Source organism: Panthera uncia (assembly GCF_023721935.1).
Source record: "Panthera uncia isolate 11264 chromosome D3 unlocalized genomic scaffold, Puncia_PCG_1.0 HiC_scaffold_8, whole genome shotgun sequence".
Taxonomy (NCBI): Eukaryota; Metazoa; Chordata; class Mammalia; order Carnivora; family Felidae; genus Panthera; species Panthera uncia.
Genome location: NW_026057586.1, coordinates 23841242 through 23984897, shown reverse-complemented (window position 1 = coordinate 23984897; position 143656 = coordinate 23841242). Strand labels below are relative to the sequence as shown.

The 143656-nt window shown below is 47.7% G+C and overlaps 1 protein-coding gene across 2 annotated transcripts; it reads left to right on the top strand.

Moving 5' to 3' along the window:
• The first annotated feature begins 54684 nt into the window (after window positions 1–54684).
• Window positions 54685–107168, top strand: MAPK4 (mitogen-activated protein kinase 4). 2 transcript variants are annotated; one of them, XM_049620002.1, is made up of 5 exons: window positions 54685–55230; window positions 95772–95916; window positions 97640–97801; window positions 103523–103724; window positions 106472–107168. In XM_049620002.1, exons 1-5 carry the CDS (start codon window positions 54685–54687, stop codon window positions 107166–107168), a joined length of 1752 nt encoding a protein of 583 aa, XP_049475959.1. The 2 variants fall into 2 exon arrangements, with proteins under 2 accessions (XP_049475959.1, XP_049475958.1); XM_049620001.1 differs by having other exon boundaries at window positions 103523–103745.
• The last annotated feature ends 36488 nt before the right edge of the window (window positions 107169–143656 follow it).

The following is a 143656-nucleotide window of genomic DNA, read 5'->3' as shown; positions in this document are numbered from 1 at the left end:
GACTCCTAGTGAAGGAACGGGGCTGTGCTTTTTACACAGAGCCCACAGGTGCAGTCCCTTCGTCCTCTTTTTCGTTTCATTTTTTGTTTTAAGAAGTTTCGAGTTTTTAAAAATTTATTTTAGAGAGAGCACGCATGTGAAGGAGGGGAGAGGGGCAGAGGGGGAGAGAGAGAGAGAGAGAGAGAGAGAGAGAGAGAGAGAGAGAGAATCCCAAGCAGGCTCCACACTCAGCGTGGAGCCCATGACCCTGGGATCATGACCTGAGCTGAGATCAGGAGTTGAACGCTCAACTGACTGAGTCATCCAGTCTAGTTTGGATTTTTAAAGATTGAAGTATGCTGCATAAACTAAAGTTCGTAGGTCTTAAATGTCGAGCTTGATGGATTTTTTCCATATGTATACCCTATGTGACCAGATAAAACTATAGACTATTTCTAGCCGAAGTCTTCTTCGTGCCCCTCCCAGGTAGTTCTCTCCATCCTCCCATTCTGACTGAGGATTAGTTTTGCCTGGTTTTGAACTTCATATAAATGGAATCAGAGCCGAAAGTACTCAATCATGTCTGGTTCATTTGCTGAATACTGTACAATTCCATTTTTTTAATGGGGGAAGTAGAAATAACTTCAGACAAGTGGCATGACTTGAAAAAGGTTTCACATCTGCAGTCCTAAACCGTTTACCGTCACACAGCCACAGCCCATTCGTTGTCTTTGATCCGTCCATCCATCTACACCCATGTGGAGAGATGGCTCTGTGTCAGGGGTGGTTCTGGTTGCTGGACATGTAAATATGAGTAAATCACCCTGCCTTCAAAGATCTCCCAGTGTAATTGGGAGAGAGGTTTTAGGGGGATTGTCAAGGTGTAGAGGGGATTGAACTCTGTACAAGAAGCTGTGTTTGTGTGTGGAGTCTGAGAGGAGAAGGAGGATGGAGAGGAGGAGGAGGGAGAGGCAGAGGAAGGGCGGGGTCTGACTGGAGGGCTCAAGGAGGAGATGTCATTAGAAGAGAATTTCATTGTTGGACATTCTTCTTGTGTTTTCTTACCAACAGGGCTACTAACTCTAAGAAAATAGGGTTGGGGTCATCTTCTGTGAATATCTTATAGGACCTTGCAGTCATAGATCTAGCAGGAAATTGAGGAAATTGTTGCTGAATTCATGACCCACAACCTCCAAAAATGTCTTTTCTAAGAGGATGAATACAATACCTAGAGCTTTCTAACCAGGCAGAGAGCAGAAAGTGGCAGGTTGCCATCTTGATTTGATTAGACACCTAGAAAGATCGAGGGTAAACAACAACAGTTTCAGAAGAGTTCCTGGTGTGAAACCTTCTAGCTAGGGTAAACATAGGGCCCTATCTGAATATCTGAAAATTGTGTCCATTACCTTTCTTCTCTAGGTAGGTGGGAATTTTTTTCAAGATCTCTTCATTCTGCCAGAAGTAAGAATGAATACACACTTTAGCAGACGTATGCTAAGGTGACCCCCCAGGATGTATAACCCTTTTATAATATCCCTTTATTATTCCCTCCTCTTGATCATGGCAGAACCTATAACTTGCTTCTAACCAACAGACTATGGCAAAGATGGGAGGATGTCACTCCCATAATCATATTATGTAAGTCTCTGCCTTAGCAGGTTGGAGAGATAGGGCCACCTGCTGGCCTTGAAAAAGCTTACAGTCATATTATAAAAGGGCCATTAGGCAAGAAACTGTGAGTGGCCTGACTGGCTTCCATCCAATAGCCAGCAAGAAGTTGAGACTCTAAGTCCTTCAGCTCCAAGAAAATAAATTCTGCCAACAACTGAATGACCTTGGATTCTTCCCCAGTCAAGCCTGAAGATGAGCATGCAGCCCATTTGACAGTTTGACTGTAAGCTTGAGACTTTGATGTGGGACTCTTGACCTACAGAAACTGTGAGATTATAAATGTGTGTTACTTTAAGCTGCTAAGTTTGTGGTAATTGGTTACACAGCAATAGATAACTAATTCACACACTATCTGCAACCATTGATTGTGTCAGAACAGTCCCTCAGTGACATGTGGCTCTACAGACACCTTGAGTCTGATATACCATACACAGGATATGGGAATAGCCAGTGAGTTCCTTTCAAGGGTGTCATTTAACATCTTATTTCACACTCTTGTGGGCTCTGACTTATCTGAGAAGTAAACAAGGGCATCACATTGTTTAGGACATAAGTTTAGTTGCTCAAGAAAGACCCCTTTTCTTCTTTTAATTTTTTTAAATGTTTATTTATTTTTGGTAGAGACCTATCGTGAGTGGGGGAGGGGCAGAGAGGGACAGAGACACAGAAACAGAAGCAGGCTCCACGCTCTGAGCTGTCAGCACAGAGCCCGATGTGGGGCTCAAACTCACAAACCCTGATGAGATCACCACCTGAGCCAAAGTCAGAAGCTTAACTGAGCCACCCATGTTCCCCAAGACTGCTTTTTTAACATTTGTTGGGCCTCAGGCAAGGATACAAATGGATGACCTACCATATGTCTAAAGAATAAAAGTTATAACTCTCTGTTATGTATAATGTGTTCTGCTACTTTGACAAATATATTTTCATAATCACAAAATATATATAAAGCCATTGTCTTTATATCATTGAAAGTTGGGAAAATAATAATAATGATAATAGAATTTAATGATTTGCATGCTTGGGCATTCTCCTGATGCAAAATGTATGAAATGGAGTAATAAAATAGACATTTAATTCATAAATTACTATGTTTCATAAAATATATTTTCTTACCTTAACTTAAAAATTTTTTTAACGTTTATTTATTTTTGAGAGAGAGCGAGAACAGGGAAGGAGCACAGAGAGGAGACATAGAATCTGAAGCATGCTCCAGGCTCTGAGCTGTCAGTACAGAGCCCAACACGGAACTCGAACTCATGAACCATGAGATCATGACCTGAGCCGAAGTTGGACACTTAACCGACTGAGCCACCCAGGCGCCCCTTACCTTCATTTAAAAAATCACCTATTAAGTTGTTTATCATAGCTGGTATTCAATTGACAGTAAGAACCTAAAGGATTAAGTAAAATGTGTGTCAATTTGATTGTATTTTCAATAAAATGTAAATTTAAAGTAATAAAAAATTAAAATTATTTTAAATGAAAGTTTTCAAAACATTTAAAAATACTTAAAAATATGTTAAAATTAAAAAGCAAAAATATAAATATCATGTTTTAAATTAAAGAAATTTAAATAAGGCTGAATTGTTATTTAATTTCTTGAACTTAAGTTTAAGAGCTTATTAAATATTTTTATAAAAATAGGGGTGCCTGGCTGGCTCAGTCAGTAAAGCACGCGGCTCTTGATTTGGGGATTATGAGTTCCACGTTGAGTGTAGAGATTACTTAAAAATAAAATCTTTGGGGGCGCCTGGGTGGCTTAGTCGATTAAGCATCTGACTTCGGCTCAGGTCATGATTTCGCGGTTTGTGAGTTCAAGCCCCACATCGGGCTCTGTGCTGACAGCTGGGAGTCTGGAGCCTGCTTCAGATTCTGTGTCTCCCTCTCTCTGTCCCTCACCCGCTCACACTCTGTCTCTCTGTCTCAAACGTAAATATTAAAAAAAATTTTTTTTAATAATAAAATCTTAAAAATACACTATTTGTAATTGTAACTTTTAAAGTCTATCTGGCTGCCAATGTAAAGAATCAGGATCACATTTCACATATGTTGACTCTAGACCTACCTACACAGATCTGTGTAAATTGAAGAGTTATGTGAATTGTCTAATAGTGCACACTAGTACTTCACTTACGTATGCAGCTCGTGTAAGTATCACACTAATACCACACTAATCCAGTGGTGCGTTGAAACAAACAGAACTGGAAGATAAAGAAAAGCAAAAAAAAAAAAAAAGAAGATATTCCGCCCTTCTGGGAAGCAGTACTCCATTATGCGGAAATCTGTTGCATTGATGCTGAGAAGAAGGGTTTGATGAGTTAATACTCAAGGGCTGGGACTGCTCAAATTCTCCCTGCCCTCTGAGGCTACATCTGTTCCTGATGCTGGCAGTGGCAGAGTCCCCAATCTTTCACGACGTTTGGACACAGTGGCCTTTTGTTTTGAGGACTAAGGCAAGAAATATGGAGAAATGTTTCCCTGGGTCTTGAATGATGTTAGTTATGCCAGCAGATGTTCAAGGTACTGGCCACATTCTATCAGTGGTCCTGAGTGATGTATGAGTATGAGTGAGTGAGTGTGTGTGTGTGTGTGTGTGTGTGTGTGTGTGTTGCAAGCCCCAGAGCTTTCTGAAGGGTGGGGCCCAGTGCACATGTCTTTCTTGCCTGAGTCCAAGGGGGTGGTTGCTCTCCCTCATATTAGTTGTTTAAACAGTAGAGAAGGTTATTTCCTTCTCGCTCAGTCTTGCAGGCGTGACACTCCATGACGGTAGGGCTGCTCCACAGTGCCAGGCGTCCAGGCTTTCTCTGTCTTCTTGCTCTCCTTTCCCTAAGATGTTGCCCTCTTCTGATTGGGTTCTCACCAGGTGTGCAGTTCAGCCAGAAGGAAGGAAAAAGGATGAAAAGCAGGGCATGCCCCTCTTTTTAAAGGTCAGACCCTGAAGTTACACATCTTAATTCCGCACACATCCCGCTGTCCACAGATGGCTGACAAATGTGGTCTTCCACTGGGTGTCTTGAGGCTTAAGTGAGCGAATATATTTGAGAGGCCTTATATGGAAGAGTCTGACATAAACGACATGTTGAATAAATGGTAACCAATTACCATTGTCATCACCATCAACCTCATCTCTGAGGTTTCGGCTTTGGGCTCTAAGGCTTTGTGTTTCTGTGTACTGTTGTACAAAATGAAGGACACTTTTATAGAATGAATGATTACCCATGGATTTTTCTCTTTGCGCTTGGATTTTTGCAGATTTTCTTAAAAGGAGGCACAGTAGAGTTAGCCCATTCTGGGCACATCAGTGTAAACATAAGTAAGATGTAGGGTTCTATAATTTCAGAGGCAATATTGAGATAGTCTTTTTTATTTTATTTATTATTATTATTATTATTATTATTATTATTATTATTTGAGAGAGAGAGCATGCACATGTGCTTGCATCAGCTGGGGAGAGGCAGAGGGAGAGAACCTTAAGCAGGCTCCCACCTAGCATGGAGCCCGATGTAGGGCTTCACCTCATGACTGTGAGATCATGACCTGAGCCTAAATCAGAAGTCAGACGCTTAACCAACTGAGCCACCGAGGTGCCCTGAAATAGTCTTTTCTAACAGAGAAAACAACTTTGATCTTTTAAATCAAGGGGGAAAATGATTCAATTTTTTAAAGTGGGCACATGGTAGAAACTAAAGTTCAGGGTTTAAAAGCACTTTATTTTTTAATTTTTAAAAATTTCTCAGTTTTCATTTCTTTTTTAAAATCTTTTGTTTAAACTCCAGTTAGTTAACATACAGTGTAATGTTAATTTCAGGTATATACTATATTGATTCACACTTCCGTTCCCCCCCCCCCCCCCCCCCCCCCCCTCCCCACAGGTGCGCCCCTTAATCCCCATCACCTATTTAACCCATCTCCCCACCCACTCCCCTCTGGTAGCCATCAGTTTGTTCTGTATAGTTAAGAGTCTGTTTCTTGGTTTGTCTCCCTCTCTTCCCCCCTCCCCCCCCCCACCCCTTTGCTTGTTTTATTTTAAAAACTCTTTAAATAGTTAGAAAGATAAGCCCATGGAAAACCCCATGATAGTACTTTTTGTCCAACTTGAGTTTCCAGGGATTAAACCTGCCTTTGAGTTTAGACCCCTGCTTATTCCACTTTGTTAAACTCTTGACAGACTCCAGTCTGTTCCACTCAGTAGCTCCCCATTGAGGGGGGCACTTTTCAGCCTCTGTCGCATAGCTGATGAAGCTGTCATGCAGAACTGTCTGGTCCTGGAGCAGAAGAGGCTCCGAGATAGTTGATCACAACTATGCTTGTGGACCAGTCTGATGTTACACCAAGAATCCAACGGAAGCGGGGCGCCTGGGTGGCTCAGTCGGTTGAGCGTCCGACTTCGGCTCAGGTCATGATCTTAACTGTTGTGGGTTCGAGTCCCGCGTTGGGCTGTGTGCTGACAGCTCGGAGCCTGGAGCCTGCTTCAAATTGTGTCTCCCTCTCTCTGCTCCTCTCCTGCTTGCACTCTGTCTCTCCTTCAAAAATAAATAAACATTAAAAAATACAGAAAGAAATAAAAAATAAAGGAATCCAGTGGAAGGAACGTGACAGACCTTCTGACCCACCCACCCATCTTATGATTTACAATGCTCTCTAGAACATTCCTGTTAAATCTTTACTCCAGCTTGCAACCTTAAAACATTTACCCACTCCCCATCCATCTTGTTTTCCAGCTCTGTAGCTATTCTTGTTTAGATTATCCTAAAACTGCAGCACCGAGTGAGGCTCAGAGTTTATCTATGCAGGGTCGTCTTCATGCCATTCTTGACAGATCGTTGCTTGTCCTTCCCAAACACGTCCCGCGACAGGGAGCTCACGGCTCTGTTAGGAGTCCGCGGACTTACTTAAAACTCTCTTCTTTTGCTCTGAAACTTTCTTTTCTGATACGTACGTATCGTATGTGTCTTGTGTGTTCCCGGCAGCCCTTTTTACCCTCTGGATCAAACTCACCTGTATGTCCAGCCTTAACATGTTCAGCTCTCTCCTCCCCCCTTATATGTCATGACGCCCTTGTCCTGCCTGGTCATCACTCTCTGGGCTTCTTTGGCTTTGACGAAGGTGTGCTTATAAAGTGAGTAAACCATACTAGCTGTCATGCCCTGCATGTTCTCTCACTGTTCTTTTTCCATTTCTCCCCCATATCACTTTTAAAGCTGGGCGGAATACCCCCCAAAAGGGCCTGAGTCATGTTGGGAAAAATGAGAGGGGGAAGCTAGAAAGGCTCTGAAGTTATATTTCTCTTCGTGCATGTCCGTACGAAGATGGCTTTTAAAAATATTTTTGCCATAATAATTCAGATACAAAGCTGCAGTCCTCTAAGATCCTCAGGCCTTTTCCAGCGGCCATTCCTGCATTTCAGATCTTAGAATGAGACTGGGAGTAGATGCTGCATCTTTCATGTATCCTTACTAAATGTCTCTGTCTTGGAGGCTGCTTGAGTTTTTGAATTATCTCCAAAATGTATTGAAGCACTTTTAACATCTATTTCTGTCTTTAGAAGTGTTAGAGACCACAAGCAGTTAGGCACCGTCCATAAGCCTGGTGAGAAAGCTTTTGCTCTGTTTATTATAAGAGCATTGTGGGGTGCCTGGGTGTTTCAGTCGGTTGAGCGTCCGACTTTGGCTCAGGTCATGATCTCCGGTCTGTGAGTTCGAGCCCCACGTCGGGCTCTGTGCTGACAGCTCAGAGCCCAGAGCCTGCTTCGGATTCTGTGTCTCCCTCTCTCTCTCTGCCCCTCCCCTGTCCATGCTCTGTCTCTGTCTCAAAAATAAATAAATATTAAAAAAAAAATTTATAAGAACATCATCATTCTAATGGAGTGAGCCCACGTGGGACAGGTGTTTGAGGGGATGGATCAGAATTTAACAACAAAGCAAAACAAAACCACAAACAAACAAAAAACATTCCACACCGGGAGAGAAAAACAAAGACTGTGCCCTATAAAAAACATTGTCTGAAAGTCAGTGTACTGTATTTGACCTCTTCAAGACTCAGGCTCCGGCTCGGGTAACTCTGTAGCATGTCTTTCTATGCCCCAAGCAGGCTAAAATCGTTACATTACTTATGCAAGAAGGTAAAATGTAAACTAAGTGCAAAATGTATCATTTTAATTAGGACATCCCCCTGCAAAAAGAAACATCTATTTGAAGGATCATTTGTGAAGACCCAAATCTCTATATATTTGGATTAACATCCAGCCAGAGATTCCCAGTTCGAGGTGTAGGAGGTCCTGCATTATGTACCAATTAGTCTGCAAATAGATCTGCTGCTCCTTCATCAGAAAAAATGAAATGATCAGCCGCATTTGTTTTTCTGTGAGTCATTCTGATATTTACTCAACACACGAACTGCCTCATCAAAACTCAGGAGCTTACATTAAACTGGACCTAGCATTCCCGACACACCCAATGAGAGGAGCAAATCTGAATTATCATTGGTGACTGCCCCCTCTCCCGTCTTTTCAGTAATTCTTTCTTCCTCAGTGCAGCAAACACACACTCACGGAAACCTCCTTTTGCTCGTTATTTGTAACCACTCCATCCTTTTACTGCAGCTGAGAACGTAAGCCACACTGATGTTTCTCTATCTTTCCTTCCATAGTCCTTTCTGCTCAAGCCCAGGCGGGTCTGCAGGGAGTCTGGCATGAGGAGGGATTCTGGCTTTGCTACAGAGTTGCCAGCGCAAAGCGGAACTAGAGTATTGGCTCTCCCAAGGAAATGCGGGCTGCGGCAACTGCTTTATTTGGGTTGGCAGTAATAGTCCTGCATTTCACTTTTGCTGAGGCCTGATCACTTGCTGAATATTTATTTGTCCCAAAGATTATTTAGTTATCCTCAGGAATCTAGGCTCTCTGGCCAGCTTTTCTCCTTTGGCGTGTGTGGGTTCCCAGTGGGGAATGTGGCTGGCCCCCTCTCCTTTCAGAAGGGGTCTTACTGATGTTCCAGTTGGAAGCATTATAGCAGAAAAGCAAAAGGGGACCCCGGGGGACACGGGACTTTTGCTAAAAGATGGCCGGAGAGCTAAAACTGGAACTTGGATCTTCTGATTCCAAATCCAGCGTTCTTTCTAGAATCTCTCAAACTTTTGGGAGCCTATAATCACCTAAGGAACTTAATCAGAGGCAGATTCTTAGGTCTCCTCTTTAGAAATTTTGGCGTAGAATCTGCCTGTTGGATGTGCATCTTTATGATGTGAGATGCCCTGCGTGCACTGAGATAGCCCTGGCTTATCAACATTTACCTTCTATGTGTTTTTCACCATGGGCGGGAAGTGGGGCTACACAGTTAAATATGAAGATCGCTGTATACCCTTACTCATTTTTAAAGATGACAGCACAGGGGCGCCTGGGTGGCTCAGTCGGTTGAGCGTCTGACTTCGGCTCAGGTCATGATCTCACAGCTCGTGAGTTCAAGCCCCGCATCGGGCTCTGTGCTGGCAGCTCGGAGCCCGGAGCCTGCTTCGGATTCTGTGTCTCCCTCTCTCTCTGCCCCTAACCCACTCGCATTGTCTCTGTCTCTCTCAAAAAATAAATAAGCATTAAAAAAAAAATAAAAAAAAAAGATGACAGCACAGAGAATATAACAACATTAACATAACTTCTAGAAAGAAAGAAATCCACCCATTGCCCAGCCCCCCCACCAAACCATATACCTACTTCCCTTCCGTCTTTGGAGAGGTTATTCATGAGTTCAGGTAGCAATCAACCTAACAATTATGTCATCCTGTTTTTACTTCTTTTGAGCCAAGTAGCCTTTTTGTTCACTTGCTAGACAACAAGGCCCTCGGAAGCTATTGAAGAGGAAAAGCAGTAATTTTGTTGAACATTTGCTATACTACTGGGCAAGTTTTCTGGTTGTTTAGCAATAAAGCTGAGAATCAGACCTTCCAGGAGCACCTGGGTGGCCCCGCCGGTTAAGCGTCCGACTCGATTTCAGCTCAGGTCGTGGTCTCACGGTTTGTGAGTTTGAGCCCCGCATCAGGCTCTGCGCTGAATGTGGAGCCTGCCTGGGATTCTCTCTCTCTCCCTCTTTCTCTGCACACCCCCCCCCCAATTTTTCTCTCACTCAAAATAAATGAATTTAAACAAAAAAAGAAAAAGAATCAGACCCTCCCACTCCAAAGCCTATGCTTTTCCTCACCATGCTGCTTTCCAGACCTGCAGGCAAAAGACAGAAGGTGCCTGACCTTCAGGTCCTTGTCTCCGCGAGGAAAGGAGACCCAACCAGGAAACAACCAGAGGTCGAAAATAACAGGTTTTAAAACGCGTGTGCATGGTGCTGTAACAGAGAAGTAATGTACTGAGCTGGACGCTTTGAATACAAGGAAGGAAAATGGGACTTTATCCTTCTGGTAGAGACTGCTATTGCAGTGCCTCAGTGAAATGAAAAGTCACAGAGAGTCTCTGTCCTCCACAAAGCCATCAGTTTTGTGAGACTCCCCAAACAGGCCCTTTCCCAGAGCCACTCAAGACTCTTCCTTTGCTCCAGAGCTGTTCATCAGCACAGCTAGGACCCCAAATAGTAGGAAAGAGAGATGATGAGCTGGAGAAGTTAAGCTCTTAATAATTCAGGGAATACATACTACCAGGAGCAAACTGTTCCCCAGAAATGAAATCTGCACCCTCCCCGGTAGGTTGGTTATTATAAAAGTTTTTCTTGTATTTCCCTGGAGTTTCCTCAATCTCGGTCTTCACCAAGTCTCCACGAGACTTTCTGTCCGCAGCGTGCATTTGTCACTTAGCATTAGCACACGACATCGTTCCATGATGCCGGTGACATTAGCCGACGTTTACGGTCTTGTGTCCTGCACCTGCTAGGCATGGGAGATAATATAAGTCCCTGCTGTGGGGCCTTTGCACCCTCTCTGGGGAGACAGGACATGTCCGTAACACCAATTAGCAGCCCTTAGAGTTCACTGTGGTCTCAGTGGACTTTATTACAAGGGGAGGCATGATGCGGGCCACACATTTAAAGGACAGATCAAAAGTGAGCCAAAGAGTAGGAGGAGGGAGAGGCCCTGAAGCCTGGGAGTGGCCTGGGGGAGGATAGACTTGCTTCCAGGGAAGGCAGGCTGGAATTAGAGAAGGAGTGAGGGTGTCTCAAGCAGGTCTGTCTCGTCCCTAGACCACAGCCCTGGGAGGAGCACAGGGTTCAAGCACACCTCCCCTGGGGGCCTGCCCCGGGCACCCTACTTCTCCCTGGGAAGCGGACTGTGACAGATTAGCATCTAGAGCATTTGCTAGGGAGGGCTCCCGGGAAAGGACGGGGGTGGGTAGGGGAACTGAGGACAAGCTGCACTGTGAGGCAGTCCCAGTGATAGCCTCCGACACTAGGACTTCAGCCGAAAAGGTCCTTCAGAGTTTGTCCTCCTGCCAGCCTGTCCTCGGATGTGGTTTGCCCCGGGAGCAGAGCATGACCTCAGTTCTAGTTGGCAGAGAGTGCTCTTAGCGGGGGGTAGGGTGGGGGGGGGGTGGCAACCTCCCTGGAGCTGGGGCATGAGTGGCCATGCCAACGCATCGTGTCAGCTTTATAAACCCTTGGGAGAGAGTGGCCCACTCTTCGGTGGCACCGGGTCCCTGGCTTGCGGCCGTGACGTAGGTGGGGTAGGTTTGGTACTGCAGCATTCAGGAAACAGTAATTTACCAGGCCAAGAAAGACCGTGTCGTGAGCGGTTGGATAGCAGGCACCACCAACTGCAAGCACATGGGTTTGGGGCTTTAAAATAAGAGCATCACGGGGCACGTGGGTGGCTCAGTCGGTTGGGCGTCCGACTTCGGCTCAGGTCACCATCTCGCAGTCCGTGAGTTCGAGCCCCGCGGCGGGCTCTGTGCTGACAGCTCGGAGCCTGGAGCCTGTTCCGGATTCTGTGTCTCCTCCTCTCTCTGCCCCTCCCCTGCTTATGCTCTGTCTCTCTCTGTCTCAAAAATAAATAAACGTTAAAAAAAAATTAAATAGCATCGTTCATAAGGAGAGAGTGGCAGTGTTCCCAAGCCTATTAATGATGTTTGGGGAGGAATTAGTGACCTGTATGGTCAGATAAGTGGTATCATTTCAGATAGTGTCCCCCAAAGAACTTTTTGCTCAGAGACAGAGCCCTTGGAGTAAGATAGATATCTCGTGTATCCATACTGTTAGTTAGTCAGGAGACAGCAGAGAAAACAAAATGAAGTATAGTGTGCCTCCTTTCCAGGAGCTGAAATAGCTCTTTGGGCATCATTTGTCAGCCTTTAAGAGAGCTGTAGGAGTTAAGAAAGGGACGTTTATTCTCTTTATTTTGTCACAGACGGGGGAAATCTCCGTGGCGTGAGGTTAAGTTCCCCGAAGTCTCAGGTCAGGAAGGGACTAATCCCGAGGCGGAACCCAGACCAGCTGGGTCTCAGAGCTGGAAGCTAGGGAGAGAAGGGATCTCAAAAACTGATAAGCATTGTGCAGTGGTGTAGAGTTTTCTACAAATTCATTGAGACTCCTCTCAAACACGCTTGTCCCCCGGCTTTTCCCATCTCTATACATGGTCTGTCCTCCCCACGTCAGTCAAGCAAAATAGTCGGAATCCTTTAGTGATCCCTGCCCTCTTCGCTTGCAGCCAATCTATCATCAGATCTTAGTTCACTTCCAGAATGCATCTCCTCGTGTCTCTCTCCACCCCCTGCCTCCACCCTGACAGTCAAGTCCGAGTCTCCATCATCACCCACCTGGACCACCTCCAGGTCCTCCTTACTGGTCTCCCTGTTTGCACTCTTGCGTCTCCCCAGTACATTCTTCACTTTTTAGGAGTCAGCTAGAGGGAACTTGCAAATTAGATCACACCGTTCCCCTTCGTGAATACTTTGTGGCTTCCTGGTACACGAGGATGAAATTAAAACTCCTCACAGTGACAAGAGCCTATGCGGTCTGCCTCGTCAACCTCGCCCCACGCTTGGCTTGCTTTAGCCCCACCTAGTCTCTTTCCTGAATCTACCAAACTCTTTCCTGCCTCGGGGCCTTTGCACTTACCATTTTCTTTGCCCGGATTGCCCTTTCTCCAGCTGTTCATCCGGATGACTCCTTATCTTTTTTTTTTTTTTTTTTAATGTTTAGTTTTGAGAGAAAGAGAGAGAGCACAAGTGGGAGAGGGAGCAGAGAGAGAGAGAGAGGGAGACACAGAATCTGAAGCAGGCTCCAGGCTCTGAGCTGTCAGCATGTGGGGCTAGAATTCACAAGCCGTGAGATCATGACCTGAGCCGAAGTTGCACGCTCAACGGACTGAGCCACCCAGTAGCTCCTCCTTACCTTTTAGGCCCCAGCTCAAATGATCTTTTCAGAGAGGCCTTCTAGCTAAAATAATCCTCTTTCCTGAGATATATCACCTATCTCTATTTCCTTCATGGCCCTTATTGCAATCTGATTTTTTTTTTTTTTTATCTCTGTTTTGTTATGTGTGGTCTGTCTTCTCTCACTGCTAAGTTCCACCAGAGCAAGGACCTGTTTACTGGTTTACTGTTGTGTCTCAGTGCTTACACAGTGATGGGGACAGAGTAGGCCTGTGGTTAGCATATGCTGAAAAAAAGAGTGACTATATGAGTGTGTGTCTTTTTAGGGGCTGTTGTACATGCAGAAGCAGAATACAGGAGCACCAACCAAATTAGGATTTCCTAATTACATTCCTAGAAATTTGTACATTAAGTTATAATTTGCGGATATTTCACTGAAGGTTCCAGGGGAGTACCCTACTTAAAGGCAACAACACACGAGTAAATATCAGACCTCCATTTGATGATGCTATAGAGCTATTAAGTAATTGAGCATTCTCTTCTTTCCCAGAACTTTTTTTAATAGTGTACTGCTTTTAAAATGGTATTCTACCACAGGATTCTATTTTGCTTTTTTAAAAAATGTTACTAGTATATAGGCACAGCAGATGTTAGGAGGATGTTAGCCGGGATTTTCTGGGGTATTAGGGTCATCCTTTTGGTTTTGTTTTTCCTGCCTTTATTATCTGATTTTTATATGGTGAACGTGTAATTTTTTAAAAAGCAATTGTTTTTGTTGTTTTTCAGCATAGCAATGGTGAATTCTTTTGTGGGGTAAAGAATGCGCACACCATATTTTGCCTCAGTCCAACTTGTTATATCTTGGTTTACTTGTTTTTTATAAATAAGCTCTTAGGAGTTTGAGGAGTTTTGTAGAGGTGCTGGGTGGTGTCATTGGTGATAATATTGTTTTAAGACAGATCCCTTTTAATATGTTCAGGTGTCCTTCCTGGAGGGCCTTGTCTGGAATGTTCTGGTGCAGCCTCCTGGGGAGTTCTGGCTGCCTCAGGGTCTCCAGGGAACTCAGTGTGTTCGGAAAAGGGCACTTGAGAGTGTCCAATGGGATGGCCTAAGTGTTGAGTCAGCTCTAAGTCCTGTCAAAGCACATGGCTGGCCCAGAGAGCCCTGTCTTCTCCCTCAGCCTGTGGCACCAAATTCTATCCTAATTCACCTTCTGGGGTACCTGGAGGATGCAAAGTTTCTGGAGAGAAACTCACATCCTGGCTGACTTGTGCTCACCTCGCACCAGTGTGAGAAGTTGAAGCTCGGGCCGTTCCGAAAACTCAGCTGGCTTTGTGCTTCCCTGAGCTGTCTCGGGATGCAGGAAAAGGCACTGGAGAGGTGCAGGTCAAGAGGAACCAAGACTGGCTGTGGAAAAATACACGGTCTGGCCCAGGGATGGCTGGCGTCTGTGACGTTAGGAAACCGAGCCTCAAGTGACCGGAATCCTGGAATGCTAAGGGGGAGCGAAGGTGCTGGCACGAACCGTGGCTAGAAATCCTCAAAAAGAACCACAGACTTGACCGGCAGTGTTGCTCGTGCACCCAGGTCTCTGTGCCATGGATTTGTCCCATTCCCTTATCCTATCTGTGCCCACTGGCTCTTTGCTGTTGTTAATTGACGTGTCATGTATGTGACGCCCTTCATCAGTAGGGAAACCAGCCTCCTGGCTATCCTCAGCACCCATCCATCTGCAAGACAAATGGGTGCTTTCATTAGGCTCTGTAACTAAGGGAAGGAGAGGAGAGCATTACCATCCCAGCTCAGCACTCTTGCCTTCCCCCCCCCAGTCTTGGCGGAGCTTCCATTTCAGCTCCTGCTGTGTGTCCTCGGCTGCATCCTGCGTGGACCTCCCCCTGGGGGTACGTTCTAAAAGCAGGAAGCTGACAAAAGTCTTTTGAGGAGGGTACAATGGATAGCAATGGCCCAGTGAAAGCCCAGGCACTCCCTTCTGGAACATTCCATCCTGCTTCCCACCACCAGCTTCAGAGTCAGCCTGGGCTCCAGAGGAAGGAGAGGCTTTAGCCGTATTTCCTATCCCATGTCAAAACCCAACCTTGAAATCCTTCTGATTTTAAAACGGAGCCAAAACACCCTACTGCTAGGGTGTGGTCCCACCTGAGCCATCTGCTTGTAATGGTCCTTGAACCAAAGTCACCTGTTTGTAATGGCCTGTAGTTAGCACTTACAGTGTTCTCCACTCTTCTTCACAGTTACCTGGTGAGGAGGACAGAGTATGCCCTCATCCCCTTTCTAGAGAAGTGAGGTGAGCCCCTGAGTGCCAGGCCTTGAACCAGATCCCTTGCCCAGCACTGCCTGCCCAGGTCTGATGCAAGGGCAGGGCCTCACTTGGCCGTGAATCTGGATGGTATTTATATACCACACCAGAGACCTGGATGCATAAGGATGCTCTCTCCCAATTTCTTGGGGCCTAATGGAAGAATCTCCATGTGGTTAGTCAAACAAATCTAGTGATGGCGGCCTTCTTCCTGAGCTGTTAGATTCTGAGTGGGAGCACAGGGCCTGGGGGTGTGCATGGTGTTGGCATGAGATAGTGGGAGAGGTGACACAGGGCGTTCTCTCGGGGCAGAGGAAACACAGATGTCGTCACTGGGGAATGGGCTCCCACCAGGCCACGTCCACCCATCTGTCCCCCGTGGCGACCTCTGACTCTCACTCTGAGGTGAGGTTCCCGAGTGTGGGGGCTGGGGAGCAGGGAGGGCTGGTTCCCGTTGTAGCTCTCCCCAAATGCCAAATGGCAGCCAGCTCAGCTAATTGGCAAGAAAAGGAGAAGCAAAAATAGTGAAAACCTGTGAATTAATAAAACAGCCTTGAAGCAACTGCCAAAATGTGTATACAAATCATGAAGTAATTAGAAGTGTGAAGAATTCGATCAGGTTGGCTGTTTCCAAATCCAGCATCTGATCGCGTTAGGAGGCCAAGGGCTGGCAGGCCACGGGGAGTACGAATTCTTTCCATCGAATTTGATCTTGCCTCCCCCAGCTGGGGTTTCTTGAAATCCTTTCAGGGCAGTTTCCCTGGGATCTGCTAGAATCAAAGGTAGGCCTTCTGAGGGCCTTTAAGCACATGCAACATCTGGGCCCAGCAGCATCTTATATTTTAGAATAAGACTTAAAAGTTTCACAAAGGGCTTTTCTGGACCCACGGTCTTATTTAATCTCACTGTCCCCAAATATTTCTAAGTCTGTGTTTTTCAGAGGGAGAAACCAGGGCCCAGAGAGTAACGTGATATAAACCCAACTCCAAAAGCTAATCAGTAACAGAACCAGGGTCTCCTGCAGCCCGTCCAGCCCCTCCATCTCTCACCCACGATCTTCCTTGGGACCCTGTTCTGTCTCTCAGCAATGCTAGATATTTGTGTCTCACACTTGTCACGGCTAGCTGCCACCCGCTGTTCTGTTTGGCCATGGCATTACATTTAGATAAGTTGTTCAACCCCTTTGTTTGATTAATAAACTAAGGCTCAGGCACAATTAGCCGTTTGTTGATTTTAACTTCATTTTCTTTATCTTTTTTGGAAACACTTTATGGGAAGAGATTTCAGAACTTAAGTCCTGTCTGTACCTAGTGTGGAAGGGTAGAAGCAAAGGTGTGATTACAGTTTCATTGCTTGGCCTCGTTCTTTCTGATCTGTGGGGACTTTTTTAAGAGTTGGTGCTCAGGGGACGCCTGGGAGGCTCAGTCAGTTAAGCGTCCAACTCTTGATTGTGGCTCAGGTCACGATCTCACAGTTGGTGAGACTGAGCCCCACATCCAGCTCTGTACCATTATGTAGAGCCTGCTTGGGCTTCTCTCTCTCCCTCTCTTTCTGCCCTTACCCCGCCAGAGCTCTCTCTTTCTCTCTCTCTTAAAAAAAAAAACATAGAGGAGGTGCTCAAATTCAGTAATTCAGGGTGGGCACCTCTCAGTGCTGACGTGCCACATGCTCCAGGCTAGAGACTCTGAGAGCAGAAATTGGAGCAGAATCCTGAGAGAGTAATGTAACGAGCTTGACGTGTGTTGTTAATTCCCCAATCGGTAGCGAAAGCTCCTGGGAGGATGGAGTTTACACGGTTTACAGCCAGATTGAGCAAACAACAGTGTGATTAAGTTACACGCATTAGTTGGCTCCATAACCAGAATAGAAATGTACGTGTTAATTTGGGATGGAAAGTTTTCAACAAAGCAGTGGCTGCTTGCACAGACTTGTCTCGGGTCCTCAGGTTTGGCCAAGAGCAACGCACTCCGTGGGAGAGGAGATCGGGGAGTCGGGAGCAGGACCCACTGTGGAATTTGAGGGGCCCAGGGTACAGTGAAGATGCGGGCCCCTCGTTTGAAAATTATTAAGACTTTCAACACAGCAGAGCGTTAAACCAAGTGTAAGGTCCTTCTGAGTGTGGGCGGGGCGCTGGGGGACTGCACAGGTCAAACGCCCTTGAAGTTGGCCCTGAGCAAAGCCACTGGAGAAGGGAGGACTGAACCCGGGGTTACAGGGTTCTGTGTGTACTACGTGACACTTGCCTGGAAGGTCGGAGGTGAACATCATTCGCTTATACTTCTGGAGTCACTAGGATGCCCCAGCTCGTCCCAAGCTGCAAGGATTCTGCACCGAGCAAGCAAGAGCTGCTGGGTCCCTGGCTACGGCCAAGGGCTCTGGCATCAGACCATCGGGTCAGAGACTTCGTTTGTTTTTCTAATTGAAGTCTAATTGGCATCCAATATCCTGTTAGTTTGAGGCATACATCATTGTGATTTGATATTTTTATACATTACAAAATGATCCCCATGGTTAAGTCTAGTTACCATCTGTCACCACACAAGGTCATTACAATATTATTGGCTATATTCCCTGTGTGTACATTGCATCCTTGTTATTTATTTTTTACTGGAAGTTTGAACCTCTAATCCCCTTCACCTGCTTCACCCCACACAACCCCTCCTCTTTCTGATAACCAACAGCTTATTTCCTGTATCTATGAGCTGGTTTCTATTTTACTTTGCTTATTTGTTTTGTTTTTCAGATTCCATATGTAAGTGGAATCACACAGTGTTTGTCTTTCTCTGTCTGACTCATTTCACTTAGCATAATACCCCCTAGGTCTATCCATGTTGTTACAAACGGCAAGATTTAATTCTTTTTTATGGCTGAATAATATTCCATTATGTATGTATGTATGTGTGAATATGGATACGTATACAATTCATTTTTCATGACACTTAGGTTGCTTCCATAGCTTGGCTGTTATAAATAATGCTGCAGTGAACATAGGGGTGCATTCTCTTCTCATTGATGTTTTCATTGTCTTCAGGTAATAGCCAGAAGTGAAATTTCTGGATTGTTAGGTAGTTCTGTTTCATTTGGAAGGAACCTCTACACTGTTTTCCACAGTGGCCACACCAGTTTATATTCCCACCAACAGTGGTATGAGGGTTCCCTTTTCTCTACATCATTGCCAATACCTATTATTTCTTGTCTTTTGATAATAGCCAATCTGACAGGTGTGAGGTGATATCTCACTGTGGTTTGGATTTGCATTTCCTGATGATTAGTGATGCTGAGCATCTTTTCATGTGCCTGTTGGCCATCTGGATTTCTTCTTTGGAGAAATGTCTATTCCAGTCTTCTGATCATTTTTTAATCAGGTTGTGTTGTTTTTTTTTTTTAATGTTAAGTTGTGTAAGTTCTTTATGTATTTTGGCTATTAATCCCTAATTGTATGTACGATTTGCAAATGTCTCCTCCCATTCAGTAGGTTGCCTTTTGATTTTGCTGATGGTTTCCTTTGCTGCGTAGTCTGTGGATTCAATACAATCCCTATCAAAATAACAATGACATTTTTCATGGAACTGGAACGAGGACTCCTAAAATTTTTATGGAACCACAAAAGACCCCATATAGCCAAAGCAGTCTTAAGAAGGAAGAACAAAGCTGGAGGTATCACAATCCCAGATATCCATATGATATACTACAAAGCTACAGTAATCAAAACAGTATGATACTGGCACAAAAATAGACACATAGATCAATGGAACAGAATAGAGAGCCCAGAAATAAATCCACACCTATATGATCAACTAATCTACAAGGAAGGAGGCAAGAATATACAATGAGGGAAAGACAGTCTCTTCAACAAATGGTGCTGGGAAAACTGGACAGCCACATGCAAAAGAATAAACCTGGACTGCTTACTTACACCATACAGAAAAATAAACTCAAAATGGACTAAAGACCTAAATGCAAGAGCTGAAACCATAAAACTCCTGGAAGAAAACATAAGCGGTAAGCTCTTTGACATCAGTCTAAACAATATTTTTTTGGACCGGTCTCCTTATGTGAGGACAACAAAAGCTAAAATAAACAAATGGGATTGAATGAAACCAAAAAGCTCAGAGAGTTTTAAGAACTCCACCTAACCTTGTCTGTTTCCTGTCTGCAAATGGGCTGAGTAATAATAACTCCCACCTCCACCTCCCGTCTTGAGGACGAAGCACATTATCAGATGTGCAAGTGTCTGGGCACATCAAGAGCTTTCATGAATGTTGGCAAAGAAGCAGACAGGTAAACAGTGATGTGTGATGGGAAGCCATGGGGTGTGCAGAAGGGAGCCAGAGAATGGAGTTGGGGACGACCTGCCTGGACCCCAGCTCCTGGTTCCGTTCCTTTTGTATGGACACTGACACTTGGAGGTCTTGCACCATAGAGCCCTTTCCTCCTCTCGCTCCCTCTAGACCAGCCTGTTATCTCCATCCAGGGGATCTAGCGGTCCCCTGGTTGTAGGTGCTGACCTGACCCCACCTCTCTGTCTGCTGCATCCTCTCCTGACTCATCCTTTACGGTCCTGAAATCCTGCCCTTCTCTGGTGCTGCATTTTCCAGGTTCTCAGTGAATGCTGAGTAATATTCACAGCCCTCCCCCATCTGCCCACACCTGTCTTGCTGACCACGCTCCCTCCTGTCACTCCCTTGTGCAGAACCAGCTTCTCACTCCCACTTCACCGGCCTCCATGTTTGTTTTCTCCACCTGACAGCCTCTTTTGTCAATTCCACAGACACGGGCTAAATGTCTTTCCTTATATCCCTTCTGGAACAAAGTACAGCTGATTCTCATTATTCACAGTTCCCATATTTGCCAGTTCACCATCCACTAATATGTGTTTGTGACCACCCTCCAACCCCCCCCAGAAAGTCAGTCTTCCTAGTGCTTTCGCTGCTAGTCGTGGACATGTGCAGAGCAGAACGGCCAAAAACTTAAGTCACCCGATGTACACGTTCGCAGCTGAGATCCAGCAAGGCCGTGCCCTGCCTCCTCATTGCAGTTCTCATATCGCAAACAAGCATCCTTTCTGCGGTCTACTTAATGCCACTCTTGTGCATTTTTGTGCTTTTTTTTATTGACAGTTTCACTGTTTAAAATGGCCCTATGTGTAGAGTTGAAGTGCTATCTGATGTTCCTAAACACAAGAAGGCTGTGATGTGCCTGAGACTTTATAGAATATAACTACGTGAATAAGGAGGATCAACTATTAAAAAAAAAAAAAAAGGTTGTGTGTCTGCTAAGTGTCAGACATCATTCAGACCCCTCTGGTACTTTGTGGCTTCCTGCTCCAGCCAGGCCAACACTTCCTCTGTCCCATGGGCTCATTTTGCATCAGTGTCTGCCTGTTAGTTGATACTCAAACACTGCCTTCTGATGCCCCTTAATTGTTATTTTAACTCTCCCGTGGGCCCTAGAGGGACGGCAAGTCCTCTCAGAGCAAAAAACCATTGGGTCTCAAGTGTCCTTCCTCGGGAAGGAGGCATTGAAGATGCCAGAGCCCAAGCTGGAGAAATTGCTTGAATGGAATGTGCTTGTGGACAGTAGGAGATAATGCAACAGAAACTCTATCAGCAAGATAGACATCAGAGCACCTCCCAGCTCAGGGATGTTGTGAGACTCAGAGGTGTTTGTAAAAGCAAAAAGTGAACTTTGAAAGTGCTGTGTCAGTGTTAGGTGCTCTTTGCTGTTGACATCTGTGGGTAGCCTTGTGAGGAAGGGATCATGGCAGGGGGCGGGGGGGGGGTGGTTGCGGGGAGGGTGCTGTTGGTCATCTCCAGGCCAGTGGGGCTCTGGAGTGGCTCGGAGGGGCTTGCTTGTCACCTTTACAGCCAGGACCCCCCAGCATCAAACCTGACAAGTATTTCGCGCTGCCGAGGAGAGAAAGTGAGGTTTCAGATGGCCCTGGGCTGGATGTCCTGAAGCAGCTACCTACTGGAACTGCCCCTCCTCTCGGGCACCAGCCATGTGTTTTTCCGTCGGTCGTCTTGTGGCCCGGAGTGGTAAGGGCTGGGGGCTTTGCTGCCCAGTTGCTGTGGGGGTTCCCAAGGGCCAACAGGCTGCCATGGTGGGCGGGCACTCCTTGTATTAGCACGTATGCCTGTGTTTTTCTGTTCATTTGGGAGAAGTTAAGTTTTTCTTGTTTCAAGACACTTTCTTGTTTGATTTCCACATAATTAGATTTGCAGAGTTTTTCTCTGGTTTGTCAGAATCTACCATCCGTAATTTTTCCCTTTGGAGTGAGTCACTTCGGTGTCCCCTGTGCCTATGGTATTTCCCTCAACCGCTTTTCTTGGATTCTTTCACATTCTGTCGTATTCTGTCTCTCATTATGGATGTTTGTCAATAATATTAAGCACCTTCTGGACTTCAGTCATTCCTTGAGGGCAGAGACTGGGTCTGGTTTGGTTTTTTTATATGTACCGCTGTGCCTAGTACAATGTCCAGGGTGTCACAGATTTGTTATTATTATTGTCACCTATTGAACTGATGGAGTAACTTAATGAAAGCCTTAACAGGGCATGGTTCTACACCCGGGTCCCTGGGGCAATAAGGAAATGGATGTGTCTAACTCACACTCCTCATCTGTCCCAGGTGTCTCTCTGGCAGAGAAGCATCACCTCAGCCCTTCTCTATTCTATGGTGAGGGAAGAGGCAGCTGGTGGCATAAGAGGGGTGGGAAGCACACAAGGAAGTCCTCGAGTCTAGAAGATCCTCGTGGGCACTGGGGGATCCCTTTCACTGGAAACCTTTAGGAAAAAGTGACATCCACGTGTCTGGAATTGGTGCCTGGAAACGGGGGCCTCCCCGGGATGGGACACTGTTCCCAGGCAGCCATGGCTGAGCCCAGTCAGGGAAGTCTGAGTCTGAGCTCTTGTGGCAGAAGGGTCCAGAGAGGTCCTGCTTCCTGTAGCACTGAGCAAGTACCCTAGCAACTTAAATATCATTAACACACACTGGCTCAGGGAATGTTCTAGTGCCTCTGTAGTGTACTTGATAACACGTGAGCTTCTGAGAGTTTGATTCTTGTCAGGGGCCTTCCTTTGTTTAGTGGCTTACGAGGCCAAGATACTTGGGCATGACACTGCCAGATTACTCTCACTGAAACTCCTGGATCGTATCCCTCAGAAACCCCAAGTGGCTTCATACTGACAAAGGGATAAAATTTAAAATCTTCAACTCTCTCTCTAAAGTGCTTGAAGTCAGGGGCTCCGTCTGATAGCCCTCACTAGTCTCCTCAGGACAGTTGATATGGGCAGTGATGAAATGCCAAGTGGGTCTGATTGTACTTATGGTCACTTCTGGAGAGTTGCGAGACTAGAATTGTCTGTCCGTCAGCCAGTTCTCTATCCTAAGGTGGAACACAGTCCACCCTGTTCACGGTGGGGTGTTGCTTTGCTTATAACGACACGAGGGCATTAGGAAGGCCTAGGGAACGCCGGGCAGTAAACACGGTTTGCATTAAGGGCAGGGGTCGGAGGACAGGACAGGACAGGAATTAAGGGCAGGGGTCGGAGAACTTCAAGGTTGAAGTTCAGGATTTGTTTTCTTCCGGTGCTTGCCGCTCCCAGACGGATCCGCCTTTTTATATCTCCCAGATACATCATATCTCTCTTTTTCAAATGGGCTTGAGGAACACCGCACCTCCCTTCCCACCAGCCTGCAGCAGAGATGAGCGGGAACGTTCTGAGCAGTGCTGGGCGCCGCTCCTGAAGAGGGTGTGGTTCCAGCACCTGGCACATTTGTTGGAGTGTTGTTTGCCCAGCACAGACAACTTTCTTTCAGCCTGGCTGTCAGGGCTTTTTTTCTTTCCAGGAAAATTGAGGAATGTGTGCCCTCAGACTGAGTTCAAGGGCAAGATGAGTTCAGTTCCAGGAGGGAGAAATCTGAGTGGTCCATTGTAGTGACTTGGAAAGAGGAATAAAGCACAAGAAGTCTCCTGCTTCTCTGGTCTTTCTTGGCATTTATTTTGTTCTTTGATTATTAGCCTGGATTACATCTTGCCTTGTGTTATATTTGACTTATGTTTTGTATTAGAGCGTCAACTCTTAGAGAGATGGGATCACCTGTCATCCATTTTTCATTACTCCACAGGCATGAGGGATGTTTCTGTGTGTTGTGGAAGAAACTCTATGATCGGAGACAGCCAGGCTCAGTTCTCAATAAGGGAGCCAGGGGGCAACTAGGAACCAGGAATGACTGAGGATGAATATATTTTGAACTAGTATCCAAATAACAGTATTTCTGTGCCATCCTGTGCTTTAGTTTTTTTGTTCTAAATCCTTAAGGCCAAGGGTCTTGAGTCTTTCTACTTGCTCTTTCCACGTGATTAGAGACAGGCCACACTGGGTTTCGCACACTCCAGAGCAGTGATTCTCAGCCCTGACCGCACCCTAGAACCACCAGGGGCGCCCTTAAACACCCTGACACCCAATTAACTGAAGACTCCTGCAGAAGGGATCCAGGCATCACTGGTTATCAGACAAACGGGCGATTCCAGTGTGTGGCCAAGCCTGAGCATGAGCCAGGTGAGGGCAGGGAGTCTGTTTTGTTAATTGTTCTATTACCAGAGCCTTATAGAGCACTCAGCACAGGGTGAGTACTCAGCAAACGTCAGTGCCTTCCATCACCATCTCCTCATGGATGTCACATAGCTTCAAACAGTGTGATTCTAAGACCAAGCCCAGAGCCTGTCCCTCGTCCAGGGATCCTTGTCTCTGTAGCTACATCCCTGTCTGTCTGGTAGTATAAGCCAGAAATTTGGGGTTCATCTGTGATCCCCTCTTCTTCCCTCCCCCCCCCCCCACATTCCAGGTCTTCACCGTGCTTGGTGACTTCACATACTAAATATCTCTCATATCTGTGCACTTGTTTCCATACTCACCAGCACATCCTAACCCACTGTCCTATCATCAGTGCCCTGAACTACCTCAAAAGCTCCCCAGCCAGGCTGCCTCACTGCATCCCAGCCCTGCCCGTCCGTTCTGCACACCGGGGAATCATCTTTACAAAATATGAATGCCATCTCCTGGTGTCTTGATTAAAAGCGTTCAGTGGCTTTCCGTTGCTGTTAGGAGACTACACGCCTCGGTCTGGTTGACAAGGCCCCATGGTCTGGTCCATGCCTGAACGCCTAGATGCTTTTGCAGAACGGCTTCAGTCCCTGTTGGTCCTGGAGCTCCGTGAGCAGGCGTAACTGCTGACTTGTCTTGTCCCCTCTTCTCTTAGGCAGGGACTGCCCTTCTGCCTGAGCCCCCTGTAATGGTGCATAAGAGCACAGTCACATAAAACATTCCTTGTGGTGTGTGTGCTTTGCCCTAATTTCAGCAAACTCCTAAAGATCTATTAATAGCCACATCCATCAATTGCTTTTTTATGAGAGTCTTTTGATATTTTTTCATCTCCTTAATTTTTAGTGTTTTGACCTAAGATGTATCCTCTGTTCTGCCCTTTGGCCCACGAGGGTTTTCAGGAGTTGCTCTTTTTTGTTTCAGATCCCATGTGGTAGCATCCTGCATCATTTAGGTGCTTTCACAGGTTGGTGTTCGAGCACCCGTGCGGCGATGCTCAGTGTGGCTGTGTGCAGTGGGGGAGTGTCTGCGCAGATGAGAACCCAAGGCCGAGGGTCGCAGTCCCCATGCCCGTCCCAGCCTCCTGACTGCCTTTACTCTACTGCACACTCCACTCACACCGTAAAAGCCTCTAGAGACTAAACCTCGCAGCCAAACATTCGTTATGTTGAAACCCGCCAAACAATGGACAGAACATTGGCCCTGGTTTTGTGACCTTCCAAGGCATTCCCCGTGTCGGGGCCTCACCTTCCTGATTTTGTAAAAGGAGAAGTTTGGGCAGGATTATTGAGGATCCTTCAGTAAGAATTAATGGGAATAGTAGTAGTGGTAATAATGAGAGTAATAATAATATTAGCCCACTTTTATTGGGCTCTTGCCCTGTATCAAATGCTAAGGATTTTACATTGTCCAGGAAAAATGCCGAGTGTTTCCTTTACTCTCACTCACAACACTTCCGGTGCCAGATGTGGGGCAGGGGCCGGTTTCCCCCACACTGACCAGTTCTGTAACACGTGCAGGGTGTCCTACAGTTCAATTCTGACACCATCCACCTGGAGCTGGGGTCAGATCCCACAGGAGAAGGGCTCAGCCGCACGAGACCACCCTTCGCTCCAGACCACCATTCCAGTCCAGGTTGTCACTTGTGCGTCTGATCACTGGCTGTCCATCAGAAATTCCCACGTGTCCCTCCTTGGGTTCCATTCATTCTCTGGAGCAGCTCACAGAACTCCGGAAAACAGTACTGGACCTCTGCTATTATGAATGAACAGCCAGATGAAAAGATACCTAGAGTGAGGTCTAGAAGGGTCCTGAACACAGGCGCTCCTGACCCTGCAGCGTTTGTGGTGGATGTGTCCTTGTCCACCAGCCTGGAAGCTCTCCAAACCCTGTACTTGTGGGATTTCTGTGGAGGCTTCATCGCGTAGGCATTAACTCCACTTCTAGCTCCACCCCCACTCTGGAGAATGGGGGATGGGCCAAAAGTTCCAAACCTCTGATCATGGCTTGGTTTTGCTGGTGACCAGCTCCCATTCAGGAGACAGGCCTCCCCAAGAGTTGCCTCATCAGAACAAGAGATACTCGTGTCACTCACGGAATTACGGGGGTTTTAAGAGTTCTACAGCAGGAATTAGGATCCAAGACCAAGTATTAGCAGGAACTAGGTGCAGAGACCGATGTATATATTTCCTATTATTTCACATATGTTTATAGCTCGTTTTAGAATTCTTTAATCCCCTGTACAAGCATACAAAGTAAGGATTACTGTGGCTCCATTTGTTTTTTAATTTTTTTGAGAGAGAGAGGGTGTGCGCAAAGGGGAGGGGCAGAGAGAGGGAGACACAGAATCTGAAGCAGGCTCCAGGCTCCGAGCTGTTAGTGCAGAGCCCGATGTGGGACTTGAACCCACAAACCATGAGATCACGACCTGAGCCGAAGTCGGACGCTTAACCAACTGAGCCACCCAGGCGCCCCATACTGTGGCTCCATTTCTACAGATGTTGAAACTCTGGCACAGAGAAGTTAAGCAACTCGCTCAAAGCCACAGAGCCAGGAAATGACAGAGCTGGGATTCACATCCAGGAACACTGGCTCCAAAGTCCCCACCCTTCATCAGCTACAGGAGAAGACAGACTGGACTTTGGAGTCAAACAGATCTAGCTTGAGGATTGACTGTGTCACTTTCCAGCTGTGTGGTCCCAACTAGGCTACTTGTATATCCCTGTTTTCCCATATGTAAAATAAGAATACTGTCTTCATCGGGATGTATCAGTTTGCTTGGGCTGCCATAACAAAATACCACAGATACTTATTTTCTCACAGTTCTAGAGACTACAAGTCCAAGGTCAAGATATTGGTAGGGTTGGTTTCTCCTGAAGCCTTTCCCCTGAGCTTGTAGACAGACACTTCTGTGTTTTCATGCCATCTTTCCTCTGTTCTCATTTGTGCATGTCTGTGTCCTAACCTCCTCTTTTTATACGGACACAAATCATATTGTGTTAGAACCCACCCAGAAGGATTTCATTTTGCCTTAATCACCTCGTTAAAGACCTGATCTCGCTGGGCCACCTGGGTGGCTCAATGAGTTAAGTGTCAGACTCTTGATTTCTGCTCAAGTCATGATCTCATCGTTCATGGGATCGAGCCCCATGTCGGGCTCCACTGCTTGGGATTCTCTCTCCCTCTCTCTCTCTCTCTCTCTGCCCCTTCTCTGCTCACACTCTCTTCTCTCAAAATAAATAAATAAACATTTTTAAAAAAGACCCTAAAGACTCTGATGCCCGAAAAAAAAATCAAAAGTTTTATAATGAGGGGTGCCTGGCTGGCTCAGTGGGTAGAGCGACTCTAGATCTCAGGGTCATGAGTTCAAGCCCCATGTTGGGTGTAGTGATTGCTTAAAAATAAAATCTTAAGTAAAAAAAAAAAACAAAAAACCCTATCTCCAAATACAGTCACTTTCTGACATACTGGAGGGTTAGGACTTGAGCATATGAATGGGGGTGGGCGGGGGGGGGGGTACACAATTCAGCCCATGACAAGAGTTTCGTGCATCTTCAAGGACATCTTGTTGTGTAAAGTGCCTGACATAGTGTAGGTACTCCATTAATTTGGGGTCCTTCCCCTCCCTGACAGTTGTGACTTCATATTCATCTTGTTAGTCCTGGGTAATGATGAGATGTGGTGCTCTTGGCAACAGGAGAGTGAGCACTGGGTGGAATCTGTTTGGCAGCTATTTCTAGAGTGGAAAAAAAAAAATCTCACCCTCATTTTAGATAGCTTGTGGCATGGTTTCTAGTCCTCGAGTTAACACTGGAGGCCTTGAAGTCTCAGAAAAATATTATGATAAATCACAATCCTTCAGACTTGCATAATCTATTTTATACAGGGATGTTAGCTTGCCTTTCAAATGGGAATTTATCCTTCTGCCCCAAGTAAGGCGGCATCTCCTTCCCCTTGCAGTGGAACAGTGGAAGCATCAGCACTTCTCATGCACACCACAGCACGGGCACACTGCTGCTGTACCCTGTGTTTATTCTGGCCTCGTTTTCTTCCTGGGAGCCCACCTTTCCAGAGTCATGGGAGGTTAGAGGTGAGCTATCTAAGAGGAACCAGGAGAATGGAAGCATTAATTTAGTGCTGCTGAGTTAATGAAGTTGCCCTAGCATGGCGGAGTGAACGGGAAAAGAAACGTAGGGGCCTTTTTAGAGAGAGATTAAGTCCTAAAAAGAAGAACCGAGAATCTGCAGCAACGTCGTAATAGTTATCGCAGCCGCTGTTGACCGAGTGCCTGTTAAGTGTCGGGCACTACGCACATATGCTGTCTTTGACCTTTATACCAGCCTTGAGAGAAGGCTTAAAAGATCCCCGTTCTTCGGACGAGGAGCTGAGGCTCAGAGACACTAAACAATTCGCTTGTAACCCACAGGGCCAGCAGCCAGAGCCAGGACTGCTTATCTGCCAACCTCTGCAGAGGAGGGAACTGCTCAGGGGCCCCCATGGCACACCCTGGGAGAGTCATGGAGGTGGCAGATGGGTGGGAGAGGACAGCTGCCTCCTGCATCAGACGGGAGTACCCGGGTGCCCAGACCTGAAATGACCTTGCCCCTCCAGATATCCGAGGAATGGAGGAAAACACAGCTCAGCCTTGGCCCATGGGTAGAAGTAAGCAGCCCCAAGGAAACGAAAGTCATTACCTAAGGGCTGGTGCCAAGCTTGATGGTTGCAAATGAGAGTGAACCTGGAGAGCAGACACTTTTACACGTGAGCCGAATTAGCTAAATCCTGAGACAGGGATTTAACATCTGCTTTTTCTGTGCGGGGTTTGCACCCTGAAAGAACTTAATTCATCGTCGTTCATAAGTGGGCTCTGAGAGTATGGTGTTCTATTAAGGGAGGCTGGGGGGAAATGGGGAGAAGATGTCATCTTAATGTGAGACCACTGTTCCTTTATTAATTTAGGTTCACAGAAAACACAGAACATTGTAAGAAAAAAAAGTCTGTAATCTACCATTTGCAGATAACCATCAAAATGTTAAAAGATTACCCTTTCAGTATCTTTTCTATACAATTTTGAGATAAAAAGGGGATCATACTTGGCATCGTTAGTAACCTTTTATCACTTCCTGCTATATCATGCACATTTTCCAGTATCTTTAAATGTCCTTCTCACCTTCTCCCCCATTGGGAGATGTACCATAATCTAATTAGTCCTTCCCATTTGGGCATCCAGATGGTTGAGAGTTCCTTCCCTTGATTAACCCACCTGGTAGGGTATCCCATTAGGAACCTCCCAACAGCAGAATGGGTATCTATTTTGGGAAATGTATGCGATATATACACAGCTCACTCTGTTAATAATAATCATCCCCAATATCAACTAACAGAAGTCTGAACTACTGTCAGTGTCTGGCATTTTTAGCCACCTCACATTCTTTTGTCTTCCTAATAGAAGCAGTTCAAATATGTCACGAACCTTTGTTCTGGAAATGAATTAGAGAAAGATGATTCATCTTGGGAACTGTGGGCACAGCCCAGTATTACTTATATATATCCACGTACATACTTGATCTTTATGCATGCACATGCGTAAGAGGAGAGGGCAGGTGCTCCCAAACCACCACACTGGGAATAGGAAAGTTCCTGTGGCAATGAGATGTTTTGAAGGGAGTTGACCAAATGGGTTTTTTTTTACACCCCTTGGGGTCCACACCAGCAGTGTGGCCATTCAGGGGCCATGCTTTGCCACCTGGGGTGTACACCTAGGAAACTTGGGTTTATACCCCAATCACAATTGATTCTGGTTCCCAGAAGAGCACTCTTCCTTTTGTTTACAGAAAAGTCGTAAATGACCTTGCAATAGGAGCAGGAATTGTGGTTATTTTCAACCCTTCCATTGTCCTTAACAAACACACACACACACACACACACACACACACACACACACATTACATAACCGATGTGTTACTGGCGAAGCATCCAGAGAAGAGGGAATGACATAGAGCAAACCTCTATGAATGTATCTAAAAAATATAAAAAAGGGGCACATGGGTAGCTCAGGCGGTTAAGTGTCCGACTTTTGAATTCGACTCAGGTTGTGATTTCACGTTGGTGAGATGGAATCCCCTATGAGGCTTGCACTGGGTGTAGAGCCTAAGAGTCTCTCTCTCTTGGGGCGCCTGGGTGGCTCAGTCGGTTGAGCATCTGACCTCAGCTCAGGTCATGATCTCGCGGTCTGTGAGTTCGAGCCCCACGTCAGGCTTCGTGCTGACAGCTCAGAGCCTGGAGCCTGTTTCGGATTCTGTGTCTCCCTCTCTTTCTCTGCCCCTCCCCTGTTCATGCTGTGTCTCTCTCTGTCTCAAAAATAAATAAAACATTAAAAAAAAAGAGTCTCTCTCTCTCCCTCTCCCTCTGCCCCTCCCCTGCTCAGGCACACTGTCTCAAAAAAATAAATAAAGAAGAAGAAAAAGGCTAATGTCCTGTGGCAAACAAAAATTATTTGCAAATTCATAAATCGGTGGTGGTGGTTTTTAACTTTGCTATTGTCCTAAATTATTATTTGTCAATTTCAGGAGAATGATATGTATGAACTGCCACCTGGGGGAAAAAAATGTTGGTTGAATGAGAAGGTCAGTTTGTGACACGCAAAATCAGACTCCATATTTTCACTAGTTCACTAAACACCCTGGAGAGGCCACTTTCCATGAAAAATCCCCTTAAAGCATTCTGTCTCTGAAACACGGAACATAAAAAGTGGCCTGGGACATATTATGAGGAGAAATTGGTCATAATCTCACTCTGTCACTAAATCCCTGTGTGGAATTTGGATAAGTCTCCCCATCTTTTTGGGGCCTTGATTTCCTCATCTGTAAAGAAAAAGGAAGTTCATATAGATTTGTAGTTTTTCAGTTGTGTTTGAAAGGTGCTTTGCTCTTCCATAGATATTTGACCTGAATTTATTTTAAAGTATATTTTTAAATTCTTATAAGAATTATAACCAGGGGCGCCTGGGTGGCTCAGTCGGTTGAGCATCCCACTTCGGCTCAGGTCATGATCTCGTGGGTCATGGGTCCGAGCCCCATGTTAGTCTCTGTGCTGACAGCTCAGAGCCTGGAGCCTGCTTCGGATTCTATGTCTCCCCCTCTCTCTGCCCCGCCCTCCTCATGCTCTGTCTCTATCTCAAAAATAAATAAACATTAAAAATTTTTTTTTAATTTTTAAAAAGAATTATAACCAAAAAAAAACACCTCACACTCAAATGGGTTGTGTCTCAAATTTTAACATATTGAAACCCTCAGTGTGTTAATTTCATTTCTATTTTTAGCTCATCTCAAAGTTTATTCTGGCATCTTCTTCTGACTTAAAAATAACTTGAGATTGTCAATATGAACTATTAAAAAAAAAGCTGTTACACATTTGCGATCACTTATCTCTGTGACTCAGGATTCTTTCAATAATATACAAATAAAATTTAGAAGTAAACTGCATAAATATTATCTAATAATCAGGTTCTGTTTTCTCATTGATTGTCTTTATAATGAAATGGTTAGAATTTTACTAAAAATGGAGTGAATTAAATAGCAAAGCCCTGTGTCTGTCTTGTTGTAAGTGTTCAATAATTATTAGTAGTTCTCCATGGTGTGTATTTGGTTTCCTGTAAGATTTTTTTTAACATATTCCGCAACACTACCTTTGAGAACCCTTCAGACTTGATATTCTATATAAATAACACTTTTGCATGTAGAACAAAATATACTTGTGACACCCTCCAAACATAATAGTTTATACTAATAACCAACAGTGATTTTAATAAAAGGCAGAGAGGATGGGGTGCCTGAGAGGCTTAGTAGGTTAAGGGTCCGACTTCAGCTCAGGTCATGATTCCATGGTCCGTGAGTTCAAGCCCCATGTTGGTCTCTGTGCTGACAGCTTAGAGCCTGGAATCTGCTTCAGATTCTGTGTTTCCATCTCTCTCTGCCCCTGCCCCGCTCATGCTCTGTGTCTCTCCCTCAAAAATAAATAAACATTAAAAAAAGGCAGAGAATGAAAATAATAAAACAAGTAAATGATAACCATTATAGAAGAAATGTAAGCAGTATCCTAATTAATGAATTTGCTGATTACTTTTCCCACTGTCTGGCTGCTGTGTGGTTGTCAGCTGAAACACACTATTGTGTATTTGGGAAGAGGACTGTAAAGGCCAGCCTACGCACCAGAGCCGAAGAATTCTACCCCAGGGGACTTTAGCGAATAAGTTTCGGGTGATTGCTCGATTGATCATTCTAAATTAAATTACTAAGAATGACTCCAGATTTGGTTTAGAAAAACTTTGCTGGTTTTATGCATTTTGCCTTCTTCCCTTTATCTGATTTTGTAAAACAACCACCCAGCACATCTAGTGAAGAAAAGCTTCAAGAAATTGCCAAAACTCAAGTAGCCGGGATTATCAGGAAGTTTTTTTCGGGAGCAGCTTCACCCTGAAAATATAAATCAGTGAAGCATTAAGTAGAATTCCTTTTTTAAGGCTGGCGTCCCTGGAAAGAACAAACGCCCCTCATTTGATTACCTTTTTTCGTTTTCGGGAGTCAGATGATGCTGGGTGTGTGATCTAACGTGGCATAGAATGTTGTAATGGGTTCAAGGTACAGTACTCAAAACCCCAGTGGCCTCTCCTTGATTGATACTCTGCCAAGGGTTGTTGGTAACCAGTCAGCCCCAGGCTTGAGCCTTCACAGTGAGACTGGAGGGGCTCGTGTGCTATCATGCTCTTCACGGCTCCCCTTTGCCTTGGGAGATGGGGTGTCTGCTCATTCCCTTTTTAGTGCTGAATAATATTCTGCTGTGTGGATGGACCACAGTTTACTGATCCACTTACTTACTGAAGGATACCTTCGTTGCCTCCCAAGTTTTGGCAGTTCCAAATAAGCTGCTGGAAACATCCGTGTGCAGGTTTTTGTGTGGCTGTAAGTTTTCAACTCCTTTGGGTAAATTCCAGGAAGCAAGATGGCTGGATCACATGATAAGGATATGTTTGGTCTTGTCATAAACTACCAAACCATCTTCCCAAGTGGCTGTACCATTATGCGTTTCCAGCAGCAGCTAATGAGCATTCTTGTTGCCGCACACCCTCGCCAGCATTTGGTGTTGTCGGTGTTCCAGATTTTGGCCATTTTAATAAGTGTATAGTGGTTGTTTTCATTTGTATTTGCCTAATGACATATGACGTGAACATCTTTCCATATGCTCATTTGCTGTCTGTGAATCTTCTTTGATGAGGTGTCTGTTAATGTCTTTGGCCCATGTTTTAATCGGGTCATTTATCAGTATGTCTTTTGCAAGTATTTTCTCCCGGTGTGTGGCTTATCTTATTCTCTTAAGACTTTGGGACTTTAAAGTGCTTTTAACGTGTAGCTGAGTTTAAACATCCGTGGGTTAGAATGGGAAGGGCACCTGAAGAAGGTGAGGATGAGGAGGAGGTGGGCAGCAGGGGAAAAGCCCAGTCGCTGACCAGGGACGGAGGCTCTCTGAAGCTGGTCCCCAGGCCGCTGTCAGCAGGACCTGAACTGGGTCCTTCCCAGCATCTTGTCAGAGATAGCCACCCATCTCTGGAGCATCCTTTGCCCTGGCGACCCTGGGGCTGCAAACAAGTAGATGACTCCTTGGTCTTTCAACTTTTAATCAATGCAAGCTATGGTTTAAAAAAAAAAAAAAAGTGCAGAAAAGACACAATGAAAAGTTGTCATCCTCTGTCTCATTCCTGACCCTGAACTTTCTCTTTTTAGTTGTCGCGTTGATTAATTCTGTATCTCCAAGTAATACACTTTACCCGTTCTTTTGGTGGTTTGTCGTTATTTTTGTGGCTCATTTTGTTGCTGTCATTTAAGAAAAAAAGAAGAAAGGAATAATGTAAATAGAGCGGGCAAATCGGCTTGCCTGCCCATTAAACAATCTGATATTATATATGTATATATTTTCTTTTGGTGAACCCTTAATACCTTCCTCGCGAGAAAGAAACGTTGTGGTCAGTATCTTTATTTGATTTTGATAGTAATCATCATATTTAAAAGAGCTTATATTTATTATCCTTCAACTTCAAGTGCTTATATTCATTACCTTGCCTTCCTCTTTCTGTCGGCTTTCAGCAGGATCTCTCAACCCAGGATGAGAATACTCTCTTTCTTCTCCTTCCTTCCTTCTCTCCTTCCACCTCCCCAGCATCTTTTCTACTGAATCTTTTCTTTTACGTGTCCAAGTTGATGATATCTATGTTTTGTTTGTGACAAAAGTTTACTTATAGACTCTAAAAGTTGAAAACTAGTAAATAGAATTTACATGACTGTTTTGTAAAAGCAAACCAAATCCCCCCCCCCACCCCGCAAAATCCTCAGTAACTCACCCCATCCCTCATTCTCCATTGCAACTCAACGATGTTCCCTCAGAACCTGGGGCTTAAGGAAAGGCTTGAGGGTTTAAACACTGGGGTTTAAAGAAGAGAACAAGGGGTGCCTGGGTGGCTCAGTGGGTTAAGCATTCGACTTCGGCTCAGGTCATGTTCTCATGGTCCGTGAGTTCGAGCCCCACGTCAGGCTCTGTGCTAACAGCTTGGACTCTCTCTCTCTCTCTCTCTCTCTCTCTCTCTCTCTCTCTCTCAAAAATAAGTAAACTTTTTTAAAAATGTAAAAATCAAATAAAAAAATAAAGGATGGGAAGGGGAGGGAGGCAGGAACTGCTTGCTTTTCTAAATGCAGACGTTGGGTGATGGTAAGGGTGTTCCCATTTGATATGCAAACTTTCAAGTAATTCCACAGTTTGGGCCCCTCCCACCTGCTCCTTGACTTCAGCCTGGGGCCCCTCCAGGTTTCTCCTGGAGCCTCACTGTGCATTCTGGGCTGAGACTTCCAAATTCTCAACCTTTCAGAAATATCTTCCAGTTGTTACCTTCCTGTTCTCTTCATGATTATGGGTTTCTGTTGATCTAAAGACCCCTTTACCATCATTTTAATGCCATCTCAATGGGAGGGGAGGTGAATCTCTGCTTGGTCCACACCTTCTTGTACCACGTCTGAGTTGCGCCCCCCTCCCCCGCCCCCTGCAGCTGCCTCCTGCAGGACTTAAGAGCCAGAAGCTTTGGGATTTCTGCAGTGGATAGGAGACCTTGGTTAGATAACTTTCCATTTGGGTGGGGGGAAGGGCAGAATATGATAGTGTAAAACTACGTCCACATTTGGTTCCCTTGATAACCCTCCATCTGTAAATCCCACCTGGGGAGGTGAAGGGAGAAGAGGGAGAGCTTCTGTCAGCTGGTCTGGTGGGGGATTGATGGGGTCGGAGAAGGGAAGGTAATCACCGGATTGGAACCGCTCAGCGCCCAGGATCAACTAGATGGCTGGGAACAAAGTCACATCACTGGTATCCAGAGGGCCCCAAACTTGTTCAGTCATGCAAGTGAATGACTCTGGGAGAACAGACTGCAGCCCTTTGGGGGACAGGTGCTGCTTTAGTTACATTATCTTCTACCACGCTCCTCAGAAGGGCCCCTTGACGATCTCTTGTCCTTTTTCTCAGCAGCCCAGGAAATGACCTCCATAATGTCATTTTTAAGGTGCCAGGAACTCTTCCCCTCAAAGAGCCGGTGTGATGCCCAACCTTTCCCAATCAGGGCTTGAGCTTGTATTCCATGCTTAGAGACAAACTTAACTCACAGGCTCCCTGGGAAAAGGAACCTGGCTGGGCGCAAGTCCTTGTATAGGCGCTAACACGGAAGAGGATGCATGTCTGAAAAGTAGAGAGGACACTGCCAAGAAAGAAAAGGAACAGAAAGTCGCCTTGGAACCTCCCAGATAGATGTTCCTTCACCCTTTGCCTAAGATGGGCTGTTCCCCCATCTTACCACCCACTGGCACCCCTGTCCTCTTTTCTAAACTCCGAAGTGGCCATTCTGAGGGAATATTATTCAGAGCTGCAGAGGAGAATAAGGGATGGGTGTGGATTAGAGAACTTCTGGGGGAAGTTGGGGACGGTGGGAGAGAAAGGAATAAAGGGGGTGGCTAAGAAAGTGGGAGGGAGGAATGATGGAAGGTAGGATATGGCAAAAAAACAAAAAGCTGGAAGGTGAGAGAGCTTTTTGCTGAACATTGAAAGCTATGGGATTAAAGACCAGGGATGAATGCTCATCCAAAATGGCCCTAGGATGTGGCAGAGCACCACAGGCTTTGGGTGGGCAGAGAGGCTTTGCTGTGTTGGAGTGGGAGGAGGGATGAGCTGGGAGAATCCACACAGGGTCTTGCTCTTGTGTGATTATTAAACGCTATATAGAGACATTGGATAGGAGCAGCGGCAACCAGTTATCTCTTGTGGGTTTTCTGATCGCTGTCTCGGGTCCCACAAGGAGACAGAAGTAGGACAAAGGCAATCCCTTGTCAAGGGGCACAGGGCAAGCTAATGGCAGTTGAGTGGTGTCACTTGGCACCCCAGCCCCATAGTCTGATTGCTGGGACAGCCCACAGCAAGCATCCAGGGCATTTCATTCACTCAGGCAGCATGGCATAACGGTAAGAGCATGGAGTGTGGAGACACATTGCTGGGGTTTGAAGCCCAGCTATGCCATATCCCGCTGGGCACACTTGGCCAGGTTCCTCCGCCTGGCTATGTTCCGTCCCTGGCTTGTAAGATGTGCCCCCACGATATGTTGCTAGGAATATCACTGTGAAGTTAGATGACATAAAGTACATTGTCATCTGTTGTTATCATGTAGTGTTGTTATTATTTAGGGTGGTTGTACTTAGTGTTGCTATTATTTAGGGAAGCGGTGACATCTGTGTGATATTATTTCAGCAATCTACTGTGTGATAGTTTTACCTGCCATACTACCATCATGGCTAGTGGTTTTAATTCTCTCAAAAACCCCACGGGATAAATATGGGAGGTGTTCAGGTTCTGGTTAATGGATGACGAAACTGGGGCACCTGGGTGGCTCAGTCGGTTAAGCGTCAAACTCTTGATTTCGGCTCAGGTCATGATCTCACGGTTCGTGGGTTCCAGCGCAGAGCCTGCTTGGGAATCTCTCTCCCCCTTTCTCTCTGCCCCTCCTCCACTAGCTGTCTCTCTCTCTCTTAAAATAAAGAACATTAAACAAATTTTTAAATAAAACAGATGAGAAAACTGAGGCTCAAGTTCACATAATCTGTACGTGGCAAGGGTCAGATGTGAGCCCAGAGAACTCTCTTCATCAGCCAGATCATCCATCTCTACTCTGCTGCCCCTTATAGTCCCCTCCCAGACGTCTCAGTTCCCCAGCCGAGCCTAAGGCCGTCCCTAAAGCCTCCCTGGGTGGGAGACTGCCTCTTCCTGGGAGTTTCCGACAGATTCCGTGAGGCTCTTCGTAACAACTTGATGAGAGGTTGCAAGGATGATTTACCCTTGGCCGTGGGCTGATGTTAGAGTGACTTGACTTGCTCTGCACCTGGGAGCACACCTGGAGCTGGCTGGCCAGAGTGAGGGTCCCGCTGGGAGCATGGGATGGAGCAGCGTGGGCCATGTCACTGAGGCCCGAGCCCAGCCCAGCTTGGACCACCTGAGCACAGCCGAGGTAGAACACGAACCACAGGTCTGTGTATGGGGTGTCAGAGGGGACCTCTCTCTGGGGACGTCCAGCTGCTTCAGACCAGGAGATGCTTCAGATCTGGAGCACCTTCCTCCGTGTTGCACAGGTGAGGACGGCACTTCCTGCTCAAGCTCTTGGAGAAGGGAATGAAACAGGTCTTCCCAATCCAGCCTCAACTTCCACCCCAGCCTCCTCTCCCTTCATGCCTCCTGCGGGTCAGCAGACCCAGCCTCCCGCCCATCTCTTCTCTTCCAACATCAGGCTTCTCAAGGCTCTTCAAGGCTCTGACAGCACCCGAAGTTCTCTCCATCTCCCCACTTCGCCTCCTGGGTAGCTTCTACTCACCCTGCAAGTCTCAATTTAAACATCACTTCCCCAAAGTAACTTTTCCCCAAAGTAATTGTCTCCTCGGCACCCTGGCTCATAGCATCCTGTACTTTCCCGTCATACATTTATCACAGTTATGATCATACACAGGCACTCTTTGTGCCATTATTTGTGTCACAGCCGCCCCTCCGCCCCTGGACTGTGAGTTGCATGGGGCCCCTGGGGCCCCTCTGCCTGGTACGTAGCGAGGCTCAATAAATATTACATGAAAGTATTAAATATTAAACGCTACTACATGCAAATTCTTTGGACAGTGGAAAGTTGCTTTGCAAATGAGTTTTCATCTTGATTTTATTGCTATCCACGGGGCAACCAAACAGTGAAAGAGCTGTGTGAAGCAGCTGAGGCTTCCAGAAGAGATCAGGCAAAATAGTTCCTAAGGAGACGTCTCAACGGTGCGATCTTTCAGTGTGGCCATTCTTAAAGCAGGGCGGTAGGCCAGTGAGCCTGAGGAGGCAGCCTGCACCCAGTCTCATAAACAATCCGCGTTTCGCATCCTGAGTTTGTCAGTGATGATCTGGAAGCTGGGAAAAGAAGAAAAGGGGCTGAACACCCCGGGGGGAATGACGTGCCATCACTCTCTGGGTTTATTTTTGCTGAAGCTAGGCTGTTCCCACCTTGTTAACGACGCCCTGCCTTCGGTGGTGCCCCAAGGGAACATGTGCGTGCCAGGATTCTGCTGGAAAATCCCTTCTCTGGTCCCACTTTCTGTCAGTTGTGCTGGACGCTCTCCAACACTCCCACTAAATCTCCTCTCTGTCTGCACACCTCTGCTCAGCTGCCCTGACCTCCTGCCTCTGTGCCTTTGCCGCGGATCCAGGGTGCTGCCTCATGGTAGCCTGTCTCCAGAGTTTGTGTCATTCCATATGAACGCGCTGCTCGTGTCCTGGGCAGCTGACCATGTTTGCGCCCGCAGGTCACACTCCGGGGGCATGTGCATGTAGGGGTCACTTCTGCCAGGCACCTCTTGCCTTTTCCACTCTTGAGCCCCTAGCCCCCTTCCCGCTCCCGTCTATTCATTGAGCCATCACCCGTTTGCTTAGCACCTGCTGCAGGTCAGACACTGAAGGTTGTGCGGGGTGGGGGAGAGCGGTGCATAAGGTGGACCCAGCCACGGTGCTTTTGCACGTGGGACTCCAGTCCAGTAGGAAGGAAGCTGCACAGGATTCATGGAGGCGTATGCATTGTGCTTTATGAGCTCAGAGAAGGAAAAGTTCACCTCGAAGGTGGCAGGTGACATTTGGGCTTGGGTAGGGTTGTTCCAGGAACGCAATGAGGATCGTGTCATCAGCAGACAGGGCCGCACCTGCCTGGGCTGAGGTGACTCAGGGATGATCACCCCAGTCCACAGTTGTGGGGTACAGTTCCTGGAGAGCAGCTGGACAGAAGTGGGAAAGCAGATACGGGTCTGATGGGAAGCTGTGCCCGGTGCTTGGGTTTAATCTCTGCGCAGTGGAGAGCTGTTAAAAAGATTTTTTTTAATCAGGAGATGGAAATGATCAGATGTATTTTAGAAATATTGGAAGCAGAAAGAGGATGGATTGGAGGGGTACAGGAAGTGGCGGGGAGAGCATCTGGGAGCTGCGGGATCTTCACTCATTTGTTGGCTCCGAGCGTACTCCTTGAGGGGAGCCACTGTGTTCTCCGCCCGCAGGGAAACCCTAGGGAAAGGTCCTCGCGCCCTGCCCCCACTGGGGGGCGGGGGCCACAGCTAGAGACGGCAGGGTGCAGGCTGTTAACACATCGGGACATCCAGAACCTACACTAAGGCTGTGCAGATGAAGAAAGGGGGGCTGATAGTAATATTTCTCAGGCACGGTCTTACTTCCCTCCCTTATCATCGCCTTCACCCGGTCACGGCCCTCACTGCACTTCTCCCGGGTGGTGGCCTCCCCACGAAGCCTTGGAAGTGGGTGGAAAGAGAAGGAGCACATCCAGGTTGAGAGAGCATCCTGAACACAGGCACAGGGGGTTTTTCCAGGCCATAGTCCCAACCACTGTCTCCAATAGCTCAGCAGAAGAAATCAGAGCAGATCTTTGGTCCTCCGAGCCTGGGTGAGCTCGGCGTTGAAGCTGGCACTGTGTCCCTTTCCTCGGTTGTGTCAGAGAGAGACAGAACACATTGATCCACTAGTCAAAGAGATCACTATCAAAGTCAGCCTTTTCTGCTTTTAGTTTTGTTTCAAAGAAGTATACTTGCCTTATAAAACTATGCAGAGGGTAGGGTGTCGGGGCGGGGGGCTAGGCATTGGCCCGAGACCCTCCACTTCGGTTCTGGATGACCAGGACTCGTGCAGGATCACTTGACTCAATCCTGATGAGATCCCGAATTGTATTTCTCTGCAGGCTTGCTGAGGCCAGGCCTCTTGAGCAGATTCCTAGTCTGCCTCCATTGGGGGTTCTAATTTGCAATTTAGGCGGTGGAAACAGATCCAGGACTAAAACCAGTTTACATGGCTACTTGAAAAAAGAAGATGATTTTGTCATTGGTAAAATAAAGCTTTGCTTTAAAAGCAACCTTCTTCCCATCCAGAAGGTTCTCACTGGAAGGAAGGTAGGGGTTGTGTCCCTCCCACCACCCTCAGTGAGCAGTAGCCTCGCTGAGTTTGCTCCAGGTGAGAGGGACCGAATGAGACAGCTTCTCCGGCCTACATTGCCTGGGTCCCGCCGCCTCTCCTTACGAGCTAGACTTTACCTTTTCCCTCAGGTTCCAGAGAGCAGCTCTGCCCACGATGAACAATATCCAGTCAACTGCCTTACGTCTCCATTGAGCCCCAGTTTGCCTTGGCCCTCAACACTGGGATGAAGGCAATATGTATCGAGCGGCCTTCCTCCTAGAAGGTGGCTTGGAGGCTGGGTCTACTTATAAGCCAGGTGGGGGCTGAGACCCTCTCCAGGCAGCCCCCCTGCCCAGACCCATTGACTGCCCTCTCGTTCCCGGCACACGACAGCAAGAAGACAGAGCCTGTTTTGTGCTATTTCTTTTTAAAACCCAGTGAATCCTAAACCTCATTTGTCTGGCGTGTGGCAGGGGAAGGGAGAAGCAAAGGAATGCCTTGCTGCATCACCGTCCAGCCCATCGCTGACCACGCACTCGTGCTGCGTCAGCTGTGATGCCAGCCCTGATCCGGGTTTCCAGCTGACTACACCGTGCAGGTAAAATCCAGTTCCCGCCCCAGGACGGCCTGTACCTGGGAGCACTGTGGAACTCTTGGCTGCCGACCAGGATTACATTTGTCCAGCTAATGCGCTGTGTCGTGTTGGTCATGCTGCTGCTGTTGTCAAGGTTGGTGCCTATTCTGCACTGAAGACTTTATCGATGTGTCCAAGGCTCCCAGGCAGTGAGGGTGTCTGTGTGTGCCACGCACTAACCGCAGCCACGAAGAAGGCAGGCAGGCAGCTGTGTCTGGGATTGGAGATGGGCTCCCTCTCTCTTCCCTTTTCTCCCCTTGCTCTCTCTTCGTTCCTCCTCCCTGACCTCCTTCTCTGTCTCTCTCCCCAGTTCCTCCTCCTCAACCCTGCTCCCCCAACGAAGGCCCACACCGTGCCTTGAAACATCAGGGTTCTGAGTGCTCGGTTTCCCACTGGCGTATGTGAGCGTATGAGTGTCCACATGCCCATGATTACTCGCTGTCTTGGTTGGTTATACCTGCATGGGCAGAGGCGTCTCTGGCTCCCGGCCTTATGGGGGCCCAGGCGTCCTCAGACTAAAGTGAATTGGAACTTTCCTTCTACATCAAACACTGGCTCACTGCCACAGAGGCCAGGCACTATGCTAGGCCCCAGCCAGCCCTGCGCCTCCTCGGTGGGGACAGGGATCAATTCAGCATCCTCTCCTTCTTCCGCCCTCTGGGGCAGCCTGGCTCCCTGCTCCGCTCTCAGCGAAGGGAGGGGACTCCAGTTTGGAGAGCTGACAGCTGCTGCCACGTGGTCCATATGTGACATTTCCCCCTGATACACAATAATTACTCAAGTTGAGGAGGAAAAGCTGCTACTTCACAGCTCGCCATTCCTCGCCACGCATAGATAGCTCTTTGCCAGCTGGGTCAGGATCCCCTTCCTCATTTGAGGGAGGGAGGTCCAGAAATCCTCCACAAGGTCATCCTGAGGCCCAAGAAATGCCTGGAAGGACCTGCTCCCCAAACCTGCAGCCTGGGCACTCTACAATGCCTGGTTCCTGCCTCTCGGACTGACCTTGGAAGAGTCATTTCCCTTTTCTTGGCCTCAGTTTCCTCATCCGGCAGGGGTGGGAGCATTGGTTCCCACTGCAATTTGTATGGACCAACCTGGCACTGATCTACACTCTAAGTCAAGGATGGTCACCTTTCTCACGTGAAGTCCAGACTAGCTAAGAGTGCACAGCTGTCACCATCAGTTGGTGGGAAACCCAGTGTCACCATCAGGGCTCCTGTTCTTTGCCTTTTTTATTTAAGAATGCCAGGTGGGGGGGGGGGGCGGTTTCCTCGGTCCCCTGCCCACCTCTGTGCTTCCTCCTCCTCTTTGCCTCTGTTGCTTTCTTTTCCACCCTTCCTGTTCTTCCAGACAGTGGAGCCATCTGCCTTCTTCTCCACGGAGCTCGTAATTTGAAGGCTGATCACTACGTATCTCCCCTTTCCATGTCCAATGGGGTTTGATGGCCTCCCATGGGGCCCTGACCATCAAGACACAAGAGGCTTTTGTGTGTGTGGAATCCTCTACAGGCTTGCGGGGGACTCACTTCCTCAGTGACTAGTGACACTCCCTGGCGTCCCTCCTAGAGCAAGCACCCAATAGCACATGTTTGCTCTCCGGTAGGTCCTCTTCCTACAATGGGATCTCTGTGGCATGTGGTTCTGACTCTGAGGGTCTGATCACCTTTCAGTGAAGGAGGTATTCACAAGGAGAGCAGAAGAGAGGGCGGTGGGCACATGGCAACAGAGTTCAGTAAGTTAGAATAGAGTGAACGGCGTTGCCATAATGGACTTGGTGAGCCACTTGGTGAGTGTCTTAGTTCAGGCGGCTGTACCATAGACTGGGTGGCTTATAAAGAACAGAAATTGATTTCTCATGGTTCTAGAGGCTAGTAGTCCAAGATCAGGTTGCCAGCATGGTGTCTGATAAGGACTCTCTTTAGAGTTGCAGACCACCGACTTCTCATCGTGTCCTCACATGGCAGAAGGGACAAGAGGGCTCTCTGAGGTCTCTTTTTATAAGGGCACTAATACAATTCATGAGGGCGCCATGCTCATGATACAATCACCTCCTCAAGGCCCCCCCTCCTAATACCATTACATTGGGAATGAGGATTTCAACATACAGATTGGCAGGGGGGCTTGGGGGACGCATATATTCAGTCCATTTATGCGATTCATCGTAGATTCATTGCTAGACACTTCGTTCTGGGCTGGATGTTGCAGTGTATGCTGGTTCATAAGAGAAGATAGGGATAATTTAGTTCTAAAGTTCCCCCCTGCCTGCCCCTCGCAAAACAACAATAGCAACAACATCAACAAACAAGACTTAAAACATACGTGGGGCACCTGCGTGGCTCAGTTGGTTAAGTGTCCGGCTCTTGATCTCGGTTCGGGTCATGATCTCATGGTTTATAAGATCGAGCCCCGTGTTGGGCTCTGCACTGACAGCATGGAGCCTGCTTGGGATTCTCTCTCTCCCTCTCTCTCTCTCTTTCCCTCTCTCGTTCTCTCTCCCTCTGTCTCTCTCTCTCAATATCAATAAAAACTTTAAAAAGACTTAAAATGCACATGCAAAAGCTAGTGGGTTAATATCTCTTCCCGCATGGAGGCCACTCACTGTTGGAAGAATGGAGGTACAAGCCCAAGGGATGAGAAAAGGCAACGTCTCTGACCCCCCCGAACCCAGCTAAGGTCACTATGGAAGTTGCTTATTTTAGTGTACGTGGGTTATGGTCGTGACTTACGTCTAATTTGTGCTTTCTGCTTCCGAAAGTGTGTTTGTATCACCAGCCTCGTTTGTTCTTATCCCCATGAGGAAGTGGGGCAGTGTGGTTATTCCCACCTCACAGATTTGAAACTCCTCCTGGTTTGCTCCCAGGCAGCCATGGGACTAGAACTCAAGTTTCCTGGCCCCCAGCCCATGACTTTCCTTCTCAGCTGTGACAGCCCCATGTGGTCCAGGGATTACTGTTGTCACCTGAGTTGTCAAAACACCACTTCTGTCCCTTATGAACAGGGAGAAGCAATCGCTAGGAGAGGGAGCTCTTTTCTGCTCTGCAAATGATTTCTTTGTACCTCTGAGCACAAGCCCTGTAAATGATTAGCCTCCCTGGGAATAGTAGGAGGTAGCTGAGTGCACACATTCGTTGGCTCTTGGGCCACGTGACTGGGTCAGAAGTGGGGCTTGGGAAGCGAAGTCAAAAACCCTTCCCTCTTGGGAAGCGAAGTCAAAATGTAAAGGGACTGAATGCAGGATTCGAATTGGACAAGACTTGTGAAATTCTCATGTCTGTTTAGCGTCTCTCATGGGGAGGAAGGAAGTGAGTATTACAAATCTGAATTTGTAAACGCTGGTCTAGAGTATGATACTTCTCTGGAGAAGTCATTGAGCAGGTTAGGAGTTAGGCACTGGGACTGTAGTGATGTAGAGGATGGAGACCCTGCCCTCACCAAGCTTCCAGTCAAACACGGAAGACAAGCAATTAAAGCAGAAACAAAAAGGGAGAAAAGTGACATGAAGAGGGCACAAGGGGACACAGCCTGACAGGTAAGCTAGTCTGGGGAAGGAAAAGAGCATCAGGGAAGGCTTCCTGGCTGAAGGGGCATTTAAGCTTAGACCCAAAAGATGAGTAAGAATTAGCCAGGGGAAGAGGACAGGGACCAAGGTCAAGCAATGGCAGTGTGAGGTCAGAGACAGCCATGCTGTGGATGCATATAGGCTCTGCTCTGAAGGTCAGCTCCAGGCCATTAGCAGAGGCTCTCGGGGATGCTGGTTTTCCTGGCTCATCAGGACAGAGGAGGTGGTCACTGATTACCAACATCTGCCATAGGTGCAAAATGCGTTGATAGTAATATATGAGATATATTTCCATATTTTCCATTTCTGGTCTAAAAGCAACATAACTTAATGCTGTGTCCTTTAGCTACAGACCAGGATCTTTCAACATCCCTGCCATAGGCTGACCCTGCAGATAGGGAGTAAACAGTCCCATGGATGGTAGGACACGTGGGGTCTGAACAATGAGCTCCAGCAACTTTGTGCTTTCCCACAACAGCTTATTAAATCTTGCCTCACAGAGAGCGATCTCCAGATTCAGGGAAGGCACAGTGGCCTGCGGGCCCCGTGCAGTGGGTGCTAAGTCAAATGCAGAAGAAATTAAAGATGCAGACTCTACTTTTGAGAAGCTTAGCCCCTGGCTGGGATCTCTGCCCTTCAGAACAGTCCAAACAAAGCAAGCCCCAAATCGGGCCTCACCGTATTTCGCCACGGATGTTAGAAGTGTCCTGATTTCGATTGTGAAAGACGTCTTCAGCCACCCCAGGTTTCTTTCCTTAAAAAAAAAAAAAAAAAAAAGGAACAGATAAGAAATTTCCCCTTGAATCTACAAAGTTCAAGTGTAGGAGTCGTCTAAAATCAGGATTAAACAGTGGCCCACACACACTCGTGATCCATCCTGGAGTCAGACTCACAGCCTCAAGCCTGGACGGGTCCAGCCTGTGCAGCCAGTGGCGACCAGCCCCCACAGGTCACACGCAGGGACCCACACTGCTCCCCTCCCCAGCTTTGCGTCGACGTGGGCTTGGCACTCCGGGCGAGGCTGCCAGAATTTCTCTCCGTGCTCTGTCAGTATCGTTGGGAGGCCCGGAAAGTCTTTGTTCTCCCTGGCTGGTTATGTAATTTTCAAGAGAAAAGGCAGAGTGAAGACTGAACTGAAGGCTCCTGGACTTTGCGTTTGGGGGAGGAAGTAACAACCCCAAGGTCTGATGATCCCTCTGCTAATGTCTTTCTCCTAGCCTTCGGTGAGCTGTCCTCTTGCTCCCTCTCAGAGGGATGAAGACAAAAGAGGTTCCTCTCTTGTTTCTTACCGGCATGATCTCCAGGAAACCGTATAAGGGAAAGGAGCCAGGGTGGTGGCATCACCGCCTTGCAGGAACATTAAGACATTTGCATATCCCAGGGGAGGGTGCTCACTGGGGCCTGGTTCTCCTGCTCGAGACATATTTACAGGAATGCTTTTGGCTTGGCTGGGCTGTGTGTGAAGGGGCACCCCGGGACCTCGGTGGGTGGTGGTGCCAGGCAAGGGAGAGGCTCGGGCACAGGAAACGCAGCCTGAGTTGGTATCACGGGCCGCAACATTTGCAGCACCTGCCTGCCCACGCACCTGGGTTTCCACAAAGAGGAAAGGCCTCCCTGGTCACTTGCCACGAACTCCTCCAGCTGGCTCACCTCCTGGGTGGAGGGAGTGGTACTTCATGTCAAAACCCGCAAGTGCAAAAGAGTTCTTGCTCCTGATTCTGGGAGCATCACTGCTGCTGCCCAGGGCAAGACCGTCTCAGTCCCTAAGATCAAAGTTAGCGATAACATGGTGCTAACTGCCTCAGGACCAGCCCTCCCTTCCTAGCTGAGGAAACAAACACCTTCTGGTCACTATGCTCTTCCAGGGCCTGTGTGGCATCTGTGCTTGAACCCCCACCTTTCCCCCCCATTCACCCTGGAGGGATTCAAAATGTCACCAACACTTACTGCAAACATGTAGTCATTCCTATGTCAACTGGCATTTATTTCTTGAGTCCCTACCGTATGCCAGACACAAGACGAGACCCTGGGGCTATATCAATGAAAAAAGAGATGTGAAGATTCCGCCCCCTCCCCCCGAGGCTCTGTCTGGCTCTGGAATATGATGAGATCCAAGCCAGCTAAGACCCAGGACCCCTGGCCCAAGAATTCTCAAAGTCTCCAGCCCACTTTGCCTCTTCTCCAACTTGGAAATGTCAGGAACTGCAGATCTCCAAGTTTCTCCTCTAGATCAGTGATCTTTTGCTATATAACAAACACCCTAAAATCTAGCTGCTTAAACATTTATCCTCACACAGTTTCTGTGGTCAGGAAATTGGGCCCAGCTTAGCCGGGTGCTTGTGACAAAAGATCTCTCACGAGGTGTCATCAGGCTGTGGTCAGGGCTCTAGGCTTCTCATGGCTCACCTCAGGGAAGGTCTGCTTCCAAGCTTGCTCCCGTGGTGGCCAGTGGGCCTCAGAAGATCCCCTTGCAAGAGCTCTTGTGGATGTCCCTCCCCCCCCCCCACCCCGCCAACGGCTGCCTTAGGACATGGCCACTGGCTTCCCTGAGAGTGATCACCCCAGATGGAAGCCACAGTCTTTTTATAACTCTATCTCAGAATCGACCTCTCATTACTTCTGCCATACTGTTTTCTTAAAAGCGAGTCCATATGCTCCTAAGTCCAGCATGCTCCTAAGAGGAGAGGATTACACAGGGCTTGAAGCCATTCAGGTGGAGATCATTGGTAGCCGTCTTAGAAGCTGCCTTCCACATCCTCCAAGAGGCTTCACTGGCTGATCAGTCCTCAGTCGGCCTCATCCCGATCCTGCACTTGCTGTGGGAATCACGAAGTTAGTCCTGAGTGTTCTTCATTGTTTCTGTAATTGTTATTGCGGTGGTTCCTCTTTCTCAATGGGACTATACGCTCCTTGAGGTCAGGAGCTGGGTTCTGCATCTGTCTCCCACCCGACCAACCATGTGCCTGGCAAGATACTATATGATAATTTCAACTTCAAGTTAAAGAAAAAAAAAAAGGCAATAAAAATATCTTAAACAACAGTAGAACTTAACAACCTCACTTGGCAGAAAAGCTGGAAGCATTTCCAGGTTTGGCTCAGCTACTTGGCCACGTCAGCAACGCTCCCGGCTCGTGTGCCAGCTCTCCTGTGCTGGCCTTTGTCCCCAGGCTTGTTTCCACGTGGTCTCAAAATGGCTGCTATAGCACCAACATCACTCTCTCCCACAACTGCATCCAGAGATGGGAGTGGTGTTTCTTCTTCTCGGGAAGGAAAACTTGTCCTCAGCACCTACCCCCCGCCGCAGACTTTCCTTTAATACTTACTATGCGGAACTGGATCATATGACCACCCCTAAGCCAACTGCTGCCAAAGGGACCTGGGTTACCATGATTTTGACTCAACAGCGATGGGTATAGGATACTCCATTGCCCTGTGGGGTGTTGGAAATGTGCGAGGCTGTCACAGGAGCCAGAAATGCTGTCGGGATTTAGTGGGTGGAGACCAAGGTCGCTAAACTTTTGACACCAGTGGATCATACAGCTCCACAAAACAAATAAGTCTTCTGCTCAAACGCCGGTACTGTTACTGCTGGAAACGGTGGCTTTAGACCGTGGCTCTCAGCCAGGAGTGGTTGTGTGCCTGCCCCTCCGGTGACATTTGAATGTTTAAAGACATTTTGGTTGTCACGACTCGGGGGTGCTCTGACATCTAGTGGGTAGAAGGCGGGGTGCTGCCGAACATCCCGTAGTGCGTGGGTCACCCCACTGCTAAGAAGGACCTGGCTCGCGGTCTCAATCATGCTGAGGCCAAGAAACCCTGGTTTAGTACGATCCTGCGTCATCCCTCGGTTGGGCTCAGCTGCTTAATGACTGACCCAGACCTGCTTTCTGTCCATTCGGAGGACGTGGGAATGGTTCCTGGGTAGGCGGCCAGTGTCAGCCCCAGGACCTGGTGAATCAGGAAGCTGGGAGGACGCTCAGCTCGGTTCAAGTCGAGGATGGCCAGTCTCTGCAGCCCGGGCTCTGGCTTGTCTGAGGCTTACATTAGCCAAGAGGTCAAGGACCAGTTGGAAGGCAGGGTTATGGTTGTTTAAACTTGTCGTGTTTTTGTTTTTGTTTTTGTTTTTTCTCAACTCTTAAACTCATCTTAATGTTCTATTTCTCACTTTCTGTTTCCATAAAGCAGGCTATGAGCCGTGGCCTCCACGTTGGGGCTGAACACAGGCTGAAAAGGTGGCTGCCTCTTGATTTAATCTGAAGAGTACCGGAAGGTGTGCATATCCCCAAATTTGCCCTTCTGTAGGCCCAGGCAGTCACCCTGGGCCTAGGTGGTTCGTGGTGAGAATCACTCCCTTGGGCTCAGATCAGGGGCTGCAGTGCTGAGAAGCGTGGCCTTTGAGTCATCGCCTGCTAGTGGTGTAATTTTGGGCAAGTTACTTCCTTCGGGGGCTTCATGGGAGCGTGACACAAACCTCACAGGGTTGTGGTGAGACCCAACTGAAATCCTCAGGCACGGCTCCTGGCCCATGGTGACCCCATGGTGACCCTCAGTCAATGTAGCTACCCTGTCTCCATCAGGTCGCCTTCGCCACCTCTCCAGAAAGCCTCTGAAGGTGCAAGTGGGGGTGCAGAGGTGAGGCATGTCAACAGTAGCCTGAAAAGTACCAGAGTCAGAAATAGAAGGTAGCTTGTGGGCCCTGAGGCCATGAAACCTGCAAATGACCTTAACTATGCCCAGGGTGGGGGCCGAAGCCCAGAATAACTCCCTGGGAGGGCAGGCTTGGGGTAGTGCCACCATGAGGGGCAACAGGAGGACTGAGTCCAAGGACGGAGGAGACCATGCAGGAGGAGCCGGAAAGGTCGGGGCTATGGCACACTTTGGTGTCTCCTTAGGAACAACCTAGAGGATGTTTCTACACAGTCAAGAGCAGGGGTTGACAGACTGTGGCCCCCTAACCAAATTGAGTCTCCCACCTGTTTTTGTAAATAAAATGTTTTTGAAATGCAGCCATGCCCTTTGTTTGGGTATTATCTATGGCTGCTTTCGTGCTACAAGGCAGGGTTGAGTAGTTGCAACAGAGACGGCATGTTCTGCAAAGCCTTAGACATTTATTCCCTGGCCCTTTATAGAAAAAATTTGCTGATCTCTGGTCTAGAGGATTTTATTCACATGGACTATAGTGATTAAGGTCACGAACCTTAGAGTCAGACAGACTTGACTATAATGTGAATGATGCCGCCTAGAATTGTGCAGTGCGCAGCCTGTTCAACTGTAAACATCAGCCCTGCCTGAGAAGGCTTTCCTGTAGGTTTTTGGGTGCTCAAGAGAGAGAAGAACGCACTGTCCGTGAAATATCAGCACCTCCTTGGGGGCCACCGTTCCTGCTGAAAGTCAACAGCAGCATGCGGTTTGGGAGGATCTGAGCAGGCAGAGTTGAGTCTAAATTTAGAATTTCCAAAGCTGCTTTGTAAACGAGCTCCCCAGGAAACCCAGCAAGGGACAGTTGGCACACACCATCTCATTTCTGGTTTGTCTCCACGTGTTAAAAGGCTGGATGCGTGAGAGGATCATTAATTGGCCCCAACTAAAGTATTGCAAGAGAGTCCGTGGGAAATCAGTGGAGAAATGAAGGTCCATTGCTAGGAGCCTAGGGGTAGGTGTTTCTACTCCTGCGTTTTATTATAACATTCACCGTGAATCATGGGAGCCAGGCTACCCTTGCAGGAGTTGCATACATTCTTCTTGCTCACTGTCATTTGAGCACAACTGAACCCATGACCTTTCCTTCCTTCAAGGTGAATGCCAACTGCCTGGTTTGAAATCGCACCTGATTCAGAGCAGCTCTGAGCCGCCAAGTTCAAATGGAGGATGGCTGTGCTTCGCCCTGAGGAGTTGCCATACTGTTGTCTCTGCAACGGTGGGCACGTCCAGATGCTGGGTCTGCCCCTCTCCAGGGCCGATGCGCTCATGCCCCCTGGCGTGTCATGCAAACAATGAACCGCTAAAGCCAAGACATCTTAGGTGATAGGTGTTTTGCAATCAGTCCACCTGTGGAGAAAAGCAAAAGGTTTACAGTGGAAATTTTAGAGGAATTATAGAAAGAAACTTAGAAAGCGAAGAGGGCTGAGAAGGGATGAGTAACAGTCAACTCACACGGGAACAGAGAAACGGCTGCCTGGAATTCTCAGAGGCAGCCTCTGAGCAGCAGGTGACACCGAGAAGGTTGAAGTTAAGAAATCTGATGTGTCTGAGTGGTTGGGGCGTGTGAGAAAAGCCCTCTTGAACAAGTTGTATTGCACCAGCAGAGTTAGGGAGGGGAGGCTGATCATCTAGGAAATGTGGGCAGGACGACTGTGTAGACATAATGAGTGTTCCTCAGCATTGGACGAATGTACGTCCAAGCCATTTAGTTTCCTTTTTGTTTTTTAAACTTGCTTTTAAGTGTATTTTTTTATTTTGAAAGAGAGAGTGAGCAGGGGAGGGGCAGAGAGAGAGGAAGAGAGAGAATCTCGAGCAGGCTCCACACTGTCAGCACAGAGCCCGACGGAGGGCTTGATCCCGTGAACCACGAGATCATGACGTGGGCCGAGTTGGACGCTCAACTGACTGGGCCACCCAGGTGCCCCCAAGTCAGATAGTTTCTGAGTACTGCCTTGTGCCCTGGACTGGAGAAGCTTGAAGTCTAGTTGGGAGATGGACACATATAAGACGTTAAATAACAGCCCAGCTTAATATGTGGTCAGTGTCAAAGAGGGCATACACAAGAACACTGCAGGAGTTTAGGCAAGGAGAATGTCACCCAGGACACTTCCGGAATGGGAACTCTGGAGTGGAAGTGAGATGCCATCTGGGTTGAGTGGTGGGCAAGACTTCAGTGAGTGGGGAGGAAGCAGGAGAACATTTCAGGAACTGGGAAGGTGGAAGGAATTGAAAGAGTGTACTTAGAAGCCCATGAGGAAGGCAGAGTGGCTGGAAGCAAGTCTTCCCAAGGTGACACGGTACCTGCCCACTGGAGCCAGCCGCGTGTCAGGGAGACCACTCACTCGCACCCACGCAGACACGCACGCATGCACACGTGCATATGTTCAGGGGGAGACAGCCCCTCCCTCACGTGAGGGGAAGAGGAAAGAGTGTTAAAAATAAGTAAAGCACCTCTTAATTGTTCACAGATTATCTGCATTGCAGCTGATCTGGAACAAATCCTGCTCTCGCTTGCTGGTGATGTCATCTCCTCCTTGCTTAGGTGCTCGGTCCTGTCTGTTTACAACCCAGGGGGAGCTGGAAAGGGAAGAAGGCTTAAGCGTCTCTTCTCATAAAGCAAAATATATAATTGCCTGCTTGCTGTGCCCTTGGGAACTGGACAGGCATGTGGGTAGACAGTGAAAGAAGCTCCGGTTTAGTTTGTTACGTGATGGGCAGCAAGAGCCAGAGGAGGATGGACTGGAGCGCTAGGGTGGTTCTTTTGTTCCCCTGAATTAGGTATCCCGGTGGACTTCGCTAGCATGGGCCACAGAGGCTGGTCCCAGCACTGTCTCTAATTGGCGAGGGATGCTCAGAGTGAATGGTATTCATTTCTCAGTTCATCAAATGTGTTTTGCCCCTGTCTACGCCAGAAACATTGAGCTGGTGTTCTCTGAGCCTCGGTGCCCTCATCTGCAAAGTGAGGACTTGGGCCAGAATCATTATCTCTCAGTGGAGGTGCTGGCACCTTGGGGTGGGTGTCAGTTATTCACTGATGGAGCTGCTTGGCAAGGTGGTTAGGGTTCTGGCCCTGAGCATTAAAGGCCAGTAATGACTCCTGGTCAGATGAACCAAGGAGGGCAGTACCATCCCCAGTTAAGGACCACTGGACTTGTTTGCTATGATCACTTCCCAGTCTGAAATTCTGTAAGACTGTGGTTATTTTGCTGCTGGGACCAATGAAAACATCCAGAGTAGGATTGCTGAAGATTTTGTCAAAACAGTAGAATACTAGGTGCCTCTTATTCAAATGCAAGGAAATTTTTAACAAAGTCATCAATAGCTGACCTCTCTTGAGCAATCACTGTGTTCCAGGCCCTTGGCAAATCTCTTTCATTAGAAGTCTTTAGAGGGGATCTGATGGTTTACTATTTCAGGTCATCTGTGTCCCCTTATTGTCCCCCTTAATTTCAGACATTGAGTTTACTGTTGTTTTGTTTCATTTAGCATTTGCAGACTTGTGCAAAGTTCAGATATGAAAGCATCTCTACAGGGGGCCCTATAGTATGGTAAGAACTAGATTCACTCCTTTGTGCAGGGTACAGTGTCTGTTCTCTGACTGTCCATGGACTTAATAAACTTATAAAAGCTGCCAGTCCCTCAGAAGCCATAACATTGCCTTTACTCCAGAGGTCTGAATTTACATTGTCTTGCAGTTTTTTTCTCCCCATGTAGGCTCTATGCCTGTAATTTGAGTCAGCAGCCACCAGGGAGCAGTCATGATAGGATTTGAGCCATTGCTTTGAAGAACTAGGTCCCCACCATCAAAGAGAATACAGTTCACCATGCCAGTCCTGGTGTCATGCTAAGAAGTCTGTGCCCTGCCTTGCTGGGCAGAGAATCCCTTTTTTAGGGTGGCAATAAAATTTCCTTGTTACTTGGTATGTGTGCTTTTGCCACCTCTGTGGAAAGCAAGAGATACACATGTAACTAAACATCAGCACGTGGCAAATTCCCTCAAAATATTCAAAGACATTTGCAAAAGAAGGAAGAAAAGGGGTCCAAGTACCAAAAAAAAAAAAAAAAAAAAAATTATCGATCCTTTATTTTTTGTCTCCAGTTAGTTACTTTTTATGATCAACACTCCCAACAAGTGCTGATGTATGTGTTTGGAGAGCATAGCAAATTAATTTCTCCAAAGTCAGAGTGGATCATTCCCACCCACAATTGGTGTGTGTTAACCTTTGGGGAGCAGGCATTTACACAAAAGGTGCACCATTTGATGATCCTATCAAATCAATCCATCTTCTCTCTCTTCCAGGGGAGCGCTGCCCACAGCAGGAGGGCTGGCCGGGCAGTGCAAAGCCTGGAATCCCCTGAGCAAGCAGTGTTTCAGCTGGCTGGACAGATCAAATAACACTTGGGCTGGTTAACAAAGGACACACAAGTGGGAAGGTGTTGGAAGCTGGAGTGTGGAAATTTACCCAACGCTATTTCTTTGACAGGAAAGGAGACATGGTCTGAAAGATGCCGCATTCCTGCAGCCTCTCTGAGTCCAGCCGAACAGAGTCTTGTTCACGGTGGCGTGGATGAGGGGGTGACAGAGGATGCTGCCCCCTCGGAAGCCTCTGGAGGATCCTGGCGTGGCAGCTGAGTGCCCCTCGGATTTGGGACTTGAGGTGTAACTTGGTGTAGAGCTCAAGAAAGGTGGTTGGGTTCCTCCGGCTTTCTTCACCAGTGCTCACCAGCCTGATTTGGGCTATGAAACCTAGGAGGAGCTGGTAGAAAAGGGAGCTGGCGGAGGTAAAAGGAACCCCTAGAAGCCTCCAGAATCCATTGCCGGGATCCCTTCATACTGCTCAGGACACAATAGTTACCAAGCTGCCGGAGGCTGTGACAAAACGGAGCTTTGGACCATCGTAAAGGAACACAGCTCACTAACAGCTCTACGTTTCAGCCAGAAGGAACCTCTTTCAACAAAAGATTTAAAGGGGAGCGTTTCTGCATTTTTTACCTTGAGGTCCATTATGGTAGAAAACTTTACATCCACATAGATGATGAGACTGGTTTTTCTTTCCAAGATGCTACGTTTTAAAAAAGCATGAGCCATTCTAAGCTTCGAGGAGAGTTCAGGGTACAGACGAGTTGGCAGACAGCCCTCCCAGTGCAAGTTAAGAAAACCGTCTGAGCCTTCTCCTTCGATAGCTCAGCAAGCATGGACATATGCCACTCTTGTCTCCAGGGAGCCGGTGGCAGCGACATCAGCGCGAGGAGAGGCATCCCTCGGCTTTGGGACTTGACAGAATGAGGTGTGCTGGGGAAGCCGCTACCCGGGACTTGGCCGATTTTGACCGCCCCTTCACCACACGGGCAGACCCTGACCACTGAGCCAACAATGGCCGAGAAGGGCGACTGCATCGCCAGTGTCTATGGGTATGACCTTGGTGGGCGCTTCGTTGACTTCCAACCCCTGGGTTTTGGTGTCAATGGGCTGGTGCTGTCAGCTGTGGACAGCAGGGCCTGCCGGAAGGTGGCTGTGAAGAAGATCACCCTGAGTGACTCCCGCAGCATGAAGCATGCGCTCCGGGAGATCAAGATCATCCGGCGCCTGGACCATGACAACATCGTGAAGGTGTACGAGGTGCTGGGGCCCAAGGGCACTGACCTGCAGGGCGAGCTGTTCAAGTTCAGCGTGGCCTACATTGTCCAGGAGTACATGGAGACCGACCTGGCACGCCTGTTGGAGCAGGGCACGCTGACAGAGGAACACGCGAAGCTGTTCATGTACCAGCTGCTCCGAGGGCTCAAGTACATCCACTCCGCCAACGTGCTGCACAGGGACCTGAAGCCCGCCAACATCTTCATTAGCACGGAGGACCTCGTGCTCAAGATCGGGGATTTCGGGTTGGCGAGGATCGTTGACCAGCATTATTCACACAAGGTATGTCTGGCTGGAATGGCAGAAATGGGTGGTCCACAGAATCCTCCAGAGTGCTCACAGCTGTTCAGACGGGTATTCCTAGCTCCGCTGGAATCAGGGGACTAGAGTCCGTACCTGGGAGGGGCTGGAGGGTGCCAGAAAGATCACTGGCCTGAGCAGCAGTTGCTGGCCAAGCAGGGGCTGGGGCTGGTGGCCTGGTTCTCAGTCTTGGCTCTGCCCCATGGCCGTGACCAAGAATTCCTAGCTGCACAAGATAGGGTTGGACTAGATGATCTGTCAGATTTCTTCCAGCTCTAAACTCTATGGCTTCAAAACTGTGTGGTTGGTGAATTTGCTTCTAGCATCCTCTTATCCCTGCCATCCACCTAATACCACCTCTCCCTCCTGTCCGCTCAGGACGCCCCTCACCATAGCAGCCTCATGCTCCAGTTCAGCTTGCTTCCTCTTCGCGCTCTGTGTCCCATTCTCTCTCTCCGTGGACAGAGGGCACGAACAGTTTACCCGATAAACGAATCTTCAGTATACACTGTCTAGCTAATGGCTCAGCTCTCCTAGGTCCCATGATGCCCTGGCCCCTCGGGGCCATACTGAAGCTACAGGTGTCTAGACGGTCCTGAGACCCCACGTCTCCACCAGCCACAGAGACATAGCTGACCCAGCCACACTGATGGAGATATCGACACTCATTCTCAAGGCCCCGGGCCGCTCTTCTTAACTAATCCACTGCTTCCTTCAGGAGCTGGGAGTCCTTTGAAGTTGTATTCCCCCTACCCCTGGTTCCTGCCGCTTTAGGGGAGCTGCTGAATACATGTCACAAGACATCCCTCAACAGAGCTGTGGGGTGGGTGTGATTACCAGCCTTCTGCCAGAAGCCTTGAACCATGAATTTTTATTAGAATGAAAACACTCCCTAGGATGTAGGTGTGCCATAAACTGTTATCAGCCAAGGGGCTGAGGTGGGTCACGAAAGGGGAGGGTAGCTCTGACCTGGAACGTGCTTCAGCTTTCTCCCTGAGGCCTCATTCCTCTGCTTTCCCTTGCCACCTTATTTGCTGGCAGCCAGAAGGTCACAGACTCCCAGAAAGGCACTGACCTGTCCTGCAGGTGTGGTGAGAGGGTGTCCAGGGGGAGGGGGAAGGGCAGGGTTCCCTGTCCCACCCTCACCCTCTGGAACTTGGGCTCCAGCCCAGATTTCAGACCCCGACCGAATCAGCCCAGCTGGCTGGGTTCCTCACCGTCACCTTAACCACGAACTTGCCCCCTGTCCCCCTTCCGGTGGCCAGGCCATCTGTCAAAACTGATAGCTGACTTTGTAGGCAAGAATATCCACGGTTAAAAACAAAATGAAACAAAGCCCTTCCTCATGCCCTTTGCTGTTTGTTTGTTTTTTTAATTTTTTTTTTCAACGTTTTTTATTTATTTTTGGGACAGAGAGAGACAGAGCATGAACGGGGGAGGGGCAGAGAGAGAGGGAGACACAGAATCGGAAACAGGCTCCAGGCTCCGAGCCATCAGCCCAGAGCCTGATGCGGGGCTCGAACTCACTGACCGCGAGATCGTGACCTGGCTGAAGTCGGACGCTTAACCGACTGCGCCACCCAGGCGCCCCATGCCCTTTGCTGTTTGTACCTTCACTTGCTTCTAAGAAGCAATGACTCCAAACAATCAAACTGAAGGTTTTAACCTAAATCAATTCTTATTTGGTAAAAGGCCCATAGAATCCATGATACTTGTTTCTGGGATGCGCAAAACCACTTTCAGAATTGGAATAAACCAGTACCTTTGGGAGCAAAGCTAGGACCTTCCTAGATGAAAGGGTCTGATTACATGATGTATTCCAGGGAACATGCTCTGAACAGCACTCAGAAGACCTTTGCTAACGTCAGGGAAGGTGATTTGTGGGGGTGAAGATCTGCTGTAGTAACACTTGTTAGGTGCGGGGTGTGAGGAAGCAGGGAGGCAGGGGTCCAGGCTCCCCTCTGACACCTGCTGTCTAGGGACACGGACAGTCCCTTTTCCTCTGGGAGCCCTGGTTCCCCTGTTGTTGATGGGATGATAATATATGCCTTCTGCCCCACTGGCTTGTGGTTACAGATCAAAATACAGCATGGATGTAAAGTCCCTTGGAAAGCAGTAAGGAGCCCATCCATTTGTGCAGTGAGTGTTTGCTGAGCACACCGGGCCCAGGCCCACGTTCACCAGCCACCAGCTCTAAGTGACTGTGCTCCTGTCCCCCAGGGATGGGCAGACACCGCTCTGGCTGGGACTTTTCATTTTCCTGATGCCGAAGAAATTTAGATGTTCTGACTTATTCTCCTTAGAGTCTCTTGAATAAAATTAGCTGTGGGTGGTTAAAAAAAATCATTGGAGCCAGTTGTGAGCCCTGCGTTTGGCCGGTGTCCCCCACACCCCTTCTCCCTCATACACTGTCGGCTTTTAGTCTCCTCCTTATTCTTCTTTGGGTGATGACAAAAGCTTTATATTTGGTGCTTTTATTTACCTAATATGCACTTAAATCAGTTCTCATTTAATCCCCAAAGTGCTGTGAGGCACTTAGGGCAAAGGGTCCATTTTAAAATGGAGAGCAACGGCTGTCTTGAGATTATTTGGCTGACTGACCGGAGGGGCTCTAGAACGTGGGCCTTCTCGCATCTCAATGCATGGCCTTTCCACACACCATCTCCTTCATGAAGGCTTGCTGGTCCTCGGTGGGAATTCATCTTTCCTTCTTGTGAACTCCCATGTCAGTTCTCCCCCATCCCATTACCTGGACCTTCTAGCATCTAGCATTCTCTGCTCTGTCTTGTGGGTCATTGTGTTTGCCTCTTCTGTGCTCCCCTTGGCTGAGAGCCCCTTGGTTCTTGAGGGCGCGTTGTGTTCATCTTGTTTTCCCCAGGGAGTCCGATGGCTGCTCCTGAGACATGGCCCTGTTGATCTTGTTGACTGTCTCAAACAGATGGGAGAATAGGCATTTACCAGCACGTTCCAGATAGGAAGCTAGTTGGGTTCATTGATTCCATGTGGTTAGAGTGTTTGACTCTCAGAAAGAGAACACGTACTTCTTCCAGCCAGAGGATTGGTTGGGGTCAGACGTGTGTCTCTGGACCCCTCCTGAAGTAGTATGCATTCTGCACTCACCTTGAAGAAGATTGTGCTTATTTGGGCCACAGCCAGTGCCTTTGTGTGGGTTATACAAGGGCATCCTTTTTGCAGGCTGATTCAGCCCAGGGCCAGGGGCAGGCTTTGTGATCTGACTGGCAGCTGGACTCGGGCCCCTTGGCTAAGCATGACCCACCCAGCAGTACGCAGCACCTGGTCTCACTCTCCTCACTGTGACTTCTTCCTGGGTGGACAGTGAGTCTCCTTCACTTCCACACCCCCTCATCTAGCGCAGGGCCTGCCATGGGGGAAGTGTCCGCTGAGTTTGTCTGGTAAAGGAGGTGCCAACCCAGATGGCCTTCTCCTCTCCAGTGATCAGCTGGCAGCATTGGGGCTTAAGGCACAGTCAGGGAGCATGCTGGGTCTCCCCTACACTTCCTCCCTTAGGGGGTCTCAGCCTTTGCCGGGTCCAGAGGACAGCTGGAGTTCCCAGTTAGTCCACACTGTCACGGAGATGACAGCTGGTGACAGTGGGGGTGCGCTAATGGCTTTCTCAATGGCACAGGGAGCACGTGTCTCCTGTGTCACTGTTATTCACCTCACTGATGTGTGTGACGTCAGGCAAATCTTTCACTGTGCAGCTCATTCCTGAGTATGAGATCTGTACGAAGACCTTGCCGTCACCTCGTCCGTCCCCTTCATTTCACAGTTGACAAAGCCGAGGCCTCAGAAGGGGAGGAGACCCACTCAAGACCTCACAATGAGTGGCCAATGCACACACTTCAACTCCACGCCTGCTGGCTTTTCTGTGCCTCTTCTCTGTTGTCTTCTCTGTCAAATAGGGTCATTCCCATTCTGCTTGTTTCATAGGATTCTTCTTAGAGTCAAATGAAAGTGGAAGATATCAGAGTGCTTTCATATGTACGAAGAGCTAAATCACTAACAGAACTATATGCCCAGCAGATGCCATGATAACACCACGCAGACATTCGGGTCTTGGTTTCCCCTGCACGGAAATATGGAACCATCTCCTGACCTGACCAAAGGGGGAGTCATGAGACCCTACCTGAAAGGTGGCTTCCCAGCCTCTGCTCCTGTTGTGAATCCCTTTCTGCCCACCTCCTCAGCCAGCCTGCTGAGTAGTTCCTTGTTGTTCGTATCGAGAAGAGGCTGCTGAAGGGTCAGAGCATGTTTAACTTTGAATTTATCCTATTAGGAAGTAGATGATCTCCAAAGAGGAAAACAAATGTTGTTTAAGACTTCACTGAATCCTGTGTAAATTCCAAGAAGTGTCTGGAGCCCCCGGGAGCCTGCAGCATGCGGACAGCCAGATGAGCTGTGTGAACACAGGTTTGTCCTGGAGGGGCCACCCGTGGCTAGGGAAAGGAGCCACCCCTTGCTGGGGTTGCCGGGGTATGGCCAGCAGACTTGACTTTCAGGGGGCAGTAGGCAGAAAATACCCAGGAAAGAAAGCAAGAGTAAGAGGCTCATCAGAATTTGGAGAGCCAGTGGCTCCTGTGTTTTGGCGTATCACTTGGGAAAGTCTTGAGTTTTCTGTTAGGCTGGCCTGCCTTTGGGCCCCGACCCCTTTCTATGTCAGAGCCCTCTGTCCTAATACCCCATTCCCTATCAGAACGTGTTCACACTTTGCCTACATATCTCCTAGAGATGCCTTACAAATTGATAGCACAGCGACGGATTCTCAAAGCGGGTGCTGGACCGGAGCATCTACCTCACCTAGGGGCTTGACAATGATACAAAGTCTCTGGTTCCATCTCAGAGCTACCGAATCAGAAACTCGGGGTGGGGCCCTGAAAGCTGCATTTTAACAAGGCTTTGGGTGATTCTGGTGCCGGTTTAACTCTCAAGAACCACTGATCTGAAGACACGGAATGGCTTGGCTGTGGACAGAAAGCTGATGGTCCTGATGAGTTTGCTGGTTCCCGCAGCCATATTCTCAAACTTTAGCCCTTAGGAAGAAGGCTAAGAACTCCTAGATGATGGGGTTGTATTTGAAGCAGATACTTTAAGTAAATGGGGTTGTTAATGGTGAGGATATCAGGCACTGTGACAGGGAATTTTGAAGATTGTTTTAGGCAGGATGACTTTTACGGCCTCCATCACAGTACCCTGGAAACTGCCCACCTGCCCAGCGTCCCTCACATTTGGTAGAAAGCTACACGAACCACGGATCAACACCAAAAGGAGTTGGTTCTATTTAGGTGTGATTTTCACAATAGTTAGGTGATATGGGCAATGATTTTAGAAAACGTGCCCTTTTCATTCTGGTGTAAGCTACTTCCCTCGATGTTATTCAACAACAGATATTGGTTTCACAGTTCAGTGAGACTGAGTGATTGAAGGCTCAGCAGATTGAAGGCTCAGTAGTTTGTTTAGGCTTGTGGTTCAAGGTCCCAAAGGAGGCAGAAGGGTGCGTGATGTCAAACACACACGGCCAGCTTGCAAAGGCTTTGCACCAAGCTTCTGTCGGCTGTGTTTATGCTGGTTTAATCATGCTGATCAACCCCACCTCCTGGCCACTGCCTTCCTTTGATGGCTTCTTGTCTATCTAGGCCAATATAACCTTCCCGTCTGCCTGGGCAGAACACACAGAAAGCCCCCCTAAAGCATGATTCCCTTGAAACTGAAACTCAGAGGAGGAATGCTCATTTCTGTGCCTAAAATAGGGTCTTTGCTGCTGATCAAGAGAGTGTCCACTTGTTCTCTGGGCTTAGATTTTGGATGATGTCCCCATTGCAGCTGTAGGGAATGAGGCATGGGTCCTGCGGGTAGGAAGTGAGGAAGGGCTTGCCCGGGACCCCACAATAGGCCTAGGGTCCACAGTGCCGGCCCCGGAGAGGCCCGGCCATATTGGGAGGCCAGCGTTTCATGAGAAAATGGGCTTGTCGGAGGACAACTTGCTGAAGGCCCAGCTAGAAGTTCTTAAGCTGCTAAGCATGTTATTCCAAATCAGTGGAGCTGAAAAGATTTATTTAAAAGGCTATGAAATATCCCTTTTTAAAAGGGAAAAACATGACCTCGGGGATTAGAACAGAGGTTGTACTAGAGAGTCAAATGTCCCTGAACACTCAGGCCAACTTGGAAAGCTAATTTGGTTGGCTTTCAGTGCCTCCCTTCCCCTGCCCACTGAGCCCCCCACCCCTACTTGCTGGTCTTCACTCTGTCCCTGGGCCTCCTGGGGTCCTCTCTGCCCACTCCCAGAGCCTCATACCCAGGCCTCCTTTCCTGGGAAGCAACCCCACTTAGTTCCAGGGGCGGTATTAAAAATCTTTAACAACTGGCATGGCCCAGGCACCACTAATTGGAAAGGAAGCCGGCCAGAGGCCCAAGGCAGGGTCCCGGAGGTGCCCTGCTTGCCAGGAATTGACCCTTTATTGCCAGATCATAGCGAGATCTAGGAGTATCTGGGAGTGAGGCCAAAGTGATGAGTGAGGAAATCAGGGGCCTGGAGCAGTGCCTGTCTCCCAACCAGCTTACAGGTATTTCATTGTTCTACCTCTGGCCTAGCCGCATGGGTGCATACCGGCCATGCTCACTGCCATCTCAGAGCTCACTCTGTCTCATGTGCCTTTAGGTCTGCCTCTCACTGGGCTGAGCTATTGATTAAACGTGCAAAGGAACAGGGGAGCCTGGGTGGCTCAGTTGGTTAAGCATCTGACTCGATTTCAGCTCAGGTCATGATCTCGCGGTCTGTGGGTTTGAGCCCCGCATCTGGCTTTGTGCTTAAAGCGTGGTTGGAGCCTGCTTGGGATTCTCTTCCTCTCCCTCTCTCTCTACCCTTCCTCTGCTTGCACTCTGCCTCTCTCTCTCAAAATAAATGAATAAACTTAAAAAAAAAAGTGTAAAGGGATCAGTAGCTGACTCCTTATTTTCCACAGCAGCCTACTGCCTCACTTGGTGCTCACGTCACAGCTGAAGTCTGCTTCCTGCCAGTGATGCTGGAGAGGGGCTAGTATTTCATGTAGCACAGGTTTGCTGGTGACAAATTCTTTATCTAGAAAGAGTCTTTATTTTGCTTTCATTTAAAAAAAAAATATTTATTTATTTTGAGAAAGAGAGAGTGAGCCTGAGCGGGGGAGGGGCAGAGAGAGACGGGAAGAGAGAGAGAATCCCAAGCAGGCTCCGCACTGTTAGTGCAGAGCCCCATGCAGGGTCCGATCCCACAAACCGTGAGATCATGACCTGAGCTGAAATCAAGGCTTGGATGCTCAACCGACTGAGCCACCCGGGTGCCACAATTTTGCTCTCATTTTTGTTTTTTGCTTTTTGGTTTTTTTTTATGTTTATTTATTTTTGAGGGGTGGGCAGGGGCAGAGAGAGACAGAGACACAGAATCCAAAGCAGGCTCCAGGCTCTGAGCTGTCAGCACAGAGCCCAACACAGGGCTCAAACTCAGCTGTGAGATCATGACCTGAGCCAAAGTCAAGGGTCAGGTGTTTAACCGACTGAGCCACCCAGGCACCCCTTTTCTGTCCTTTTTTAAAGAATGCATAATTTCTCTGGTTCTGTCTTTAACTTCACTGACCCTTTCTTCTACCATCTCTAATTTGTAATTAAGCTCATTTGGTAAATTTTTCATTTTAGGTAATGTGCTTTTCCATTCTAGAATTTCCATTTGGCTCCTTTTTTTATAGTTTCCATTTATGTGCTGGGATTCCCCATCTTCATCCATTGAGATCATATTTTCCTTTAAATCCATGAAATATTTATAATAGCTGCTTTAAAGTCTTTGCTAATTCCAAACCTGGGACATTTCAGGGTTGTTTTGTATTGACTCCTTTTTTCTCCTGAATTTGGGTCACATTTTCATTCTTCACCCCATTTCTGGTAATTTTTGCTTATTCATGGATAGTGCAATTGGTACTCTGAAAGGGATCCTGAATTATATTGTCTTCCTTTAATGAGTTCAACACTGATTTTTGGTTTTGTTCTGGCAGGCAGTTAATTTACTGATGCTTCTCCTTAGTTTTGTTAAGGCTTGGTTTTAGGCTTTGAGAGTTTGATAGGGCAGGAATAGAATAACCCTTACTCTAGAGCACGGTCCTTATTCCCGGGACCTGGCCTTTCTGTTGTCTCACTGGAATGCCTGGTGTTCCCCTCTGGCTAGGCTAGAACTCCTATGGATCCAGTGTCTCTATAACCTCTACTGTCCTTGGTTTGTTCTAGGTCCCACAGTAGCTGCTCTCTGCTAGCCCATGCCAGAGTCTCGCCCTGGGTAGGTGCAGCACAGCCATCAGCCAGAGGTCCATGCAGGACCACCCCCACCACCACCAACAACAACCTTCTGGGGCTCCCACCCTATTGAAGCTCCTTCCTCTCCAGTTCCCTGCCAGCTCTAGATGCTTCAGCAGCCCCAGACTCCAGTTTCTCCCTCCCCAGGTCACAAGGACAACCACATCCACTTCACCCTCCCTCCTTGTGCTGTGGTTAGGAAATCTACTCAGACAGAGGGCCAGGGCAGCTATGAAGTTCACCTTATGTGTTTCTTCCCTTCTCTCAGGGATCCTGCTCAGCCCATTGTCCAGTGCCTGAAAACATCTACTATTTATGTGTTTCCGGTTTTATCATTGCTTACGATAGGAGGGCAAATCCAGCACCAGTCACGCCTTGTGGCCAGAAGCAGACAGCCCTCACATTTAATGATGTAATGCTCTGTGTGACTGATTATCCTTTAATGCAAGATCATAAGCACACCTTGAAGGAGCTGTTGATGACTTACTTATCTCTACATCCTTAGCTCAATGAAATCAAGCAGAAAGCCTGGGGGCTAAGTGTTGAATAATGCGCTCCTCCTTCCCTTTATACCTGAGTGGATGTGCCAGTAAGGGACTCCCTTTCACAAGGTATCTTCAGCCTGGTGGGGAGGGTCCCAGCTGCCCCAGGCCTTGTTCTTGTCCCTCCACTTGGGTACTCCCAGAGTGTAAATGTCTCGGACATGATACTGTCTTATTCCTGTCTTTATACTGCAGAAGAATGATTGGAAAATTGAGTCAAATCCTTTTTGATTTTCTCCTAAGTGTAGTGTGTTTTTTTTAAATTTTTTAAATGTTAATTTTTTTAATTAAAAAAAAATTTGTTTAATGCTTATTTATTTTTGAGAGACAGAGAGACAGAGTATGAGTGAGGGGAGATGGGCAGAGAGAGAGGGAGACACAGAATCCGAAGCAGGCTCCACGCTCTGAGCTGTCAGCACAGATGCGGGACTCAAACCCACAAACTGTGAGATTATGACCTGAGCCAAAGTCGGACACAACTGACTGTGCCGCCCAAGTGCCCTTAAGCGTCATTTCTTAAATCAGCCTTTGTTGGTTGCCTGTTGAGAAGACAGCAGTATAGAATAGGCTCAGGGGGAGGACTGCTAGGATTATCCCATCTTTCTTGGCGGACCTTCTCCATCAGTATTACACTTCTTTGAGCCTTATCTCTAGCTCCTGCCACCCCACCCACTTTGTGCTGTAACATCACCATTCACTGGATAATCCCATACTCGGTGACAGCTCTGGTCCCACACACTGTTCCCTCTGCTCCCACACGAACTCCTACTATCCCTGTAGACTCAGCTCAACAGCCCCACATCGTCAAAGCTTTGCCCAGCTCCCCAGGGGACAGTCAATCACACCTCCCTCCAGAGGCCTAAAGCAGTTATTCCCATCCTGTTGTGATTCTCTAGTCACATGGCTCTTCCCCATCTGGGCCCTTAGGAAAGAATATGTATCTCATTCATCACTGTATTCCTAGCGCCTAGCATAGTATCTGACCCCAAATACGTGCACATTAAATGCTTATTGACTAATGAAGAAGCCAAGTCCCTCCCTTTCCACTGAATCGAGTATGGCCTTCAAGAGCCTCTCAGAATGAAGCATGATTTCTCTTCCTCAGTGCAGCTTTCACATATTTGAAAAGGTCGTCCATCCTGCCCCTTTAAATCTCTGCAGCCTAGAAGCCCTTTGTTTTCATATCATCATATCCAGGCAACTGTTCTAAGTGCTCGACGGGTGTTATCCTATTTAGTCCTTGTAACAGCCTAATAATAATAATAGTAATAATAGTGATGATGATGATAGGTGCTGCTGTTGTCCCCATTTTATAGATGAAGACATCGAAGCACAGAGAGTAACTTGTCCAAGGTCACCAGCTAGTAAATGACAGAGTTGGGTGTCAAAGCCCAGCCCCTGGCTTCAGAAGCCATGCTGTACCCACTGGGCTACACTGCCTTGTGGCTGTTTAGATGATAATGTTGCCAGAGCTCACACTACCTGATCTTTTCATTGACCTCCTTCTACTTGTCATACACTTTCTTAAAATGTGTCTTTCAGAACAGATACTTTGTGATTTAGCCAGCCGAGTCCCTGAGAGTGTGACATCTCTGCTCCATAAATGACTTACTGTCCGTGCTGCCAGTGGGGTTTTTTGGGGGCAGCTATGTCAACTGTTGCGTCATTCTGAGCTTGTAGCCAACTGACTTCAGTTAAGCTCGGTATTCTCTACTTTACATTTATATATAGTTGATTTTTGTCACCCAAATATAAGACTTTACCCTTATCCCTGATAGATTTCATCTTGTTGGCTTTAGGCAGATATTCCAACCTGATGAGATCTTTTTGGATCTTTGTTTTATCACATCAGTTTATCCCTTACAACTTCATAATTTATAAATTTATAAATTTAATTTAGTTTTAAATTTAGTTTTAAATTAAATACGTTTAATTTAAAAAATTAAATAAGTTTTAATTTAGTTTTAAATTAAATTTATAAATTTTAAATTAAATTTATAAATTTGTAAATTTATAAACCCAGAAGTCTTCTAGGACTTCACCCATAGCAGTGATTTTAAAATGTGTTAAAGAGATTAGGTGAGACACTTAGACTCCTGGCTACTAGCCACCTCCTCCCTCCAGGGTGACGCTGACCCTAAGCCAGCATTCTTTGGATATAGCTGTCCAACCAGTTGTGAATTCACATAATTGCATAGTTATCTGATCTGTTTCTTCATTGTCCACAACGATGTCCTAAGAGATTTAGCTAAGTCCCTTGTTGAGATTCAGGGACATTGTCTACAGAAACCTCTCATTTCTTTTTTTCTTTTTTCTTTTTTTTTAAAGTTTATTTATTTTTGAGACACAGAGAGAGAGAGAGAGCATGAGCAGGGGAGGGGCAAAGAGAGAGGGAGACACAGAATCCGAAGCAGGCTCCAGGCTCTGAGCTGTCAGCACAGAGCCCGACGCGAGGCTCGAACTCACGAACCGTGAGATCATGACCTGAGCCAAAGTTGGATGCTTAACCGACTGAGCCACACCGGCGTCCCAGAAGCCTCTCCTTTCACCTCAGTACAATTTTAAACTCCTCCTAAAGTAAAAAAGCCTAATGCAAGCTCCGTGACCAGCTGTGACACTTTAATTCTTAAATGCACAAAAATCAGATGTGGGCAAACACCACCAATTCACTTAGAGAGAAACTCATACGTGAACATCTAAACTTAAAACCACGTTGGAGGTTAGGGCATGGTTAAGTAAACTATGGCTTATCCACTAACTAGAACATGATACAACTATTTTCAATGGTGTTTTTGAAGTTTACAATAGCATAGAAAATGTTTATGTAATAATGATTAGGTTTAAAAAGCAAGACACAGAATTGTATAGATGGTGACCATAACGGTTTGAAACACAGAGAAAAGAATGACATACAAAAATAGGCTAGAAGTAAAAACTCCAAAACGTTAACAATGGTTAGACAAGACAAGTAAAAAGGAGGGGATTTTTTTCTCCTTCTATATATTTTTCTTTAGTTCCCCAAAAACACACAACATGAATGTGCATGGTTTTAGCACCATTAACTGTTTAGGTGGGAGGTTGGGGAAACTTGTTGCCAGAGTCCATTTACCAAGAACATGTTTATTACACGAAGAGTAGAAATTATTCCATCCCTGAGAGAGAAGGGTCAGGCACATGGGCATCTGACCCAGGAGGATGTGCCCGCTGACCCTCTGTGGGTTCTGTTCTCCGGTGTCCAGTGTGTCACATGTGTCTTACCTCCTCACCCAGATGCCAGCCCTTCCTCCATGTGGACCATGGGACAGGCGCCTCTGGGAGTGCCGGGTCCCAAAGAAGCAGGATGACCTTCCTTGCTGGTACCACGTGACCCAGAGCAAGTTACTTAACCCACCTCGGACTGGCTCTGTCCCCTGCCCCACAGGGCTGTGTGTGAAATGCTTAGCACTCTGTCAGGCATCTGGGAAGCACTCAGTAAATATTAGTTCTTTTTTACTATGATTATTAATCATGAGGGAGTTCCTGTGTTCTCAGATACCTGAAATTCTACCACTAACAGTAAAAATTTTTTTTTTTTTTTTAAGTTTATTTACTTATTTTGAGAGAGACAGAGCACAAGCGGAGGAGGGGCAGAGAGAGGGAGAATCCCAGGCAGGCTCGGAGCAGTCGATGTGCAGAGCCCGATTCAGGGCTCGAACTCACAAAACCACAAGATCATGACCTGAGCCAAATCAGGAGTCGGACGTTTAACCAACTGAGCCACCGGGTGCCCCAGTGGTAAATTTTATTGAGGCAGTTGACCATGCTTTAGTCTCTCATCTAAGATACAAGTTGAAGGAGTGAAGAAAAGTGGGAACAAGTCAGTTGAATGAATTGTCAGAATGGATTGATTAGGAAGCATTGCACTTGGAGGAGGGTGTTTAACCTGGGAGACCAGACCACGAAATGTTGGCACTTTGGCAACTTAACCAAAGACTGATTCTAATACCGAGGTTATACACTATTCAAAATATTCAAAATACTTAACGACTGGTAAGCTTGGGGACCAACCGATCAGAATAGACGTCAGTGATGGCCCTTCAGAATGGATCCCAGGAATGAGCACCTGTCATGCCTACCCCTCCACCCTTCCCCCCGCTCACTTAGATGTCTGCCAGCAACTCCACATCCAGGCAGGCAGAGCAGAGGCCCATCCTGGCACAGCTGTTTTGGGAAGAGACGAGCTTCTTCTGTCCCACTGCTGCCCCAACGCTTATTCTTGCTTCTTCTCCTCTTTCGTCATGTCCTGTTTGCCTCTACTGTCCATCGCACACCTGCCAAGATCCCCTCATTGTCTGAGGCAGCAGGAGAGGAGGGACCATTCCTTGTTCTGCGTGCTGCACCATGCTGGCCTCTCCTGTGTCCCCGGATGACCCGGACAGCAGGTTTCCAGGGTGTGGGAGACTCCAGGGTATGGTCATGAACATTGTATTGCGCTAGCTTCTGTGCAGAGCCACCACCATCTGCAGAAGCCACGTGTCCTCCTGGCAGTGAGCTCAATGAAGCAGCTGTGCAAGGCAGGACTCATCTTCTTGGGGATGAATTTTTCCTGTTTCCTATTTCCCTAGTGGTTCTCTATAGGCCTTTTGTTTAGCGTTGCTCTGTGGTCACCAGCTGCCCTCAACCCTGACCCCAACCAGTTTGCAAATGCTAACGAGAGAGCATGAACAGCCCATGGCTCCTGTAGCTGTGAGATCAATATCATCGTATTCACCCTGAAATTTTTCCCGGAATTCACAGTAATGCACCCTAGGAGCTCTTTCCCAGCAGTGATAATTCTGGATCCTCATACCAACCCCTGAGGGAGGCAGGTCAAGTTAATTATTCTCCTCACTTGACAGATGAGGACTAGGGGGCCGCTGGGGCTCATCAAAGACCCACTGCTAATAAGAAGCAGAGCCTGGACCAGAGCTGCCCCCAGGGACCCGGGTAGCAGCTGATACACCTGGACTCGGCTCCAGAACTCAAGGACTTCTGGGTGCTTTCTATGATGAGAAGACAGAAGAGTCATGCAGTGGGGAACACCTGCCTCTGCTTTCTCCACGAAGAAAGTTGGAGAACAGAGCAGTTTTATGACATTCCCTGGGGCCTGCCGTGAGCAAAGGTGGGGCCTGGACAGGAAATTGCCATCCCTGTGTCCTGGGCCCTTCCTTCTCCCTGTGGGCTCCCCACAGGCTCCCATCTTCCCATGTCCACCTGCTGTCCTGGCCACATGCCTGCACCACCCTCTCCTTCCATCTCTCCCCACTGGAAACTAACTGGGCCCCCAGGCCTGCCTCATTGCCCCAGCATGCATCTGCTTGGGAAAAGGCTACCAGCTGGGGCACCCTTTCAGCGGAACAGTGGTTTATATTGGCCTTTAAACTCTTTTTTTCAAAACAACTTAATCAGGACGTAATCAACATACCACACAGTTCACCCGTTTAAAATGTACATTTCACAGGGCACCTGGGTGGCTCAGTTGGTTAAGCATCCGACTTCAGCTCAGGTCATGATCTCGCCATTCGTGGATTTGGGCCCCGCGTCGGGCTCTGTGCTGACAGCTCAGAGCCTGCAGCCTGCTTCGGATTCTGTATCTTCCTCTCTCTCTGCCCCTCTCCTGCTCATGCACTGTCTTTCTCTCAAAAGATAAATGATAAACATTAAAAAAAAATTTTAAATGTACATTTCACTGGCTTTTAGTATATTCATGGAGTTGTACATCCATCACCAGAATCAATTTTAAAATGTCTTCATTACCTCCCCAAAAACCCCAGCCCCTGAGTCATCACCCCCTAGAGCCTCTATCCCTCCCTTCCCCAATCCTGGGCAACCAAGAAATCTACCTTTTTTTTCTTTATGGACTTGCCTGTTCTGGGCATTTCATATAAATAGAATCATGTGATAGGTGCTCCTTTGTGGCTGGCATCTTTTTAGTATGTTTTCAAGCTTCATTCATGTGACAGCAGGTATCACCGCTTCATTTCTTTTTATTGCCAAATGGCATCCCTTCGTGTGGATACACACATTGTGTTTATCTGTTCCTCGGCTGATGGACATTTGGATTGTTTCTACTTTTCAGCTATCATGAATAACGCTGCTGTGAACGATCACGTGCAAGCTTTTGTTTCCATCCCTCAGTGCCTTTCCATCTCTCTTAGATATAGTCGTAGAAGTGGAATTGCTAAGTCGTATGGTACTGTGTGAGGAACTACCAGAATGTTTTCCAAACTGGTGGCACCATTTCACATTCTTACCAGCAATGAGCATTCAGTTTCTCCAGATCCTCAGTAACGCTTCTCATTTTCTGTTCTGTTTGTTTATTTTTATCCTGGCCATCCTAGTGGGTATGAAATGGTGCATCATTGTGGTTTGATTTCCATCTCCCTGGTGGCTAACGATGCTGAGCATCTTTTCGTGTGCTTATTGGCCATTTGTAGATCTTCTTTGGGAAACCGTTCAGATCCTTTACCCATTTTTATTTGGGTTATTTGGGTTTTTTATTATAGAACTGTAAAAGTTCTTTATATATTCTAGATATAAGTCCCTTATCATATAAATAACTTGCAAAAAAAAATTTCTGTTGTTCTGTGAGTTATCTTTTGCTTTTTTGGTGGTATCCTTTGAAGCACAATTTTTTTTTTTAATTTTGATGATATCTAGTTTATGTTTTATTTTGTTGTTTTCACAGTTGGGGTCTAATCCATGCTCATGAAGATGTGCACCTATGAGTTGTGAAAGTTTATAGTTTTAGCCCTTACATTTGGGTGTTTGATCCATTTTGAATTCATTGCTGTAGATGGTGTGAGAGAGAGGTCCAGCTTCATTCATGTTTCTCCTTATGTCAGTACAACACTATCCTGATTTTTGAAGTTTTTTTTTTTATTTCTTTTTTTACATTTATTTATTTTTGAGAGACAGAGACAGAGACAGAGCACAAGTGGGGGAGGGACAGAGAGAGAAGGAGACAGAATCCGAAGCAGGCTTCAGGCTCCAGGCTGTCAGCACAGAGCCCAATGCAGGGCTCGAACTCACAAACCGCAAGATCATGACCTTAGCCGAAGTCAGATGCTTAACTGACGGAGCCACCCAGGCACCCCATGATTACTGAAGTTTTGGAGTAAGTTTTGGAATCAGGAGGTGGGTCTTCCAACATTGTTCTTTTCTGTTTTTTTTTTTTTTTTTAATTTATTCTGCCTCTTTTCATTTTTTATTTTTATTTTTTTTTCAATATATGAAATTTATTGTCAAATTGGTTTCCATATAACACCCAGTGCTCATCCCAAAAGGTGCCCTCCTCAGTACCCATCACCCACCCTCCCCTCCCTCCCACCCCCCATCAACCCTCAGTTTGTTCTCAGTTTTTAACAGTCTCTTATGCTTTGGCTCTCTCCCACTCTAACCTCTTTTTTTTTTTTCCTTCCCCTCCCCCATGGGTTTCTGTTAAGTTTCTCAGGATCCACATAAGAGTGAAAACATATGGTATCTGTCTTTCTCTGTATGACTTATTTCACTTAGCATCACACTCTCCAGTTCCATCCACGTTGCTGCAAAGGGCCATATTTCATTCTTTCTCATTGCCACGTAGTACTCCATTGTGTATATAAACCACAATTTCTTTATCCATTCATCAGTTGATGGACATTTAGGCTCTTTCCACAATTTGGCTATTGTTGAGAGTGCTGCTATAAACATTGGGGTACAAGTGCCCCTATGCATCAGCACTCCTGTATCCCTTGGGTAAATTCCTAGCAGTGCTATTGCTAGGTCATAGGGTAGGTCTATTTTTAATTTTCTGAGGAACCTCCACACTGTTTTCCAGAGTGGCTGCGCCAGTTTGCATTCCCACCGACAGTGCAAGACATTGTTCTTTTTTAAGATGGTTTTGGCTCTTTGGGTCATGAAACACAATGAAGTGCTGATATGCACTGTGCCACCACATGGATGAATCTAGAAGCCATTATGCTAGTTGAAAGTAGTCAGTCACAAAAGGCCACCTATTGTATGATTCCATTCCTGTGAGGTGTACAAATTAGACAAATTCACAAAGACAGAAAGTAAATTAGTGGTGTCAGGGGCTGGGAGTTGGGGAAAAATAGAGTGTGACTTCCATCAGGAATGAGGTTTTATGTTGAGATGATGAAAGTTTTCTGGAACTAGTTAGTAATGATGGGTGCACAGCCTTGCCAACCCACTAAAAACCACTGGATGGTACATTTTTTAATGGTGGATTTTAAGGTATATGAATTATAGCTCAAAAAGTTTTTTTTAAATTTATTTTTAATGTTTATTTATTTTTGAGAGAGACAGAGACAGAATGTGAGTGGGTTAGGGGCAGAGAGAGAGGGAGACACAGAATCCAAAAGAGGCTCCAGGCTCTGAGCTCTCAGCACAGAGCCCAACGCGGGGCTCGAACTCACGAGCCGTGAGATCATGACCTGAGCCGAAGTCGGATGCTCAACCGACTGAGCCACCCAGGCGCCCCTCAGAAAAATTTTTAAGAAGCAGATAATCTGAATATCCCTATCTCTATTTAAAAAAATGAATTTGTAGTTAAAAAACATTTCCACAAAGAAAACTTCAGGCCAAAATAGCTTCACGGGGGAATTCTACCAAATATTTAGGGAAGAAATAATACCGATTTTACAAATTCTTTCAAAAAATTGGAGAGAAGGGAATATTTCCCACCTCATTCTAAGTATTATGGTGATAGCAAAGCCTGATCTCCCCCGCCTCCTCGAAAATTATAAGAAAACACCGGATTAATATCTCTTATTAAGATACATGCAAAATGTCTAGATGAAATTTTAGCACATTGAATTTAACAATATGTAAAAAGAAAAACACAGACTGACCAAACGTGTTCTATCTCAGGAACGCAAGTGTGGCTTAATATTTGAAAATCAATGTTACAGCCATTTTGAAAAATGATTTGGCAGTTTCTTTATAAGTTAAATTTACATCTACCATATGATCCAGACATTTCACTTCTATATATTTACCCAAAAGAAATGAAAGTATATGTCCATGAAAAAACTTGTGTACAAATGTTCGTAGCAGCTTTCTTTTTCGTAGAGGAAGAACTGGAAGCTACCCAAATGTCTATCAACACTCAGATAAACAAACTGTGGTATATCCATACAATGCAATTACTATTTAGCAATAGCAGGGAATGAACCATTTGCAACAATATGGATGGATCTCAGAATAATTTTGCTGAGTGAAAGAAGCCAGACCAAAATGAATAAATGAATGGTGAAATATTATAAGATTCCATATATACAGAATTCTAAAAAATGTAAAGGAATCTACATTAGGATAGGAAATAGATTAGTGGTTGCCTAGGGATGGGGAGAAATTACAAAAAGGCAGGGAAACTTTGAGGGGTGACGCCTGTGTTCATTGCTTTTTGATTGGTGGTTTCACAGTTGCATACGTATGTCAAAACATACCAAAATTGTACACTTTCAATACGTGCAGTTGTGTGTCACTTATACCTCAATAAAGCTGTTTTAAAGTAAAAATACTCAATCAAATAGTTGAATGCCAGCTATGATCTAGATTCTGAGGATACGAGACTGAAACTCAAGACCTGCCTTCATGGAGTTTATATGTAAGTGGGAAGCTCATACAGACTAGGTATTTTTAACAGTCCCAGAGTTTGCCCACACAATTCCTTCAGCCCCAGATGGAGAGTTCCCTCTCTGAGAAGAGCTGGAAACCTGGCGCGGCTGGATGCAGGGCTGCGTGGGGTTGGGGCTTGGCCACAGAACAATGGTTGGATTTGCTCCTCTCTTTCTGGACCCCCTTCAGCAACAGACTCACCATCCATGTTCCCACGCTGTCCAAAAGGAAGTGGGTCCGGCGTGGTGGTTCCTCTTATCTGAGCGGAGAAGATGGGGGCACACAGAACTGCTGAGCCAGGGGGGTCTACATTTGCAGACAGAGGATGCCAAGTAAAGATGGAGAGTCAGGGGTGGAGAGAGAGCAAGCCTGTCTGATCACTGGAGAGCTCTCTGGTCAGTGTTTCCAGTCCTTAGGGGGCTTGACTCTCTCCTCACCCCTCATCTGCATCCAGTACTTTTTGGAGGAGCCCATCTTTTTTGCTTTAACTCTATTGAGTGGCTTCTGTTATTGCAGCTAAGAAGCCCTTTACTCCTTTCATTCCTTTGGGTGGATGGGGAAGAGGAGAGAACCTCAGCATCACACGGGCGTGGGCTGGAGCAGCTCCCGCTGTCCTCAGAGCAGCCGTACAGGGCTGCAGATGGCAGCAGGCCTGGCTGAACCCCCCCCCCCCCCCCCCCCCCACGCATGCTCTTGAGAAGCCATTGGCAGGAAGGCACTGGGATGGAGTTGGAAAGAAATGGGGGCTGTTGCAGGGATTAGCAAGGAGGTTCAAGGAAGACCTGGAAACATCGAACCAAAGGGCCAGGAGCAAGGGGTGTGTGAGGTGACCTGCGGGCGTCACATTCTGCAGACTTGGCACTCAGGAGGACATACAGGCCCCAACTTTGCTCGCCTGCCATTCCTCTCGCTCCTTCTCCTGTCTCCTCCTCCTCCTGCCTGCCTGTTTCTGGGCCTCCTTGCTCAGGGCATTCACAGTGGGCATTTCACAGTCCAGTAGCAATCACAGACTAAAGAAGCTCCTCGTTTGAGAACAAAACCCTGGCCTGAGGTTCAGACGATGTGATTTCTAGCCTCCATTCCACTCCCAAGTCACCAAGTGATCAGGAGCAAATATCACTGCTCTGTGCCTCGGTTTCCCCCATCTGGAAATGAAAACAGTGGTTACTGGCTTTTTCTCTCTCCTGAGGGCACTGAATCAGAATTAGAAGTTAAGGCAGTTTCAAAGACCAGCAGTGAGACCAGCAGGCTGGTGTCAGAGGCCTGGGTCCCAGCCCTTCTTCCTGTGCCTTGAGTGAGGAAGGCACCCACCTCGTGAGGCGCTGCTTCCTCACTGTCACGTGAAAGAGCGTAGGGACCTACACCCCCCACAGATGGCCATGGGACAGAGACAGGGACAGAGATAGGCCTGCGCCATGCATGTGTGAGGAGGCACCGTGGCCACCTAAAACCGGCCGTCGGGTACTTACTGAGCCACTCCAGGGCTCCCATCTCTGCGCCTTCTTCTGCTGTCCACCTCGAGACAGGACCCCAGGGTTGTAGGTGCAGAACTGGGTGGGATTAAAGCAGTGTTCATCCCCGTACTTCTGGGCTTCGCCCTGCACCCTCGGGAATCCCAACGGGGCCAGTTCTGTGTAGGTCATCCTCAGACTGTGTTTGGGAGAAGCAGCCTGGTTTAAAGACTGTCCTCTCCTTCGAGTGGTCCCAAGGAATGACACTTGGGGCATCCAGCTTCCCCTTGGGGGGAGGGTTCTGTTGTGTCTGTGATGTGTGTCTGCTGCATCCACAGGGTGTCCTGAATTAGAGAACAGCTCATCTCGCTCCCCCAGGGGCCTCCCAAAAAGTGATTGCCTGAGGTGATACTAGGGTCTGGATTTGACTCTGAGAAGCAAACAAATGACAATATAACAAAAACAATCTTGCCGGCAATTCCCTTGCTCTTTGGTTTTTCACTTCACATTGGTTCCTGGTCTGAACATTCTGCGGACGAGATGCTGCATTTTCTACACTTCTCTCTGCAGCCTTGCTCCATAATGTACTAAAATGCAGGAAGACCAGAAAGCTAATGAAGTCATTCAGTTATCAAAAATTGAATTCTGTTCCCTGGGTGCTATGTACCAAGGCAGGAAATTGAATGGGGACATTTTAGAGATATTTCCAGCAACAGGGGTTGAAACAAAAAGTCTTTTCTGCTTAACCCCCATTCAGCCAGAACCCCAAACCGCCTGCTAAATAGCATTGAAACCGTCCATGCTATGTTTTTGCAACATTCTGCTTCATTTTGAACAATGGATTTTCTTAATTTGTAACTCCTGATTGAAGCGAACCAAAGCTGTCCGACTTTGTGCTTGATGGGTAGCTAAATGAAGGGCGTGTTTGTTGCCAAAGCCACCACTCATTCTGCAAAGGAATTTGCTGCAAGTTCCCTTTAAGTTTGTGCATTTCAAGCAGAAGGAGATTTCCCTCCATTCAGAATTTGCCCGAGTTTTCTGGAATATGTCTGCTGCTTGCAGTGAGACTCCTGAAATCTAGCTCAGTTTATTGACCTGTGTGGGTGCCCAGGGCCATCCAAAAAAGGGGTGCTTGTCCTTCGGCTCCACTCTGGCTGATGGGAAGAAAGGGGAGCAGAGCTTGGGCTGAGGTTGCAGATTCTCAGCAGTGAGACCATCGAGGCCAGACAGGATGGATCTGAGGTCCCTGACAAATCCACCTGCCACCCTGCCCCCTGGTCTCCACAACACTCGGAGGGGGACAACCCGGAAGGGAGGGAGTGCCGGGCCTGAGAGCCCCAGAAGGCTCACCTGCCCCAGGCTGGTTCTTCTGCCTGCTGGCACATTGCTTCACCTGCCTCGGCTGTTTTAGATCATCAGAGTGACCTCCTCACCCAGCCGCTCTGACCTTGCCTCTCTCCACAGCCTTTTCTTTATAGATGGTAGAAAAGGAAAATGATAGGGGTGCCTGGGTGGTTCAGTCGGTTACAGGTCCAACTTGATTTCAGCTCAGGTCATGATCTCATTGTTTGTGGGATGGAGCCCCGAGTCAGGCTCTGCACCGACAGCAGGGAGCCTGCTTGGGATTCTCTCTCTCCCGCTCTCCCTCTCTCCCTCTCTCTCTGCCCCTCCCATGCTCACTCTCTCTCATAAATAAATAAAAATTAAAAGAAAGAAAACAGGAAAATGGTAGCTGTACTCCTGTTTATGTATGCTTTTGCCTTTCTAAACCACTGCCACCCCTATGTTTTTAAATCCAGGTGTGAGTTTACATGCAAATTACACTAAATCTCCTTCCAGAGGAGCATCTTGCTACTATCAACAGCTTGACAAAGTGAGTTAACATAGCCTGACATATTTCAGAGGACCCAAACTCACACAGAGAGCAAGACATTTGGAACAGAAATTTAAAGAGCTTTAAACAGAGACTATAAACAAGTAAGAGATCCTGCACCGTGCAGCCATTTAAAAAGCTCATTTTGTCCTAATGAGAAGTTTTCTGTAATCAATGAAGTGAAGAAAGCAGTTAAGGTAAAGTATGATGGGATAAAATTGTTTTATTTTTGGAAAGAAAGTTAACGTGTGTGTTCAGGGAGGGAGGGAAGGAAAAACAGGAACTGCACTAAATTGTAATTATTTGTAGGGAACAGGGTTGGCGGTGTCTTGAGAATCAGGAATGATTTTCACTTTAAAGTTTACTTCTTAAATGACTAAACTGTTGGAAGAAACAAAGCTGTACCACTTGGCAATTAAAAAATAAAATCTTAATCTGTCATGTAAGACAGCTAAATGAGAGCACCAGAAATGAATCAGCCAAGAAGGCAGGGCATGTCTGAGAAGGACGGGGCACCAGAGAGGTAGAGAAGGAACAAGAGTTTGACTTAACTCTCTTTATAATGAAAGGATTCCTGGTCAGCTGAAATTTGACAGATTTTTGCTTTGTGATGGACAAAAACAATTATGAAGGTCTGTACCATTGAACTTAACAAATACTGGGGCATAATATGTGCAATAGCCTAGTCTATGTATATATGGGACTTTCTACACACATTGTCATTTAAGTGCCTATGTGGCATCCAAGTAGATAGTTTTCTAAAGCCAATCGTCCTCAAGTCAGAGTATTAAAAAAAAAAAAGGGGGGTGCCTGGGTGGCTCAGTTGGTTAAGCAGCCGACTTCGGCTCAGGTCATGATCTCGTGGTCTGTGAGTTCAAGCCCCGCATCGGGCTCTGTGCTGACAGCTCAGAGCCTGGAGCCTGTTTCAGATTCTGTGTCTCCCTCTCTCTGACCCTCCCCCATTCATGCTCTGTCTCTCTCTGTCTCAAAGATAAATAAACGTTAAAAGAAAAGAAAAAAAAAAGACATCTCGCCTAGAGAATTGCTTTGCAAAATAGGTTTCTATCATCCTCGGGTTTTACTTGAAAGGATGTTCAGTAAGTAGTAGGCTCTGGCCCAGTCCACTTTTGTGAAGAAAACAGCCCCAGTGGTTTAAGAGAGTGAGAGGGTCTAGAACCTGGGCTGATTTTAGACAAAACTGCAGAGTTGGTTGAGGCTATCTTGTAATCTTCCGGTCTCCCCTCTCTGTATCCCCTCCCCCTCATTAGAGCTTCCATCCACAGTTGCCTGCCCCCCATCTCCTTCCCTGGTCTCCCTCATCCCCTCGTTCCTTCTCTCAAAATCCTGCGTAGATCTTGAAAACAAAGCCGCAGTCAGTCATTTACACTGTAGTGTGAATTTTAGCACACAGTCATGTGCAGCCTGGTGATACTTCTATTTTAAGTTTTACTCTTCACTGTAAAAAGGGAAAGTTGAATCCCAAGGAAAGAGATGTTCAGGCATCAGCCAGCAGGTGGAGGCAGTATTTTTCAAGCAACCTTCCTGCTGCTCTAGAAATCATACCACCTGACTGTTGTCTGCCTATAGCCAAGGTCTTTGGTATTCTCACCCAGAGCCTCGCTGCAGGGCCTCATCCAGTCCCAGTTGGCCTCCTCTCCACTCTCGAGAGGAAATACTTCATTGTTCTCCAAGCACTACATGGTACATGCTACCCTGGAGTGTAGCCATCAGGATATAAGCCCGGTCCTGTTCCTTAAAAAATGTGTGACCTTGAACAAGTTATTTATCCTCTAAGCTCAATGTTCTTACCTGTAAGAAGAAAGTAACAGAACCTATTTCATAGGTTTGTTCTAAGGACTGAATTAAATAAAGAATGCGAAGTGCTTAGCACAGTGCTTGGCAGGGAGGAACCCTCAGTAGACGGAGCTCTTCTTTTTTTTTTTTTTTTTTTTTTTTTTAACGTTTATTTATCTTTGGGACAGAGAGAGACAGAGCATGAACGGGGGAGGGGCAGAGACAGAGGGAGACACAGAATCGGAAGCAGGCTCCAGGCTCTGAGCCATCAGCCCAGAGCCTGACGCGGGGCTCGAACTCACGGACCGTGAGATCGTGACCTGAGCTGAAGTCGGAAGCTTAACTGACTGAGCCACCCAGGCGCCCCTAGACGGAGCTCTTCTTATGACTTGACGGAACAGAGCCAGGGCGTGTGTGAGGAAAGGAAAAAAAGGACCAGAGCCAGCTAGATGGGATGGGACAACTCGGGCAAGGACACCTGTTTCTATCAACTCAGCTTCCAGCCAGTGATCTCCTCTGGTGTCCCGTGGGGGAGAGCACCGCGTGGGGCTGGCTGGCAGCTCCCAAGTGCAATATAAATTTTGGACTCGTGAGTAAGGACAGGAGTCCTGTCTTGCAGCCCCATTCATCTGAGCCACAGGCAAAATGGAGGGTAGATTCTAAACTGCTAAACAGATGGCTCCCAGCCCATACACGAAGGGTCTACATTTCACCTGAGCCAGCGTACCCTCACTTTTGCACACGATTCCAACAAACTTCATTATCTGGTTGTCAAATCCCCAATGGATTAGGGGCAACAAACTAGGGACTGCAGAGAGAAGTGACAGCTGAGAGTCTGACAAGGAAGGAGACAGGAGAAAAAGGCAGACATCAGCATTAACCAAAAAAATCACAGCCATCAGGCTCTGGAGAGGGGTTTCTGCCTTCCTTTGATATCCGCGAGCTGCCGTGTGTGAGGACTCGGGATCCTGCTGTTCAAAATCTTGACCCTGCAGAAGGGTGTTAAATCACAGTCTATTTTAAGAAGCCAGCTGTGTGTATGATGTGAATGATGATAGAAACTTGGATTGGTAAAGCCCTTTCTTTCCAGGGTCCAGTGACTTCCCACAGGTTTGATTATTTGGTTACCGGATGATTCCCATGGGAATCCTGTGGAATAGGTAGGACTGTATTGCTGTCTCCCATTTTACAGATGAGGAAACTAAGACTGAGGGTGGCTAAGATTGCCGAGGCTTATGTGACTAGTGAGTGGTATGTCCGGTGCTCTTTCCGACCCAGACATTTTCAAACGGTGTTCCTCGGGGCCCTGGGGTTCTGCCCAGGGGCTGCCACAGGGGTGCAGGGCAGGCCCACAATCACGTCTGTGACTTCCCACCTCTGACTCAATAGGAAGTGCCCAGTAAGAGCAAGAGACGTCGGATGGGGAAGAATCAAAGAGGTCCTGCTGCTTGGAAGAAAACAAAAAAAGAATGAGAGAGAACGAGAGCTTTGAAGCTATTGAAAACTGTGCCCTTAATATTCTGGGAACATTTCTATCCAAAATGATTACAATCAAAAGAAAGTCGTGGGACTGTATGCATATGGGGTAAACCTCCTGCTCTCTGGCAAACAGCCAGCCCGAATCCCTTCTGCCAAGCATGTCCCCGTCTTGCAGGACTCGGTTTCTCTGGGAGCTGCCCCTGGTGGGCCCAGCCTCCGACCTTAGGTGGGCATTTCTCCGCCTCCTTTCTCCACAGCCACTTCCCACACACGCAAAGTGCTCAGGCCACCCGGGGCTCTTGGTGCCTTCCATAGTCCCTGTTCCCATGGTGTCCTCGCCATCCAGCAGCCCCGCTGTAAACACTTTAGAGTGGGCTCGTGGCCGCCTATATCTCCCCAGCTGTGAACACTTAATACTCGGCGAATGAATGACAGGTGTCCTTCTGCGTCTTAACAGCGGCCCCCCCTGCACACCCGGAATGTTACCCCATGTAATTTATTCTGAACCTGGGACTAGCAGGCCCGGCAGAAGACTTCCTGGAAGAGTTATCTGCATAGAGAGGGCTTTGGTGACACCACATAGGTGGCACTAATGTACCCAGGAAGATACGGCCTTATTGCCAGCCTCTGGCTCTGCCGCCTCCTTCACCCTGCACCCACACCACCCTCTCGGAGAGAGACAGGAGAGCGGCATCCAGATGGCAGTCATTAACGTCCCGTCACTGTCCCCATCACCAGACTCTGACAGTGAAACGTGTGTGCTGGGTATAGTAAGGGGGCAATCATGCTTCTCCTTCAGCTGGTCGCTCTCAGAAACCAGTGTGAATTGAACGCGCTTGGTAAACAGCACTGTTTACTGTCCTGCCACGGATGATCAAACCAGAAAGCCAGAGCACAGACTAAAATCTCAGCACAGCAGACAAGGTGGCAGGAAATACCCAGTGTGAAATGAGTGACACGGGTCTTTTGGTGAAAACGTTTCTTCCCATCCCCCTCTTCTAGTCCCATCTTCCCTCTAAATTAGAGCTCACTTGGAAAGAGCATGTCTTGAGGGCGTGGGTGTGAAGGTAGCCTTGAGGGTTGGCAGGACCTGGGTGGGGAGTGAGAGAGGAAGCATTCCAGGTGAGGGCAACTGCAAGGGAACCGTGGGGGACATCTCACGGATGGCAGCGCGTCACTCCAGGGGAGCAGGGAGTGGAAGGCTGGAAGGCTGGGAAGGGAAGAGGGCAGATGGGTGAGAACCTCAGAACTCACGCTGAGGAGTTTGGGCATCACAAACACAAGGAAACCATTGAAGCCTCCATCAAAACAGAGCCTGGGGGCGCCTGGGTGGCTCAGTCGGTTAAGTGTCCAATTCTTGGTGTCCACTCAGGTCATGATCACGTGGTTCGTGAGTTCAAGCCCCGTATCCGGCTCTGTGTTGACAGCGTGGATGGAGCCTGCTTGGGATTCTGTCTCCTTCTCTCTCTGCCCCTTCCCCTGCTTGCTTTCTGTATCTTTCTCAAAATAAATACAAATAAACTTAAAAAAAACAAACAAACAGAGCCTGAGAAAGGAAGGGCAGAGTGACAGTATTCAAGCAGAGTGCATCACACATTTTCTGTTTAATCCTGGCAGCACCCTTAGGAGGTGTTCTCTCCATTGTGTGCAGATGAGGAAGCTGAGGTTCAGTGAGGTTGAGAGAGTTACTCTAAGTCACCAGCAAGTCAGCTGCTGGCCCAGGACTTGAACCTCCTGTTCCCGACACGGCATGTGAGGCATCTCTGTCTGGCAGGGGAGCACAGGCTGCAGGGACACCAGAGCCAGGTGCTCCTGCTAAGGAAAGTGCTTCAGGGCACTCTGGACCCCCAGCACGGGGGCACCTGAGAGTCAGGTCACCAGCAGAAAAGGGACGCCAGAAAGGACTTGGGAGAAGTTTGATTTTTGCTGCTTAAAAACACAGATGGAAATCGTCATTGCGGGAAGAAAACGAAATGAAACCCATCACGGGGTCTGGGCTTGGTAATCGTTTGCTAGAGCTTCTGTCCACAAAGCACCACAAACCGAGCGGCTTGAAGAACAGAAACCTATTATCTCCCAGGTCTGGACGCTACCAGGCTGAGACCAAGGTGTTCTCCGGGTTGGTTCCTCTAAGTGCTGAGAGGGAGAATCTATTCCGTGCCTGTCCCCTCGCTTCTGGCGCTTTGCTGGCAGTCTTTGGCATGTCTTGGCTTGTAGAAGCTTCACTCCATCTCTGCCTTCGCCTTAGGGCTTCCTCCCCACGTGGATGTCTGTGTCCAAATCTCCCCTTTCAATAAGGACACCAGTCATACTGGGTTGAGGTCCATCCTGATGACTTCCTCTTAACTAATTACATCTGCATTGACCCTATTTCCAATTCAGTTCTGACCTGGAGTTGGAACACACTTCACAGGTTAAGGGCGTTTCCCCAAAGGACTGCCCTCACTTCAGTCATCAGCCACTGCATACTCTTTTGGGGGAGCCAAGGAATTTGCTTTTTGGCTGTTCCTCTAAAAGTGAAACCAAGGGTTTTGGCTCTTGGTAAAGGAATTTAAGGCAGCCGGGTGGCAAGGGGAGATCAGAGACCTTTGCTGGTGGCCAGGGATCATACCAGCTTGTCTTGTAAGCAGGGAAAGAAACATCCTTCAGAACCACCCTGGCTTCCACGGTAATCTTCCCCTCTTCACAAGCTCTCTGGGGTGACAAGACAATCTGCCTCCGCCTATGAGAAGACAGGTCCTGCCATAGTTTACTCTAAGGAAGGTTCCTAGACTACGTACCTGCTTCCCTATCTTGAAAATCCTGACAACATGCCTCCCTGTCTGCCTCCGCCGCTCCCTCTTCTTTGGCCCTTATTCCTGCTCGGGGCCAGATACACCGCAGTGTTCACGAAGCCAAACTCAGGACCTCTCACGATGTGTTCACGTGGTCATATATTTCTGTAATATTTGCAAACTGAGATATTTTGACAGCAGTTAGCTAAGAACTTGTCTCTTTCCATTCTGACGTGCCCCCCACCACACTTGCCCTCCTGTCGGGTGGCGCTGGAATGGCCCGGCACTGGGGACCTCTGAGAGGAGGTTGGGCTAGGGGAACGTTTAGCTTGGGTTTAGCGGGATCTAGTTACATGGTGTGCAGTTCCTTTTATATACAGTTCAGTTGGTGGTGGAGGAGTAGCTTGCAGGAGTCCTTCTGTGGCCACTGAATCAAGTCATGGAGTGTCCTCACACAAAGGGAGCAGGGCCCCCCTGTGGCTACCCCCCAGCCCCGCTTGGTTAACGACAGCCTGGTTAATGAGTGCCATCAATTCAAAACATAGAAGTTTAGTCACCACATGAGAAAACTAGAAAAGCCCCCAAATCTTACAGCCTATGTACAGATGAGTGCCCAGTGGGTACGGTTTGCCCCAAACTTGACAATAGTCCTAAAAACTTACGTGACCTGACCAAATGACTAGTTTTGGCACCGAGAGAAAATTATAAAATACCAATCTTTCTAAAGTGTCCGCCGTAATAGAGGAAAGACTGAGTTAGATTTTCAGTGATCTTTCAAAGACTGAACTAGCTTTAACTTCTGGCTGTAACAAAAGTATATTACAAAATTGTCACAGAGGGGTGCCTGGGTGGCACAGTCAGTTAAGTGTCCAACATCGGCTTAGATCATGATCTCACGGTTCATGGGTTTGGGCCCCACGTTGGGCTCTGTGCTGACAGCTCAGAGTCTGGAGCCTGCTTGGGATTCTCTGTTTCCCTCCTCTTTCTGCCCCTCCCCTGCTCGCACTCTGTCACTCTCTCTCTCTCTCAAAAACAAAATAAACCTTAAAAAGTTTTTTAAACAAAATTATCATAGAAGAGATGATCAGAGATTATGCAGTACATTCACGTGTTCGCTACCTGCAGTTTGGCAAGCAGCTAATTGGTAAAAATGTTATTTTTGTGAATTATGTGATGTTCATAGTATTTGCCAGCTTTTTCTAATTTTTAATCTGCAGTTTTCTGATTCAAAAATAAATATTCAATTTCACACCTGATTTTGTGTTCATAATTTCCATATATTTTTTTTTAAATGTTTATTTTTGAGACAGAGAGAGACAGAGCATGAACAGGGGAGGGGCAGAGAGAGAGGGAGACACAGAATCTGAAACAGGCTCCAGGCTCTGAGCTGTCAGCACAGAGCCCGACGCGGGGCTCGAACCCACGGACCGTGAGATCATGACCTGAGCCGAAGTCGGACACTTAACCGACCAAGCCACCCAGCCACCCCCATAATTTCATATTTTTAAGAGGCCTCCAAAACCTCTTCACACAGTGACTGCCCCACCCTTCCCTCGCCCAGCACTGAGTGTCCCTGACTTAATGATGGTCTTTGCAATCAAACCAGCAAACTGCCTGTGCAGAATTGGCTTGTAAGCTCCCTGAGGACAGCCCCCTAACTCAGAGTCCCTCACACACAGCCAGACCCACCAGAAAAGTTTAAGAAATGCCTGTCAACAAAGCTTCTGAAATGGGACCGGAATTCCCCAGAGCAGGTGACTCGGGCGGTCCCTCAGCGAGTGAGACATTTCAGAAATGAGATGTGTGCTGGGGACCTGCAGGGTTTTTTTGGAAGAGAAGTGTTTCTGCAGAGACAAGATGTGATCCTTGATTAATAATGTGATCCAGGCAGCCCAGCGGCCAAGGAGAGAAGACCCTTCTTGAGGGCAGGGGCAGACAGGGTTACTGAACCCAGAGCTGGGTTCTGACCCTGACAGAAGCAACATTGAAGGGGGGCTGGAGCTGGTGTCAGGGCCTTTCGGCCAGCCCACCCACAGGCCTCCTCCATCCCCTGCAGCCTGTGCTTCCCCAGTGGTTGGGGGAAGGGGGCAACGGCACCCATCCAACAGGCCTGCCCTACCCCCACGGGCCTGCACTGCCCACCCTTGAGGCCAGAGTCTCGGTGAACTCTGAGTAGCCAGCATTTCTGAGGGCTTTTGTAACATGTAGTCACCTGTGCCTTCAGCCTCTTCTGCCTGCGGACCTGGGGCACAGCAGGTATAAGCGGTCCCTGCCCTCAGGAGCCCAGAGATAAGTGAGGCTCGAAGTGTGAGTTTTCATTCCACAGGAGCCATGATGACATTAGACCTTGCTAATATAATAGAAGACAATGGCTAATAGGTCAATATGTTTCCTCTCCCAGGTAGTAAACGTGTAAACAAGGACCTGGCCCAGTCTTTCCCAAGGCATCTGGAGAAAGATTGGTCCCCAGGATACACCTAGAAAACAATGGTTATGTGGACAAAGAGGTATGACAGGTGGTATATCCTGAATCCCCACCTAGGAGATCCTGAGACTGTAAATAAACTTCTTCGTTATTGCCCACCTGCCCCAAGGGTGTTCGTTCACACAGTGTTATCTCCTCCTGCCAGCATTTTGGGGATGTTGACCCATTTTGGGAAACACTGAACTAAAAACAGTGACTCTGTAGTGGAGACTTTCCGGCCTCAGGACAGAGAGGTAGCCAAGTTCAGAAGTAGCAGAGTTTTTCTGGCTCATTCTCCCACGTTCTACAGGCAGCTACTTCCTTTCCTACGTACAGGCTGGACCCTGTCCGGAGCTTGCCCACAGCAGGAGCTTAGCACTGACCAGTGCCAACTTCCCCAGGCTCCTGCCCTTCAAAGGCCCCTGAGATAGGGATTTCTAACCCCTTCAGGTAAGCTGCCTGGGCCCAGTGCCAGTCCCACCCACAGCCATCTGTATAATCCAGTCCCACCCCACCCAGGGTTCTAAAATCTGCCACGCCCTTCTAAATTCCACCGGACCCTGCTTCCATAGAAAAAAGCAAGACCATCTCACTTTTCTTAGTCTCGATTCCATCTTAGTTATCTTTTTTCTATGTGTATTTATTTTGAAAGGGAGAGAAAGCGCAAGTCGGGGAGGGGCAGAGAAAGGGAGAAAGAGAGAATCCCAAGCAGACTCTGTGCAGTCAGTATAGAGTCCCATGCAGGGCCTCGAACTCACCAACCCGGAGATCATGACCTGAACCTAAGTCAGATGCCTAACCAGATGAGCCACCCAGGCACCCCTCCATCTTCGTTAGCTTTAACAAAGGTCGTGATTTATACCTCAGAGCCTTCTGAGAAAGGAAAGCCCAAGAAAGTTCCATTTATTCTTCTGAGCATGCTCTGTAAACTGAACGGGGGAGAATTCTTATCCTCTGGGAAGGGATGGTATATGAGCAGCTGTGAGGGGAAGGCCAGAAATAGGAACAGAACTGTCTGCTGTGGGACTGGGTGATGTTGGTACTGGGTCGTTGACTTCCCTGCCTCAACTCCCTGCCAAAGAGCGGGGACAGTGATAGTGCCCACCCTGTGAGACTATCATGACAATCATGAAAGAACACAGAGAGCTCAGGAGGGTACCTGCCACGTGGTCATCCCCTGGCAAATGTTCATTATTATTGTACACCTTACTCCACAGTGCCCTGGGGTTAGCCTTCTCTTTCTTTTTGAGAGTGCAGGGGGGAACGATGCACTAAGGTGCTGAGTCTGACCTCCGGGTTGACCCCCAGCAAGATTAGCAGCACAAAGGGCCCAGCTACCACAATGCAGCCTCAAGATAATGTCAGATGGAGATTCACAGCCGTGGCTCACACCTGAGGGAGCCCCAAGATTTCAGAGGGCTGGAGTTGAACATGGCTGTTACCCTTGCCCTGTGATATTCACATGGCCAGCCAACCTCCAAATAATTTATTGACTGGCAGTCGATTCCTGAGATTCCACTGTGGGCCTATCAAGCCAGGCAGAGGATGTAGGGGCTGCAATAATTTCCCCGTATAGAAAATGAAAAAAAATATATTTACTTTTACATTAGCTGAGCTAATGCTGGCAAAAAGAAAAAAAAGAAAAATCCCTCGTGCATAAGGGGTGTTCCACAGACGTTAGTTCTACCCCGCGTAAAGATGTTCTCAGTTACTTTTATCTGGATGTTGTTGAGAGATCTCCAAGGAGGGTTTGCTAGGTGAGGGGAGAAAGTTGAAAGTGCTGCTCTCATTTGGGGATGGAGGTGGGGGACAGAAAGGAAGACTTGGGACTCACAGATCAACATCTTTGATGTTCCCCCTATGGCTACGAGAGTCACTAATGTCCCCTTATCACAGAGGCTTTCCCCGACCACCCACCTAATCTATCTCCTTACCCTGCTTTATTTTCACTCTATCTCCTTACCCTGCTTTATTTTCATTCCTGGTACTATCTTCACCGGACATATTATACATTCATTTGTTCATCTATCTGTCCTGCTAACAAAGATGCTCCGTGATTATAGGGACTTCGTTTTGTTCGCTGCTGGGATTGAATCTCAGCACTGCCAACTTTTAGCTCATCTGGCCTTGGCCAAGTTATTCACCGCTCTATACTTTTCTCACAGGGTCATTTTAATAATGAAATGGGCCAATAATAGAGTAGCACTTGGCGTAGTGCCTAGCATGTCGTACGTTTTCAATAAATGGCAGCCGTTGTTATTATAGGTTGCTTTCCAGTAAATTTTTACTTCCTTGGGGTCAGCTGCCTGGAGAAGACCTCTGTGGCTATTCAAGGATTCATCTCATCCTGAGAGGAGCTAAAAATAGAAGCTACACTAATTGGGGAACCTTGAAAACACTGTTTACCCTTCAAAGCAGGTGGACCAAGATCTATGGGACACTGGGTCTCAAGTGTGGCTATAAACCGAAATCACCTGGGGAGTTTTAAAAAGTACTAATGCTCGGGGCCTACCCGCAGAGATTCTGACGTCATTGCTTATGGCAGGTGGCCTGAGAATCGGGATTCTCTGAAGTTCCCCAGGTGCTTCTGATGGGTAGCAGTTTTGAGAGCAGCTGCCCCAGGGTGCTGCCAGATTGCCCTGTGAAAGTCAGCGAGACAAATGTCTAATTATGGCCTGGCAGTTAATGCATCTTCCTAAAAGGAGTCTTTGCTCACAGACCAGCCCATTAAAAATGAGCCACTTTGGCCCAGCAGGGCCCCCCATTTATTTATTTATTTTTTTTTTTAATTTTTTTTAACGTTTATTTATTTTTGAGACAGAGAGAGACAGAGCATGAACAGGGGAGGGGCAGAGAGAGAGGGAGACACAGAATCTGAAACAGGCTCCAGGCTCTGAGCTGTCAGCACAGAGCACATGCAGGGCTCGAACCCACGGACCGTGAGATCATGACCTGAGCTGAAGTCGGACGCTCAACCGACCAAGCCACCCAGGCGCCCCAGGGCCCCTCATTTAAAGTTTGCTGTGTTGTGGTGCAGCATCCTAGGACTCTAGCGCCCCGCAGAGGGAAACTTGGAGACCAGGAACTCAAGCAGATGGGGAAACTGAGGCTGAAGCAGCTTAACAAGCCTTCCCTCCATCGACCTCTCTAACCAGCTCAGCGGCGCATCCCTGGTGACGATGGCGGGAGGACAGCCGGCGATCCCGGTACATCTCCAAACAAACAAATCATTTTGTCATGTCTTTGAACTGTGGTAGAATTCAGACTTCACGGTTTGGACCCCATGAGGGTCATGGCCAGAGCTTTTACCTGTGATGTAAGCTGTAGTTGAATTAGAAGGCAACTGCATTTCAAGAAAGTGCTTTTTAAAAGGCAGCCCACCCCGTTGCTCCCACTTTCCTGCTGCCTAAAGGTAAGGGGAAGTAGATTATGCTGAGAGAAATAAGCCAGTGACAAAAAGACGGTACAGTCAGATTGACAGAGACGAAGTAGGCGGGTGGTTGCCAGGGGCCGGGGGCACGCAGTCTGGGATCGTCTTGCATGGGTACAGACTCACTTGTGTGAGATGGATGGATGGATTCACAACAGTGTGAACGTACTCGGTGTCGCTGAATTGTACACTTAAAACTGCTGACGATGGTGAATTTTATGTTGAGTGTATTTTGCCACGGTTGAAAATAAAGTATTAAAAAAAATTCTTTTTTAAGTTTATTTCTTCTGAGAGACAGAGTGAGTGGGGGAGGGGCAGAGAGAGAGGATCCCAAGCAGGCTCCGCACCTGCCAGCGAGGAGCCCGACGCCAGGCTCCATCTCCCAAACCATGAGATGGTGACCTGAGCCAAAACCAAGAGCTGGACGCTTAACCGACTGAGCCACCCAGGCACCCTGAGAATAAATTCTTTTTTAAAAAAGCGATTCTATCACAATTTTTTAAAATATAGAGACAGGAAACCACATGGAGTCTGCAGACCTATAGGAACTTAACTGGGCTTTGGTTGATTTCCATGGAAACCTAGGCAGAGACTGTGAATTTCATTGGACAGGATCCCCTAGAGCATGGAATGGGGAAGGGGCAGCCCTGAAAAAAGGGGACATATGAGCATTTAGGGCATCTTGAAGGTAATGAAAACTCCGTGCAGCTGATTTAACCATATTATTCCTTTCCCCGTGTGCATTTCAGCTGCATAAACAGAATGTACCCGATAACTTACTAAGGATTGTGCTGTGCACTTGGCTTTTAAGATTGTGTGTTCCTTTCCTCGGCTTGAGAGGTTCCCTGCTGCACATTTTCATGGAAATGAGTTTAATAGAATGAGTGTGGAGTCAACAATAAGAACGGCTATTTGGCTGTGGTGTTCTTTCTTTTTAAGAAGGCTTCTAGCACGCCTGATACGGATATTGGCACAAGTAAGAATTATACCTTCAGGGGGAAAAGACTGGAGAGCGGGGGACCGTACCTCTGTACTTAGAGGGGCCTCTGGGAGAGTGTTGTTTTTCTAAATGATCTTTTGATGGGTGTCTGTAACACAAAGAATTAACCCCTATTATAGGTCAGCCTGCTGCTCTGAATGAGAAATCTGCCTGGCCTGCGAGCAAGGCAGACCATAATTCCTTAGGGCAAGGCGTGATATTAAAGGTCAGCGATGGCTTTGCTGGTCCAAGGTCAGTGCTGCAGCATCGGCATCACCTTGTCCCCCTGATGAAACGGAATCTGCTTTCAATCAGCCCAGATCCCTGAGTATTCGAGTGCACGCCACAGTCTTGGAAGCTGTGCTCTAGATGTCCACCAGGAGGGTGGTGTTGGCACGTCTCTCCACAAGCTTGTCCGTGCTGTGCCCGGACACCTCAGCCTGTCAGGAGCCCAGTCCCCCACTTAGCTTTAGAGGGTTTCCTCACGTGAAAGGCAGCAGAGCTGCATATTCAGATGGGGGGTGCTACATCCGCACAGCCTGGGGTGGAACCCAGCTTGTCTCTTACAGCCTGTGTGACCACAGATAGAGTGCTTCCCCTCTCTGTGCCTCAGATTCCTCTCTGTAAAAATGGATATAATGAGAGTCCCTACCTCATGGGGGTGTTATGAGGATGAAGTGAGTTGATCCATATGAAGCAGAGCAGTTTGAGGAGTTCGGTAAATGTTAGCTATTATTATCGTATTACATAGATTTCTGTCTCATGCTTTGGCTCACGTGTGTCTCCAGAGTCTCAGCGAACGAGCTTCACTCCTCATCCATATGATAGACTTGCAAATGCCTAAAGGCAGCTCTCATGCCACCCCCCCCTTCCGTGTGTGACTTTCCCATTCCTTGTGTGTATTCTTTCAATTTCCACCGCACGCTCACCAGAAGGTCTTCTGGGAACTAGCACGTCCACAAGAATCACAGCATCCATGCAACACCCCCATTGACCCCTGAGGCTAAAAATTCTACTCCTCCATAGCCTGATTTCTTTTTCCCTTGACCTAGTTTCTTCTAGATCAGACAGGGGTGTATTTGTGTGCTGCAAGGAAGCGTGGTGCCCAGGGGCCTTCCCAAGGCCTTCCTGAGCCCCATGATCCCCTGCTATCCAGAGAGTAGCGTCTTGCTGTCGGCCAGGGCTTGCAGGTTTCTTCAGGCTGCGAGCAACAAGGACTGCAGAACCTGTAACTGCTGTGCTCCATGAACACCCTCCCCGGCACTAAGAATCAGCAAGAGCCATACCGTAGGAGGAAGGCCTGCCCAGGGCCAACGGGAAAAGCCGAGCAACCTCTCCCAGCATAAAGGGAAGCTCCTGTCCTGCTCCCGACCACTCCTTCCCCAATTCCGCAGCCCTCCTTTGTTCTTCCTGGTGTTCTCAAACTGGGAGGGGGTGGCGCACGGGTTCCCTGGGGAGTTCATTCAAGATGGACATCCATGACTCCAAGCCAGTAACTTTGGGCGATCTGTACATCTCACAAGCACTTCCCCTGGTTCCCATTGTTGGGGGTCCTTGTCAACCACTAACTTTCAGAACAAAGGTCATTCTCCTCTGCCTCTTCCCTTATCCCATTTGTCCACATGCCCAGATTTCTCTCTGTCCCCTGAACACATTCCAGGTCTTCCCACCCCCCCCCATCTTTACTCACACTGGTGCCCATTGTCACCACAAAACTACCTAAGATGTCCCCATCCTTTAAGACCAGCTCGAACCTCATTGGCGTGGAGCCTTCCCTGACCCACTGCTAAACAGACATGCCCCTGTGCATTCTAAGTATGCCTCTTCCTCGCTGCTTACCAGGACTCTGATGTGCAGTGTGGTGGAGGTCCAGCAACGTACAGGTTAGAGCATGACTCTGGAGCCAGACATCCTGGGCCACTTCCTGGTCATATGACCTTGGGCGGGTTGTGTTACTACTCTGTGAAGAGCCTACATCGAGAGGCTGATAGGAAGACTACAGAATGAATGCACGTAAAATGCTAACACAGCGCTCGGCACAGAGCAAGTCCCACGTAAATGTTGACCGAGATCATTTCCTTATCCTTCCGACAATCATAGTCAGTATTTCATCTTTTTGACCGCATTATATGCTCTTTGAAGGCAGGGAAGGTTTTAATCATCACCTTTGTTTCCACACACAGGGACAACACCTGGCAGAGACTTCTGGTAGAGGAGGTGAGGCTGTCGGAACCCCCGCCCCCCAGCCTGGCCTGGACGCAGGGGTGGCCCTAAGCAGCCATTCAGTATGAGGGGAGAAACCAACCTTCCCACCTTGTCCTCCCCACACCACACACTCAGCTACTGTGGCCTGGGCTTTCATTCTTCAGGGACTGTGTCCCCATTTAAATTCGCCCTCTCCTCATGAGGGGCCAGAAGGGTGAAATGGAAGGCTTATTGGAACATGCTTCTCCCCCAACCTTCCTTCTGTCTCCCAGACACAAGAGATCAGGCTCAGAGCGGGTGGAGGCATAGAAACAAGTGGCCCAGACCGGGAGCCCACCCTGTGCTCGCTCGCTGGAGCAGCGGGCTGGGGCCCACCCTTCTGGGGTGAGGGTGAGCAAGTCTGTTCCCCATTCCCTGGCAGGCGGCTGGGACTGAGCACAGTGCCCCCTGCTCTCTCTGCAAAGAAGATGCTCAGAGCATTAATTATACCTTCCCGTTGGATCTGTCGGGGGTCCCTAATTACCCTCCTCAGAGGCCGGCTGCTGCTAGATTATTTCCCAAACACCTACGATGCTTTTGCAAAATCAAAGCCTCCCCTTGGCTGTACCTGACGCTACAAAGAAGCAAAATGGACTGGTCAGAGCAATAGATGAAGAAGGCCCGAAGGCCCCCTGACGGGGTCTCGACGGGAAATCCTGTCCAACCGTCCCCCAGCAGCACCTCCAGAATCAGCTTCCCACCGGAACACCAATGGATGGGGTGGCAGGAGGAGAGGGACCCTCGGGAAAGGGCAACTCCAGTCTTGCCTCTCACGTGCTGAGAGGTGGCCGCGGAGAAGTGTAGGAGTGTTGGTTTCCTGTCTCCTCGGAGCCGTGACGCCTTCCGACTCGCTCAACAGTGCACCGTGTGAGACCAGGTCTGATGATTGAGGACAGGCTCCTCTACAACTATCCCCACCTGCAGGCTCTGGCAGGAAAGCCATTTAAGGATACCAGCTGAGCCGATGTACTTACTGATTTGTGAGCCCTTCTGATAAAACTGAGTCTCCACTCCTGGATATTCTTTAAAGATATTTTCTTTTCATTCTAGAGGATTCTGACTTTTGCCCAATCACTCCACTGAAACTTTCTTGAATTCAGATCACCAGTATGCTGTGGGTCCCAGAGCCACTCTTGCTCAGACACCGCGGGCTCATCCCAGCTGAGGGCAGGACCCCTGCCACCATGTCCCCAGGTCTGCCCCACCAACCAGGAAGGGAGCCTCCTGCTGATCCCCAAATTCTCCTCTGCCCTATGGCTTCTGAAACACATCAGTATGTCTTCTCTATATTTTCAAAAGGGCTTGAGAGGCAAGTAACCAGAGGGAAGCGGCAGCTAGTGGTTAAGGAAAAAGCATCAGGTTCTAGATTTTCATTCAAAAGTAAGGAAGAGCTGTGAGTGAACTTTCTTAGCTGCTATCATGGCCTGGCCCTTATTTCTGGCCCAGGGGCAGCATTGCCCAGGCAAACATCATTGTTTTACTTTCAAGGCATGTATTTCTGGAAGGGAGCCCCGGCTCCCCCACCCCTCTGTGTGCCCACTGCAGTCCTAGATGCTGCAGAGAGCCAGAAGTTAATTACAGGAAATTCCATTCCCTAAAAGACTGTTCATTTACATATCAGAGAAAACTCCCCTTATATCACCTCCCCTCTGGGTGACTCCGCTTTAGTCTCTGGCAGTCTCAGCCTCTGACTAGAAAATAAATCAGACCATTCTTTATTTACAAACCGCCCACCCAGAAGTGAACTTCTACAGTTTGGCTTGTGTCTGTAATTTTTTTAAAGATTTTATTTTATGTATTTTTTTTAATTTTTATTTGTTTTGAGATGGGGGTGGGCAGGGTGGGGGTGGGAGAATCCCAAGCAGGCTCCATACTGTCAGTGCAGAGCCCAGTGTGGGGCTTGAACTCATGAACCATGAGATCATGACCTGAGCCAAAACCAAGAGTCGGACACTTAACCGACTGAGCCACCAAGGTGCCCTAAGATTTTTTTTCTTTTTAAGTAATCTCTACACCCAACATGGGGGTTGAACTCACAGCCCTGAGATCAAGAGTTGCATGCTCTACTGACTGAGCCAGCCAGGCATCCCAAGTGTCTGTAATTTTTAGAATCAAACTTAAACTCCTAACAACCAACTGCACATACAACAACATGTATGAGTCTGGCTGCATTATGCTAATGGAAGGAATTTAACCTCAAAAAGCAGCTATGACTCCATTTATAGGACATTCTGTACAAAGCAAAACTAGAGGACAGAAAGCAGTGGTCGCTAGGGGGCTGGGGGAAAGGCAGGTGACCAGAAGGGGACCTGAGGGGATAGTAAGGAGTCCATTTGGGTCGGAGCATTGAGATCGGGGAAGCTCAGTGTCATTTCCTCTCTCCCTGCTTCCCTCCACCAGTTTGAGGCCCTACTCTGAGGAAGTATGTGCCACAGAGGAGAGAAAACTGCTGTCATAATTGCAGGCTCTCAGAAGGTTTCAAACATTTAATAAATCTTTGCTTAACACATAAAGAGAGTCTAGATGTTGATCAAAAGCTCCTGGGTATTTGGGCTTCTTAAGTTTTCATCTGCTTTAGCCTGGGTCTGTGATACTTCTTCAGTCAGTAAAAAGGACAATTCAAATGCTAAATGGGGGGTTCCATCAGCAGATAACAAGACCATCCCTAAAGTCTCCCATGGTATCCCCTCAGTCTGAATTGTCTCACCTTGACCTCAAAATGGGTCTACCTTCTCAATTTAAAGAGACTGTTCCAGGTAATCCAAATGGACACCTCACAGGTTACATTGTGGGGTAAACGTTCTGAATTATGTAGAAAACAATTTCCAAATTGCCTGGCTATATTTTCCATTCTGTGCTAAAACACTTATGTCATCACCATATCTTGTAGGGAAGGATTCAATCCCAGAGCACAAATCACTGAGCAGTGGCTGAAGTCAGCTAGTACATCTGTCTGCCAAAAAGACACACTGTAGAACTCCCAGAATCCTCTGAGCCAACCAAAGCTGTGTCCACTCTGCCATTTAGGGCTGTTTCCATATGCTGTTCACCTGCACCCATTACGAAGCTGGCCTTATCCATTTTCAGCAGGGGCTCGGTGTCTCTGACATTGTAGCCACATTAATTCTACTCATCAGCACCAAAGTAACTGGCTTGATTTCAAATGTGGGGCTATTCAGTCACTGGATAAATGAAATTCCAGGTTCTCATCATTACTCCATTGATGGTGGTAATGAACTTGACTATGGTTCCTATTTATCCATCTTCTTACTAGATGAGGGCAGATTTGTTCTGCATGGTTACATCAAGTTGGGGTGGGAAAGTATTCTTTTTGAAATATTGGTATGTTGCCTCCCTGTCCACAGAAGAGAACCCCTGGGCCTCAGGTAAGTTTCAACAGTGAAGGGATCCAGAAAGGGGTGCTGCCTTCGGATGGGGAGAGATCCTCGAAGGAGGTGCTTGGGAGAGAGGGTATCTACACATGGCTGATCATCAGAACTGGGTTTTATTTGTCTTCCAGGGTTATCTGTCGGAAGGGTTGGTAACTAAGTGGTACCGCTCACCACGCCTGCTCCTCTCCCCGAACAACTACACCAAAGCCATCGACATGTGGGCCGCCGGCTGCATCCTGGCCGAGATGCTCACGGGGAGAATGCTCTTTGCCGGTAAGTCACTAGCCATGTCATCTGACTTCTCCTCTAGTGGCGTTCTGTAAAAAGGGCAAACTGAGTGCAAAAAAAGAAGAAGAAAAAAAAAAAACAACACAGCATGCCAATCACAAAACATCCTGGTCTTTCTCTTTAAAATGACCTGTATGGGGTCATCTGGGTGGCTCAGTCGCTTAAGCGTCCAACTCTTCTTGATTTCAGCTCAGGTCATGATCTCATTGATCCTGAGATCGAGCCCCCGCCTCTGACTCTGTGCTGACAGCGTGGAACCTGCTTGCAATTCTCTCTCTCTCCCTCTCGCTCTGCCCCTCCATTGCTCTCTCTCTCCAAATAAATAAATAAACTTAAAAAATTAAAAAAAGGAAATTACCTGCACAGCCTTATGGAACTACTTGGAGGCACCTTATTATCATTTCAGGCAAAATACTGGAGAGGCTAAAAATAGTCTACTGAGCACAGAACTTTCAAAATCAAGTGACTACTTATACTCAGACACCTTGAGATTGACTCCTGAAAACATCTATCCTACATTTTCAGCCTCTTCCTCCTCTCTCCCTGCGACTGTGAGCAGTCGGTCTGGAGTGTTCATTTGGACAGGGGCCCCTCAGGGGGCTCCCAGAGTCCCTGAGCTGTCCTCCGTGGGGGCAGCCAAAGGGGCTGCTTCAGAATAGAACCTGAGCTATAGGCACTCGCTGGGGCAGCACCACAGCATCCACACGTGCTTAGTGCTACACAGGGCGTCGTTGGGGGACATAGAAGGGCCCCACCATAGGCCACCGGCTTCTGGCAGATGGGAGTCCTGTAGGAATTGGTGGTAAAGGGAGGGCCCTCTGAGCAGCTAGATGAGTCTGGGGACTTCTTGAATTTGGAGAGTCTTGGTTAAGGATTTAACCCGTAGAGGTAAGTGGAAGGGGTACTCAAGCAGAAGGGAAAATAGGAGCAGTGGAAATAAGAAGAGTCTAGAGGTCCAGGGGGACAAGGAAGAGAGAGACCTGAGCCTCACCAGCAGTGCCACAGCGCTGACACAGCATCAGTGTCTGGGCGGCAGGAGTTGTGAGTTCTGAGACTCATAACGTCTGAAGCTCCTTAAGGACGAGCTTCCTGCCTGATGCCTGCCAGGAAGAAGATGCTCAGTAAGTCATTATTGAGTGAATGAATGAAGGAGCGAATAAATGCCTGACTCCACTCCTGTTCCGCAGACCTGGCATAACCTGTCCTCCTCCCACTGCCTGAAGGAGTGAGCAGTACCACTTAGTTCCCAAGACGCATTCCAAAGCCAATTTGTTATTTCTGAATTTCCCCCTCCTCATTGGGATCCTCCTAATTGGAAACCAAAAGGTGAGGCTCAGTCCTGGTTTTAAAATCATTTCCTTTCCCAGCCTGTGAAAGAACATGCAGAGAGGCATCTGGAAAGGGGACTTGGGAAGTCTTGGACCCGGCTTTTAGCTCTGGCTGATCAGTCTATATCAGACTGGTCCATTCCAGAAGCAGAGACATTTGACAAAGCCAAGCCCCAGAGATGGCAAGCAACCTGCCCACAGTCACACAGCAAGTTAGTGGCAGAGGGAAGACCAGAACCCAGGTGCCCTGGCCCCCGGCCCAGCGCTGCTCCCACTGTCCTGTGCTGCCCCTCCCAGGCCTCCTAGAACCACCTGGGGGCTTCCCTCACCCCAGCCACTTGGGCAGCTCCCTCGTAACCATCTGGTATTTGGCTCCCCAGGGGCCCACGAGCTGGAGCAGATGCAGCTCATCCTGGAGACCATCCCCGTGATCCGGGAGGAGGACAAAGATGAGCTGCTCAAGGTGATGCCTTCCTTCGTCAGCAGCACCTGGGAGGTGAAGCGGCCGCTGCGCAAGCTGCTGCCGGAAGTGAACAGCGAAGGTACCTCCGCGGGACAGCCAGGCCAGCACCCTGGAGGCCGTGCTCTGGCTTCACCCTGCGGGGCTGGGGGGGCGGTCTCCTTCCAAAAGGACGGAGCGAAGTCCTTAGACGTAGGAGCCAAGGCCACTCCACTGCAGCAGGAATCTGCCCTAGCTACTTCCAGGCTGAGCGTCACTGGCCCCTGGAGTGCAGCCATCAGGCCCCCATCAAGGCAGTCGTTAGTGGTCTCCCATAGTCTACCCCTGTTTTTGCTTCCTTTTCCTTCTCATCCTCATCTTTTTCACTTGCCTTCCTTCCTGCCCTGCTTCCTCTCCCTTTACCTTTTCCCCCTTGATGATGTGGTGCAGAGAATGTGAGATTTTTTTTCTTCATTTTTATATTTTAATATAATTTATTGTCCAGTTAACTAACATACAGTGTATACAGTGTGCTCTTGGCTTCGGGTGTAGATTCCCATGATTCATCGCTTACATACACCCAGTGCTCATCCCAGCAAGTGCCCTCCTCAGGTGCCCACCACCCATTTCCTCTCTCCCCCACACCCCTCCCCTCACTCATCAACCCTGAGTGTGTTCTGTGTATTTAAGAATCTCTTATGATTTGCCTCCCTGTCTGTTTGAAACTATGTTTTCCCCTTCTCTTCCCCCATGGTCTTCTGTTAAGTTTCTCAAGTTCCACGTATGAGTGAAAACATAGGATATCTATCTGTCTTTCTCTGACTTATTTCACTTAGCATGATACCCTCCAGTTCCATCCACGTTGTTGCAAATGGCAGGATTTCATTCTTAGAGAATGTGAGTTTTATGAGCTTGAGACCCAGACCCAGACTCAATTCCCAATTCCATCAGTGAGTAGCTGTTTGGCCTTGAGCAAGTTTTTTTTTTTTTTTTTTTTTTTTTTTTTTTTTTTTGGGGGGGGACAGAGAGAGACAGAGCATGAACGGGGGAGGGGCAGAGAGAGAGGGAGACACAGAATCGGAAACAGGCTCCAGGCTCCAAGCCATCAGCCCAGAGCCTGATGCGGGGCTCGAACTCACGGACCGTGAGATCGTGACCTGGCTGAAGTCGGATGCTTAACCGACTGCGCCACCCAGGCGCCCCGAGAGCAAGTTTCTTAACTTCTCTGCATATCAGTTTCCTTAACTATAGAATGGGTATAATGATATGCGTCACATAGGGTCATCATGATGAGTAAGTAAAACAGAATTTGTAAAGCCCTGGGCATAGGATAGTTACTCATCAACTTAAATGTTAACATTATCACCAGGCCTCATACCTGCCAGAGGCTTCCTTAGGAGACCCTTCTATTAGGTAGGATACAGGTTCAGCCAATTGTAAGAGAGACCCAAATTCTTAATGATTTAAATGAGATTCATTTCTTTTTTAAGAAAAACGAAGTTAAGGGGTATCTGGCTGGCTCAGTCAGTGGAGCGTGTAACTCTTGATCTCCCGGTTGTGAGTTTGAGCCCCACATGGGTATAGAGATTACTTAAAATTAAATATTTGAAGAAAAGAAAAGTAAAAGGAAGTTACGAAGTTTATTTCTCTCTTATTTAATAATCTAAAAGCAAACAGTCCAGGCCCAACATGCTGAGCCTGCTATACAAAGTCACCCAGGGGCCTAAGCGCCTTCTATCTTATTATTCTGCCCTCTTACCACCTGGAGGAAAGTAGGGAAGGAGGGCGGGTCCCCTTGCCCTTAAGGTCATGGGCCAGAATTTGTACACCTCACTGTCACTCTTGTTTCGCTGGCCAGAACTTAGTCCCACAGCTCTACCTTGCTGCAGTGGAAGCTATAAAATGATATTTATTCTGTGCCACTTTGTGTCCTTATTACAAATTAGACCATCAGGAAAGCACTAACAATGTCTTTCAGAAATGTCCTTGGCCATGATCCCCATTCAATCATAAGCTGCCTCAGTTTTCCCTTCATTAAAGGAGAAGAGGGATCATTTGATTCACCACAAACTAAGACTCAGCCCATGTATATTTACTTTGAGTCCTAGGCCCCTGTAGAAATCCCACCACAAGACAAGAGGTGCGTTTACCTCTCGGGAATTCTGGATCAGGGACGTGTCCCCCATGTCCACACACATAGCAGCCCCTCGGGGACTTGGCTCTCAGAGTGGTGGGCTTTGTCTTGGCAAAATCAGAGTTGGTCCTGGAGGGATAAAGCGCCTCACTGTCACTGTCATCAGCAGCATCCACTGACGTTTATTAAGCCACCAGAGTGCTAGGGGTGGAAGTTCAGAGACACAAGAGGTGGTCTCGCTGGGAAGACCAGGAACACCTGCCAGGGATGAGAACAAAGACTAAGGAACACATCCGAAGGGGCCGGCGGGAGCCCTGGGTATTTGGGGAGAGGAAGGGAGCCACCACGCACCGAGAGGGACAGAGAAGCTGAACCAGGGGACGTGGTAAGGGCTCACATCGGCTGGACGAGTCACAGACCCGGCGGTAGGAAGTAAAGCTGGAGAGGTGAGAAGGACTGAGACGCTTAGGAGTTTGGACTCGATCCCGTAGCCAAACAGGTGTTCACTAAAGCTAGGCTGGCCCCACCCTCCCAACGTGCCAAAACTCAACTCCAAACAAAATTCTCTCGCCTGCCTCTGGCCGTGAAGAGGTCTCCAACTGATCTCTGGCTTTAGGAGGAGATGTCATTGATACGAAATACCAGTGAGAGAAAGGGCGTCAGGCCCCCCTGCCCCGAAGAGCACTTGGTGACCCCCAGTCACTCCCTCTCCTGTACATTTGAGGCCCCGCAGGCCTGGGAAGAAGCAGGGGTGTCTCTCTGGCTGTAGCCCCCAGAGGCTCAAAGGACAGTCTAGTGACTCTGTCCCTCAGCATCTGACACAGCCATCTAGCCACAGGCGCGGGACAAGGGAGACAGTCCCTGAGACTGTATCGGGGCATCAGTTTTGAGCTCCATTTACTATAAGAAGTAATTATGTCATAGAGGTGCCTGAGTGGCTCGGGCAGTTAAGCATCTGACTTCAGCTCAGGTCACGATTTCATGGTTTGTGAGTTCGAGCCCCACATCAGCCCCGCGTCAGGCTCTGTGCTGACAGCTCCGAGCCTGGAGCCTGCTTCAGATTCTGTGTCTTCCTCTCTCTCTGTACCTTCCCTGCTCACTTTGTCTCTCTCTAAAAAATAAACATTAAAAAAAATTTTTTAAATAAAAAAATATATCATAAGTGACAAATGTGAAGAAATCTAATATCAAAACAAGTAAAAGGAGAGCTCTGGCTGAAGCAGAATTGGGGACCTCAGGGCCCTGCTGACCTGCCTCTCAGTCTCCAGAGCTGCCCCTGAGAATCCTTCTAGAACCCCTGGGGCTCTGGGAAGTCCAGTTTGGAGTCTACTGGGCCACAGGCATGTGACAAAATTGTACAGAAGTCTCATATTAGAAATGCCTTCAAAACATGTGGGGAGATTGAGCCCAGAGGAGAGGAGTTGGAGGGGGGTGGGTGGGTAGGGTTTCTACGCTGAGGCAAAACTAACACTGTGGCAGATAAACCTGGAACCTCCCAAGTGATCCTGCTAGCAGTGTATGCATGGCTCATCTCAAGTCCGGAGAGAGTGGGGGAGCCTGGGGCTCTGCCCAGGACCCAGGCTGTCAGAAAGGTGTCGCCATCTTTAACACACAGCTTTCAAGGTCCCCCTGGACACCCACTTTTGGTCGAAGCCAGGGGAAGAGAGAGCAGAGGCTCTTGCAAGAGATCTTTATGCATGTGGCCTGAAAGTGGGGTATCACATCACTTCCACCCCCCCCAAAGGCCCCCATCACACAACCACATCAAACTGCAGGGGATGCTGGGAGATGTGGGCCAGCATGTGCCAGGTGGAGGGAGGGGGGCTTGCACAGGACCCGGCTGCTGCTGCCTTGAATTGTGAGGGAACCAATCATGGGGAAGAGAGAACATGCCGACACGTGGGAACCACAGAGGGCAGAGCTAGGCTTAAGGGCGGAGGTTAAAGGGGGGCAGCTTTGGGTTAGATATAAGGAGGCTCTAATATTTGGGCTTCCAGAAGTGTGTGGGCACGTGCTAGAAGACGACTATCAGGGAGAGGAAAGAGGAGACTGATTCTTAGTAGAGTGCGTGGAGTGGCCCTTTCCAGCTTCAGGGTTTGCTGGGTGCTTATCAGTAACAGTGACGATGGTGACGATGCCTGCCCCTGGTTAGAGCTTCAACTCTCTCCTCTCCTTGTCAGAAGGTCCAGAGTAATAGGTCGGGCCCAGAGAGGGAGGCGGCCCCAAGAGGGAGAGACTTGCCCCGCCTGGAGCCAGGCAGTACCAGAGCGGGGCTGTGCGCTGCGGTGCCCGATTCTTCCCAGCCCTGGCAATCTGTGATGCTCTCTCAGGTCTGGCAGCCCCGACCCAGAAGCACCCCCTGAACCCCAGAGCACTTGGCGGTGATCAGGGTTACTGTTGCATTACTGATCTTTCCGTCTAGGGTTACAGAGAAGTGCCGTGTCCTCCTGGGAAGCCAGTGACCTTCTGAATCCGTCAATTTCCTGAATCATTGGTGAATCTTCCTGCAAAGAGACCCAGGCTGGAGTGAGGGGCAGGGTCGTGGTGCTGGCTGAGGTCCTTGAGCTCAGCTGCATTTCTCCCTTACCGTGAGGGCGGTAACACGATTAGCCAAGTCATGATTTAAGTGGGGCCTCCAGCACCCAGAGGTAATGCAAACCTCCAGAGAGGTAGACCTTGCCCTGAGATAACCCAGAGCAGAGCCCACAGGGCACATGGCTGGCCCCACCACCCTTGGGAGAAAGGACACCAGTACCTGTGTGCAGAGCTGATGCTTGGCCCGTGCACACCCACACCACTCCCCCCCCCCCCCCATTGGCTGCCGGTATCTCGATGTACTTTCATGCTGGTTGGCAATGAGCCACTCCCCAAGGCTTCTGAGTGTCCCTGCCTATCCAGGTTCCAGCTGCCTAGGATCTCCCCTTGATCTAGTCCCTAGTCCCCAGAAGGGCTACAGCCTGGTGGCTAAATATTTTTAATATCAAGCCTGCCTGCCCTTGTTTGTCAAACCTCCAGGGGCAATATGTCGTAGAAGGACTGGACTCAGGAGCCCTGGTCCTGTCCCACCTGCCACACTTTCTCAGTGACCTTTCTCAGTGGAGGCTTGTCACTGCTGGCACCTGGGAGCCATAGGCTCCTCTGTCCACCCCAGCAGCATGCAACCCCCACCACATGGGAGTGGGCGTAGAGATACCTCAGGTCCCCCCAACACCACAAGTGGAGCCACCTCTGAAGTGTGTCCCACGCTGTCTCCTAGAGGATCCCTCCCACAGCAGAACCCAGCCCCAGGTGACCACAGGAGGAACCTGCTCAAGGGCACACCTTGTCGGGGCTTCTTTCCCACTCCCCTACCAGGGCTTCCGGGATCACTACCACTGAACTACCTACATCCCCACCCCTGTCTCTGGAGAAATCCACCCTAAGGCAGAGTTCTCGCCCCAGGCCTTCTCTAACCAGCAGTGACTTTAGGAAGTCACTTTACCCCTCTGGGCCTCTGTTGATTCATTTGTGAAGTCAAAAATCAGTCTCTGCTCTGAATTTGTCACTGGATCGTGGTGAGGATCACAAGAAAGAAAATGGCTAAAAAACTTTTTACAAAAGGGAAAGTACAAAAACAAATGTCAGAGAAGAGTCGCATTCTCTGCGGGCAGGGCAATGAGTGACCTTCGTGTCCTGTTTTGCTCCCCACAGCCATTGACTTTCTAGAGAAGATCCTGACCTTTAACCCCATGGATCGCCTAACAGCAGAGATGGGGCTGCAGCATCCCTACATGAGCCCATACTCGTGCCCCGAGGACGAGCCCACCTCACAGCACCCCTTCCGCATCGAAGATGAGATCGACGACATCCTGCTGATGGCCGCCAACCAGAGCCAGCTCTCCAACTGGGACAGGTGCAGTTCCAGAGGCCTCCAGCCCTGAAGTCTAGAATCCACGCTCTCATACTCCCATTTCTGTTTGGCCCCCGTGTTGCGCCATGACCTTTCCCTCCGTCTCCCAAGCTCTAGAGCCCACGGGTGCTTTCTCCAACTTAGCCTCCTGCCTTCTCTCCTGTCCCCAGGTGTTCCCAGTAGATGAGCATGTGTGGGTCGGGGACCTTCCTTGGTGCAATACAGCCTCCACCCCTTCCCCCCCACCCTGGGTATACTGGACACAGGGCTCCATACAGTGTTCTGCAAGCATTTAAGGAGCACCCATCACTGGAGCTCACTTCTAGCGGAATGGGAATCTGCCCTAGCAAAGTACGCTGCACCAGTGCACGGCAGGGCGACCATGGAAAACTTACTACTACACAACACTTTTGCGTGGCTCACATCATTTGCACCTCCTGACAAATGCCACGAAGGGACATGCCATTATTATTAGTGCCCACTGACATATGATGAAGTGACAGCCCAGAGAGGTTAGAGTTGAGCGTCTTGCCACACAGCTAATAGCTACCTCGTGTGGGGCCTCCTTGGTCTGCCTCTGGGTCAACACTGCTGAGCCATCACAGGACTCCTTCCTGCCAAATTGGGCTCGCCCTCAGAATCCTCCCCAACGTCGTGTGCCCGGAAGTCACTACCAGTGAGTGATTCAGAGGAGGGTAGAACACACACATTTTTAACAATCTCTGTGCAGGCATGTTATGGTTTGTTAGGTCCCTTCCTGTTCTGACGTGGGCTCAGGCAGCTAAACATTTGGGCCTCACCATCTGGTAATCCTGGGAGGGAGAGCCGAGAGCTGCTCGGTTTAGAAATAGAAGTCGAGGGCTTGCTTAGCAGCTAGGACTCCGAGGGGCCCTAAGTGGGAGCCCCGCTGCTGTGGGAATGTGACAGCTAGTTACATAAGTGACAGATGAGCTAGTTCTCCTTTTCAGTCATTTGACAGATGATCGGTTTCAGGTTAAGGAGGCACCGAGGGAGGGCCAGGGCAATGTTGCTATTTTGGGACAGGTTTGTTGGTTTGTTGTTGTGGATTGTTGTTATCAAGAGTTGCCAGCAAATAGAGATTAATGAAGACTCTTCCGACCGCTACCCCCCATGCTAGTCCCGCCCTGACTGTGGTCCCTCAGCCCCTCCCCCTCCACTCCACAGCCTGTGAGGGCCCAGAGGGGCGCATCCCATGCTTCTCATGGCTGTGCTGCAGGGTTTCTCTGGCCACTGCCCAGCAACTTGGACTGTTTCTAGACCTGACACGCTTCTGCTCCTAACTTGCCCCTAATACCCACCTGAAGGAGAGGCGCCAATCAATGGCAGACTCCTTCCTGCAGGCCCTCCTGCTTTGTGCAGATGGCTTAACCTTTAAACACCAGCGTCCTCATCTGTAAGGCAGGGTGATGATACCAACTCCACAGAGCCGCCGTGAAGGCTTCAGAGAACCAAGGTTTGGCCCCTGGCATGTAGCAGCCAAGGATAAGGGTCTTCACAAGCTCTTCCTCCTAGAAATCTCTGCAATTTCCAGGCCCCTTGTGCAAGGAGGCAGTGTTGTGTTCACCTCTGGGAGTGACTCCTGCCCTAATGGCGTTGCTGGGAGGGCGGGCGGGCAGTACCGGAGCCTTCCTGTGCCTCGCAAACCACATCATGTGGACTGCTGCCATGCGTCTGCCCCTTCGCAGCCAAATCTGCCCATCCTTGGTGCGTTGGGTTTGAGCACTAGGTATCCTGTACCGTGAGCAGCTGGCCACTGCCTCCTCTGTGCTCTCTCCCTCCACATTGTTCTGCATGGAGTACCTGGCAGGGGAAGGAGAGGGCCCGGCCTGCACACTGCCCTTCGTTTGCTCTCGGCCAGCTGACTTTGCTCGCTGTCCGTGGCTGCAGGGCAGTTGACAGAAGGCAGAATTCCAAGACCTTTGGCCTCTCCTGAGGGTGTCTATGATCTTTCCACAGATCCCATCTGCACTGCACGGATGCAGGGTGCTGTGGGGCATCCAACCAGATCCACTGGGGCGAGAGTTCTTAGTCCTGGCTGTACCTCAGAATCACCTGGAGACATGTTAAAACCATGCTGATGCACCCCCCTGCCCCCCCGCTAGACTTACTGAGTCGGAAATGGGGGTGTGGGGTGATTCTAATCTGAGCCAGGGCTGAGAAGCACTCATGAGGGCCCTGCTACTCAAAGTGTGGTCCCTGGACCAGCAGCATCAGCATCACCTGGGAGCTTGTTAGAACCACAGACTCTCAGGCCCCGCCTCAGAGCTACTGAATCAAGAGCTGCAATTTAATAAGGTCCCCAGGTGATCTGTGTGCACCTGTGTGCATCTGTCAGCATGTGAGGAGCACCGCACAGGTGGATGCACTTGCAAATAGATTCCATGAGGACGGGGAATTTCTTGTTTTGTTCACTGCTGTGTCTGGCAATGCCAGTGCCTGGCAGGTGGTAAGGTGCTCCAGAAATACCTGTAGGGTATTGAATGTATACCGAAGAATACAAGGGTTAAGCCAAACAATCAGCCCCTCCACCTGAGTGCTGGAGGCTCACCATTACCTTGTCCCATCACTCTCCTATCTCGGGAGGTGGGGGTCACAAGACTCGAGGGACAGGGAAGGAATGGAAAGGCCGCCTGTGGGTGGCAGACCGGGATGAGGGGGCTGGCTCCCTCCAGGAAGCCAACTCACCCGAGGTTGGACAATCACCATTCTGTCCGTCTGAACCTTTGCAGGTACCCTGTGAGCCTGTCATCGGACCTGGAGTGGAGGCCGGACAGGTGTCAGGACGCCAGCGAGGTACAGCGCGACCCGCGCGCGGGATCCGCGCCGCTGGCTGAGGACGTGCAGGTGGATCCGCGCAAGGACTCGCAGAGCAGCTCCGAGCGCTTTCTGGAGCGCTCGCACTCGTCCATGGAGCGCGCCTTCGAGGCCGACTGCGGCCGCTCCTGCGACTACAAAGTGGGCTCGCCGTCCTACCTGGATAAGCTGCTGTGGCGCGACAACAAGCCGCACCACTACTCGGAGCCCAAGCTCATTTTGGACCTGTCGCACTGGAAGCAGGCGGCCGGGGCGCCCCCCAGTGCCGCGGTGGCCGCAGACGCCGGGCCACGCGAAGACGAGCCGGCCAGCCTCTTCCTGGAGATCGCGCAGTGGGTCAAGAGCACGCAGGTCGGCCCCGAGCGCGCCAGCCCACCCCCCGACAGCCCCGAGCGCCGCCTGTCTGCCTCTCCACCGGGCCACCCCGCGCCCATCGACGGGGGCGGGAGCCCCCAGTTCGACCTGGACGTGTTCATCTCCCGCGCCCTGAAGCTCTGCACCAACCCGGAGGACCTGCCAGACAATAAACTGGGTGACCTCAATGGTGGGTGCATCTCTGAGCACCCTGGCGATCTTGTGCAGACAGAGGCCTTCTCCAAAGAAAGGTGGTGAGGGGGAAAGGAGCTCCAGGCCCCCTAGAGGAGGCCCCCCCGGGGAAGCCGGGCTTGGCAGGAAGGGGTGCCTCCCTGGCACCACCACTGCCCCTTCCAACCCTCTCTGCTGCCTTGGGGTTAGCAGAACACAGGAAGGATCCGAGGAGGGAGAAGAATGTCCATTTCTTAAACTGCCTTAATAACTAGCCTTTAACCTCTGGGAGCAGGTTTGAACAGGAGCCTAGTTTGGGGGTTGATCACTTTCCCAGCAAAGAGTGGGCCCTTCGTTTTATAAGTGGCGGTGTGTGGGGAAGAAAGGTGTCTTAAAGGGCAGTCGACAAGCCCTACCACCTGGCTGGGTTCCGAGGAATGTTGCTGGTATAGTGTTGAAATGATCTGGCCTAACAGACGAAGGACAGTGAGGCCCAGAGACACCCAGTGATGTGGTTATGCTTAGGGCCTAGTCTGTGTCAGGGCAAGCCTCGAAGCCCAGTCTTCAAGCCTTGAAGCCTAGGCCACTGTCTTCCTCGGCTGGGGTTCCCTCTGGCTTTCCAATCAGAAAACTTAGTCTAAGATGTTTCTTCCCTGCCCATTACCATCTGACCTAGTCGATCGTTCATTCAGAGCAATGTTTCTTATATTCCAAAATTGGAAACTGAGCCAGTTTTACCCTAGTCACCAACCATATATTTTCTGGTTCCTCGAGGACTTAAATATTCCCATCTGCCACGCCCCTGCATTTGCCTCACCCCTGTGTGATCTGAAAACCTTGTTTCAGATCAGACCAGTTTGGGGTCTGTAGGTACGAGAACTCATCTTCCCTACCTGTGCTCACACCTCCTCCAGAACTCCCTATGCACTTTCCTGACACACGCACGGATGCAAGTTCACAGCCCCAGGTCCTAGAGGCTGTCATTCACAGGTGAGTTTGAAGACGAAAGTTCCACGAATCCCTCCAGCCACATATCCACCCACATACCCCGAACCCACTGGCAGACATATACAGAACTCCTCTCCCAGCCTACCCTGGAAACTCATGTTCTTGGCATGAATTGCTCATTTGGAGGAAACAAGGCGATGAGGTGCCTGCCATCGAGCGAATGTGTTAGGAGAGAAGACTTCACATGGGACCTATCATGTTTCATTAATACTGCCCTTGATTTTGATCATCCGTTTAGCCTTGGCAAAGAGCAGGCCCTAAAGAAATGCAGGGAAAGCAAGTGGCCTTGGGGACAAGGAATCCAGAAAGGACGTGAAAGGCAACGTGCCAACAGCGGAGGTCCTCGGGAGTCGGGCACCAGCATAGAGACCCCGAGACACAGGAAGGGCTTCAAAACAACCAGGCCGCTCCTAGTGTAGGCCAGGATGAGTCTGGACGATGCCCACCCGGAGGCGTACTCCCACGCGGGGCCTGGGGTGATGGTGTGCAGGCACAGCGAGCCCTCTGAGGAAGCCTAGTCCATTCCCTGGAATGCTCTGCCATTCCCACCACTGGTATTCTGCCTCCCCCCAGGAACCCACCCCCCAAAGTTACCCACAGGAAGTCTAGCCAGTCTGGAAGACTCCCCCGCATTGGCCTTGGTCTGTGCTCACCCTCACCTCAACAGCACCTTAAATCTATCAGCTAACTAGGAGTTGTACATTGAAACCTGCAACACGTTAGAAGCTTATATTTAAAAACAGAATTAATCACACTGACCAATTTTTAAATGGAAAAAATGTAAATACGAAGTGTTTGGGTTTCTTTCTTTTTTTTTTTTTTTTTGAAAGAAAAGGAAATATACACCACTTCTCATGTGCCATTTGTCCTCAGAGAGTGGCTTTACTTTTTTTGGTAAAGGAACAAGCTGCTGACCTTGACCAGGAGTTCATAATAATTGTTATTATAGAGGAATTGTTATAACTACTCATGTTTTAAAAATATCTATTAAACTTGATCAGGACGGGCCAAATAAAGTTTTATTGGAACACAGATTCCTTTATTCATTTATGGATTCTCTCATTCATTTATATATCATCTCATCCTGTCTTGGGCAGTGGGTTGATTCACCGGAGCCCGGGTGGCTTCTTCCTGCATCCCCGAGGCCAAGGTTTTGAGGGGTTGCAGTCAGAGCGGAGGGGAGCAGAGAATCTATACAGATTGGTAGTCAAGGAAGTGATTCCAGAATCACCTGGCTCAGGCCTGGTGTCCATACTGTAGATTTCAAACCATATCTCAGAGTCAATTGCAATCTCCTGACCAAGGCTGAGCCTTTTGTCCAGTCACAAAGGTGCCAACATCATGAGATTTGGGGGAGTCAACACCCAAAAATACCTGCCCAAGCCACATTTCGTAGATGCCTGAGAATCCCCCAACTGAATTTCACCCCTTTATCATGCCTGTGTCAGACATCAGCCCTGACCTCATTTGTTATTCAACAACTATAAAATAGACAATAGAGAGGTTTTTTTTTTTTTTTAATGTTTATTTATTTTTGACAGAGAGAGAGAGGAGACAGAGCACGAATGGGAGAGGGGCAAGAGAGAGCTGGAGACACAGAATCCAAAGCAGGCTCCTGGCTCTGAGCTGTCAGCACAGAGCCCAATGTGGGGCTCGAACCCAGGAACCACGAAATCATGACCTGAGCCAAGTCAGATGCTCAACCGACTGAGCCACCACAGCACCCTGACAACAGGGAGCATTTTTAGAATTCGTTTATTTCTGTTGATTTTTGACTTCCCTGAAAGGCCCTTGCATCAAAAGAACTTTCTACTGTTGAACTGCATTTGAGTCAAGAGGAGCAACCCTATTGAGGCTGTCGTGGGATTCTCTCCAAAACGTCAGTGGACACTAACCATCTCCTTGCAGGGTGGATGGGAGTGAAGAGAGCACACGGGGCCGGGCCAGAGTCCTGGTTGAAATTGTACATGAGCCTTGAGTCCCAATTTGAGGTGCTGGTAGAATGTGGGAAGTAGGGTTTGAGAAGCCCCAACAGTAAACAGCACCAAAGGAAAGAAAAACTAAGAGGAAAACAGACAACTGCAGTTTATCCTTGAACAACCCGGGTTTCAGCTGCACAGGTCTGCTTATATATGGATTTTTTTACAGTGCAGGACTATATATCTATTGTTTCTTTCTTATGGTTTTCTTAATAACATTTTCTTTTCTCTAGCTTACTTTATTATAAGAATACAGTATATAATACATACAAAATACAGAATATGTGTTCATCGACTTTATGGTATGGGTGAGGCTTCTGGACAGTAGTTAACTTTTGGGGGAGTCAATAGTCATATGCAGATTTTCAACTGTGTTGGGGGGTCGGTGCCTCTAAGACCCGTGCTCAAGGGTCAACTGGTCATCCATTCATTTGCATATTGTCTGACCCTGTCTCCTACAGTGGTGTGCACAACACTTCCGACACTGAGTTTTCCACACCAGACGGTTCTCCAGTCCTCTGCACACTGACGTTGGACATGATGTTCTGCCCCTGCAGATAGCTGCTGCTTAGCTTGGGGTCCGATCCGTATAGTAAGGAAAGGGGGATGCGGCACTGGCTTCATTTCCTTCAGAAGCAAATCCCGAGACAAAAAAAAGTCAAGTGCAAGGAATTGGAGGGTGGGAGGAATGATCTCAGGAGACGCTGACAGAACGTTGGGGGAATGAGGGGGCAGGGAAGGGAGTCAGTAAAGGCACAGGCCACCACTGGGGGAAGGAGGAAGAGTATGAATGACAGACTTGTGGCTAAAAGCAACCTTTTTTTTTTTTTTTTTTGGAGAGAGAGAGAGAGAGAGAAAACGAGTGGGGGAGGGGTAGATAGAAAGAGGGAGAGAGAGAATCCCAGGCAGGTTCCAAACTGTCAGTGCAGAGCCTGGTGTGGGGTTCAAACTCACAAACTATGAGATCATGACCTGAGCCGAGGTCGGACACTTAACCGACTGAGCCACCCAGGTGCCCCACAAACCTCCTTTTCAACAATTGTTTCACCTTCTGTCTCCCAGAGCTGCTAACAAGTGGACCATAAAAGGTTTACATCTTCTCCACTTTAATTCATGGGCCCAAAACTAAGAGCTTTAAAAAAAAAATTTTAATGTTTATTTATTTTGAGAGAGAGAAAGAGAGCGAGCGAGCAAGGGAGGGGCAGAGAAAGAGACAGACAGAATCCAAAGCAGGCTCCAGGCTCTGAGCTATCAGCACAGAGCCCAACACAGGGCTCGAACTCACGAACTGTGAGATCGTGATGTGAGCCGAAGTTGGACGTCTAACTGACTAAGCCACCCAGGCGCCCCTAAGATAGAGCTTTAAATGACTGAGAAATTCCTTTACAGAAACAAGGACATTGTGAGCCATGCTGAGTTGGTTAGTGCCGTTGGCATTTTATCAAAGTATGATTGTGGGGGTTCAAACAGCCATGATGATTGGGCCATCACTGAATTGACTTGGTTCCCTCAAATCAACCCCTGAGACAGGGATTCTTCAGCAAGTGATGGCGGGGGGGGTGATGCCCTAGGAATAGGGGGAGTATGGGAAGCAGATCAAGGCTGAGGAAGAATGCTCAGCAAACACATGGTCTAGGTAGAGACCAGCTTCCACCCAGCCCCACAGAGCTCTCTGGAGCATGAATTGCACCATGGAGTTAACCCCACCTTGAGAAAAAGTGGACAACCTTTGTGCCCCCATGTCAGCTAGTCACTGGTGGCCATTGGGGTGGGGTGGAGGAGCAGAGCCCATTCAGCCAAAGGCAGTTCTCCTAGGAGCGGCTGTGGCCACTTAGCCGCCAAAACGCACAGCAGCTGGACAATGGGTACACTCACGTCATCTGTTGCAGGGGATCTGGCAAGGGTGCCATCTGCATTGCAGGACAGTGTGCTAGGCACCATGGGGGTTAAGAGATAGGAGGAAGACCTACCCCGCTGATTTTTGTGGTTTGGGTGGATAAATGGGGCATGTATGTAAAACGTCTGAGGTGGAAATAAGAGACCTTCTTAGTTGCCCACCTAACAAGCCCTCCGTGGCCCACTTCCAGCCCTTTCATTATTAATTTCCTGCTGTCAACATTCCCCATACTTCACCACTGCTCCCCACCACAGAGTCCTCAAACAACTGGATTGGAGGGTCCCCAAGACCAACCTCCAGATCGATGATCCACTAGAAGGACTCACAGGACTCAGAAAAGCTGTCACACTCACAGTTATCGTTTATTACAGTGAAAAGATACAGATCAAGGGGCACCTGGGGGGCTCAGTCGGTTAAGTGTCCGACTTCGGCTCAGGTCATGATCTCGCAATCTGTGAGTTCAAACCCCACGTTGGGCTCTGTGCTGACAGCTCAGCGCCTGGAGCCTGCTTTGGATTCTGTCTCCTCCTCTCTCTGCCCCTCCCCACTTGTGCTCTCTCTGTCTCTCAAAAATAAATAAATGTAAAAAAAAAAAAATTCTTTTTAAAGAAAAAAAGAAAAGAAAAGAAAAGATACAGATCAAATCAGCCAAGAGAGAAGGTGTGTGGCCAAACTCCACAAGAGTGGAGTTTGCAAGATTTGAGGGGCTCCCTCCCAATGAAGTTGCATGGGGACAGGCTAATTCTCCCAGCAACCATGTGTGACAACACATGTGACATATTGTCAACCAGCGAGTCCCACCAGAGCCTTGTCACCCAGGATTTCTATTGAGGATCAGCTCACTTGGGTAGGACCGTGTGACCAACGTGAGCTACTAAGGGTCCAGCACCCCACCCCAGGTCGAACAACACAATGTGCCCCGGGCCTCAGCTGTACAGAAACACTCTTCTTACACAGGAGACTCCAAGGGCTCAGGAGTCACTCTCAGGAGCCGGTCAAGGGCCAGTCTTTCTGAAGACAGCCCTTCCTTTGGAATGTGCAAGGTTTGAGAAACAAGGACCCGAGAAGTTACCCCTCTACTACACGGTGAATATATTTGTGACATTGAATGTATTTGTGGCTCCTACAATTCTGAAGTTGTGTCAGAGTTTGTTTTACGTGAACGTTACAGCAAAGCTGAAGCAACACGGCTAGGTCTAATGGAGACCTTAAGAATATGCAGCGTTATTAAAATCTAATAATAATAATAACAGGCATGCTGAGGCAGGTGTTGGGCAATCTAACACCTGAGATGCCTTTTCTTGTTAAATCGTGGTCTACTTACAAAAGCCAAGCCTGCTGCCGGGTTTGCAAGCTAGCTAACCATTCTTTCTGTCAGCGTGGTTATTACCACCGGGGTAATTGTGCCACACGCGTGATGGACTGCTTTAGGAAGTCATTACCAGCTCCCGTGAGCTGTACTGGAGCACAGAGCCGAGGGCTCCAGAGTTCTGCGGCTGAGGGAGGTCTCTCTGGTGGTGCAGCTGCCTGAGGAAGGGCCCCACAAAGCAAGAGGCAAAACTGGGAACTGAGGACGTCAGCAGGCAGGCTGAGCCACCCCCAGCCTTGGAGATGGTTTTCAGAGGGCTCCAGACGTGAGAAGGAAGGAAAAGATCAGAGTCCTCACATGTGGCTCCTCCCAGGTATGACTGGAGGATGTGATGTTTTCTTTCAGGTTCCAAGCTGATTAAACCAAGGTGCCCAGATGTTTGGTCCAATACTATCCTAGATGTTTCTGTGAGAGTGTTTTCAGATGAGATCGGCATTTAAATCAATGGGCTTCGAGTAAAGCAGATTGCCGTCATAATATAGATGGGTCTCATCCAGTGAGTTGAAGGCCTGAATAGAACAAAAGACAGACCTCCCCTGAGCTGGAAAGAATTCTGCCAGCAGATGACCTTGGCCCTTCTCTGAGACTCTAGCCTGCAGACCCACCCTGCAGATTTCAGGTTTGTCAGCCTCCATAACTTCGTGAGTCACTTCCTGAAGATAAATCTCTCTGTGTAAATGTACACACACATCTTAGTGATTCTGTGTCTCTGGAGAACACTGATATAAGGGGTTGGGGCTTTACATGTGCCACCTCATTTTAGTCCTCACAACAACTGAGGAAACATGTCCTTAAACCCATTTTACCGATGAGGAAACTGAGGCACAGAGAAATTACATAATGTAGCCAAGGCCAGCGTAACATAAGAGTTCAGAGCAGGGATAACAGAGCCAGGTACTTGGGCTGGGATTCCAGCTCTCCCACGTACTAGCTGTGTGACTTGAGGCAAGTCACTTAACTGTTCTATGCCTCAGTTTCCTCATCTGTAAAATGGGGATAATAATAATAATAATAGCTAACTCATAGAATCCTTATGAGGATTAGGTAAGTTAAAATATGTAAACCACTTAGACCATTACAGTGTTTGGCATGTAGAAAATGCTACATATAAGCGTTTGATAGATAACTGAAACAAACAAGATGATACCCATAGTAATGGTGGATCCACTGAACAACACTTTCAAGGTCACGTGTTCTCTGGGGTTTTCACTACGTCAAACAATGTGGAAAATCCACTTGCTCATTAAGAACAAAAGCTAACAACAAAACACCAGCCCTTGGAGTATTCGCCCGGCGCACATCCTCCCTTCTCTGAGGAGTACGGCCCCACTTAGAGGGGAAGTTTCCTGCATGCAGGTTTGTGCTGTGATGACCTTCTTCCCTGACCCCCTCTATGGCGCCATAGTAGCCGGACCAGGGAGCACACCTGACTCCTGCTGAGCCAATCATACTCTTCCTCCTGGGAATTTAGATTTAAGATCCAGAGATGCCTGTCAGTCTTCGCTGTTGCTTGAACTGAGGACAAGCCAGCTTTGGAACTGTGGGATGACTAGTTTAATCATGTGTTCTTAACCACAGAAGGAGAAGAATAAAGCAGGAGACAGAACTGCCCTGGTGCTGCTCAGGTTTCTCCCGTCCCAATCCCTTGTGAGAACCTGACTGCACCTGCTGCCCCTGGTTCCCATTGGCTCGCCCATGAAGGTAGAATAATGCCCCTCTGTGTGCATCTTCTCTGAGTGGACCCTGTTCCTTACAACTGACAAGGGTTTTGACTCACCTACTTTCCTCTGCCCCAGCCGTGCCTAAGGGAGCCATAAACTAAACACCATACCTGACCTGTGTGTAGGGGAGACTTATTCCCTCAGCATCCATTCATACTTTGGCATAGCATTATAGTGGCTCTCTTGAAGCAAAGCTTAGAGAAACGGGAGGGAGCTGAGTAGTTTTGTGATGTGAAGGATGTAGACAAAGCTCACATCTAGACGAGTTGGGTGAACCCAAACTCAAGAGAGTAATGAATGCCAGGGGGGAGGGTAAGATGTGCAGGGGCCTCAGAGGGGCTACCTCATCTCCTTCGCAGCTCTGCCTAGGGCTGACCCAACCTGGGCAGGGCAAAGGTCAGTCAAGACCGGGAGAAGTCTCTTTGGTTTAGCACATATACAGGGTCTGACATTCTTACTGGGAACAGACATTCAGAGACCAAGGACACCAAGATGTTGGTGTAATTAAACTTCCATCAAAATCTGCAAGCAGGAGAGTTTATCCAGCCAACAAACGTCCCCTGACCATAGGAAGGAGAAGAGCCACAGCTGTTTTTTACCAAATGGATCTCATTAAATTAATTGCATTACCCCTGGACAGCTCAACACTCTCAATGAGTTTTAATAAAATCAGGAGTGTTATAGCAGAAAAAGACCATCTAATGAATCCAGTTCCTCACCCTGGAGATAAGGTTGTAGGTTCAGACAGACTAAGTGACATGGACAAGGTCACATAGCAAGCTGGTGGCTCCTGGCTCATAATCTGCTCTTCCTGCTACAACATGATGTCTTAGGACCTGAGGTGTCACTATAGTTAGCTATCCAAAAACCGCTTCCAATACCCTTTCCCTTGTGTATCTCCCTCCCTAGAGATTGCAAACCTTACTTTCCCAACCTTCCTAGAAATGATCCACAGACATGTGACCCAGTTCTGGTCAATGACAGATAAAGGGGTGTTTCCTGGGAAGCTTCTCAAGACTTAGATTAAAAGGGCATGTTGAGAAGAACACCTTTTACCCTCTGCTTCCTGCTTTTGAATTTGTATGCCATGCTGGAACTGTAGCAGCCATCTTGAGCTCATGAGGCAGCAAGCCAAAGGATGAAACGTCTAAGAGAGCGGACGTGACAAAGAGGGATCAAAAGAGCCTAAGTCCACGACCATGTCATTAAGCTGCAGAACCAGTCCTAGAACTGCCTACATTCAGACTTTTTGTTAAGAAAACATAAATATCCTTAACGAATAAGCCAGTTAGTCTTCAGCTACAAGTTTTTTACTTGCAGCAGAAGGCATCCCAATGAATACCAGGATTATTTGAAGGTCCCTGATTCCTCCACTATGGTGTTTTGCTTCGCTCCTGTAACTATTGCAGTCTGGGCTCCTACAGCTCGGTAGCCTCTTGGTGAAGTGTGACTGTCCTGTTCTCTAACACCTACAGTTGGTAAACCTTTTTACACACTTGTGAACACACTGGTTGACCCCAGGGGCATATTTCTGCATAGCCTTGTGCCTTTTCTTGCTAAGAACCTGGCTTTTCCGAGAGCATTTGAGCAAAAGTTCCGAACCACAGTGAGTGTCTGAGCTCTTTGGTAGACTCTCATACAGCTGTATGTTGGCTCTCAACCCCTCCCTCCATGTGGGGAAATCCTCTTGCATTATTTATTGTGTCCTTAACCTACAGTCCTCCAGCCATCCCAGCTCTGCAGCCTATTTTTTAGGATGTTTGCTAGATACTTAGCCACATTCCCCGCTTTTCAAGTCTTCCTCCCTGGCTTTCAATATCCTCTCCTATCTCCCACCTTTCGCATTTACTGGGGATGATAGACATCCACCCAGAGAAACTCCCACCTGCAACCCCCATTTCCTCATGATTTCTAGCTGTGTTTCTCCTTCAAAGTGCAGGGCAGGAGCAGCTCTGGTGAAAGAAGAGAACACAAGGATGTGTTGCAGGTCCAGCCCACAGAACAACACCCTCTTCATTCTGTACTCCTGCCCTAAGCTGCTCCTTCTTTAGAATAAACATGGCTTATGGGCATCTGAGTGTCTGACTTCGGCTCAGGTCATGATCTCGCGGTTCATGAGTTGGAGCCCTACACTGGGTTCTGTGCTGATGGCTCAGAGCCTGGAGTCTGCTTCAGATTCTGTCTCCCTCTCTCTCTGCCCCTCCCCCACTCGCTCTGTCTCTCAAAAATAAGTAAACATTAAAAAAAAGTATATACAAAAAAAGAGGCATCCCTTTCTCAGCCACTATTTCACTGAGGCCTTTCCTACCTGCTTCTCTTCCCATCCAAATGCACCTGCCCTACCCTTTTGAAGTTCTGATTAGTGGACATTCCCAATCTGCCCTGTCCAGTCCGGTAGCCTCTGGCCACATGTGGCTACTCAACACTTGAGATGTGACTGGTTGGAATTGATATGTGCTGTAAGTGTCAAATACACACCAGATTTCAGAGACTTAGGACCCCAAAAAAGGAATGGAAAATATCCTACTTATATTTTTATACTGACTGCATATTAAAATTATAATATTTTTGATATCTTGTATTAAATAAAATATATTAGAACTAACTTTACCTGTCTCTTTTTAATTAAAAAAAAATTTAAGTTTATTTATTTATTTAGGGAGAGAGCATGAGCAGGGAAGGGGCAGAGAGAGGGAGAGAGAGAGAATTCCAAGCAGACTCTGCATTGTCAGAGTAGAGCCCAACACAGGGCTCGGATCCACGAACTGCAAGATCATGACCTGAGCTGAAACCAAGAGTTGGATGCTTAACCAACTGAGCCACCCAGTCACCCCTCTTTTTACTTTTTAAATGTAAAAAGAGGACACCTGGGTGGCTCAGTCAGTTAAGCATCTGACTCTTGATCTCATGGTTCATGAGTTCAAGCCCTGCATCAGGCTCTGAGATGACAGTGCAGAGCCTGCTTGGGATTCTCTCTCTCTTCCCTCTCTGTCTACCAGCTCCCCAGTTGCTTGAGTGCTCTCTCCCTCTCTCTCTCAAAATAAACAAACTTTTTGAATGTGTCTGACTAATATAAAGTGTTTCAGTTCCACAGGTGCCCCGCATTCTACTTCTGTTTTTCCTCCACATTCTGTAGGACAGCACACCATGGGCTAGAATGCCATGGGCTGATTATGGTCTTAATCCTTTTATAATAATATTTCACTTCAGTCAGATCTCCATCTTCTTAAACTAAAGGCATGGCCCTCACACTAGAACTCCAGGCCCCATGCAATCTTTGTGGGGCAGTTCACTTTCAAATAAAATCAAAGATTGTTTGCAAAGCCACTTAAACTTCCCTAAACAAAAAAGTAGTGTTAGCTACACAGATACAATGATGTCTCTCAAAATCTGAAGTTGAGAAACAGAATTAAGCCTCAGGAAGTACTCCACATAAGCCCTTGGGAAGCCAAGAATCATGGCTCTTCTCTTTGTCTCCTTTTGCAAAGGGTTTTATTATCTCATCTGTTGGCTCAACCACTTTGGTTTCAACTCGAAGCCCTGAACCTGAATGTCCTTCTGCTTCATCTGAGTTTAGCAAAATCAATCACTGAAGTCACCAGAACAGAGTGGAGAATCAAGATGACCTGATTACCAGATTACAGGTAATTTATTTTATCTCCAGTGGTGCCAGACATTGCATTTTACATTTGGGTCCCGTGGCTCGAGCTGTGATTTATTTATTAGACTTGACAATGAGATGAGTCTGCCTTGTGCTTGCAGAAGAAATTCCAGTCTGAATCTAAAAGTGGAAGATGCTATGCCAAGAATGGCCACTGATTTAATGAAGGGCAAGCCCCTTCACTTTGAGGGGGCTCAGCTTCCGGCTTGCAGAATTAAGGTGAAAGGGATGGAACACGCTCATGATAACTCATAATTACAAAGGTCTGCATAAATGGAGGACTGTAGGAACCAAACTTCACCCCTTAAAACCTAAGGGGACTGGGTCAGATAAAAAGGCAGCCAGGGCTAGACCTCTCATGAGAGAGGCAGGTGCCCCCCAAGTGGAGTGAACAAAGCTCCACAGAAGAGACGTCTCCTCCCACACTCCTACTCAAGTCTGTCCCAGAGCACCGACATCGCTCCCATTACTGCATTTCATTATCACCTGCAACCACATTACCTGAAAAAAACAACACATTGCCCTAGCAAGAGATCCTTCACCAGCTTACCTAGACAGAGAGCAAAGCCTGAAAAAAGGGTCAGAGGTCAGACCAGTCTGGCTGAGATGGCCAGTAAAAGTTTAAGTATGCAATACAATAGAATGTAGGGTAGCAGAATTATGCCACCCCAAAATATGCCACTTTGAATGGAAGGCAAAGAAGCAGCAGCAAATATAGGAAAGTTCTCTCTACTTTTCCTCCTCTTTGCCTAAGGGTATACATTTTCCTTTTACTGCAGACAGACTCTTATCAGCCCAGAGAAGACACCAGAGGAATCTGCAAACAAATTGTACTCCATTAGTTCTCTCCTATATGTTTACCTTTCCCACAATCTACTGCCCTTGGAAGCCTGAAATCCCTTTCTTTTGTTCTGTCATTTCTGTATAGATGTATTGTTCTTTGTTGAAGATGCTGGGAGTTCTACGCCACAACTTTGAATTACTCTTTAATTTAGGTTTCTCCCGCATGATGTGCGCTGTACATGTTAATAAACTCTTCTCTCTTATTAATAGGTGTCTTTTCTTTAGAGTCCCAGCTGGAAACCTAAATGGGTAGAGGTAACGTTTTACCTCCCCTGTGAGAACCTCTCTTCAAAGAGAGATGAAAACCAGGTGGAAGAATCCTTGACCACTAAGGGAAGAAGGTTGAACTGGCCTGGGGGAAAAGGGGGGATTTCTGTAGGGAGAGGTGGGGAAGAGCCCATAGGGGAAAGTTTTTATTTTTCTGGACAGAGAATCTAAAATCTCTGGTTGGAGAGGGAGAGCCAGCAGAACCTCACAGGTGGCAGAGAATATGGGTGGGTGAAAATGGGGAAGGAGATGCATTCAGATCAGAAACCCCAGGAACTGTGGGCCTCCAGAGCTTGACCTGCACTTTTCTGCACTAGGAGCCTTCACAGTTAAGATACTGCCTCCCTGGGTTGGCCTGGTTACTAATCTGAAGGCCTGCAGTGGATCTTTCCTTGGTAGTAAAGCCTGAGTTGATTTCTCTATCTCAAAATTATATCACCACACTTCCCGGGCCCTGTAGCCAGAGAGCTGGGCTGGCCTTGTAGCCATTCCTCGGTCTCTTCTCTAGCCTGATAATGCAGGACTTCTAGCCTTCATCAACTGCTTCTCCAATAGTTCCTGTGGTCACCAAGAGGCACCTACGTAAGCACCAAAGAAGCCATCTTCGCCACCCATGACACCTTCCATGTCCTCCCCCTTCAGCTCAGGCTCTGAACGACCATGTTTACCGTGGAGGCCATTGGGGCCAAATGTCCAAGCGGCAGCTGCTGGGGCAGTGGTGGCTGCAGGAAAGGTATAGTGAAGCCGGATCACAGTCCCTTCCTGCGCCCGCCAGAGGCACTCAAAAATGTTGTAACTACAGCCACTCTACTTTTCTGCCTCTTTCTGCTTCGAGGCCCCGCCCCTCAGGCGGAGGGAAGGGGCGGGGCTTGGTGCCCTGAGGCGGAGCCACTGCCTGCAGGGCCCACCCCGGAGCCTCTGAGCAGGCGCAGACCCCCCTCTCTAGGGCAATGGAGAAACAGGTCCCTCCTTGGCTTCTTTCTTGCAGAAAGTCTATTGACTTAAAAGAGGGCGGGGGGAAAGCCTGCTAGGGTAATGGGATTAGGCTCTGCGAAGCAGCTATTAAAGTTTTATGAACCCCAGCCTGGCTGTGACGGCAGTTATCCCGCAGCCCACCAGCTGTTCTGCCCAACGCTCCTGCCTCCTCCCTGCCTGCTCCTGAAAGGCAGAGCCCCATTCTGGCCTCCATGCCCAGAGCCGTTCCTAGTGGAGAACTCTCACTGTTAACACCTCTGGCTGCTCGCCAGGAAAACCTCCAGGTTGCTTTGTGTAATTTCTGTTTTCCTTTCTCGTTTCACAGCCCTCTCTGGGGGCCGCTGGCCAAAATCCATCACTTCGTGTCTCCCTATCACTTATTCTCACGCTGGTTTCAGTCCTGCCTAGGGGAGACCTTTTGTTTGCACAAACCAGCAGGATGACAGGCCATTAGTATTCATGGCCTGGAATCCCAGGAATGGGCTCTTCTAGGAGGGTGGATTTCTGAGCAGGCTGAGCCGACAGATCAGAATCATGCTCAGAATTCTCTATCCTCAAGTGTGGATTCAGCCCTATCTTCTGTCAAATGGGTCTCAGCCCTACCTGAAAATCCTGGCTGGTGCCCCGATGTGGCCACATTGCCCAAGAGTGCCAGAGCTTCCACTGCCTGTAGTAACAGGTCACCAAAAAGATAAAGGACCAAAGAGGACTACCCCAGGGATGTTTGAGAAGTCAGGTGTGCTAAAGGGATTTCCATTTAAGGGAATTTGTTAGGTAAATAGTCCCGGAGTAATCTCATGAAACAGTTCTGGCCCCGATTTGCAATGGAATGGTATCGTTCTTGAACCAAAGGCCAGAGCAATGGCAACAGAGGACAGATTTCCAGAGAATGCCCACTGCTCCAGCGTCTTACCATCCCCAGGGCCACCACCCACTCCACTATGGTGGGCCAGCTCATCACCTCCCCTGGAAAGTGTGATATTCTTTTTTTTTTTTTTAACTGTGCTTATGTGACTTGTAGCACGACAGGCGTTTAATGGGAACGAAGCAAGTGATGAACTAAAAACAATCAGACTGGAATTTGATGACAAACTCTTGCTTGTAGGAGACCTCAAATTTTAATAGCTGCCCTTCCAGTTCAGGGATGCTGTGAAAAATAATGTGTATGAGTGTGGGTTGTCGTGTGTAAAGATTATAAAGCAGAAAGTTAAAAAAAATGTGTATATATATATACATATATATATGTGTGTGTATATCTATATATGTAAATATATACACACATATATGTATAAAATTGACCTCTGTAAACCTCTTAAGATGAAGGCTAAATATATTCATGGGGGGGGGGGTGTGCTGAGATAACAAGCAGAGAAAAATTGTGTTTTTCTAAGTCAAAATCGTCTGCAGGAGTCCATAGAAAGTGAGTTGGTTGCCTCTACAAGGTGGGGGCCCAGGAAAGGACTCCCACTGCAGACCAAACATCTGACATCAGGGACCAGTATCCAAGCTGCTGGATACTCTCCACATCTGATGTGCAACTGTTGGGGAGGAAAAACTTCCTCTCCCCACTTAGGTTCTGTATCTGGGGTCGGTGAATTAAACCGATGAAAGACAGATTGATGGGAACAAAAGGTTTATTCGTATACACCTGGGAACCAACAAAAGAAGTAGCTGGTACATTAAATCATTGAAGTTAGAAGATTATGCACCTAACTTAGTAGGAGAAAGAGTGGGAAAGAAAAGGCTTTTATGGGGTTTAGGAAAAACTAAATGGGTTTTTAGGAGGACACTCAAGAGATAAAGTTTGTGATTGTATTTTTCTTTACAATTATGAGTGAACTTCCGTTCCTTCAGGGCCTTAAAACACCCTGAAGGAAGGATTTGGGTAGATTATATTCAGTTCTCCTCTGGGAGTAGGCCTGGCCTGAAGAAGGAATTTATCGCAGATTTCTTTCCCAGATTTTATTGCTTTTAGCCAGATAAGGGAAGCTCCAAAAAGGTTTCTTTCTGCATCTTTTGATTCTCAAATTGCCTCCAGCTCAAAATAATCTTTATGCCCAAGTGGTATATTTTGTGGGAGGCACATTCTGATCTCCTTCACAACTGAGAAGGGAAAGTTTTCAGCAAATCACCCCAGGACAAAGCAGCCCCACAGAGCGGTCACTCTAGATTTCCACTGGGAGCACCTTGCCCCCACCGTGCACTCACCTGCCCAGAGCATCCTTGACCTTCCTGCAACTACGCCCCACACCTGTCTCCTCACCCTTGGCTCTCAGCTCCCTTCTGCTGGATGTAGGGAGAAGAGAAAGGAAAGTGAAAGACACAATGAGCACTGTTAAGGGAACCTCACACCTCTTCCTTTCCTGCTGTTTTGTTCCTAGCCAGTCCAGGGTGGGGGGTGGGGAGGGATTGGGGGGACATCAACTATGAAGGGAAGTAAAGCAATTTTATTTAGGGCTTTGAAATGCAAATTTTAACACACTGAGCAGAGGGGATAATGTTTGAAATAGTAGAGGAGGTGTATTCTTTTTTGATACCTCAAGAAGCTAAGAGGGTGCTGGAAAATGACCACTAAACCATTGTTAAAGGGAGGGGGTGAGGGTGTTGTTAAGGGCAGAGCCAATTCTCAGGGTGGGAGCCACAAGATGGCCATGGTGAGAGGGATGCGAGAACAGAAACGGGAACCCTGGCTGAGACTGAGAGGGCGCCGGTCAACATTTGTGGGATGTGAACAGCCACGGTACGGGAAGCAAGAGTTCTGGTTGAGATGCAGGACCAGATGAAGAACTGGGCTGAAACCCAAGGGGCTGATCAGGACAGAGGGAAGGAGAGTGGATTCCCTCCCTGGTGGGAAAGGAAGCAGAAATGTGGGGAAGACAGCGTGGGGTACATGCGTGTGGGGTAGCAAGCAGACTTCCGGGCCAGGAGACAGGAGTTCTGGGTCCTTCCCCCACCCATCTGCACCATGGGGAATGTGGACCCTGCTCTGTCTACTTGGCACAATTGAGATGATCCCATGATCCCCTGAGATGATGGCCCCAGACGTGCAACATACTATGAGGTCCTTCACGCATGTCTAATTGTTTAATGGGAAAGATTACTTAAAAGGGAGGAATTCAGGTGGACACACACCTGGATGGATGGCTCTGGCAACCACAAGAGATTTCTTTGGGGCAAGTCTCTAAGGCAACAGGAGCCCCAGACAGGACCGGACACGGTTAATGCAACAACACAGCTGATAAAGTGTCCCCTAGGCACAGTGCTTAGAGCTGGGGATATAGCACAAACAGAGCTGACCCACCCCTGCCCGAAAGGACCACGCAGCACGGCAAGGGGAGTCGGAAACTTATGCACTGTGGCTGTTCCTATGCTTCGAGCATCACCAGTCTGACTCAGGCAAAGTCCCAAGCCAGCTCTTCATTTGGGGATTCTGATGCCTTCCATCTGCCGTGCTTGGTAAGCCATGCACCCGAAATTAGGCCAAATGCCTGGTGATGGAATTACCAGGAAGAGCAAGGAGTATTGATTGGGGGTATAGGGAGAAAAAGAAGGGTGGGCAGCAGGCAGGGAAGGGGAGAGTTGAGGAAAAAGCAGCCAGCAGCTGCTGCAAAGGAGAGGATAATGAGATCTGACTCGACTGAGCAAAGACAAAGCATCCTGTCCGTGTCTGCTGAGCACCTGCTCCAGGCTGGAAGGGGGCAGTGAACAGACCCACAGGCCCACACATGGGCCAGACTTGCTTCTGAGCCAAGCTGACTTTGTCCCTTCCTTTCCCACCTCCCCAAATGTTTCTACTCAGCTGAATGCGTAATTTGCCGGCGTTGTAGGTAGAATCTGTAGGATATGATTTCAAGGACTCCAAAATAGGTCCCCAAAACACCGTACCCACTCATTAGGTGGGGACCGAACTCCACTGTTAGAGACCCTTTTTCCTTTGGGGAGCGGGCTTTGAGATGCTTATTACCTGTCAAAAGGCCAGTATAATGAGTGCCCTTGGAAACCAAGGGATTTAGTGCTTTATCAGTTGTTTGCACCTCATTGTTAATGAATTTCTCTTAAAGGACAGGCGATAGCCTGCTTGGGTCTTGTCAGAAGGGTTCTGAAGCAGGAGAGAAGATGCCCCCAAGAGAACAAGGAGGGGCGCTGATCCTGAGATTAAAGAAGTGAGGAGAGGGAGGGAGGCAATAAGGGGTGATGGAAAGAGGAGACACAGAGAAGAGGGGAGGGAGGAAGGGGCGCCAGAGAGACTCCTGCCTAACAATGACATCATGCTTTTCCATTTACCTCATCTGGCACAAGCTGCCCAGGGGCTTGTTTTCATATGAACTAGAATGTTACTCAATTTGGTTTTTGTGTATTTACCCCTAATGAGCTACTTGTCCTAATGTGTGTCCCTAAGAGCACGCCCCCAGCCAGCTCCACTCCTGCACAACCTGCCCTTCTGGAGGCCAAGAACAGACGTAGATCTGGACGCACACACAACACGCCCACCTCATGGGAAAACTGGATGACACAAGAAAGATGTGGCCTGAGCTTGGCGTGCCGTTGGAATCGCCCCCCCCCCCCAGGAGAAGTCTGCACTGATCATCTTTCTTCCAGCAGCCTGGTCTCTGCTCTCCCCTGCACTATGAGGCCAGAAATGTCCACTCTGCCTCCTAGACCCTGACTTGCAGACCCAGCACCAAACCTCCATCCAAATCGGGGAAGAAGCTAAATGAGCAGGAACTGATTGAGTTTAGGAGAGAGAGGTGCTGAGTTTATAAAGGTTGTGCTCAGCTGCAGCCATGGTTTAAATTTGATCCTTGAGCCTCATTGTTCCAACTGACATGGACAATAGGAAATGAGGACATCTGGAGGCCAAGAGATAATTGACAATTCAGCAGGTGTCCGTCTGAAAGTTTTCCTTTCATTCAGAGCTTAGGTCATCCTTCTGCGCCCCTGTTTCTTGACCTGCAGAACGAGGACAATTAAAAATTACTTCACTTGTTCCCTCAATGAACAAATAGGGAGTGAGGATCTACCGTACCCCAAGGGCTGGGAAAACAGATAAATATGACAGCCTCTGAACAACCAAAGCACATGCACTTCCTCCCTGTGAGAACACTTCAGAGCTTGCAGAAAGAACATCTAGTTATGACCTCAGCCCAGCCCAGGAGGAAGACAGGAAAGCTCCAGATGGGAACACTAAGGAAGGGGAGCTCCAGTGCTCTGTGTGTGACCTCACAGGTGGTCCGTGGCTGGACTGGGGTATGGAATTGGGCCTTAGGGCTGGGTGCCCAGAGGTTTAGGGGTAGCTTATGGTGGGGGTTGGGGGGAGTGAGTGCTATAGACTGGATGCTTGGGTGCCCCAAAATTCATACATTGAAATTGTAACCCCCAAGGTGATGGTGTTGGAAGGAAGGACTTTTGGGAGGTGATTTGGTCATGAAGGTGAAGCCCTCAAGGATGGGATCAGCACTCTTACTCTTGGCAGGGGGTGGGGGGGCAATCAGTACTCTTATAAGACAGATCCCACGGAGCTCCCTTGCCCCTTCTGCCATGTGAGGACATAGTGAGAAGACGCCTGTCAATGAGGAAGTGGGTTCTCCCCAGACACTGAATCTGCTGGCACCTTGATCCTGGACTTGTTAGCCTACAGAACTATGAGAAATAAATGTTTGCTGTTTATAAGCCACCTTGTCTATGGGATTTCTGTTACAGCAGCCTGGACAGTCTAAAACAGAACTTGGTCCACGAAGTGGGGTGCTCTTATAATCAGTACCTAAAAATGTGGAAGCAGCTTTGGAACTGGGTGCTGGGTAGAAGCTGGAAGGGTTTTGAGGTTCCTGCTGGGAAGAGCCTACATTGCCAAGAAGGGCGTGTCAAGGGCGATTCTGATGAGCGAGGGCCCAGAAGGAAAGAGGAGAGCTGAAGAGAACGTGTTTTCTGCTTTACCTGTCTTCCTGCTCAAACTTGTTTTCTTCTGCTTTTTCTTTTCTTTTTTTTTTTTTTAATTTTTTTTTTTAACGTTTATTTATTTTTGAGACAGAGAGAGACAGAGCATGAACAGGGGAGGAGCAGAGAGAGAGGGAGACACAGAATCTGAAACAGGCTCCAGGCTCTGAGCCGTCAGCACAGAGCCCGACTCGGGGCTCGAACTCACGGACCGTGAGATCATGACCTGAGCCGAAGTCAGACGCTTAACCGACCAAGCCACCCAGGCGCCCCTTTTTCTGCTTTTTCAACCAGCTGAGGTTGGAGCCAAAGGAGGCACCAATGCTAGTGGGACCCAAAGTGGTGAAGAGAACACAGAGCCCTTGGAGAAAGGGGTACAAGTGACCTGCCTCGTGGAACCAAAGACCTGGGGTGGGGGAGAGTGGCCTCACTACCTCAGGACATTCCTGGTAACTCTCTATGCATAGCCCTTCCCTAACAGACGAACCACAATGGCTGCTTTCGTGTCATGAACATCAGAGCAAATTCATTCATTCATTCATTCATTCATTCAACAAGTGTTTGTTGAGCACTTGCTGTGTGTCAGGCACCATGGGGATATAGTGATGAAGAAAGCAAACAAAGCTCGCATATGCAAGGAGCTCATGGCCTCATGCAGTACACCCCAACTTTGTCTACCTTGCATCCACCTAGGGAATGATAACATGCATATTGCATATCAGGGTGAATGATGAGGTTGCTCTGGCTAGAAGGGACCAGTCCAGATTCTCTGGCTGACTCAGGACCGCCTTCACACACACACTCTCCAGGGCTGTGGGGATTAATGTCATAATAACCCATGTGCAGTAGCATGCTGGCCAGAGCAGTCCAGTTACAGGGACACAGGCTGATTTCTGATCGACAGCAAATGGGGCAGATGAGCTTCATGGAGGACCATGAGTGTAAGCTCAGAAGAGCACAATACTGCCAATTCTTGACACTCCTCCAAGGAAGAGGCAGGGTCTGTATCCGTCCCTTTGAATCTAAGCAGGATTTGACCAGAACTGAAGTTATGCTCTGTGACTTCCAAGGCTGGGTCATTGAAGGCCGAGTTGCTTCCATCTTGCTCAGTGGAAACTGTGCACTTGAAGGACTGACCCTCCCTCAGAAATTCCACCACCCAAGATGGCGTCCCGAGAGACCACACACACATGCTCTGTTCAGCTGTCCTTCGGACAGCACCTGATATTCGAGCAAAGAAGGAGTCTGGTGACTCCAGAGTCCAGCCATTTGAGTATTCCCAGAGTATTCTCCCATGGAGAAGAGAAAGCCCTGTCCTCTGTGCCCCATCTGTATTCCTGACCCACAGAATCAGTGACATAATGGGATATGCTCATTGTTTTATACCACTAGTTATGCGGCCATTGTTCTGCACTAATGGAACAACCAAAATGAAGTCAGGGCCTGGGCTGAGGATGCTGGGCTGGCCCCAGGTGGTAAGAAAGACTCTTCAATGCATGCCGGGAGAAAGTGGCTTGAGCTCTGGTCATTCTAGCAGTAGGAGAAAATTAGATGCTCTGGTATTCCGAAAGGCAAGGCTGGTTGGGGAGGAAGGATAGTTTATGGGACCCTTCGACTTCCTGGCAGTGACAGAGTGAGTGCTCCCTGAGGATGTCAGCCTGGTGGTGGTGTTCTACAGCCCGCTCCTCCAGCCTTTCCTGGAGTTGGCAAGCACCCAACTCCCAAAATTAAGTTCTCTTGTCAGACAAGAGCCAGGGTGGCCTCTGCCACCCAAATGAATCTGCCTAGGACAGAGTGCACATACCCTGCTTAGACTCGCAGGGCCAACTGGACGCCTATCCATTTCAGAGGCTAGATCTCAGCCTTTTCGTTAATTCTCTGAGCTACCCAGGATCCTTCCGATAATTTCCCTTTGCTCTGCCAAAACTGATTTCTGTTGTTTGGAGCCAAAGAACCCCAGATGATACAAAATGTAAGTTGCAAATTAAATGGAAATATCTTATTTATCCTACTTTTGACCAACTCATTTTTCAGATGGACAGGATAGTAGAAAAATGATTTCCATAGCATTGGAGATATAATTATGATTTTTAAAGTCTTTTTAAAAAATATTTTATTTTTAACGTTTTTATTTTTGAGAAAGAGAGAGAGGGAGACACAGAATCCAAAGCAGGCTCCAGGCTCTGAGCTGTCAGCACAGAGCCCGGTGCAAGGCTCAAACTCACAGACTGTAAGATCATGACCTGAGCCAAAGCCAGACCCTCAACCGAGCCACCCAGGTGCCCCTGATTTTTTTTAGTCTTTAGGAGTAGCTTGTATGTATAGGAAAGTATATTCAGGAGCTACCTTGGGATTTGAAGTTGATATTCAGATCATTCAGAGGCCCAGTTTTCCCTAAATTTTTAAGTTCAATTAATTTTTTTATAATTAATTTGATAGGGTATTCCCCTTCTTCTTTTTTTTTTTTTTTAAGATTATTTACTTATTTTGGGGGCAGGAGGGGCAGAGAGAGAGGGAGAGAGAAAAAGAATCCCAAGCAGACTCTGCACCACCAGCATGGATCCCAGTGCGGGGCTTGAACTCACAAACGGTGAGATCATGACCTGAGCCGAAACCAAGAGTCAGATGCTTAACAAACCGAACCCCCAGGCACCCCTTAAGTTCAATTTAGAGACAAGTTCTATTTGTAAATTTCACAAATGTCCATGATAATTTTTAAGGAGACTTTTATAACTTAATTAACTTCCTTTAAGTATTTTAACTGTATTGATAAATCCAATGTGCTCAGTTTCCTTCTAGAAGTAATTCAATTGTCTGGCAGACCAAACAGTTTTCACAAGTACTTAAAAAATGCTTAAAAATCTAATAAATTAAATTTATAAATATGATGACTAAGTTCCTCCAAATGTTCCAATGCTGTTTATAGACTAAAATCCTCTTGCACTTTTCAGCTTAAATGTAAATTAATTGCCCAGTACCCTAATAAGACAACTTCTCCACATACTTTTGGATGATTCTCATGCCCCAGTCACAGCCTCTCAGCCTGTGCTCTAGCCACTGCTGTAGCTCCCGGCTCTGCTCAGGTGAGGCCTGACAGCCCCCCTCATCCCCATGCTCCTCACCCCCGTCTCGGACTCATGGCAAAGCACTCCTGGGAACCACTCTGCGTTCACACATGCACGGACCCCAGAGGATAGGGATGTGATGCCATGGCGGGGAAATCCAGTGGGAGAAAGACACCGGTGCTTCTTTCAATGCACTTCTCTACCATTCCTTGGGCAGATAGTTCCCACGGCATATTCCAAAATGTTCCTCAGAGGTGCTGGCAAGATGGAGCCTCCGTTACTCACAGCAATGACCAGTTCGATTATGCACCCAGTCCTGTTGTTTTACTCCTATTCCCTGGGGTTCCTTGTCAAAATAAACTGCCTGCCCCAAAGTCATCAACGTAGCTCCGCTTTCCAGGGGGAATGCAGACTAAGACATACCAAGATGCACAAGTTATTCCCAGATTTCACGCAATAGTAACACCATGGGTTTGGGTTGCTTCATAATCTCTGTTCTCAATTCTGCATCATCCCCAGGTTTAAAGGACCCACTAGAGCTGCCATAACGAAGTTCCACTTGAAATTTATCCTCTTGGGGCACCTGGGTGGCTCAGTCGGTCAAGCCTCCGACTTCAGCTCAGGTCACGATCTCGCGGTCCGTGAGTTCGAGCCCCGCGTCGGGCTCTGTGCTGACCGCTCAGAGCCTGGAGCCTGCTTCCGATTCTGTGTCTCCCTCTCTCTCTGCCCCTCCCCCGTTCATGCTCTGTCTCTCTCTGTCTCAGAAATAAATAAACGTTAAAAAAAAAAAGAAATTTATCCTCTTATATTTCTGGAGGCTGGAAGTATACAAGCAAGGTGCCGGCTGGCTGTTGTTCTTCTGAGGCTCTGGGTGGAATCCTTCTTGCCTCTTTCTAGCTTCTGGTGGCAGCTAGCAATCCTTAAAGCTCTTTGACTTGCAGCTGCATTGGTCCATCTCTGCTTCCACCTTCACATCATGGCCTTCTCCCTGTGTCTTCGCATCGTCTTCCTTCTGTGGGTGTCTGTGTCCAATTTCCCCTTTTCATAAGGCTACAACTCGTATTGGATTGGGGCCCACCATAATGACCTCATCTTCACCAGGATAAATCTGCAAAGACCCTGATCCCAAATAAGATCCCATTCTGAGGTACTAGAAATAGGACTTGAACTGATCTTTTTTGGAGGACACAATTCCACCCATAACACCCACTAAGGGGACAGTTAAGGAATTCTAATCAACTAGAGGATTTTCCAAGCAAACTTTGAGGTTTTCTTTAAGCTGGCCATTTTGTAAGTTGACCAGAGGTTGTGGCAGAATAGAAGAACAGGAACTGTAGTTCTCCAGGACAAGGAGAAACAGAGCAATCTTCCACAATCATGGCGCCAGTGCAAATCTGAATCCATGCTTTCCGAATGGCATTGTGGAAACAGACTGTACACTACGAATTCTTTCATTCAGCTTTGGCCAGAAAGCCAGAAAATGGCTAGAAAATGTGGGAGGAAGCAGAATCTCTAAGACCCCATTAGCCATTGCTAAAGAAGAATCCTGGAAAAATCACAGATTGTTGATTCAGGTGCTCTGAAAAAAACAAGCCTTGAGGTAGCCATTAAATCTTATTAGGTAGGAGAAATAATAGTGAATATTTATACACCTGTGAACAAATAATGTAAACTAATTCTATCCACTTTCTGCCTCTTGTCATCAGAGTCTAGTTTGCTAAAATGTGGTGTAATGTTGAAAGTTCTGTTCTTACATTTCAAGGGTTTTGACTTATAATCTTAAGACTAATGTGTAACCACATTTGAGATAATGTTTATTACAGAAATGGTATTTGTTCACTTGGAGTTATAAACTACATTTGTCAAAGGAAGTTGGTATTTCCCAACAATCTTGGTGACAAAGTGATTCACTATGACATTACTTGTCTGGCTCAAACTAACTCAAAAGGATTGAACCAGTTTTCTTAACATTAGAAACGTAGCTTAAAGGCATCATTTTTCTTGCAATATGCACTTATTAGTAAGATGGTTCTAACAGATTAATGTTAACTACAATCTGACAGAATTCAAGTTACACATGACCTCATTCTTAAGTTGAATGCTTGTGTACCTAACTCACAGAGAGGTTGGCAGTCACTTGATGGGATTTGACTATTTACTTGACTATTTACTTGATTACAGATTCTTTTCATAGTCTCCCTGTAATCCATGAATCCATTCGAATCCATCAAAATGACATTTGATTGGATTCTGCAGATCTGACTTTATCTAGCTTACTAGGCGTAACCTCCAAGGTCATACAAATGATAGGAGAGGGGTTGACTTCTTGAAGAAATATTATCAGATGGGCACCCACTTTCATTGTTGTCATAAGAAATTTCCAGATGAAAAATAAGTAATGAACTGAGAATTCTGCTCCTTACAGTGAAGAGCTAAAACCTCTTAAAGCGAATCAGTGCAATTTTGGCAAACATTGTGTATTTCGGCTTTATTTGTATTAAAAGGAAAGCGTATATTAAGTTACATCAGAATAAATTATATTAAAAGCTTCAGAATGCTCCATGCTTCTAGAGCACTTTGAACCAAAGGACCCTCTCTCTGGTCTTTGGGAAGTAATGAAGCAAAGAAGCTGTATGTTAGATTCTGGCTGAGCTAACGTAAATGATTGCTGTGTTAGCGTGAATTATCTGGGCTGTCCCACCTGGCCCTTTGACCAGTGAAGGCCCCCAGCCTGTGTTTCATTCTTCAACAGCAAAATACCTCTTAGTTACTGGCATGAGTCCAGACTAGTCAAAAAAGATCAAGCAGGAGGCAAAGTGGGCACTTCAAAGACACAGAGAGCTACATCGCAAAGAAATAGATGCCCAAGGCTGGATGGAAAGGTGACAACTGAACGGGTGTGTCAGTCAAGATGGCTAATCTACCTTGATTTCCTTGGAACTAGGCAGCGTCTGGACAAACAAATAAATATGGGTGAAGAAAGTACAGGGAGGTTGAGGGGAGCTGGTGCCTCTCTTGAAGGATTTTGCTGCCCTTGATTCAGTCATTTCCCTCACCTTTCCCCAACCTGCCTTCAGTGCATGGAGCCCGGGACCCCTCACTGCGAGTGCTGTCTGGAGGTAGTCTGGATTGGGAGGTTCCTGTGACTCCGGGTTTGGAGTGGGAACCCCATCTTTGAGTTTGACACAGCCTACCTGGCTTGTAGCACCCCCACCTGACACTTGTGGGCCACAGGAATGTGCATGCGGTAACCCAGATAGTAGAACAGAAACAGCAACAGTGTCATCTTATAGGGGTGCTGTAAGATAACATTCAGTTCGCTGGTTTGTTTCAGTTCTGCCCAACACATGCGATCCCCAATGAGTCTCATTCTGCTCAAAGGTCATCTCAAGTTTCTGAAATAGAATAGGTTTTCATCCCTTTCAACACCCAAAGGTGTTCCTTTGGGAAACACCTCAAAAGTCATATCCTTGTGAGTGACCACCCAACCACACTCGGGCTTGGAGACAACGTGGAGAAGCCCTCGCCCATCTTTTCTGAACCATCTGGGTCCCCGGATCCCTTCCTATGGACCATGATTAGCGAATGGGAAGATAATCACAATGTCACCATCACTAGCCACTGATCAACCACTAGGAAAACTACCAGGAGGGGATGAGCACTAAGAAAGCACTAAGGCAATGGTAATGTGATGAGATACTTGGTAACAACCTCACAACCTCCTATAATAGAGACAAATAATAATGATGGTAGCCAACATTTATTGTCTACTATGTCTAACACAGTTCCGCTACTTTCTCTGGGTTTAGCAACTTTAAACATTATCTATAGACTTCCCATTTAGTATATAGAAATTTGAGACCTTATACCACATCCCTTTCTGCTCCTTCCATCCCAATGACATTATGATTTTGAATTAAGTCCATATTTAGAATTTACCACTCTGACGTTGTTTATTGCTGAGCTAAGTGGTATTCTGCGATTATATTTCCTTTCTTTTGTTTTTCTTGGAATTAATTATTGTGTCTCTTTTTTAAGTGTATTTATTTATTTTGAGAGAGAGAGAGAGAGAGAGAGAGCACGAGAGCATGGGCAGGGGAGGGGCAGAGAGACAGGGAGTGAGAGAGAATCCCAAGCAAGCTCCGAACTGCCAGCACAGAGCCTGACGCAGGGCTGTAACTCACAAACCGTGAACCATGATCTGAGCCAAAATCCAATGCTTACCCGCCTGAACCACCCAGGCACCCCTGTTGTCTCTTTTTTAAATTCAATCATTTTCTTTATTTTTGAGAGAGAGAACGTGAGCAGGGGAGGACGGGGGGGGGGGGGGGGGTAGAGAATCCTGCCGACAGCAGCGAGCCCGAGGCGGGACTTGCACTCGTAAACTGTGAGATCATGACCTGACCTGAAGTCAGACGCTCAACTGACTAAGCCACTCAGGTGCTCCAAATTCAGTTGTTTTCTTAAACCCATGGCTGTGTTTTCCTGCCAACTCCAACCACTCCATAAAACATCCCTCATTTCAAAACTATACTGTTAAACTGTTTTTATCAGATGATCTGTCGGTTCCATTTTCTCCTTGGGGTCCCTCCTCATTTTCCTGCCCCACTCTGCGCCAACATTCCCGACACCATAGACCGGCTGCAGGGCTGACATCCTCACACATCACCCTTCTCCTCTCTCAGGACTTGGATCCCCAGACCCGGCAGGGAGGCTGGATTTATCAGACCAGGAATTTGTCGACTCTGATGAATACGCTGGGGGCTCTAATGGATGCCGTAGACAGCATGCAAGAACAAATGGACAGTGTGAGCAGAGAGAGAGAAACCCTAAGAAAGAACCCCAAAAGAAATACTAGAAATAAAAAATACTGTCACAGAAATTAAGAATGCCTCTGACGGGCTCGTTAGTAGACTGGACACAACTGAGGAAAGAATTTCTGAGCTGGAGGATTTCTCGACAGAAACCCCCTGAACCAAAAAGCAAAGAGAACAAAGACTAAAAAAAAAAAAGAAAGAAAGAAAGAAAAACCAGACCAGAATATCCCAGGACATTGAGACACTTCTAAAAGGTGTGTTATCTCACACGGCCACAGCAACTCAAAGGGGAAAGAGAAGTTCCTGAAAGGAGAATGAAATGCTTGTGGAACAGCACTACTGCAGGATGTTAAGTTCTAAAACCAATTTGCATTGTCCCAAAATGTCTTCATTGAATTTCATACTCAATTAACAGTGTCTGGGACCAGAACTCAGGATCGGAAACAATTTTCTCCCGGAACTTTAAGGAGAGGTGCCCCTGGGTGGCTCAGTCAGTTAAGCATCCGACTTCAGCTCCGGCCATGATCTCACAGCTCATGGGTTCGAGCCCCACGTCTGGCTCTGTGCTGACAGCTCAGAGCCTAGAGTCTGCTTCGGATTCTGTTTCTGTCTCTCTCTGCCTCTCTCTCTCTCTCTCTCTCAAATATAAACATTCAAAAAAAAAAAATTAAGAACTTTAAGGAGAAAGTTCTCCCCTGGTCTTCAGCTCCTAGCTGCGGAGAAGTCTCAGGCTAATCTGTTTGTTGATGCTCTGCAGCTGGCCTGTTGTTGCCGTATTTTTTCTCTTTCTTTTCCTGGTAATTTTAGGATTTTCTGTTAGCCCTGTTATAATATTTTACAGTGGCATGCCTTCAGATGGATTTCTCCCCCATTTATCATGCTGGGCCTTGGCTGAGCACTTTTAATCTGACCCTTCCTTACTTCCCTCCTGGCCAATATTGTCACACTATTGGATAAACCCCTTCTTCCTGTTCTGTTGCTCTTTCTAGAGTGGCTATTAGATGTCAGCCTCCTGGAATGGTCGTCTATCTTATCTTTACTTCCTCTTCCTCATTGTTCTTTTTGTTGCTGTTCTTTCTAGGACACTTTCCAACTTCATCATCCCATCGTTTGACATACTTTTATTTTTATTTCCAAGATCTTTTTCTTAACTGATTCTTCCTGCAATGGTGCATTCCGTGCTACTCTGTATACACACTTTTCCTTGGCCTCCCTTTCTCTTCTTTCTGGCACCTTGCCGTCCACTGTGCCTTGGTGTATTGCCTCATGACAATGCCACTTTCCCATTGTGCTCCAGGGGAATTGGGTGCCTGGGTATTGGTGACACTCACCCCACCTCTGCTTTTCCCAGTCAGGACAAAGTTCCAGCAACTCTTCTCACATCTCCTACGCGCATTATTGCGGACTTTTAGGCTGTTCCACATTCAAGAGAATCGGAGCCAGAACCCCACTCAGCCAAAATTCCTAATCACTGCACTGAGAACAGTAAGAGGCAATCAATCAATCAATATTAAAAATAATAATAAATAAATAAATAAATACCTCTTGGGTGCCTGGGTGGTTCAGTTGGTTAAGCGTCCAACTCTCGAGTTCAGCTCAGGTCATGATCTCGTGGTTTTAAAACTTTAAAAAAATATTTTTTTGGTTTTATTCACTTTGAGAGAGAGAGAGAGAGAGCACACATGGGAGGGGCAGAGACGGGTGGGGGGGGGGGAGAAAGGGAATCCCAAGCAGGCTCTGCTCTAGCAGCTCAAACCCACAAACCGTGAGATCATGACCTGAGCCAAAACCAAGATCAGAGGCTTAACCCACTGAGCCACCCAGGTACCCGTAAAAAAAAAAAAACCAAAAACCAAAAAACAACCTCTTTAAAATGCACATTTTTTTTCTTTCCTTGTGTGTCTTAGAAAAAATTCAATGTTTCTGGGGCTCCTGGCTGGCTCAGTTGGAAGAGCATGCAACTCGTGATCTGGGGGTCGTGAGTTCAAGCCCCACACTGGGTGTAGAGATTACTTAAGTAGATAAAGTTTAAAAAAATTAATATGCCTAACTGTAGGTTAAACCGTGCAAGTATTGATTGAATATCAAGCCCTAGTTTGGATATGCAAGAGACAGCAATGAAAAAAAGTGATAAGGACTCTGCCCTCCATCCTAATGAGGGGCAACAGACAACAAAGAGTATAATCTGCAGAAGGTAGCAAATATCAGACAAAAATAAAGAAGGCAATGAGGCTAGAAAGTGCTGGCAACTGGAAACAGGAGGTGGTGTTTTAAGTGGTCTTCCTCATCAGGTTGTCCTGTGGAAGAGAAGGCACGGCCCTGTGGACAGGTGGGGCACAGTATTCCAGGCTGAGGGGACAGTGTGCTAAGAATTCAAGGACACACAGTGGGTCTGTAAACCCAGTGAGGTGCTCCAGCTCTGGGAAGCCGGGCCAAACTGTTACTGGAAAGAACTGGGTTCTAGTTAGACTAGTCAGTCATGAACACTTTCAGCCTCCAGAAGATGGTGCAAGATATTTCCTTATGATTCCCATTGACTCACCTCTCAGTCCAAAGGGACAATCTTAGAGGAAAGAGGAGAATGGGGGCAAGAGAAAGGGGGTGTCTTGATGTGGCCTTTATGAAGACCAGGTTATAAAGAGTTGGGAGGAACCACTGTGAAAACAAGGCCGAGAGACTTTCGGAGATGGGTGACACCTGTACCCACCTAACTCCAACAACCGAGGTGAGGACCCCTTGGCTGAGGGTCCTCACTCAGACTCCCAGCAGCTTGTTCCCATTTAAAGTAGAACCTGAGCAAATCTCACTTTGCTGTCTTCTCTGTGATGGAGTTCTGACCAATCCCCTGACCTCTTGGGCCCTGTGTGGCTCTGCCCACTTCAGCTGACTTCCTTAGGTTTACCTGTTGCCTGTAAAACCACTTACGTTGCCCTTCCAGCTTTGTGGGTCTTCTGACATCGTGGACTCTCCTCCCAGACCTGTGGTAGCAGCCAGAACCCCTGGTGCCAGTTAGGATGCTTTCTGTTGCAAATAAATGAAAAAGCAATGCACGCTCTCTTAAGCTCCAGGGGAATTTATAAGCTTCTGTAACTAGAAAACCCCAAGGTGGAAGGATTTCAGGCATGGTTTGATCAGGATTAGGCTCTAGTTTATCTGTAATTCTCTCAGCCCTGTTCCCCTTGATGTGTCAGTTTCATTGCAGACTGGCTTCTTAAGTGAAAACAAGATGGCAGCCATGATTTTGGGCTTCATATGTGTATTCCACATTTTGGAAAGCAAAAAAAGGTCATCTAAGTCCAGAACCCTCCACTAAAGTTCTGAGAAGCATTCTGATTAGAGTGACTTAGCCGCTCAAAACCAATTTCTCTGGCCAGGGAGAAGGAGCATTCAGACGAGCTTAGCCCAGAACCATCTGGATCCTCAGTGGAAATTGAGACTGTTGGGAAGAATGAAGGAAAGACTAGAGGCCAGAGGGAGAGCCAGAAAGTTTCCAATATAGCTCACCCCTTGGCTACCTGATCTCCATTTATGTCCTTCTCATAAGCAGACTTTCTGAAAAGCTCAGGTCCTATGCTATATGCTCAGTCCCTCCCCAAAAGAACGAACCAGTTGCTTCATCCACCTCCAAATCCAGGATCTCTGTGAGAAAAACAATCCTCTGAGAGACCTTGGTGGAGCAGATCAATGACCAAAGGCTAAAGAGTAAGCAACCAGCCCCAGCGTGGCCAAAACCCAGTGGTGAATGAGAACAAGATAACTGCCATACAAACTCCATTGGGAAAAAGGGAGAAAGGTGAACCACACATGGGGGCCCCTGGAACAGAAAGAGAGGGACTCCCTACACAGTGTCAGCCCGGTCTGGCTGCCCACAGGTCTGCTCCCTGAAGGCTTCCCTTGAAGCTGGTCTTCCCCGGCTGCTTCACAGGTGGGCACTGGGAAGAAGTCCTTTCTGAGGATCCTACAGGTTCAACAGCCTATTCTCTGTGAGCAACTGGACTGACCTAGCAGTTGTCTGACAGCTCTGGGATTCCTTGGCAATAAACTTCCTTAAAATGTAGCCAACTTCCAGCCTATTTCTAGTCAATCCCACATGCTCGTAACTCAAAACCAGAGTTCTTGGCTTGTTTTAATATCATGCTCTAGAATTGGCCCTGAACTTGGCCCAGGAGTTCTGTTCCCTGTCTCCTCCCCCCCAGATTACATAAAGCAAGCCCACCTTTCCCAAAACAAATGTAACATTGTGTATCAGTTATACTTTAACACAAATAAAAATAAAATAAAATAAAATAAAATAAAATAAAATAAAATAAAAGGCAGCTCACTTTTGTAAGTCAAATCTATAAGCTGGAGTGACAGGGCTAGGAAATTTAATTCTTCCCACCAGGCTATACCTCAGCTACATTTTCACGATAAGGGAGACTTTACCTTTTGTCCGATGGAGGGCCGTTAACAAGAATTGCTTATATGAAGTCTATGAATCAGCATAAATAAGTCTTCATATAGAAAGAGGAATATAAAATCAGATGGATGGGTGTCTTTAAAATGGGATAAGCTTTTCATTAAAAGAGAAACTGTGAAACACATTGTTTGAATCTGAAAGTACTTTGTTATTTGGGATAATAAATCCCTTCTGGAAAAAGGAGTTAGAAGATAGAAAATATTTACAGCCCAGGGAGCCAGAAGAAAAAACAATTTGCTTGCTAATCAGATTGACACAAGGTCTCAAGAAAGACAATTGAATTATGCTCTGTTCAAATGACACACATTTCTTTTTGTGTTTTCCTGCAATTCAAAACAAAAAGATAAGAACGCTGGCTAGCAAATTGCTGTATTCCAGGATCATTGTTTACCCATCTGAAACATAAGTCTAATATCTGTATCAATGTCAAGATTTATAAAACATAATTTAGATAATTGCAGAGCATCAAAATATGGCTCATGCAAGGCATAGTGTTACTAGTTATCGACAGCTGCATAGCAGATACACCACAAACTTAATAGCTTACAACGTCATCCTTTTACTACCTCACAATTTCTACGGGTCAGGAGTCCAGGCACGGCTTTGTTGGGCCCTCTGTTTAGGGTCACAAGGCTATAATTAGTGTATTAACTGGGCTGTGTTCTCACAGAGGCTCGACTGGTGAAGAATATGTCTTCACGCTTATTCTCTTGTTGAGCTATATGACTGAAGTCCCAGATTTTTGCTTGCTTTCCACCAGAGGCTGGCTGTAATTCCTTGCCTTCCTAACATAGCCACTGACTTCATCAAACAGGCAGTGAGAGTCTAACACTTTTGTCACATTCTATTGGCTAAAAGCAAATCACATGTCCTGCCCACACGCAAGGAAAGTATACATTAGATTGAAAGACTGTGGAACATTAGGGATTAGGAAAACCAGGTGCGAATCCCATCCATAACACTTTCTAGCTTTGTGTTCTTGAAAAGTAGCTGAATCTCTCCTAACCTCAGTTTACCCGTGTATAAAATGGGCTATTATATTCAGACATGAAGTAGGATGCTTTCAACTGCAGGTAAATGAAGGCCAATTAAAAGTAATAAACAATGAGAGATTTCTTTTCTTACAAGAAATCTGGAGATGAGGCAGTTTCAGGGTTTATCTTACCTTTCAACATCTTCAGACAAAATGTATTTATTCTCTATTCTGTTCACTTTGGGGTGTTGGATCTTGTTCTCATCCTTATGTCTTCATGGTTTCAAGATGGAGACAGATGCTCCCACTTGCCTTTTTTTTTTAATTTTCTTTTTGAGATTTTTTTTTTTTTCTAGAGAGAGAAAGAGCGTGAGCTGGGGAGAGAGGCAGAGGGACAGAAAGAGACTCCTAAGCAGGCTCCACACTCAGCATGGAGCCCTACGTGGGGCCCAATCCCACCACCCTGGGATCATGATCTGAGCCGAAATCAAGAGTTGGATGCTCAACAGACTGAGCCGCCCAGACGCCCTTGCTGCTGAGATTTTAAGTTTTTTTCATTAGTGGACTACTTCTTAAGTTTAAAGAAGAACTGAAGTTCTCATACACTCCCTCTCTCCCTTTCGGTCTCTCCTATTATTAACATCTTGCATTGGCATGGCACATTTATTAAAATTAAGGAACCAATATTGACATGTTATCATTAACTGAAATCCATAATTTATATTAGATTCACTCTTTGTTTTGTAAAGTTCTCTGGGTTTTGACAAATGTATCATGGCATGTATCCACCATCACCATATCCTACAGAACTGCTTGGGTGCCCTAAAAATCCCCCCATGCTCCACCTGTTCATGTCTTCCATTCTCCCCTCAAGTGTCTGACCCATAATCTTACATTTTCCATAATATCATATAGAAGGAATCATACAGTATGTGGCTTTTCAGATATGCTGCTTTAACTTTGTAATATGCATTTCAGCGTCCTCTACGTCTTTCTGTGGCTTGATAGCTCTTTTCTTTTTATTGCTGCAAAACACTCTATCAACTGAATGCAACACAGTTTTTTTATTCACCTACTGAAGGACATCTTGGTTCCTTCCCATTTTTTGGTGATTACTATTATAAACATTTGTGCACATGTTTTTGTGTGGACATAGGTTTTAAGTTTGTTTGGATACATACCTAAGAGTGTGATGGCTGGGTCATGAGATAAGACTATGTTTACTTTTGTAAGAAACTGTCAAACTGTTCCAAAGTAGCTGTTCCATTTCACACTTCCATCATCAGTGAATGGAAATTCCTACTGGTCCACAGCTTCACTGACATTTGGTATTGCCAGTGTTTTGGATTTTAACCATCCTAATAGGTATGTAGTGGGGTCTCACTGTTTTAGTTTACAACTCTCTAGTAAATATGAGGTGGTGGTTGGAGCCTAGGGTTTCTGAAACTATGATTATGGAGAGTGGAGTTATTGGTGAGGACAAGGTCAAGGGAATACCAGTGGAAGCAAGTGGTTGTGGTAGGGCAGGAGAAGACTCCTGTAGGAAAGGAGGCTTGAGAACTGAGAGATCAGGTCAGAAGAACTGTCTACATAAACATTGACATCATAGAATCTTAGGCTAGGGTTTGGAGGGGAGCACATGGTGAATGAAAAGAAAGCATCCAGAATAGTAACTAAGAAGGTTGACAAGGGCTTGGAGAATAGAAGAAAAGCACCAAAGGAGAAGGAGAAGGAGAAGGAGGAGAAGGAGAAGGAGAAGGAGAAGGAGAAGGAGAAGAAGAAAGGGAAAAGCACCTTATTCTTAAATACTCCAGGCAGGTGCTAAAACAAAGAGAATGGGATAGAATTAAGACTCCAGAAACTATACATCTCATGGTCAACAGATCTTCAACAAGGATGCCAAACCATTCAATGGGGGAAAGAATAGTCTCTTCAACTGATGGTGCTGGGACAACTGGATATCCACATACAAAAGAATAAAGTTGGATCCTTACATCACACCATATGCAAAAATTAACTTAAAATGGATCAAAAGCACAAATATCAAATCATCATATTGTATATCTGAAACTAATGTAATGTTACCTGTCAATAAAAAAACCCCACAGAGATAATACTTTTAGAAAACGGTTCATGGGACACTTGGGTGGCTCAGTCTGTTGAGCATCCGACTCTTGATTTTGGTTCAGGTCACCATCCCAGGGTCATGGGATTGAGCCCTGCATCAGGCTCTGCACTGAGCATAGAGCCTGCTTCAGATTCTCTTTCTCTCCTCTCTCTCTCTCTCTCACTCTCTCTCTCCCTCTGCCCCTCTTTCTCACCCACACAGACTCTCTCTCTCTAAAAAAAAAAAATAAAAAAAAATAGATCAAAGACCTGATTATAATTAGTAAAACTATAAAACTCTTAGAAGGAAACATAGGGGTTAATGTTTTCATTACCTTGAATTGAGCAATGGCTTCTTACATGTGACCAAAACACAAGCAATGAAAGAAAAAAATAAACTGGATATCACCAACATTAAAAACTTCTATGAATCTATCAAGAAAGTGAAAAGACAACCCACAGAACAGGAGAAAATATTTGTAAATCATATTTCTGATAAGGTTCTAGCATCCAGAATATCTAAACAACTCTTAAAATTCAACAACAAAAACACAACCAACCCAATATTTTAAAAATGGGCAGGGGATTTGAATAGACTCTTCTTTAAAAAAGATACATAAATGAAACCAGCGTGTGACAAAATGCTCAACACCAGCAGTCATTAGAGAAATGTAATCAAAGCCACAATAGCACACACTTCATTCCCACTAGGACACATGTGATAATAATGTTACCAAAAATAACAATAATAATATGAGAAAGAACAGATGTTGAGGAAGATGCAGAGAAATTGGGACCCTCATACATTGTTTGTGAGAATGTAAAATGGTGTTGCCACTACAGAAAACAGCTGGGCAATTCCTCCAAAAGTGAAACATAGAATCAGCAATTCCACTCGCAGGTATGTACCCAAAAGATTGAAAGCAGGGACTCACATACTTGTACACCAACGTTCATAGCAGCGTTATCCACAATGGTCAAAAGATGGAGACACCTTAATATTTATCAACAGATGAATGGCTACACCAACTACGGCACATCCGCGCAGCGGAATACTATCCAGCCATAAAAAGGAAAGAAGGACTGATGCATGCTTGCCAAGAGTTTAGCTAAACTACTCCATGGTGCACTGCCTTGGCATACATTTTGTTTGGCCAAGCAACCTTCGGGACCTCAGCCTGACACCAGCCTCCTCATGCAAGCACATGCGTTTAATAGAAGCCCAGAGTCACAGGCAAATGTAGGTTCCTGATACGCCTTCTGCAACAGCCTTTGGGATAAGCAGATTCTCCTGCCTCCCAGTGCCCTTAGATGGGATCCCTGTGGGGCTTACCAAAACCATGCTTTTGGGGTTTAAACTGAGCAGTTGAGCTCTAGCTCAGGAAACCCCAAAGCACTCAGGCCTGTGGCTCGGGTCCTGCCCCTCTCTGCACTCTGCCTTGACCTCCTTTGTGGCCCCTGGAGTTGTGTACTTCCTCCAGGACCTGTGAGTAATAAACTG

What these genes read in the sequence shown, in the direction of transcription:
- MAPK4 (XM_049620001.1), top strand. Translation starts at nt 54,685, where the DNA reads ATGGCCGAGAAGGGCGACTGCATCGCCAGTGTCTATGGGTATGACCTT. An exon ending in GCCGGAAGTGAACAGCGAAG is followed by an intron (nt 97,802 to 103,522) that starts GTACCTCCGCGG and finishes TGCTCCCCACAG; the next exon opens with CCATTGACTTTCTAGAGAAG. An exon ending in TGCAGTTCCAGAGGCCTCCA is followed by an intron (nt 103,746 to 106,471) that starts GCCCTGAAGTCT and finishes GAACCTTTGCAG; the next exon opens with GTACCCTGTGAGCCTGTCAT.